Source organism: Symphalangus syndactylus, chromosome 7 (assembly GCF_028878055.3).
Source record: "Symphalangus syndactylus isolate Jambi chromosome 7, NHGRI_mSymSyn1-v2.1_pri, whole genome shotgun sequence".
In the NCBI taxonomy this organism is placed as follows: Eukaryota; Metazoa; Chordata; class Mammalia; order Primates; family Hylobatidae; genus Symphalangus; species Symphalangus syndactylus.
The window spans coordinates 132,130,127-132,273,655 of NC_072429.2; the positions used below are offsets into that span (position 1 = coordinate 132,130,127).

The following is a 143,529-nucleotide window of genomic DNA, read 5'->3' on the forward strand; positions in this document are numbered from 1 at the left end:
CCCCTGCCTGGCACGTGACTTTGAACAATTACTTACCTCTGTGAGCCCAAAGGCGAACCCAGAAACACTGTTTCTGCCTCTGTAAAATGGGGAGGATGTTAACACCTGCCTCATCTGTGGCTCTGCATTAAAGAATCAGAACCCAAGGAGGGCTTGGTGGAGCCCCCAGCACGTATTCTAGAAGCAGCCAGTGGTGCTCTTGTCACAGGGATCTGAGACACAGAGAGGTGCACACTTTCTGTGATTTAAAACTCTCAAGAGCCCAGTGAGGTAGATGGCACCATCCCCTTTTTTACAAAAGAGGGTGAGCAGGACTTATTCTTACATTGAACATCTATTGAGCACCTACTGCATGCAAGTCATGGGGCCAGACCACAGGGCGCTTAGAGATGAAAGGGCATGATGTGGCCATGGTGGCCCACAGCAGGAGCCTCACATCCAGCTGGGGATCTGTGGGCTGGAGCCCAGGTCCCGGGGCAACAGGAGTGAAAGCTGGACACAGAGCCCCGGCTGAGTCCCCCACAGCAGAGGAAAGGACAAAGTCCCAAGGCTAGAGTCTGAGGCCCCACTGCAGATCAGAACTGGACAGCAGGAGTGGACTCTCCCACTGCTGCCCTGAAAACACAAAATATTGCGGCTGGAGCAGCCGCACCAGCGAATCTCATGGGCACCATGTTGAGCCATAGAAGCTAAATGTAAAAGAGCATGTACTGTACGCTTCTGTCTGTGTGAAGTTCAAGATCAGACAATGTGAATCTAGGGTGATAGAAGTCATCATTGCAATTTGCGGGGAGGGAGGCATGAGGGAAACTCCCTATCTTGAACTGGGTGAGAGTTGCACACAGAAGTTCTCATAAATCATGTATAAAATTTATCAAGCTATACACCTAAGATGTACGCATTTTAATGTAAGTTATACTTTAATAAATAGTATTCTTTTTTAGAGACAGGGTGGCACTGTGTCACCTGGGCTAGAGTGCAGTGGCATGATCATAGCTCACTGCAGCCTCGACCTCTGGGGCTCAAGCAATTCTCCTGCCTGAGCCTCCCAAGTAGCTAAGACTACAAGTGCACACCATCATGCCAGGCTAACTTTTTATTTTTTTTGTAGAGATGTGGTCTTGCCGTGTTTCCCAGGCTGGTCTTGAACTCCTGGTCTCAAGCAATTCTCCTGTCTTGGCCTAATAAATAGTATTTAAAAGAAGAATAAGCCTACTTACCTGTCTGTCTCAGTGACTGCCCATGGGGCAGAAGGGCTGTGAGGATCTGTATCCTGGTCTGAAGGCCTGAGACCCCAGGGATGCTCTAAGTGAAGGGGCCCCAGAGATTCTTCTGGTCTGGGGTGGGAAGGGGTCTCTGGGTGGCACACAGATTCCCCGCTAGATGTGAGGCTCCTGCCATGGGCCACCAGGGCCAAATTATGCCCTTTCATCTCTGTGTGCCATGTGGTCTGGCCCTGCGCATTGCATGCATTAGGAAGTCATTTCATTGGTTTTGTTTGTTTGTTTTTGTTTTTATTTTTTATTTATTTTATTTTGAGACAGGGTCTCACTCTGTCACTCAGGCTGGAGTTCAGTGGTGCAATCTCAGCTCACTGCATCCTCTGCCACCTGAGTGCAAGAAACTCTCCTGCCTCAGCCTCCCCAGTAGCTGGGATTACAGGTGTGCACCACTACATCCAGCTAATTTTTGCATTTTTAGTAGAGATGGGTTTTCACCATGTTGACCAGGCTCATGATCTCAAACTCCTGGCCTCAAATGATTCTTCTGCCTTGGCATCCCAAAGTGCTGGGATTAGAGGCGTGAGCCACTGTGCCCAGCCTTGCATTGGGTTTTGAAGCTTAAGTGAGCTGAGTCGGCCCTCCAGGAAGGTCCCAGGCTGCCAGGGACCATCTGGGAGCAAGTTAAGACGAAGGTGGCACTTCTTTCCTTGTTACATCCTTTCCACCTCTCTTTTCTCATCTGCACACACCACAAATTAGTTTTACTCAAGATATCAGCAGAAATGCGCACCCTGAGAACATAGAGAACTGTGGGCTTTTACTGGTGAAGACAGGGATGGGGGTGAACCGAGACAACTGTCCCAGCTCACAGCCATGTTACAGGCAGACGACCCAAGGGTGGGGGTTGCAATCAAGATGGCCCAGGTTGGGAACACAGGCTGAGCCCCTGTGACAAAAAGCAAAAAAAGAAAATAAATAGTAACTATGTATTCAGCTTCTATCGTAAGCACTAAATTAGTCCCCATCACAACCCTAGGATGTCAATATTATCATTACCCCCATTATACAGAGAGGAAGACTGAGGCTCACAGAGGAGAGTGGCCTTTCCAGGATCTCCCAGCTGTCATGCAATGCAGCAAGGGTTTCCTTGTATATTTAGCAGAGGCCAGCCTGACTTCAAAGCTCTTGAGGAGGCTTGGGAGACCTCACCTGTGGCCAAGACTGGGGCTATGGGTGAGTTTCCGCCCAAATAAGCTGTGGCTCAGGATCTGAGTGGCAAGAAGGGGAGCCATCCAGGGGTTTCCTAGTGCTGCCAGCTTCCCAGAGCAGACCTAGCTGTTTAAGGTGGGGCATAAGGGACACACCTTGGCCCCTCTGGCCTCTAGGCAGGCCTGGTGTCAAGGGTGCCCCTTCAATGGTTCCTCCATTCTTGCTTGGGCCCCAAGAAGAGAGGCAGAGGCTCATCTGGGCCACACGCCTGCACTGCCGGGAGGCAAAGGTCTACGAAGAACCCACCCCCACCCCCATCTGCTTTTCCAGAGCAGCCGCATTGGCTCAGCAGAAATGCTTTATGTGCATCTGAGTCACCCAGGAACGGGCATCTTGCCTCCTGTACAGCGTGGGCTCTGTGCATGTTCGTGGGACAAATAAACGGCAAACAAATAGGCTATGAGTAAATCTGGTGCAGATGGGAGCTGCAGGGGCCTCTGGGGTGCCTGGTCCTGAGACAGCCTCTGGAATCCTCTGTGCATCTGGCTGTGGTCAAGGCAGTCTTACTGTTTAGTATAGGAATGCTCTTGCCTGACCTCTGTTCTTGAGGCCCCTCCACCAGCCCCTCTTTGGAATTTATTTACAGCTGCCCTGAGAGATCTGCTGCAGGACCCACCTGGAAGCCCTGCTCAGAGCTGGATGCAGCAACCCCAGGCCCAGAGAGGAGGAAGTGTGAGGCCCCACCTCCAGCGCAAGGTTAAATGCAGGCCAGAACCCAAACAATGTCCCCACCATGGGCTCCCCTGTCCTTGCCACACACATCAGAAGCACCTACTATGTGCCAGGCCCAAATGTGGGACACAGAAGTGACCCAAGCCAGACCCTGCCTTCATGGTGCAAGGGCAAGTGACAAGAATATGCATCCTAGATGAGGGGTTTTATTGAGCACGTACCATGTGCTAAGCTGTGCAATAAATCCTTCTACATCTCTTAATCAGTGCCAGGAGCAGTTAAGCGTGATCAGTACCTCTCTTATCTCCACTTCTCCACTTTGTAGACAAGGTAACCAGAACACAGAGAGGTTATGTGACTTCTCCCAGGGCGCACAGCAGTAAGTAGCAGGAGGTAGAAGTTCAACTCAGGCCTGTGTGGACAGCGTTGAACCATCAGCCACATCAGAATGACATCAGCCAAGGTGGCAACTAACAGATAAGCCCTGAATCCCAGAGGAATTCCTTAACAGGCCTGAAAGGAGCAGTGGCTGGGTCTGCCAGTGCAAGTTGGAGGGAACTTGAGGGTCCCTCATGGGGGATGGGATGAGGTCACACTGGGGAACCCAAGGCAGCAGTCAGGAGCCACTCACTAGGAAGGGGCTGCCAGACACATCTGGAAAACATAGAACTTAGTGGAAAAGAGAAAAAATGGAAAGAGGCTGTAGCACCCACCACCTACCTATATTAAAAACTCACAAAGGTGCAGGACTCAGGAGCCCACTCTCTGGCTCGAGTCTGTAGTCAAATGCCTCCTAGCTGTGTGACCTGGAGCCAGTTCCTTTAGCTTTCTGTGCCTTGATTTCCTCAAATATAAGGAGGACATGGTTTGAGCATCTACCTCAAAGGCGCTTAGCACATAGTATGTACTCCAGATGTGATTACTGAATGAACAACCTCACTATGTGTTTACAAGGACACATGCAGACAAATCAGCCAAGTTCAGGGATGCAGATCCTGTTGTCAGTGGGGAGCGGAGGAGAGGCATGGGGAATTAGGATCAAGGGAGTACATGGATAAATTAAGTTTAGAGGGGACGCTGTTCAGAGAGGGACCCTGTGTAGCCTTGGCAGCATGCTATGAACCCTCTGCAGCACCAGTACCAATAAATCACCATTGACAATGAAAATAAGTCACCCTGTGTGATGCCTATGGGCCTGACTCCTGGAGAAAAGGCAGAAGATCACCCCCAGGCCCTGCAACCTGCACACTCCTACCTGGGCTAAGCCAGGATGATGGCCACCTCCGTCTTTCATTTACCCCTTGATGCTCCCTCCATAAGTGGTTCCTGGAGACCTGAAATGGTCTTCATGTTCCTCTCAGCACCTTGAGGGAGCAGAGTTTGGCTCTTGAGGAGCACTTGTGGACACATTTGTCTTCTCCTCCAAGTATTTCCTCCTTCCTCCCTTCATTCTTCAGCCCATACATCCCTTCACCACCTCATTCATCTACTTCTTCATTGGTTCATTTGGTCATTTACTAAAAAATATGTCTCAAGTACCCTCTGCATGCCAGGCTCTGTGCTGATGCTGTGGACACAGTATAGATATGAAGATGTGGGCCTAGTCTCACCCTTGGACCTCAAAATCTATGAGGGAAATGATTAATACTCAATAAACAAACAATGGCACACAGGGCTAGAACCACGAAAGAAGAAAGTGGGTGATTGAGCTAGAGACCAGCCTGGAGGGCCTATTTAGACGAAGTGATTAGGACGGGGGACATCCTTGAGGAAGACTGTCCCTGGAAGTCCTGGGAAATGGAACATTCTAAACAGTGGTATGATCTCCCCACACTTGAGTGCATCCATCCCTCTGCCCATCCATCCATCATCTTCTGAATTCATTCATTCCTTATTTATTCACTTATTTGTTCAACACATGAGGAAGCTGGGTCTACTTGGGGAAAAAATTGTTTGAAGCTGCACAGATCTGTGTTCAGATCACAATTTTGCCATGTACTAGCCGAATGGCAGGGAAATGTTACTCATCTCTCCATGCCTCCATTTCCTCATCTGTCAAATGGGGATAATAATGTCTAATGGGAGACTGGTTGTGAGAATGAACTGAGATGAGGATTTGGTGAGATGGTGTCACCTGGAACACGGCAACTATTGCTATGGTCCAATGGCCAGACGCTTAGTGTTTTCCCGGCTCTTGTGGGGATGGACACACAACAACCCAATCGTAGCAGCCTAGGCTGCGGCCCATACTGGCTCCTCCAATCAGGAAAGTGGGGACACACCAATTATCCCCTTTTGGCCTCCTGAGGACCCTATCTGGTAGACACTAACATCATTTCTTTAAACAAGCAAAACTGAGGCACAGAGAGGTTGTTGATTGTCCGAGGCCCCCCAGTCAATGGAAGAACTGGGGGACACCCTAGGCATTTTGCCTCCAAATCCACCATCCTGGCCAGGTCATTGGGCCGTTTGTTTTCAGTTTCACTGACACCGAAGAATGGCAGGTGCCCATGAGGCCCACCGGGTCATGTGAGGTTTCACCCGCAGGTGGAACGGTCAGCACTGCGATCATGTTTTGGGGTGTCTGCTTCAATTGCTCGAGACAATTGGATTTCCTAAAAATGACTGTGGAGTTCAATGGCTTCCAGCTCTGCAGGCTCTTGTTACATTTAACATTGAGAGGCTTTGGCAGGTCAAGCTGGCTTGGAAATGTCTGGTCCTGACTCTGTGCCTTGTCTGAAGATAAGAGACTTTAGTTTCAGCCTCAGATCTACTACTCATACGTGTGCTCTGAAACCATATAGCATCTCTGAGACTTGTTCCACCTATTTCATGACACTGTCTGCCTTGTAGTCATGAGATGCTCTACGGCACAGAGCCTGTTCATACTTAGTGTTCATCAAAAGCCAAATGAACCTAGATTGGCCCCTAACACCTTGGGTTATTTATTAATGGCACCTGTCAACAATGCTGGCCTCCTAGGATTTGTTTTTTTGCTTTGTTTGTTTGTTCTGTTTTGTTTATTGAGACAGAGTCTTGCTCTGTCACCCAGGGTGGAGTGCAGTGGTGAGATCTCGGCTCACTGCAACCTCCGCCTCTGGGGTTCACACCATTCTCCTGCCTCAGCCTCCCAAGTACCTGGGACTACAGGCACCCGCCACCATGCCTGGCTAATTTTTTATATTTCTAGTAGAGACGGGGTTTCACTGTGTTAGCCAGGGTGGTCTTGATCTCCTGACATTGTGATCTGCCCGCCTCAGCCTCCCAGAGTGCTGGGATTACAGGTGTGAGCCACCGCACCCGGCCTGGGATTTGTTTTTAAGAGCATCAATAAGTTAATGAGAAGAAAATGACTGACATTTATTGGGCAGTCCTTACGTGCCCCCCACATACCCTGCCCTTCAATTTTACATATATGATTTTAGTAATTCTCATGTATCAATTGGTATACAACTTGACTCTAACAAATGAAAATTCAGAATAACTACAGTTTAAGCAATAAAATATTAAATTATTTCACGTAATGAGAAGTCTGAATGGTGGTTCCAACAACAACATGAAGTCCCAACGACTCAGACCTTTTTTTTGCTTCTGCTCTACCATCCTCAGTTTGTTGACTTTTTAGTCTCAGCCTCATATACCCAAAATGGCTGCTGCAGCTCCAACCATCACATTTGCACACAAGGAAAGAAAAGAATGAGTAGATGGTCATTCTCTTCCTGAGGAAGGGAATCTTTTCTAGAAAACCCTAGCAGGTTTCCCTTATGTCTCATTGGCCAGAATTGGATCAGAGGCACATCCCTAGGTCAGTAAATGGAGAAATCATTAGCACCATCTCTTCTGGGGTCATGTCTAGAGGGATCATAAACCCCTTCCATGAACACAAGCCTGCTGCTACCTCCAAGCAGCCACACATGCTTCAACATCCCTTGTTAATAAGCTACAGGAAAAGAGAAGAGAAGGAGTAACTGTCATTTAAACTGCAGTGTCGAGTATTCCTACCGAGACCTGGAGATGCTGAGAACTTGCCAAGGTGTGAGAGGAGCTGCAAGGAGGCCATTGTGGTTGGACATGGTGCACGAGATGGAGAGAGGAAGAAGTGTACAGGCAGCCTGCTGGCCCAGGGGCCATGCCAGGACTGGGGATTCTGTGCTGTGTGATGGGCAGGCTTTGGACAGTTGTATCCAGAAGGTGATCTATACATGATGCTAGTTCAAGGATTGCTCTGAAATGTGTGGATGGTAGAGGGTGGGCAGGGAGGCTGGGTATCAGTCAGGAGTCTGTGGCAGTGGTCCCCATGGGGAGCACAGGGCTGGACTAGGACAGCCCATAGAAGACATCTCATCTCCTTTCTTGCCCAAGGAAGAGACTCAGTGGCAGCAGTGCAACAAGGGTGCAGGCCACGAACCCCAACCCCCCAGGGATAACAAGCATTCAGAGACACGTGGGGACAGCTCCAGCACCAAACGGACTCTGACCAATGAGCAGAGAAGGCAAACAGCAAATGCATTACCATGGCTTTCACGTGTCATGAAGGTGATGCTGTAACCTGAGCCTCAGAGCTCATTTTATTTGTGATTTCCTATCATTTCTAGATGGGTGGACTGAAAGCCGCCTCTTTCGCTTGCAGCTAGGGAGAGGGGAGTGAAACAGGGCAAATGAAAACCAAAAGTAGGGTCGGGCGCAATGGCTCACGCCTGTAATCCCAGCACTTTGGGAGGCCGATGCGGGCGGATTACCTGAGGTAAGGAGTTTGAGACCAGCCTGGCCAACATGGTGAAACCTCATCTCTACTAAAAATACAAAAATCAGCTGGGCGTGGTGGCACATGCCTGTAATCTCAGCTATTCAGGAGGCTGAGGCAGGAGAATTGCTTGAACCTGGGAGACAGAGGTTGCAGTGAGCAGAGATCGCGCCACTGCACTCCAGCCTGGCCGACAGAGCGAGACTCTGTTTCAAAAAAAAAAAAAAAAAAAAAAGAAAAAAAGAAAAAGAAAAGGAAAAAGAAAACCAGAAGTAGGAGCAGCCTGAAGAAATGACAGGGAGTTGATTTCCCACTGGGAGCCCTCTCAAAGCCCACACACCCGCCTGCCTGGGGTAACAGTATCTCCTCCGCCATCCTGCACCCTCCCGCACTCCCCGCTCCCTACTGTAGTGAAAGACCTAGGCAGGATGACCCCAGCTCCTCTGTGAGAATTTCACGCCCTAGTGTGAAGTCATAGCCTTGTAACTTTCCCTTTAAGAACTGTCAGAGCTGGGGAGGCTGGCCAAGCTCAGGCTGGAGGTGGGGACAGAGGGAAGAAAGAAAAAAAAAAAAGAGAGAGAGGCAGGAAAAGTTTTTTCGGAGGAAAATGCAGGGTTTGTCCTTCACCCTGACGTCAGATCTTGCTTTAATAAAACCCCCCAAGGGCTGCGGAAGAGGCATATCTGGTGCTCCTGATGGGCCGGCCAGTCTGGGCCCAGCTCCCCGGAGAGGTGGTCGGATCCTCTGGGCTGCTCGGTGGATGCCTGTGCCACTGACGTCCAGGCATGAGGTGGTTCCTGCCCTGGACGCTGGCAGCAGTGACAGCAGCAGCCGCCAGCAGCGTCCTGGCCACGGTGAGTCCTGCCTGGAGGGGCTCAGAGGGAGACCCAGCTCCCTTCCCTACTGGGTCCTGCTGTATGGGGGCTGGTGGGCAGGATGAAAAGGGCCGGGAAGGTTTGGAGCTGGAAGGTGGCCACTTACAGGGCAAGGACAGAGCCCAGGGTGAAGAGTCAGCTGCCCAGGTTGGCTGAAGCTGGCAGGGTGAGGAGGACGGTGCGACACTTGGGGAAACAAACTGCACAGGTCCAGCCTGCCCTCTCTCCCCACCTGAAACAGTGCAGAAAGAACAGGGCCCTCAGCAGAACTGGGAGTCAGGGGCCCGGGCTCCAGACCCGTCTTTGCCTAACCTGGCTGTGTGGCCTTGGGTGGGTCACTCACCCTCCCAGAGCAGTGTAAAGCGAGGAAGTTGTTAGGAGACTTCTAGAGTCTCTGAGTTTGAAAACTCCAAGATTCCAAGCATTGGAGATGCTACGAGGATGGGAGACGGAAAAAGCAAAAAAAAAAAAAAAAAAAAATGGAAAGAAAAATGCCAGCTTTCAACAAAAGCTCCTTATCGAGCAGACAGTGCTCAGGGTAGTGTCTAACCCCAGCTGCTGCCACCTCCGGTCTGCACAGCCCTCTGCAGTCTGCAGAGTGTCCATACTTGGGTCCTGCCTATGAAGCCTGCTGCTCCAGGGTGGGGGTGATGTGGGCACCCCAGAGCCTCTCTCTCTCTTCCACCTGCACCCCAGGGTACACCAAGGGGAAAGGACAAAGGTCTGCACCTCCAAAAGCCAGGGGAGTCACACATGTGACCGTGTAGAGCCAGCCTGCTAGGGCCAGGCATGGTGAGAGAAAGGCAGAGGCAGGCAGTGCAGGGAGGGCAGGAGGTGGGTACCTGGCAGCTTCTGAGCCCCAGATTCCACAGCCCAGGGCAGGACCTGCTCCTGGCAGAACAGCCTAGAGACAGAGGGGTGATGGCAAAAGGGTGTTTATCCCCAGATGACACTGATGGCTTCCTTGGGGATTAAGAAGCCCCCTTCACAGATGAGGAAACGGAGTGTCGGGGTTAAGCCACTTGCCAGAATCAGACTCTGGGTCTGCTTCAGCCAGATCTGAGGCCGAGAGCCGACAGCAAACTGAAAGCTGGGAAATGGGAATTCCTCCCAATGCCTCGGTGTGTGTAATGATGGCGGGGAGTGGGTCTGTCTCATCTGTGGTTAAATCCTCATGCCTGGCATCACGCCTGCCTGTAGTTGGTTCAGAACCACCTTACCAGAAAGTTACCAGCTCCATTTCACAAATGAGAGAAATGGAACGTGGGAGCAAGTAAAGGACTTGCCCAGGAGCTCCTCATTAATAAGTGGCCGGGGCCCAAACTTAGGTCTTCTGATGGCAATTTCTAACCATTCCTACTTAGGGGAAGCTGACCGTGTCCTACAGGAGTGCCCAGAAGGAGCTAAGTCAGTCTTTATTTCGGCTCTGGGTATGGCTGCGCCTTTATTTGGGTACAGCTTTGCAGGTTGCCATGTCTAGGAGGGCAGGGAGTGGATGGAGAAAAGGTGAGCGTTTGAGAGAAGCCAAAGTCTGAGTGGGCAGAGGAGGCGGGAGGTTTGAGCATGAGTCCGAGTACGCTGGAGGCCCAGTCAGCTCCCAGAACAGCCGGTGCTGAGGCGGAGTGAAGGACAGAGCTGAGGACTCAGCCAGAGGAGACCAGCAAAGGAGCAGAGCCTGTGGAGGGACCCAGGGAGCAGGTTGGAGGGAAGGCTCCCGGGACCAGCACAGGGTACCTCTCTCTTCTAGGCAGCCCCTGCCTGAGGAACCCAGACCACCCACCCCCGCATGCTTGTTTCATGATTTAGATGCTTCTGGGACAAAGGTGTGCATGGCACTGGAGTTCTCAGGATGTCCTGAAAGCCCCGCCCACTGTGTGGGCTGTGAGACCGATAGAAACGAGCTGGACTCCACTCGGGAACCAGCCTTGTTTCATAGCCAAATTCCATACATGGCCATCCTCCCAAATTAATACGCAAAGGGAGCACATGTCCAACCAGGGTCCCAGTGAGATCTTAAAGCAAAAAAAATGGTTGTAAATGTTCATATAGAAGGATATGCACGTGAGAATTGCCAAGAAAACTTTGAAGAAGTAGAGTTACAAGGGGAACTTCCCTGGGAGATATGAAAGCGCTCAGTAAAGGTTCTGCAGTGGAAGGAGGAAGATGGCAGCCCAGGAGGAGATCAGCCGAGAAGGAAGGCACTGGAGTGATCTCAGGAACAGCCGAGTGTATTTGGGAATTTAATCGGTGCTAAAGGTGTACTGCAGATATGACTTATGTTTTCATCTCTTTATTCTTCTCTTCTGCATTTATTGAGCATGTCCACCATGTGCTAGGAGAAAAGGACTCCGTTTATGTGCATCAGCAAGCACTGAGCCCGCACATGTATAAGACCTACCTCAGTTCACCCAACAAACATTTATTAGGCACATTCTACAATTCCCATAACCATATTATTTAGCAAGTGCAATTATCCCCCTTAACAGACATGAAAACTGAGACTCGGAGAGGTTAAGTAATTTGTCAAAGGTCACACAGCTGGTAATCAGGGGAGCTGACATTTGAACCTTGGTCCAGCTCTTGGTAGTGTAGCCTCCTGCCTCCCTGGTCCAAGTGCAGAAACCAGGAGCATGTAGCCCCTGCTCCGACAGAGTTTACTGGCCAGCAGGGCAGGTGACAGGGGCAACATCAGCCAGAGTAGAGGGGCTGGAATCAGGCTCTGCCACTGGCCGTGTCCCTTTGCCACCTCAGACCTCACTTTCCTCATTTGTCAATTGGGACTAACTGTCTCATCACACCAAGCTCCCTGCTGCTGAACGTGAAAACGTGACTGAGGAAAACCTCTCAGAAGCGTGTAATTCAGCAAAAGAATGCTGAGTGATAAATTCCTGGGCAAGCATTAGGCCTGTGGTGGTCTATGTATAGGTCTACAGGTAAAACCCACATCTTCCCTCCCGCATCAGCGCATGTGGGATGTGCACAGCTGCACTGTATGTGTGTGTGTGGGGTGTGTTTGTGAGAGGGTGTGTGGGGGTATGCGTATGGCGTGTATGGGGGTTGTGTGTGGTGTGTGTGGGTGTGGTGTGTGTGTATGTGTGTGTGCCTGTGTGGTGTGTGGGGGGGGGTGGTGGTGTGGGGGTGTGTGTGTGGGGTGTGTGTGGTGTGTGGGGGTGTGTGTGTGGGTTTGTGTGGTGTGTGTGGTATGTGTGTGTGGTATGTGTGTGGGGTGTGTGTGGTATGTGTGTGGGGTGTGTGTGTGCATGTGTGGTGGGGGACGTGGTGTGTGTGGAGGGTGTGTGTGGTGTGTCTAGGGGTGTGTGTGGTGTGTGTGTGGGTGGTGGTATGGAGGGGTGTGTGGGGTGTGTGTGGTGTGTGGGGGGTGTGTGTGTGGGTTTGTGTAGTGTGTGTGGTATGTGTGTGGGGTGTGTGCGTGTGTGGTGGGGGGTGTGGTGTGTGTGATGTGTGTGTGTGTGTGGTGTGTGTGTGGTGTGTTTGTGGGGTATGTGCCTGGGGTGTGGGGGGGGATGTGTGGTATGTGTGTGGTACGTGTATGTGTGGTGTGTGTGGTGTGTGTCCTGTGTGTATATGGTGTGCTTGTGTATGTGGTGTGTGTGTGGTGTCTGTGTATGTGTGTGGTGTGTGTGTTGAGTGTGTATGTGGTCTGTGTGTGTGTTGTGTGTGTGTGGTGTGTGGTGTGTGTGTATGCGTGGTGTGTATGTGTGTGGTGTGTATTGAGTGTGTATGTAGTGTGCTTGTGTGTGTGTGTTGTGCGTGGTGCTTGTGTGTGGTGTGTGTATGGTGTGTGCATGTCTGTGGTGTGTGTGTGTTGAGTGTGTATGTGGTGTGTTTGTGTGTGTGGTGTGTGTGGTGTGTGTCTGTTGAGTGTATATGTGGTGTGTTTTTGTGGTGTGTGTGTGGTGTGTGTGTGTTGAGTGTGTATGTGGTATGTTTGCGTGTGTGGGGTGTGTGTGTGTGAACCTTGTGTTTGGGTGTGAGATACAAACTCATTCTCTGCTTCCAGAAGCAACTACAGAATAATGTGGGTCAAGTATATGGCAAAATATCCCCTTTAGAAAACAGAGAATGTGAACAATATGTCTTTTCACACCTCCTGTTTAGAGTTGGAATCTGAGTGAAGATTTCAAACCCCATCCAGGCCCCACACCCCCAACTCCCCACCCAGAGCCTCTTTGGGCTCCCTGAACACCCTGCTGCCAGCTCAGGGCCCCCCCAGCCGACAGCTTATCTTGGATGCTGGCACGAGCACGGCACTGAAAGGCATTTCCCCCTTGGCATGGCATTTGGAGAAGGAGTGGGCACGGGAGCAGGCCTCCGCCCAGCCAGCTTCTTGAGAGACAAAACGCTACCTTGTGGGCTGGGCAGCACTCCTGGCTCCACAGCAAGCCCCGCCACCCACCCCCAGGTTTTAGAAAAGGCTCCTGCCCTGTGCCAGCAAAGCACCCACATGCCAGGAGGCTGCCCTTGGCTTTATATAAACAGCAACCCAGGGATCTTCCCAGGAACCTCAGCCATCCTCTGGGCAGCAGGGAGGCAAACTCCAAGGGAGATGGGCTCTGATATGGGAGCAAGGATGGTGAAGCAGCCGTGGTCCAGGTGGGCTCCTGGGAGGGGCTGAGAAGGGTGCCAGCCACAGCCAGGAGGCAAAGTGAGCCAGGCAGGGTCACTGTGGAGGTTTCAAAGCAAGGCTTCAGCACAGCTTTCCCCTCATTCAAGGACGCTGTGGTGGGCCCTGCATCCCTGTGATGTGGATGATGGCAAGGGTTCACACTGAGCATGTGCCCACTCTACATGGGCACAGTGCCCTTTTGCACACACCTATGAGGCAGCAGTGTTGCTGTAATCTAGACCAGCCAGTCAGTAGCCACGTGCGGCAGGAGGCCACTCAGCACTTGAAATCACGCTGGTCCCAGCTGAGATGTTCCAGAAGCATGAGATACACCATTGATTCCAGAGACATGGTATGAATGCAAGAGCACAATATTCCCATTAATAATTTTTATATTAACTCCATATTGATCATATTTTGATAATATTTTGAATATACTGTGTTAAACAAAATCTATTATTCCACTAAACTTCATCTGTTTCTTATTACTTTTTAATACCGCTACTAGAAAATGTAAAATTTCGTCTATGGCTCTTATTGTATTTTACTAGACAGTGTCGGCCTAGAAAGACACAAGTGTGCCTAAGGCTGTGATAACAGGTGGGGAGGGAGAAATGCCAAGGGTTCTAATCCCAGTGTCTCCAACTACGGGCTGTGTGCCCTCAGGCAAGTAGCCCAGCTTCTCTGAGCCGGGATCATCTCTGTATAAAGCAATATATTAATATTAGTACTATTGGCTTGTTAGGGGTGTTGAATGGGGAATGAAGCAGAGACAAAGCCCATAAGGCCCCAGAACACCCAAGGGAAGGATGCTATTGTTCCAATAACAGGGCAGGGGGATCCCAACTTGAGTGGATGCGCCAGCTGCAGGCAAGGCCCAATCCAATGAGCAGGGGCTTATAAAGACCTCAGGCTCAGCACCAGATGGCTAGGAGGTGGAGCAGGCTGAGGGGCAGGCTAATGGGTGGGCTGTCCTGGCTCAGTGCTGGGCATGTGTTCTAAAGATCCCACAGATTCCATAGCCTGGCCAGCTTACCTGGCACATTTAGAGGGTCAGTGAACACTTTTGGGTTATTGTGTAGGAGAAAGAAATGATGATGATGATGATATGATGATGATGATGGTGGTGGTGGTGGTGGTGGTGCCTGTAGGTGAGACGTGTATCTTACTAACCTGAGTCAGGATGACATGGTCCCTCAAAGCCAGCTGTGAGTTTCTGAGCCTATTTCCTTTTTCCATGGACCCCAACAGACCCACCTATATGCCCAGCCACTTCCAGTTTCTAGAGGTGTGGTGCTGAGTGGTCTCACTGTGTTTAAACTGGAGGATGGTTCCAGTGTGGAACAGATGTTTATATTAGCAGAGAGGGGTATGTTTAGGACTTAGAGGGGGAAGCTCGGAGAGCATGGGAGATGGTGAAAAACACGCTCTGGAACCCTGAACCAGAATTCCTAGAAAGATCTCACCCTCACACATCTGCACAGTAACCAGCACCCTGATGACTCTTATGTACACTTGATTTCAAACACCAGTGACTGAGAAATACTCTAGTCTCTCCCCCAGCTCTGACATTCCATTAACCAGTCAGCTCCGCTCCTCTTCCTCCTCTCTATGAAAGAAGGAAGAGAGACAGAGTCAAGGGAGAGGAGACTGCCTCACAAATGTGAATGATGGGCATTCCAGGGGATGCGATAAAATCTGAGCCCGCCTACCCCAGGGTCTCCAACCTGGAGGCAAGTTCCGGCTTGGGGCTTTGAGTGTGGATCTGCTAAGTCCTGATTAGGGGTAGGAGGTGGGGTGAGAGAAAATGAGAGCCCAGGCCCAAAGGAAAGGAAGGGAGGGGTCCACCCTGCAGCTCTAGGAATCCTGCTTTGAGTCTGGGAGTGGAGAAAGGCATGTGTGCTATGAGCCTGCCCATGGCTGGGAGGGGATGGAGGCGGGTAATTCTAAGAGTAGGAGAATATCCTGAGAGAGCAGGGACTCATAGCCCTGCCCTCAGAGCAGAACAGTAGACTCCTTGCCTAGAGAGCTAGAAGACCAGGGGGAAATAGCTCCTGCTGTGTGGCTTTAGGCAAGACACTTGCCTTCTCTGTGTCATTTTCTCATCTTGAAAGATGAGGAGATTGGACTTGATCCCCAAGCTGGCTTCCAACTGGAGCTGCCATATATTCCGAGAGTCCACTCATTCATTCATCAGGCAGATCCATCATTTAACAAGCAGCAGGGGAGTTCATGCTGCTGCTTCTCTAGAAAGGGGTTGTTGGCACCCAAAATGTATGTCCCTTGCTCTAGGTGTCTATTTAGATGTGCTTTGTCCCTCTTACAGTGTCCAAAAATATTCTCCTTTCAGCCCACGTCTCTTTTGTCAATCCTCAAAGTGTAGCTGTGTTTCTGGCCCACAGCATCCTCATAAAACTGAAAATCACATAAGCAACTTGACATCCAAGGGGTCCCAACATCTCAGTGGTTTCCCAATTAGGCCCTCTCTCTGCTCTTCCTACACAACCCTGTTTTCCCAGCCTCTTCCTTTGGTTCCTCTCCCATTCACCTTCTTTTCTACTTCGTGAGCCTCGCTGTCAAATAGTCCTGAGTTCCGCCTCTGTGCACAGGGCCGAGCTGTTCCTTTGCCCTGAAATGCCTTCCCCATCCTTCTCTGATTCATAAAATTGAAGCCATCTGAACTGGCAGCACCCCCCAAATGGAGCTGCAGACGTCCTCCAGTGGGCACCCATGGGTTCCTGTTCTTGCCCACATGGAAGGAAACACGTCACCCAGCTGGGACTCTCTGCTGGCCTTGCCCTGTGTTTGAGCCACCCTCCCTCCTCCCCCCCCCCCCCTGCAAAGCCAAGCCCTTTGTCGCTCCCGGACCACCTGTGCTCTCAGGCCCCAGGGCCTTTGCACATGCTGTGCCCTCTACTAGGCTTGCCCATACACCTTCCCTGCTCTATTGCTCTGTCACTGTCTATGCCTGCATATTGCAGGTGCTCACGGTGTACTTCCTGATGAAATGAATTAAAGCGAGAACCAGACCTGGCGTCGGTTGGGGAGAATAGGTGTCTAGGATATGGGAGAGGCCAGGAGGGAACACCACTGATTTTTTTTTAAGTGGAAGCTTCATGCTGGGGAGGAAAAGGAGGGAATCTGGCAGGAGGGCCTGGACTCAACTGCTAAGAGGACTGAATGGCAAGCAGCAGCTTACAGGCTTGGTTCTGGAGCAAGGACAGAACGAGGAGTCAGGAGACCAGGGTCTCTGTAGGCTCTGCCTGCATCTCTGAGCCTCAATGTCTTTATGTGAAAAAGGAAACAAGAAGAACGCCCCTCTGCTCGTGCCTGTGCTCCAGGCAGGCTGGTACGGTGGTGAAGAGGAGGCGGGCGGCACACAGCCTGTGTCAAGAGCCAGCTCCACCACATCCCAGCCCCAAGCCCTTAAATTTCCTGGGCCTCAGTTTCTCATCCGTAAAATGGATGTAAATGCCCGTGTCACAGAGACCTTAGGACTAAGAAAGAGGACTCAGAAAGAGGTTGGGTGTGGAGCGTGTGTGGAGAAGGGGCTTGGAGGAGCCATAATTAGACAGGGAATGTCAAGCTGCTTTGAGGTTAGACAGCGTTGTCTCACGGTCCTTTTGGGAGCTCATGGACAACAGAGCTGGCAGGCACTGCATGGAGTGAGATTGCAGCAACCTGTCTTCCCAGCCATGCTATTTGTATTTAAATCTGTCCCCTACATACACATACACATACACACACGCACACACAGGCACGCATGCCAGTTCATTTCCTTGACAGCTGTTTCTGGCCCTATGCTCCAGCGGCCAAGTCCTGATGCTTGCAAACTTTGGCTTTTAGATGATCAAAGAGCCAGCCCTTGTGGGGCCCTTAGTGTGAGCCAAGGCCCACAGTGAGCCCCTTCCCACAGGTCTCATCTGATGCTCACAAGAGCCCTGTGTGGCAAGAGCTCCCATCAGCCTCATTTTAAAGAGGAGAAAACTGAGGCGCAGAGAGTTTTATGCACTTTCATGGCATCCAAGGTTCAGAACACCACCGTGTGCCCCAAGCAGACTGCCCAGACCAGCTCCTAGGCATGTCCTTGTGTGTCAGTCCCTTAGGCCAGTTCTGTTTATCCCCATCTGAGCCAGGGATCCAGTGCAGGAGGAGAGAAGGGAGATGGAGTCGCACTCTGGGTGGTGGAGGGAGGACAGATAGACTTTATCGCCTGCTTTATTTCCTTGATCCATGAACCATTGTCAGATGTGGGAGGCCCACAGCGATCCCTTCATCCCAGCCTGCTCTTGTTACAGAGAAAGTGACTTGTCCAAGGCCACCAGCTTCAGCATGGGGACCGGAGCCCAGGGCCTCTCCCCTCCAGGGAAGGAGCTCAGGAGACTGGAAGACGATCCCCACTACCCATCAGGCAGATGCCCACTCCGCCCTTGTAGGTGGAACAAGCCTGAGCTCAATGATAGCAAAGAGCTTCATTCTTCCACCCGTGTCTGTGTTCGCTGTGGCTCCAGGGCTGGCCCCCTCCGTGGTCACCCCATAGCCACTGCCAAGCCCAGGCCTGGGACATGAAAGGCCCTCGGTTACATTTGGTTATTTGAATGAACTGGAGAGTGGGCAAGAACAAGGTGCCTTAGGGGTCGCTGGAGGAGGATGGGACCTGGAGTGAAAACACCTGACTGTGTCATTTTCTTGTTGTGTCTCAACCTTTTTGGGTTTCAGTTTCCCCATCTGTCACATTGGGGCCATCAATGCTGACCTCATGGGGTTGTTTTGATGATCAGGAAACTGACTTCAGGAAAGACCACCGTCTTCCCCAGGGGAGGGAGCACGCATCCTCTGTCCTGGGCCCCTGACTGCCATCTCCATGTCCTTGAACACTGAGCCCTAGCAACATGGCCCACTAGTCATCCTGTGTCATGCCACATTGCTTCTACCTGCACACGCCTGCTCATGTCGTCCCCAGCTTCAATGCCCTCTCTGCCCTCCCTCTCATCAATTTCCACTCATCCTTTAGGATTCAGTGCAAATGCCTGCTCCTCTAGGGAGCACTCTCTGCTCCTACTCCCACCCCCATGCCCTTTCCCCTCTTCATCTCACCCTCGTAGCCCTTACCTAGACTATGCTGAGTTACCTTATAGTGTGGCCCTTAGGTGTGAAGCCTTAAGAAATGGATGCTTTGAGTCCCAGAGCTGAGGTTCAAATCTGAACGCTGCCATTTGCTAGTGGCTTTGGAAAAATTATCTGACCTTTTCCTTTTTGTGACTCAGTTTGCTCACCTAAAAAATGAAGAAGCTAATAATAAAAGCAGCCTGCCTCTTAGGGTAATCACAAGGATTAAATTACTTACTTAAAATGTAGATGATCTTGATTCAAAGAAACCATCTGTTAAAAAAAAGTATTTGGGACAGTGCAATTTGAATGTGGACTGGGTATTAAGTAGGGAAAGTTACAAAATTGTAACTGATTTATTGGTGTGATAATTGCATGGGGGTTACATTTTTCCCAAAAATTCCTCACAATTTAGAGACACACTGGAGAATTTCAGGTAAAATCTCCGGCTGTCTAGGATTCGCTAGATTTTCAAGAATAAAAAAGCATATGGCCAGGTGTGGTGGCTCATGCCTGTAATCCCAGAACTTTGGGAGGCTGAGGTGGGTGGGTTACTTGAGGTCAAGAGTTTGAGACCAGCTTGGCCAACATGGTGAAACCCCATCTCTACTAAGAAATACAAAAATTAGCCAGGCCTGGTGGCAGGCACCTGTAATCCCAGCTACTCAGGAGGCTGAGGGACAAGAATCACTTGAACTCTGGAGGCAGATGTTGCAGTGAGCCGAGATCATGCCACTGCACTCCAGCCTAGGCGATAGAGTGAGATTCAGTCTCAAAAAAAAAAACAACAACAACAAAAAAAAACCCATACATGTGTGGGGACACGGAAGGAACAAGACCAACTAAGTGTTGATAATTATCAAAGCTGCCGATGCGTATGTAGGGTTCGTTATATTATTCTCTCAACTTGGGTGAATGTTTAAATATGTCTCTAGCAAAGGACACGGTTTAAATTTGTGTATAGTATTCAGTGTTTTTTGTTGTGGTTTTCTCACTACTCTAAAACTGTGAGAACATTCAGCATTCTTTCCCCTGCTCAGTAAGCAGCTCTTGTGCAGTTAAATGAAAATGATGTATTTTACCCTTGATGTTTTGTTAAAACGACTGAAAATGGCAGAAAACCAAAAGCAGTAGCTCCCGATGAAAAGACCCTTAAGTTCTTCACCTCCCTGGACAAACAGGGTTATCCTATAGTGGGCAGGCCCTTATAAAAACGTCTTGAACCATCTATAGCCCTCGGGCTGTAGTTTTTGACCTTTATAATGTGGCTGCCTGTTTTACGTTCCTGTCTCCTTGGAGGCTGGACGTTCTCGGAGGCTTTTTCTCTGACACTGGCTACTGCATGTGGGACTTAGTAGATACTTCATATACAGATTGACAAATGAGTGAATGCACGAGTGAACACGTGGGCTAGGGCTCGTTATCTGGAAAAAAAACCTGGCTTCTCGCCCCTTGTACCCTCATCATGTAAAGTTGACTTCCTCCGCCTGCATGTTTATAAAACCAATTAGTAGAAAATCTCAAAAACCTTCTACATCACATAACACGCAGCCTGGCCAACAACTTTCTGGAAACCACCCTTGGAAGATTCTGGGCAGTGCGGTGGGGGAAGGAAGGGGATGTACCTGGCTCAGGCACCTTTCACGGGTTTGGAGCTAAGAGCTTTTACAGAAGGTGGTCTACCCAGGACCACTGTCCCAGGCCCCACTTGAAGGGGAGCCCCCACCAGGGCCCGCGATACAGGTGCCTAGAGGTGCACGTGCCGTAGGTATTGGGAAAAGAGGTGTTTGTTACCTGTGGCTGACGCAGAGGCACCCGATGCGCTTTGAAACAAGCATGGGGAAGGCATGGGCACCGGCCAGGCCTGCATCCTCTCACAGCCCCCAGGGCTTCTCTTTTCAGCAAAGCAGTGAACAGAAGCTGCTTCCAGCAGGACAACCCTGTCCTGAAAGCCCCCGGGACAGCTGGGGCCGGCTCCGGCCATTCCTGCCTCAACCCTGCCCCCTGGTGGAGTATCTAGGTGCGGCCTCCGAAACAGGGCAAGCCAAGGCCTCCGACGGTCCACACTGCTCACGGAGCACTTGCCCAGTGTGTGCCAGGCGCAGTGCTGGGCACCCAGGAGGCGGGAAAGGGCAACTCGTCCCTGAGAATCCCCACAAGGGCTCCTCACTCCTCTTCTGGGGGCCCTTGGCAACCTAGGCTCAATTCCACTGCTATCTTCCCAGGGGGTGAGGACCCTGCCTTGTTCATCTGAACAGCAGGCACATCGTAGGCGCTTGGTACATGTGTGTGACGGGCGGGTGGAGGGAAGAATGAATGAATGAGGGAGCCGTGCAGCAAAGTGATTACAAGTAAGGGTTGTGCAGGGATACTCTGGGTCAATAGACCCTTTCCAGCTGCGAGATCTTGAGCAAGATTCTTGAGCTCTTGGAGCCTCACTTTCCTCATCTGTGAACTAGGGATGGCACTAATAACTGCTCATTAGGGCTGCTGGAGGATGTTGACATCACCATCATTTTACAAATGATGAAACAAGCTCAGAGCAGGTGAGCACGGCTCCAGATCCCAAAGCTGGGAGTGGCAGGAGGTTGGGGGATTGTCAAATGGGGTCCCCTCACTGCAGATGACATGCCCTTTCTGCAAATTCCATGCCCTGTTCACCGATAACCTGCACACACTCTTAGAAGAGAATGGGATCTCTCTCCTTCATCAAACGGGACGCTTCAGGTATCCTGGGCAGTCCATCCCACCACTGCTAGCCTCCCACGTTCTGCTCCTATGCCTATTGCTAAGCATTTTTGTAAAAATGAAGTAATACTGATATGCAAACGTCAAATTATAGACTTACCTCTTCCCAAGTCCACTTTCAAAGAGCTGAAATACACCATAATAATCAGTTACCACTCACCTTTAAATGTTATCTCAAAAATACGTATGAAACATTTCCTACGGGGCTTTATTTTTTTTCCTTCCCAATTTTAATCAGCTTAAGTTTGTCCAATAAGTATGACTGAAGGGATCACTTCATCACTGTTCACCTGTCTACTGATAACCCTGTTTGTCCTGCGGGGTTAAGGACTTAGGGGTCTTATCATCAGGAGATACTCCTTGTGGTTTTCTCCCATTTTTCAGTCATTTTAAAATATCAAGGATAAAATACATCATTTTCACTTAACTGCACAAGACCTGCTTACAGAGCAGTTGTGTCACCCTGATGAATCACAGAATGCGGTATGTTCTGCAGGTCTGTGTGAACTACGGTGTGAAAGCGGCTTAGCGGTGTCGGTGGGTAATGCACATGGGTGTGGGTTGTACAAAAGTCAGATGTTAAAAAAGGAAGATGGTCTAAAATCTCCACGCTTTTCTCTTATTCCTGCCCAATGTTCTAAGGCAGTGGTTCCTATTTCTGTAAAAAATTCCCAAGGGTTGTTGGTCAAACTACAGATTCCAGCCTTCAGCCTAGAGAAACTTAAGGTGAATATTCAAAGAGGGATCTAGGAATCTGGTTTTTTTCACTCTGTCACCCAGGCTGGAGTGCAGTGGTGCAATCTCTGCTGACTACAGCCTCTGTCTCCTGGGTTCAAGCAATTCTCCTGCCTCAGCCTCCTGAGCAGCTGGAACTATAGGCATGTGCCACTACATCCAGCTAATGTTTGTATTTTTAGTAGAGACAGGGTTTTGCCATGTTGGCCAGGCTGGTCTCGAACTCCTTGACCTCAAGTGATCCACCCGCCTCAGACTCCCAAACTGCTGGGATTACAGATGTGAACCGCATACGTGGCCGGGGAATCTGTATTTTAACAAGTTTCACAGGCCAGTGATTCAGAAACTTTGGGGCATTCAGAAACACCCGGAAAAAATCCCAATGCCCAGGCTCCTCCCAGGCCCCTTAGGTTGGGATCTCTGAGTAGAGTGTCCATTAGAGCCCCAGGGTGGTTGTACTTTGCCGTAAAGTTTGGAAATCAGCATCATAGTACTTGGGTAGTTAGGAGGGGTTGCTGAGGAGGGAGAGGCATGGCAGGAGGAGTCTCAGTGGGGTAGGTGAGGCCGGGTGGGCTCAGAGGCTGCAGCAGGCAGAACTGAGCAGGAGCAGGCTGTGCCTGAGCAAGTGCTGGGCATCTGGCCTGCAGAAGCATCGCGGAGTGGCCACCACCTCTGTCTTCCCCATAAACACAGTGTTATCTGCAGCGTCTATTTCCGGAAGTACATCATAAAAGAGACTTTTACGTGAACATCTGCAATTTGGAGATACCAAGGCTGTTTTGTTTGTTGTTGTTGTTTGTTTTTGTCTTTGTCTTTTTTTTCCTCCTCCTCTGGCCTTCCCTAGACAACATTCTCCTTGACTTACAATCTTTTCTCCTTTTTGCCTTCTTGGCTTCTGTCGTTGGACAGAATGATGCAGGCTCCATGTGACAGTGTGTTTGCAAAGATCATTTTCTCCATCTGCAGAATAGGCCCAGTCACTCCTGCTCAGGTAGCTCTTGGTGGGTAAGAAGATAGCAGTCAGGGCTCTCTGGGGACTCTACAGGACAGGGTATGGGGCAGGCTCCTGCCTGTGGCTGCGGAAAACAGGAATAGTTTCTAATCCCCAAGGAAAATGAGAGCCCGGTAGAAACCTCAGAGGGTCCCAGGGGCCCAAGCAGGCATCCTGGGGTTTGAGGATGAGCCCCAGCCCCCAGAAGGAAAGTACTATTTGTGAGATCCTACAGAAGCCTCTGGAAAATATTCAGGCCTTTTTTTCTTTTGTTTAGCTGCAAAGAGATTCCTCTAAACATTCATATTCTACTAATTACCTCTCTCTCCCAAACCCAGGCAAGCCAAGCAAATAGGTATTTGTTTTGCACAAATACCTATTGCTTACACAGAAATGGGTTTATCGTTTTTATTTTGACAAAGACCATACTCTCATTGTCCACTAAAGATAAGGGCCAGGTGTGGCTTAGGGGCCCGAGCTCCAGGGCTTCTTCACTGCACGGCACCACAGGTGTGGCATGGAAGTCCCTCCAGCAGCCAAACCAGGGTACTAGAGGCTGGGATGATACAGCTGGCTTACCTATGGAGCCACAGCTCTGACCCAGAGGCACTACACATTTCCTTCAGGATGTGTTGATGTTCTGGACCAACAGAGACACCCCCAGAAAGGCCCCAGACCAACCACTCAAGGTTAGCACACGTAAGTGCCCCAGATGTTCCCCCAGCGACTCCCCATCATGACAGGCCTGGGTGCACTGAGGAGGTCCCCAGGCAGCAGGAAAGGGTGGGACTGGTGGTACCTGGGCCCTTGGATGACTCCGCAAGTGATGTGCAAGGAATGGGGAATTAAGAGCCCACATAGGATGCACAGACAGAAAGTGGTGTGGGAAACTCTCATCTCCCTTCTCTGGCTGAGATGCTTCCCCCACTGCATTTTTTTTGGGGGGGTGGAAAAAGAGAGTCATTCTGTGAAAAGAGTTGTGAACCAAAGCAAAGGACAGGTAGATATGTCATGCCATCCTGGATGTTGAAGGAAGCTGATGGTCTGTGCGTGTGTGTGTGTGTATGAGAGAGAGAGAGAGAAAGACCGACCCTACACTGGCCTTCTAAGCAGCTGAAGCCCCAGTGAGAAGCCTTCGAGGGATGCTCCTCTGGGGATGAGCTGCCTCAGCCTGCCTGGCGCCGAGGGAGGCTGCCAGTGGATGGGCACAAGGTGCCAGGGATCACACTGGAATTAAGGTCCCAAAACTAACTGGGAGGTTCTAAGATGTGACCTCACCACCCCTACACTCCAAGCCACTGCCAGGGGGTTCTTAGACAGGCTTTTTCATTAGAAGCTGATGTCATTCACTGTATATGCCACCTGCCCAGGAGGAGTGAAAGCTGCGGTGGCACCATGCACCTCCAGTTGATCGGGGCCCCAGAGCAGCTTTGGAGTGGAGCAGGAAGGTGGGAGGGAAGCTATGGCCTCATTCAGGGAGAGGTGGAGACTGTAAGCACAGGCTTAGAGTCAAGCACTTCAGACTAGAGTCCTTCTGCCATTCCCTGCTCGTACAGGGACAGATTGGGCAAAGAAGTTCTAAGATGACTCGCAGCGTTACGACTCACCGGCCCTCCAGAAGAAGTTCTGGCTATGAGGCCCCTCCCAGACCTCACTCTTCAGCAGTGAGCAGCATTTGTTGTCTCTGGAAGCTGAGTGCTCACGTGCTAGACCACCCGAATGGCAGCTTAGGCTGGACTTCAGCGGAGAAGCAGGGCAGTGGGCCGTTATCAGCTCATCTTTGGCAGCAACAAGAACCTGAAGGGACAGATACCCCCACACAGGGATCCAGCTATGTCCCAGGATCCCAAAGCCTCTCCTTGAGCTCCCAGCCCCCAAGAAATATTTGTTTTGCTCAAGATCTGACGGGAGCATGTTCCCAAAGTTCATATGTGCACAGTGTTCCCTGTGCAGTGATCAGAGGCAGAAGAGTTAGTGGCTCGAAAGCTCTGGACAAGGCAGACCTTGGTTCCATCCCTGACTACCTGACCTGTGTGGCCTTGCACAAGACATTTAACATCTCTGTGCCTCTGTGTTCTCACTGTTCAAGGGAACATTAGCAGGCCTGCCTTGTGATTTGTTAGGGGATTATATGAGATAGTGCATACAAAGTTCTCCATAGAGAAGGAGCCCTCACTCAAATCTTATGTATGTTGATTGTAAGGGTCTGTGAGTTTGTGCATGCAGGGGAACAGATGGGCGGCATGTGGTTTCTGCCTTCAAAGGATGACAGATTAGTTGGGGAAATGAACACTCACTCATTTATTCATCCTATCAACAGATGAGTATTGACACCTACTATGTGTCAGGCTTTGTGAGGCTTGATGTCCCTCTACAACTGCCAGCCCAAATAATTGTCTAGCTGCTTCTTGATTACCTCCACTGATGGTGCACTCACTACCTTTCAGCTGGGTTTTTTTTTTCATCAGAACGTTCTCCCTCATGTACAGTGGTGGGAAAAACATTAACTGAAACAGATCTAGATTCAAATCCAAGTTCTGTCACTTACTAGGTGTTGTGCATAAGCAAGCCACTTTACTGATCTGTTAAATGGGAATAATAATACCAGTCACTGTGCAGAAGACAAATGAGGTCAGCCAGAGTCACTGAGGGCTAGGGCAAGACTGTCCCCAAGTGGTCATCGGAGTGATGGTTTGCAATGGATATACCAGCAGGAGGAGTTCCAGCTTGACCTCATATGATGCTCACTTCCAGTCACTTGGGAGCTAAGCAATGATAGCAATGCCATTTTACAGAGGAGAAGACAGGCTCAGAAAGTGAACTCCCAGAGTGACATGAACAGTGACAAAGCCTGGACTGGATACAGTGTGGTGTTTCTAAAACACAAATCTAACCCTGCCATCCTCCTGCTAAAATCCTTCAACAAACCATTCTTCCAGACCTCAGCCCAAACCAAGGCATTCAAGGTCTTCCTTGAGGTATGCTGCTCCTTGAACCCATCCTCAGCCGTCCTCGCCTTCACCTCCTCTTGCCTCCACCCTGCACCCTTCACCAGGCTCACCAGTCCCCAAGCCCTGGCACACGTTGCCAGCTCAGTGCCTGTGCACCTGAGGGTCCTTGTGCATTGGGTACCCTCTCCTCCTTCCTTGCTGATCTATTCCCACCCCCTCTTCAAAACTCTTTCCCAATGCCTCCTGTCTTGGGAAGCCCTCTTCAGCCCCAGCACACACAGCCCAGCCACTCCCCTGTCATCCCACAGGCAGGTCTGCTTGCTTCTCACACTGCATCCCCAGGACCTACTGCTGCACCTGGCACAAAATAAAAGCTGATTGCAGATGTGTTGAATAAATAAATGAAAGGGAGAATGAACAAATGAGTGGATGCCATCATTATAGCATTGATTGCACTGAAATGCAATCATTATTTATGTGTCTGTTGGCTTCACTAGGTGGGGAGCCAGTCAGGGGTTCTGTCTTAGGCACCTTCGTCTCCTCCCAGCCTGGCACAAAGCCTGTGCACAGTAGGGATTCAATAATCCTCAGTCCCTAGAATGACTCAGTCAGTGTGCACATCCCCAGCTAAACTGTCAGTACTGGAGGGCGGAAACTGCCCTCGTGCCAGTCATCTGCTTTCCCTCGCGCTCACACAGAGAGGCGAAGATTGATCGATTATCAGGAGTCTGGACTCACTTGTGGCCTGCAGACACAAACCCTAGGTATGTGTCTATGCTGGACATACTCTAGGTGTGTGACAATACTGGACAAGGCAGCTGGCACTCAGAGGCTCACACACCAAACCCAGCAGTCCTCAGGCCCTGGAGTCCAGAGGGTTTTCTCCTGCACAGATGTTGTCCAGCACCTTCTCCCCTGGCCTGAGTCTGGGAGGTTTTCTACCACTAGATGGTGCCAACTGCAAAGGCTGGCTCAGCCGACTGCCCACAGCCCTTCCCTCCTCTGCCCAGGGATGCATAAGCAGCTCCCCTGTCCAAGGGAGGACTTCTCTGCAGCTTCCCCTCACCAGCTGCGTGCCCTGGCACCTCCAGGCACTTAGAAAGGAAGCTTCCTTCTGGGCATCTTTAACTTGGGATGGAGACAGGAGGATAGATAGTGATCCCAGGGGTGGGATACCCACCCGGTTCCAACCCATTCCAGCTCAGCTCAAAGTGTCCTGATCCCCAGCTCTGTTCTGGGCACAGTGGGGTCAGGGAGAACACACAACCACATGGGTGTAAGAGGAGACAGGCTTCTGTGTGCCATGTGACATGTGCCAGGCCCTACCTAGTGCTGCCACATCCACAATGCCCCTTCACCCTTCCAACTGCCCCCAAAGGGAGGTGAGCATGATTGTGCCCATATCACAGATGGGAATGCTGAGGCTCAGAAAGATGAAGATGCTGTTCCAAGGCCACGTGGAAAGAACATAGGTCGGACTGTCTCAGGTTGCATGTTCTTTTGTTGACACTCAAACTTAGTGCCCAGAGGAGAGGTTCCAGTACATGATGCCTTGAATATCAAAGATATCAAAGCCTTTTTAGCCGACAATCCCTCATCCATCCATTTCACCAATCAAAACATATGAAGCCCTACTATGTGCCCTGTGCTGTGTTTCAGGCATACAGAGAGATGCAAGGCCCGGGCCCTGCCCTTTCCAAGTTCACATTCCAGTGAGCGAGGCAAGGGCGGGGAAGGCTTCCTGGAGGAGAGGGCATCTTTGTTTCCTCTGCCGAGAGCACGTCCTGAGTGTGGTGGCTTTGAGAGATGGTCTGCTAGTGCTCGTGAGGCTCTGAGGCTTCTGGAGTCATGGCCTAACGAGGAAACGTCTCTCTCCAAAGTCAAAAAGAGGGGTGTGTGTGTGTGTGTGTGTGTCTACTGATTTGGAAACGTAGGGGTTTTCTTGCATCCTGTTGTATTTTTGAGGAAACATGAACAAGGGCAGGCTAACAAGTGCCTCCTAGGTGAATGCCACCCAGCACTGCCACCCCCAAGAGCTCTCTGTTCCCCACCAGCAAGGCCTTCCAAGGCCACATTGTCCACAGAGCCTTCCTCCCTGCAGGGGGCTGAAGGCAAGATTGTTTTTGGCCATTCTGGTGCCTGTCTGGGCCATAACAGAGAAGCCACCCATATGTCCCCAATGAAGACTGGCACTGTGCAGGCACTCTGTGGGGGCCTGCCCCACCCTGTGCTCACCCCATGGAGTTCACCGGCATTAACCTCCAAACACACACAAATGTCTAATTTCTGAGCCTGCCTAGTGGCTTAAGGGAAAGCCAGGCATGCGCAGTTCAGCGAGTCGGGAGAGTCCGCCCAGGGAAAGGGGCCCCAGGTGAAAAAGATAGGAAGGGCCTCTCAGCCACAGAGAACTGCATCGCAGCGGCCTTGAGGTAGGGAAAGGGTGGATTTGACCAAGTCCTGAAATCAAGCCTATGGGAGATGAAAGCTTCAAGTCGGGTTTTGTCTGTTGACTTGCAAGGGCTTTATTTATTGCATCAATGTTTACTACATTTATTGTGCGCCAGGCTCAGAGCCTAGTCAGACTAATTCAGAAATTCATCTGAACCACTTTCCTCATCCCTGGTCCTTCAAGGTGCAAGAGTGGACCCCGCTCTCCTGGGCAGAGCAATTACTGCCCTGGTGTTCAGAGAGCTTCCATGCCTCCTTGGGATGCCCAGCACTTTGCGTAGTAAATCCCTCGAGTTGTAGTAAATCACCTCTAATATTTGCCTCTCCCATAAGCTGTGAGTTCCCCAATCATAGGGACTTTTAACGCTTATCTTCAAATATCTAAAACTTAAGAGAGACTATGAGCTAACTCTGCAAATGTCTGTTGAGTGAATCAAAGAAGCCAGAGGAAGCAAAAGTAAAAGCTGTTGCAATGAGAGTTAGGAGATTAATTTGCGTCTTGGCCTTGCTGTGAACTGTGTCATCCTGGGAGTGTCCATCTGTCTCTTTGGGTCTTGCTTTCCTCCTCGGTAAAGGAGGAAAGAATTTGTCCGAGTAGCTCAGCGCCAGAGCCTGGTGTTCAGAGTGGAAAGCAGATCTGTAATCCCACAAAGCAGCCTCCTCTGCTTCCAGATGGAGGTAGCAGCCCAAAGCCCAGCCAGCCCCCTGCCCCAGCCCCACAGAAGCCCTGGATTCTCCTCTGCTTAATTCAGAACTCAGCCGTCAAGGGCGAGAAGTGCTGGGCAGGATGCTCCACGGCCTGCCCAGGAGTGGGAGGACTGGCTCAGAGCCTGGCTCCAGCCCCCGCTCCTGTGTCCTCAGGCGATTCTCTTCTTCTCATAGGCCCAGGTCTTCTTTGAGATAGAGCAAAGGGCACAGGTGGGATTCAGGGGGGCAACCAGGTGGGACGGCAGGTGACTGGGTGATGGAGATACAGGCAGCTTGAAGCTCCTGCACTCCGACACCCAGGCATCTCCATCTGCCGCTCCTCAGGCCTGGGCAGCTCTTAGAGCCTTGGTTTCCCTTCCCCGCTGGCCTGTTGTTATATTCATCATATTTGCCAAAATAAAGATGAAGCTGTTGGCTGGGGGATGGGAATGGGGATGCTGGGGAGGAGTGCGGGTTGGTAGAGTGGGGTGTGTATGTGTTGGGTGGGGGGTCTCATTGCCCTGAGAGCAAAATAAAAGGGCTCCTCCATGCAGGGCTTGTGGTGGCGAAGGAAGCTCAACTGACTCCCCAAGAGCTGGGGCCCATGTAGCTGCCAGGAGCTATAAAGTTGAATACCTGCCACTGCACCACGCCAGCCCTTTCCGGATACTCAGAGGGGAAAAAAATAATAATAGGTCAGCGGGCCGAAACCGGTGTTAAATAGGAGTCCTCTGACTCAGAGAGGCCTTAGGAACTCTTGGTGAGTGAAGGAACTGGCCCTGCAGGTCATCACAGAAGAGCCGTGGGATCTGCGCCCCGCGCAGCCACATGACTCACAGCCAGCTTCCACCTGCTCAGGGCCTCGGCTTCCTCCCTGTAAAGTGAGGCCACCTCACTTACTTCGGGGCTGCAGGGACAATCACTCAAGAAAGGAAAGGAGCAGGGGCTGAGGTGGAATTTGGGCCCCACCGCTGACCAGCGGAAGGATTCGGGCAATTGGTTTATCTTCGCTGCATGTCGGGCTCCTCTGTTCTATTTGTTTTATTGAGAATAAAGGAGATGTTTGGCTATCAAAAGCGTGATAGAAAAAATAATTTTATGAAAACCTTTTGAACAGCATGAGGACAGGAAGGCAATGGCAGGGTCCTTCGGGCGTTGAAACCCCTGCCTCAGCAGCCCCCCTTTCCCTCTGCCCTCCCCCCGCAGGCCCTCTCTCCAGCCCCTACGACCATGGACTTTACCCCAGCTCCACTGGAGGACACCTCCTCACGCCCCCAATTCTGCAAGTGGCCATGTGAGTGCCCGCCATCCCCACCCCGCTGCCCGCTGGGGGTCAGCCTCATCACAGATGGCTGTGAATGCTGTAAGATGTGCGCTCAGCAGCTTGGAGACAACTGCACGGAGGCTGCCATCTGTGACCCCCACCGGGGCCTCTACTGTGACTACAGCGGGGACCGCCCGAGGTACGCAATAGGAGTGTGTGCACGTAAGTGAGTCCCTCCATACCTTCTGACCAGCCCCTTAGCACCCCCCAGCTCTGGCCCCAAACCCCTCTGCCTTGGCACCCCCACAGCCTTTCACCTGGCCAGGCTTCTGTTCAGCAGGAGATACACCCCATGATCAGAGGCCAGAGGCTGGGCCCTTCCTGGGAAGGGGAGGGAAGGATGCCTGCACTCCTCTTGCCTCCAGAACTTTGCTTCTTGCTTTATTCTCAGTCCTGGAGGCACATTCATGGCTGTCCCCAGGGAAGAGGGAGACGCCATGAAATACCTAAGCCTGGTTTTGTTCTCTTAGTGGTAGGATCTTTTAACAAATGTCCATGGCCTACTAGGACACACCAGCATACTACAGAACTCCAGATATTTTGGTAATATTGTAAATTAAAACAATATGGTTTTAAAAATCCAGTAGCCTTGAAAGAATGAAAATCAGCAGCCTGCAGTCATCCCTTCCCACCAGCTACCTACATTTCTCAGTTACTACCGTCACTTTAATTTTCTAGTTATTTCTTCTGAAATAACTAGAAACTTTTATAGTACTAACTATACTACTATATAGTATATAGTTACTATATACTGTATACTACTATATAGTATATAGTTACTATATACTCTATACTGTATACTACTATATAGTATACAGTTACTATATACTATATAGTAGTTACTATATAACTACTGATATACAGGAGTTAGATATATAACTACTATATATAGTGTATATATAGTATATATATTATAGTACTATATAACTACTATATATAGCATATATAGTATATATAACTACTGTATATAGCATATATATAGTATATATAACTACTGTATTTACTATATAGTATGTATACTATAGTACTATATATACTATATATAGTATATATAACTACTATATATAGTATATAGTATATAATATATATATACACTATATATATTATCTTTTTAATGACCTTGAAGAACAGTTTTCACAGGGAGAAATATATTATATATATACTATATATAGTAGTTAAATATGCTATATATACACTATATATAGTAGTTATATATACTATACATATACTATATATAGTAGTTATATATACTATATATTATATATAGTAGTTATATATATAACTACTATATATACACTACATATAGTATATATAACTACTATATATACACTACATGTAGTTATACATATAACTGCTATGTAACAGTAGTTATATATATAACAGTAGTTATATATATAACTACTATATAGCAGTAGTTATATATATAACTACTATATAACAGTAGTTACATAGTAACTACTATATATATAGTTGCTACTATAAAATGTATGTCTTCTGCTATATCTTAATTGCCTTGATATATCAATTTTTGGATAATACATTAATATTCTAAGATAGCTGATGATTTAGCTCCTCAATACCACCTGATATACCCCTACCTTCCAAATAGCATTGCCATAATTTTTGGTTATACATTCATCAGTATTTATAATATTATGACTATGTAAATATTGTTCACTGCAGTATGAGATCATGTACTTGTTTGAATTTCCTTCCTTATGATGCTTTTTGTTTTTCCTGGACTTTCTAATGGCCTTTGCTTTTTCTTTATTCTTGGTGTATTCTGATATCCTCCTGCTTGGAGGTGATTGTTGTTGTTGTTGGTTGTTGTTGTTTTCTTTGGTCTTCAAGTGCTCCATCATGGGTATTCCATCCTTTTTTGTTCCAAGACATCTCCTTTATGAAACTTTCTGACCTCCTGCTTCTGTCTGGACTTATAGTCCCTTGACTTGTGTAAGCATAACCCAAAATATATGACTCATCAGATTAAGAGAGGTAACTAGGTATTATGATGCAGCAGCCTAACTTCTGAAAACTTCCACAAAGTCTCATAAACCCAAAAAGTCCCTTCTTCCCTTAGTGCTGAATCAAGCCTTCCTCTTAACTATGACTCCATATACACCCCATCACATAGTCACACACAATGTAGTCTCTCATCCTCAGCTAACCATTGTATTTTTTGAGGTGGATTGTCAACGAGGGTTATGTACATCATTTGCAGTCAGACAATTTTATTTTATCTGAACCTCATGGTTAATTTATGACAGTTTCTTCTCTTTTTTCATTGGTTCATGCTTCAACTTTCACACCAATCCTTGTGTCTTTGGCCTTCTGTGAATAACCATCCCACTTCTCCCATCTTTCTAATTTTTTTTATTTTACTGAAACTCATTAGCAGCCACATAAATGGTATGTTCAAAGAGAACTTGCAGCATCACCTGCTCAGAATTATCTGATGTGTTGGTTATAAATGTCATTCCTGAGCCCCGCCCCAGACTTGCTAAATCAGAGTCTCTAGAAGTGGAAATGAGGATCTATTCCTTTAACAAGACTCCCAGGTGGTTCTCATGCATGCTGAAGTTCAAGAATTGCTGCTAATATACTCAGTCATTTGTTTCCTCCCCATAACCCAGGTAGGGAAACCTGGCCTGGACTTCTTACACTAGAACCACCTCTAGTTACATGAGTCTGTCTCATAATTTATTCCCCCTGTGAAAACCGTTCTTCAAGGTCATTAAAAAGATAATTCTGTTCACTGCCATTGCATTAATCTCTAAAGTTGTATTGAGATCTTGTCATCTGCCAGGCACCACTCATTTATAGACGTTCTGTCATGGATCCAAAGATTGCGTGAACCCAGAAACTGCCTGTCCTGCCTGTCTTCCCCACCAGTGGCCTGGAAAATCCCCTTCCCTGTCCTCCTCACCCCCTATCTCTGCATCTTAGGTCCTGCCTTGACCCAGTACAGCCACTTAACTTCCCAACACCATGGGCTTCTCTGTACTTCCTTTCCTTTTATTTGAAAAAACAAAAACTGTAGGCCAAAGGAGATTGTAATAGATTTTACACCTACCAATGGTTCCCTGGTCATGAAGTTTTGCAAGCATTGAGATAAATAAAGCTAACTAGGAGCTATAGAAATTCTCAGAGGCTTCAAATGTTCATGTCCATTTTCAAATTCCAAAAGAAAGCTATCATAAGCTTCATAATAAAATTTTTAATCATATTTAATACTAAATTTTTTCATTCAGATAGTTTCTTACCCACCCATTACACTACACACACACACACACACACACACATTGTTACATATAAACACATCACATGCATATATGTGCCCATATGTGCACACACACACAACTCACTAGTGCTCTATTGAACATGTTCTCAGAAGTGCTACCATAGTGTCTGAATTCATGAGACCCTAATGCAGGAAAGAAGAGAGCGTGGGGTCTGCAAAAGAATACACCTCTGGGCCAGAGGGTAAACAGAACAAAGGGTTCTCTAAGAAACAATCTTTCCACAAATGGTCAGCTAAGCCAATGGACAGTTCCTAGGACAGGCTAAACCTGTCCTTGAAGATTTGCATGTAATTAGACCAGAACAAGGCAGGTAATAAAAATGAGCCATTGCAACCCTGGCTTATATAACTCAAACAGAGTATGATGGGGTCAATGGCAATCTGGTGTGTGCAAGCCCTGGCTTTCAGAGATCCCCCTACTGGGCCCAGCTACTGTGGCCAAGCAGAAAAAAGCTAGGTCTTGTTCAGCATGCTTAGTTTTCAAGAGAATCTAGGTATATAGATTTGTGTATGATTTGTAAACATTGGCAATGCATTCAAAAATATTTTTAAAACCACTCTGTGGGCCAAACTAAATACATCTGTGGGCAGAGGGTGACCTCTGAGTTACATCGTTTGGCTATTTCAGTTGCACAAACACTACTCTATGTTTAAATGAAGCTGGGTCAGGCCTGAGGGCAGTGTGGTTTGGTGGAAGGATTATGATATTTACAGGCTGACAGACTTGGGTTTTAGATCCTGGCTCTGCCACTTGCTAGCTACGTGACCATGTGCACATCACTTAAGGAACTTGATAAAGCCAACCTCACATGGTTGTTGCAGAATAAATAAGGAAATGCCAAAAAAAAAAAAGTGATTGGCTGCTCTTGGCTTGGCTTGCAAGGAAAGTTACCTCAGTCTTATTCACGGCCACCTTTAGAGGAGGGAGCAGGTCTAGCTCCTGGCCTAGATCCCCCATACTGAAGAGTGAGGGAGTAGTAAACTCATGCATGCTCTTTGGACCTAGGCAACCGAGCTGGAATCCCAGCATCATCACTCACTAGTACTATGATTTTAGGTAAACTACTTAGCCCTTTAAGTCTCAGTTTCTTCTTCAAGGAAAATGTGACAAACAAAGTTTATATCTCTGGGTGGTTGGAATGTCAACTGCCTGCTACATGGCAGGAGCTGAATAAAGAGTAGAGCTCACCCCAGCTCCCATCCACGCATCCCTCCATTGATTCTTCACACAATAAACATAGGTAAGGCCGCAAACACAAACAGAGCTACAACAAGGCGTGGCCCACTGTCTCTGCTGACAGCATGAGCTGACAGTCCATGGGAGGTGTGGGAAGGGAGGGAAGGCCCCGAGGGCAGAGTAAGTTGACTTGAATTCCTGAAAGTGCTTCAGTAAGAGGAAAGCTAACTGGATCACACCTGCACTTGCAGATCTGAGATTAGATAGGAGGTGGTGAAGGAAACCCAACTGGCTTCACCATCTCGCCTTTGATTAGTTAGAAAGTGAATGAGTCAGCTGACAGGACCATCTGCAGCCATCATGCATCCCACTAACCTGTGGTGGGCAGGCTGGTCAGAGCAAGTAGCAGCATCTCACTTCCCCATCCAAAGCTCCAAGGAGAGAGACTGGAACGCCTTCTAGATGCAATGGTTTTCTTTTCTTTCTTTATTTTTTTTTTTGATACGGAGTCTCGCTCTGTCGCCCAGGCTGGAGTGCAGTGGCGCTGTCTCGGCTCACTGCAAGCTCCGCCTCCTGGGTTCACGCCATTCTCCTGCCTCAGCCTCTCCGAGTAGCTGAGACTACAGGCGCCCGCCACCACGCCTGGCTAATTTTTTTTTTTTTTTTTTTTTTTTTTTTTGTATTTTTAGTAGAGACGGGGTTTCACCGTGGTCTCGATCTCCTGACCTCGTGATCCGCCCACCTCGGCCTCCCAAAGTGCTGGGATTACAAGCGTGAGCCACCGCGCCCGGCCAATGCAATGGTTTTCAACCTTAGCTGCAAACAGTATTCACCTGGGGAACTTTAAAAATATGGAGATCAACAAAAGAAGAATACTGACACCCAGGTCCACCCCCATATTCTGAGGCCTGGCATGAGCATCACAATTTTTAAAGCTCCCCAGGTTCCCCTGGGGTTCCCCTGTGCAGCTGGTGGGGAGAGCCACTGTGCTGGGGACTCCGGGCATCTAGCACTGACCTCTCCCTCCAAAGTCTCCACATGCAGGGGCAGAGTCCCGGGCTTAGCCCACTCCCTTCTCCACACACACACACACACACACACACTCTTCCTGGAGAGACAGCATGCAGGCAGAGGCAGGGTGACTCAGAATGCAAAGATGAGTGATTCACCCAGCGCTTCCTCTGCTTTTTTTTGCCTTCCTCTGTCCCCTCCTTCACTGGTGTCTGGTGGCAGGAAATGGGCTGTGGAGTCAGGTCTCCTGGGTTTGAGTCCCAGCTGTATCATTCACCAGTTTCGTGACCTTGAACAAATGAATCATTTAACCTCTCTGAGAGCTTTCCTGTCCATCAAAGGAGAAAAATAAAACTGTCTTCATGAAGTCATTGGGAGAACTGAATGAGATAATGTATCAGATGGTGCCGGGCACTAGATCAGAGGGTCAGTTGATGTTAGCATCTTTCCTTTCTGCACCTCCTGCATGGATAACTGCACCCCAAGAAAAACAGTAGCTGCAGCAAGGTTCACACAAACCGGGATTCTGCTTCCCACTGTGCTCACCTTGGACACAACGTGTCTTCACCTTGCTGAGACTTTGTTTTGCTGTATGTAAAGACAAAGATGATAACGTGATAGTGTTTCTGTATAGAATAAAATAAGTAATGCATTGCACAATACAGAGGAGACCCAGTATCCAATAACAGAGACAGTACTTCGAAAACCTTCATGCCTACTACACATTAGGAATATTACTATTATTAATAGCCACCTTCGGGCAAACCCTGAAGGACAGAACTGTTGGCCCACTGCAGATTCCAAACTGCTCCTCCTTGGGTGGCCACTCATCATGTCCGGGGCTCTCTACCTGCATTTCCAGAAGCTGTCCTCCAGAGAGAGCATGGTGTCAGGGGTGACATCTGGCCTAGAAATCCCCAACTCTCCCTGGAACTCCATACTGGCATAACTAACTCCACATGGTCACTTGGTTGTCAACCATGCGTCTCACTTGAGAACACTTGAGTCCACCCAACCCAAACCCATCTTCCTCCTTCTCGAATCCTCTCTTCTCCCCCACACAGTCCCTCTGTCAGTAAGTCCTGGCAGCTCTCCTTCCAACTCTGTCTGGAAGCTGAGCTCTTCTCTTTCTGGCTTCAGGCCGCTCCCTCCCACCTGGGCCTCAGGGTGGTCCCCCCATGCTACCTTTGCCCTCTGATCTGTCCTCAACTCAGCACCAAGAGTGTTCTTGCAAAGCATACTTTTTATCATTCATTCAGCAGTTGCTTACTGAGCACCTACTATGTGCTAGGCTCTAACAGCTTTGCACTTCCTCTGAGCCTACAAGGAAGCCTTCTCTGACCGCCTCTCCTTCCCTGTTCCTTCTTGTCTCCCCTCCTCAGACCTCTCCCACAGCCCAGGCTTGCTCCCACCCCTGGTCTTTTTACTTAAGTGGGCCCCTCCCTATGTGGAAAGCTCCTCCCCCAACCCCTGGGTGGGCTTCCTTCCTCACCCCCTTCAGGCTTTGCTGAGCATCATCACCCAGTGAGGCCTTCCCCATTCACCCGATTTAACCCTATTCCCGTTTGCGCTGAGAATACTCACCAGCAGCACTAGAGGCTGCAGCATTTACCCCAAAACAATTTTGCCACAAATATTTCACTTTTATTATTCTATTCACATCATTCTAGAATACCAACTTTGAAAAACAAAAGATATCATTCTATTTACAGCACTGTGTCTTTTTAGTAGTGGTATTTCCATTTACAAAATATAGTAATTCTCGATCACTGAAAATATCAAATCCTAGACAACCCAGCATTCCTATGCGTAATTGTTCTTCAACAGTTGGCTGGGATTCACTTGATGAATCTGATTTTTCTGAAATAGATTATTCTGATGATTCAGACAATTCTGATGTTAGTTCAGTTTAGAAAGAACTCCAAGAAACAGTTTTTATATTTTATTTTTACATAGAAAATCAGTCAGATTTGCTTCAACCTCAAAAAGCATGTTTATGTAAAATTAAATGAGCTCTGGCAGCTAGCTGAACTTTTTTTTCTAAACAGGGAAAGGGTTATTAATAAATTTGCAACTGTCTCCCCCACTCCCAACTCCCCCACCCTGCTCCACTTTTCTCCCAGACACTTGTAACTGCCAACATTCCATATGACCTTTCCACAGCATAAGCTCTTTGAGGGCATGTCTTTTGTCTGTTTTGTCCACTATTGAGTCCCCAGCACCTAGAAGGCTCCATGAATGTGTACGGAATGAATGGAACACGTGTTTCGAAGTGTTCTGGCTTTTTTTACAAGTTGGTCACCTTCAGAACCATGAGCCCTAACAGCAGGTCTTTGTCAGTACCAGGCTTTGTGCCTGGTGCTGGGGACCCTGCAGGGAGCAAGCCAGCCAAGTCCCTCGGGATGCTGCATCATTCCACTCCCCGAGTGCTGGCTGAAGCTATAAAGGAACTCCCGCACTCCCTTTGCTGAAGTCCCACCAAACACTCAGCCCTGCCCTGTGCGCTCTCACACCTCCCTGCCTTTGCCTTTGTGCCTCTGTTCCTCCTCCATGCTGGGAGCGATCCCGGGATTGGGGCGTGGTCCACATGGAGCCCCTATAAAGGCCGCTGGGCCAGCCAGGGGCACCAAGGCCACTGGGCCTGACCCGCCCCCTGTGTTTGCAGAGGTGGTCGGTGTGGGCTGCGTCCTGGACGGGGTGCGCTACAACAACGGCCAGTCCTTCCAGCCTAACTGCAAGTACAACTGCATGTGCATCGACGGTGCGGTGGGCTGCACACCACTGTGCCTCCGAGTGCGCCCCCCGCTTCTCTGGTGCCCCCACCCGCGGCGCGTGAGCATACCCGGCCACTGCTGTGAGCAGTGGGTATGTGAGGACGACGCCAAGAGGCCACGCAAGACTGCACCCCGTGACACAGGAGTCTTCGGTGGGTGTGAGCCCCAGTGGGCTGGGGGTGGGACCCTACAAATGGGTTGTGGACCCTCCTGGAGCTCTGACCACCATAGAATGACTTATTCCCCAGTCCACTACCCACTAGCTTTGTGACCTTGAGAAAGTCATACCTCCCCTGAGACCCTATTTCCCCATCTGTAAAACAGAAATAATCCCATCTGTCTAGTCTGTCCTGTGGGATCCTCCCAGCATAAAATGAGCAGTGCTTTGTAAAGAACAAAGCCCTAAAAGTGCAATCCATTATTATCCTACTAAAGAGTTAGGGATGGGTGGTGGAAGAAGGGTAGGTATGTGGGTACCTGAGGAGAGGAGGTATGAGCAAGAGGAGATGGGTCTAGTAGAAGCTTCATGATGACTTGGGGCTTCCCCCTTGCTATGAAGATGGGTAGGCAGGTGAGATCTCAGTCAGGTAAACCAGATAAGGGGAAGCCCTGGAAGAGGATGGTGGGGACAGGCCCAATTGTTTAACTGCTGCTTACTGGAATCTAGCCCAGTGGCATACACTTTGCAGGTATCCAATTAATGTTTGTCATACTGATGAGTTGGTAGATGGATGGATGAATAGATAAATAAATGGATGAATAGATAGATGGGTGGGTGGATGGATGGATGGATGGATTGGTGAAGAGATGGATGGATAAATAGATGAATGTATAAATAGATGGATGAGTGGATGAATAGATGATGGATGAATAGGTGGATGATGGATGGATGGATGGATGATGAATGAATGGGTGGATTAATGGATGGATAAATAGATGTATGTATGAATAGATGGGTGGATTGATGAGTGGATAGATGAATTGATGGATAGGTGTACAAATAGATAGATGGGTGGGTAGATGGGTGGATAGATGAATAGATAGATGAATGTATGTATAGATGGATGGATGTATGTATAGATGGCTGGATGGATGGATAGATGGATGGATGGATGGATATATGTATAAATAACTAGATGAGTGGACAGATGGATGGATGAATGGATGGATGGATGAATTGATAAATGGACAGATGGATGAATAGATAGATGGATGTATAAAAAATTGGATGATTGGATGGATAGATGATGGACAAACAGGTGAATGATGGATGGATCAATTAATGGATGGATGGAGGATGGATGGATGGATGGATGGATGGATGGATGGATGGATGGATGGATAGATGTATAAATAAGTAGACAAGGGGGCAGATGGATGGACGGATGGATGGATGGATGCATGGATGGATGGACGGATGGATGAATGGATGAATTGAATGGATGGATGGATGAATAGGTAGATATATATATAAATAAATGGATGATTGGATGGATAGATGGTGGACAAATAGGTGAATGATGGCTGGATCAATTAATGGATGGATGGAGGATGGATGGATGGATGGATGGATGGATGGATGAATGGGTGGCTTGATAGACGGATGGGCTAATGAGGATCTGCACTAGGGCAGTGGGAGTAGAGGCAGTGAAGAAGCAACAGACACAAGAGGCATTGCTTGAGTAAGACTGAAGGTCTTAATGTCAATCTAATGCATGGGGTGAAGAAGAAAGAGGGACAGAGGCTAACTCCCAGGGCTTGCCATTGCCTAGGATCAAATACAAGAGAATGAGCACATTTGGGCCAAGAGAGATCTACTTTGTTTAAAACAGACTGAGTTTAAGGCAGAGTGCCCTGCCCACAGGATCTTTTGAGGAGCTTCCAGTTTATCTTTATGGGGAGGAAGGAGACGAAATAGGACAGCTCTGAAGTCATCTGCTTGGAGCTGCTGATGGTGATGGCTGGGATGGGCCTCAGGGTAACATCCACAGTGAGACAGAGGGGGCCTGAGGCAGAGATCTGGGAATGCTGACATGTGAAGGGTGAGCAGAATAAGAGGAGGCATGGGGAAACAGAGAGGAGGGTTGGGATGTATGAAGAAAACCAGGAGCATCTGATGCCATGGCAGGCAGCAGATGAGGACATTTCTAGAGGAAAGTGCTTACGAGGCAAGCAGTAGAGAGCAGTGGGAAAATGGCAATAGAGTGGGAAGTTCTAGAAGTATTGGTAGTTTTTTAAAAAAAATTATATATGCTGAAGATTGCTCAGGGATGGTGTGGGGCAGGATTTCTCAAGCTCGGCACTGTCAACATCTTGGATGAAAGAATTCTTTGTGGTGGGGTTGTCATGTGCATTGGAGGATGTTTAGTAGCAATCTAATGCATGGCTACTAAATCCCAGCAATCTAATCCCTGGCCTCTACCCACTAGATGCCAGAAACACCCTCTCCCTCAGAGATATGACGACCAAAATCACCTCCAGACATTGCCAAATGCACCCTAGGAGACAAAATTGCTAGGTGGAGAAGCAGTCCAGTGAGGATAGGAGGAGGCGTCGAGGAAGGCTTTGTCCCCAGCAGCCCCAGGGCAGCAAGGCAGCTGTCCCACCACCACCTCCCCAGCAGGGCCACATGAGGGTCACGGGGGGAGCAGGGAGGCAGAAGCTGTCTGCCACTGTGTGTGTGGCCCAGTGACCCCATTCTGACCGAGCACAAGCGGAGCCCCTGCCTAGCCGAGGTGACCCAAAAACCAAAGCCTCTTTATCCTCCTGGGCAATTCCCTCCCCACCTCCTCCCAAGAGCAGCTCCAGCTCCTGTCAGCCCTGCCCCTCCTGTCCTTGGATGTCTCCCGTTTCAAGTCTCTCCCTCTCTCACTCAGTGATTCCTGCATTCATTCATCAATGTTCCCTGCACACCTATAAGCTTAGAGGAACTGACTTACCTTTCCTCTTTCTCCTTCTAATCCTAGTTAGATTTCTCTTCTTTTCTGTGTTTATCTTTTCCCGTCTTTTTCCCTCCCCTCATTCTTTTTATTACCTTTATTACCTTCCCCCTGTTTCTTTCTCTCTGTCACACACACACACACACACACACACTCTTCTTCTCTGTCCTCCTCTCCTTCTTTCTCTCTCTTTTGTCTGAGCTTCTGTCTTTCCATCCCTTCCCTCTCTGCCTGTTCCCTCCTCTCCTCATGCACATGTGCGTTTGGATGGGACAGGCCTCCTCTCCACTGCATCTTGTACCATCCTTCTGTGGGCAGTTCTGTCTTAACAGCTTTTAGCCTGCTTTGGTCTTGAGCTCCCTACCATTTTCCATTTTTCAGATAGTTAGAGAGCACCTACTGTCTTCTAGATGCGGGAGATACATGCATCAATAGGACCATCCAAGAGTGGGTAGTTGAGTTGGCTGACAGTCAAATGACCACACAGACTCATATTAACTAAGGGCTTTAGCTTACTAAAGGCCGGGAACAGCTTGGGTGCTTTCGTAGGCATGAAGTCATCTTTTCTATCATGGCACTGGAAAAGATGCTGCAGCCAACCCTATCTGCAGGTGGGGATCCTGAGGCAAGGAGGTGTGAGCTAGCTTATTGGAAGTTACATAGCCAGCAAGTAACAGTGCTGCCAGTTGAACCCTGGTGATTTGACTCTGAAGCCTGTATGTCCTCTTTTTTCTTTCTTTCTTTTTTTTTTTCTTTTTTGAGACACAGTCTCGCTTTTTAGACCAGGCTGGAGTGCAGGGGCGCGATCTCGGCTCACTGCAACCTCTGCCTCCCAGATCAAGCAATTCTTGTGACTGAACCTCCTGAGTAGCTGGGATTACAGCACACGCTACCACGCCCGGCTAATTTGTGTATTTTTTAGTAGAGATGGGGTTCCAACATGTTGGCCAGGCTAGTCTCAAACTCCTGACCTCAAGTGATCCACCTGCTTTGGCCTCCCAAAGAAGCCTGTATGCCCTCTTACCCACTATGCCCTCGGCATCACTGAGACAAAATGTTAGGTGCTGGGATGTAGCTACTTGCCTTTGAACTTCCCTCAAATAAACTCTCTCTGCAGAGGCAAGAGAATGTCTTTTAAAACTCTTATTCCCGGTCAGGCGCGGTGGCTCATGCCTGTAATCCCAACACTTTGGAAGGCTGAGGTGGGTGGATCACCTGAGGTCAGGAGTTTGAGACCAGCCTAACCAACATGGTGAAACCTCATCTTTACTAAAAATACAAAATTAGCCAGGCATGGTGGCCCATGCCTGTAATCTCAGCTACTTGGGAGGCTGAGGCAGGAGAATAGCTTAAAACCCAGGAAATGGAGGTTGCAGTGAGCCGAGATTGCACCATTGCACTCCAGCCTGGGCAACAAGAGTGAACTTCTGTCTCAGAAAAAAAAAAAAAAAAAAAAAAAAGTCCTATTCCCAGTACCTAGCAAGATGCTTGATGCATACTCAGTAAAAATCTAGGCCCTATGATTGTATTGCCAGCCCCACAGGCAGGTGTTATTGTTCTAATAGGGAGATAGGCCCAGGGTGGGTTATCTAAGATCACACAGCTTGTAGGTGGTAGAGCAGAATTTGAACTTGGGTCCACCTGTCTCTAAAGATGGGTTTCCTCCCATGCTTCCACACTGCCTCTCTTGATCAGAAACATACAAGGAGCTCAGAACATGTCCTCCACTCCCTGGGTACCTTTGCTGGTTAGAAGCCAACTTGCTGTCCTGTGGGGAGGGATAGCCAATTTCTCTCTGTTCCCCAGAGTTCTGGGGGAACCCCAGACCTTAGTGTGGTAAAGGTGAGGGTTGGGTGCTGGTGGGAGCTGTAGACTCATGCAGATTCTGGTCCCCATACACAGATGCTGTGGGAAAGGTGGAGCCGTGGCACAGGAACTGCATAGCTTATACAAGCCCCTGGAGCCCTTGTTCCACCAGCTGCGGCCTGGGGGTCTCCACGCGGATCTCCAATGTTAACGCCCAGTGCTGGCCTGAGCAAGAGAGCCGCCTCTGCAACCTGCGGCCATGCGATGTGGACATCCGTACACTCATTAAGGTGGGTCCAGAGCAGGGGTGGACGTCTAGACTTCACAAGCGGAAAAACCTGGGTTTGAGCCTGGCTCCTGAACTTCCTCGTTGGGAGCATTTGTAAAGTGGGAATAGTTAAGATCACCTGGTAGGTCTGGTGTAACAGCTATTTCGGATAATGGAGGTCACCAGATTGGTGCATTGTGAATTTCAGTCAATGGAAGCTTTGGTAGGTATCATATTATTAGAATCAGGATCACTCCAGAGAAACCTCAGGGGCCCTCAAGAGTGATCTTCTATAATGATTCTGAGGGATTCTTACCGATTTCCATCCTCCCTTCACTCCTGTGCCAGCCCACCCACACACAGCAGCCACACTGGGTGATATAGAGAGCACTAAATGAGGCTCAGGACCCCCAGAATCAAATGTCTACTTGCATTAATTGCATGTGACTGTGGCCAATCTCTGCTCATCACTGAGCCCCCATTCCCTCATCATTAAGATATTGGGGTTGATCTCTGAAATCCCTTTCAGCCTTAAGAGTCCAAGATAATTAAAATAAAGCATCAAAGAAAATTGGGCCACATTAGCTTGAGCCCCAGTCTCAGAGTTAAAAGTGGATCTGATTTATCTAATTCAAGTCCCCCTCACTCATGCCTTAGAAGTGGTCAGCCTTTTGTCACACGAAAAACAAAGCAAACAAAACAAAAATTTCAACAGTTATTCCATTTTTGGAATGCTGATGGTTTCTTAGGGATGTTGAGGACAGGGTTGCCTCCCATGTAGAAAAGACAGCACAGCTTCCTGTGATCCTCTTCAGACATCCAACATCACTCCTCATCCCCTAGACACGTTCTCCAGTCATCTATATATTGATCAATTGGATCCATTTTTCTTCTTCCTTCTCCTTCTTCTCCTCTTCTTTCTTCTTCTTCCTCTCTGATTATTTTTCCCTGTAATACTAGCTTTTGCATTTTCTGCGCTTGGTATACAGTAAGCATTCCATAGACATCTCTTAACTGAAAACGTACATGGAAAAGGTACCAGCTGCAGAAGAATGACAACAAAGGTCCTAAGCTGAGTGAGATGGCTCTATCATTACTGGACCACGTAATGCAAGTCCAAGCCAATTTTGATTTCCAACCAATTTTTTTTCCAGAATTATGTGCCCTCAGAGGGTTTCCCAAATTGGGCAAGCTTCATGCTGCCATACAGCCTAGATCTAGCATACTGTTTACCCAGTAGATCCTAAGAACCCTCAATCCAATGGGTTTAGTAAGTGCCTACTCTGTACTAGGCATGGAATTATACCACAGAGACACAGAAAGAACAGCAAATCTCAAGCCCATAGCCCAGTGGAAGGTAGTGTTACCTTTAAATAATGTCAACCATTTGAATACGTTGAATATTAAAGGTATGTGTGAAAGGCCATGAGAGGCAAAGGCAGGCGGGGAGGCTAGGGCAAAGCGTGTCCCCTGAGTGTGGGGTCCCGATGCCAGTTCTGCCACTAGCTAGCCAGGGGAACTTGCTTGGATGAAGGAGCTACATAGGCTCCCCATGTTGGTGAAACCTTGCTGAATGACTGGCCATAGACAAGACAAAAATGCAAGACAAAAGAGAAACTGCAGGCTACGAGATACAACCCAAACAAAACATCTTCCTCTGTGGTCCTCCATTTATCCCTGTGTGGTACGCTGGATCTCACTGTGTTTGCTGTTGTCCCTCCTTGCTTGAGGATGCTGTGAAGCTGAAAGTAAGGTGGAATGCTCCCACATAGTGAGAAGGGAAAAACTGGGGGCTCAGGGGAAGAAGGTGGTTGTCCATTCTCTGAGCACCCCCACTGAAAGCTCCTTTCCTTTCCTTCAGGCAGGGAAGAAGTGTCTGGCTGTGTACCAGCCAGAGGCATCTATGAACTTCACCCTTGCGGGCTGCGTCAGCACACGCTCCTATCAACCCAAGTACTGTGGAGTTTGCATGGACAACAGGTGCTGCATCCCCTACAAGTCCAAGACCATCAATGTGTCCTTCCAGTGTCCTGATGGGCTTGGCTTCTCCCGCCAGGTCCTATGGATTAATGCCTGCTTCTGTAACCTGAGCTGTAGGAATCCCAATGACATCTTTGCTGACTTGGAATCCTACCCTGACTTCTCAGAAATTTCCAATTAGGCAGGCACAAATCTTGGGTCTTGGGGACTGACTCAATGCCTGCGAAGCAGTCAACCCTTATGGCCAATAACTTTTCACCAATGAGCCTTATTTTGTCAATTCCCACTCACTCCTAGTTACCCTGATCTGGACCCTTGACCTCCTTTTCTGCCTCTAACCACCCAAATGACCCATGATGGTGCTGCTCAGGCCCATACTATGAGTTTTCTCCTTGACATCATTCAGCATCTACTCTAAAGAAAAATGCCTGTCTCTAGCTGTTCTGGACTACACCCAAGCCTGATCCAGCCTTTCCAAGTCACTAGAAGTCCTGCAGGATCTTGCCTAAATTCCAAGAAATGGAATCAGGTAGACTTCTAATATCACTAATTTCTCCTTTTGATGCCAAACCACAAGACTCTTTGGGTCCACTCAGATAGATAGATGGAATTTGGAAAAATAGAATAATCTATAATTTGGAGCCTGCCAAGAGGTACTGTAATGGGTAATTCTGATGTCAGCACACCAAAACTTTCCTGATTCCAATTATGTGTGCACCCCAAGGTCATCAAACATTTGCCAAGTTAGGTGAATAGTTGCTTGATTTTGATTTTTAATGGAAAGTTGTATCCATTAACCTGGGCACTGTTGAAGTTTTCTCTTCACCCCTACACTGTGAAGGGTACAGATTAGGTTTATCCCAGTCAGAAATAAAATTTGATAAACATTCTTATTGATGGGAAAAGCCCCCAGTTAATACTCCAGAGACAGGGCAAGGTCAGCCCATTTCAGAAGGACCAATTGACTCTCACACCGAATCAGCTGCTGACTGGCAGGGCTTTGGGCAGTTGGCCAGGCTCTTCCTTGAATCTTCTCCTTTGTCCTGCTTGGGGCTCATAGGAATTGGTAAGGCCTCTGGACTGGCCTGTCTGGCCCCTGAGAGTGGTGCCCTGGAACATTCCTCTACTCTTACAGAGACTTGAGAGACCCAACTGCAGACCACGCCAGACCCACTGAAATGACCAAGACAGGTTCAGGTAGGGGTGTGGGTCAAACCAAGAAGTGGGTCCGCTTGGTAGCAGCCTGGGGTGACCTCTAGAGCTGGAGGCTGTGGGAATCCAAGAGCCCCTGTGCTCAGGACACATCTATTGCAGAGACTCATTTCACAGCCTTTGGTTCTGCTGACCAAATGGCCAGTTTTCCGGTAGGAAGATAGAGATTTACCAGTTGTTTAGAAACAGAAATAGACTTAACAAGGGTTTAAAGCTGAAGAGGTTGAAGCTAAAAGGAAAAGGTTATTGTTAACGAATATCAGGCTATTATTTATTGTATTAGTAAAATATAATATTTACTGTTAGAATTCTTTTATTTAGGGCCTTTTCTGTGCCAGACATTGCTCTCAGTGCTTTGCATGTATTAGCTCACTGAATCTTCACGACAATGTTGAGAAGTTCCCTTTATTATTTCTGTTCTTACAAATGTGAAACGGAAGCTCATAGAGGTGAGAAAACTCGACCAGAGTCACCCAGTTGGTGAGTGGGAAAGTTAGGATTCAGATCGAAATTGGACTGTCTTTATAACCCATATTTTCCCCCTGTTTTTAGAGCTTCCAAATGTGTCAGAATAGGAAAACACATTGCAATAAGTGGCTTGATTTTTCAATGTCATTTTTCCCACTTATAGTCCTCCTAGCTCCTTTTCAAAAGACAAGATTATCCGATTTTCTGATAATTTAGGTGCTTAAGCATCCAAAATACATGGGACACACAAAACCCCAGGAATCCCCTGTAGCTTATCCCCTCTTTCCCATCAGAACCAGCTCTCATCACACATTTAAAAGATGATTCTGTTTACCCAATGCTGCATATTGAATGTTTTGTAGTTATTCACAGGGAATTCTTGCAGTGTGCAGAGAGATGCCTAAACAGGAAAAGGACTGGGAATACATCCTCCTTACTGTGACCTCCCCAAAACCTAGTCCAGTGCAAGGCATACAGTGGTGCTCATTAAATACTTGATGAATACAGGAAGCTGTGCATGTGTTCCTACTTTTATTCAAAGTTCTCCCAAAGCTACATGAAAATAGAATTTTAACAGTCAAAATTTTATATTGTGCCTTAGCAAAAGAGACATTTAATATTTTAAAGAAATACATATGTGTGCATACATATATTTGCGTATGCATATGCAAGAATTCTTGTATAAAGAGAATTCACTCCATGAATGATCTCTTCTGTAAGTCAGTGTGAATCATGTTAGATTTTCTGAGAGTGAAAACACCTGCCAACTACAAATTACAAGGCTGGGTAACAGCTCACTCCATTTGAAATTCAGTGGAAACCCAAGAGCTAGGTTCTTACTGAATTTGCATCTCAATTTGGGAAACTGAACTTAGCTTTCAAAGATCATAGGAAGTCTGGTTGGAGAAACTAGGGATTATTCTGGCAATGGGTGGAAGAAGGTGATCAGAATAACCCAGTCACCACTGGTTTTGAGAAATGGAAATATCTAATGCAGCCCCAGAGGGCAAGTCTCAGACATGGGTTGAAGCCATGGAGAAGGAAATTTGGATCCAGTGTAATGAAGCTCTTTCTAACAGTCAAAATTTCCCTGCAGTGGTGTGGCCCGATTCAATAAAAATTAAGAAGAATAAATATAATGGAAAAAAATCTTCCTTGATTGTTTACTTGGTGCCAAGCACTATGCTAAGTTGTTCATTATCTTATTTAATTGTTACAGCAATTTTGAGTATGCATCTCTTCACCATTTTATAAATGGAAAATCTGAGACTCAGATTTTCTGAGAAGTCAGCCCCCAAAATGTTAGAGCCCAAACACCAGCTTATTCTACCAGCCCCTTCTCTTGCGGAGGCCTCTAGAAAAGACCTGAATGACTCCTATTGGAGAATCACATCTACAAGGGGCTTCAAATAGACCAAATAGATCATCACCTCTGTGGTCCCTTGTTAACTACATGATCTGAGACAAAGGAAAGGTACCTTAAGCGTTAGTTAACCTTTGCTGAGGAAATTTACATTCATACTTAGAGTGAATTACTCAGGTGTGCTTAGGTGTGCAAAAGGGAGGGAGACCTGAATTCACCAAGTTAAATCTTGCTAAACCTTATTATAAGCACTTGAGCGCTTAGCATACACCAAGCCTTGTGGAAGGTGCTTTCCTGCCACATCTCATTTAATCCTCACAGCAAACCTACAGGATATGGCATTATCATCTGAGTCTCACAGAAGTTTAATCGTTTACTTAAGATCTTACCAGCTAGTGAACAGCAGACCAAGACTGGAAACCCAGGATAGTCTGATACCTGAGCCATCTCTTCCTGTGCTACATCTAGTTATTCTGTCCCCCAAATCAAAAGGCATGACCTTTATAAGAGGCGCTTTACTGACAATAGCCGTAATTTTAACTTTGAAAATGATTCAGAATTATCAAAGACAGTAGATTCAAATGATATGATTGTCTATAATCTTGCTAGCCTTGTACTGTGTGTCCATAGCAATTACAGGGAAGTAATCTAGCTCCTGACTATTACGTTGAACTATGTCACTGCTTTTTACAAACTTGTCTTGATGCAAAGCAGCCACAATGATAACCCTGCATATCTGGGAATCACAACGGTCAACTATGTATCTCTGTGTGTGTATATATATGTATGTATATATCTATTTTCAAACTGTGATTTAATATTTAAATATTCCTACTGCCATTTTTGGGACTGAAAAACTACACATGAGGAAACATTTTAGAATTTTCCAATAGAGGAAAAATAACACTTGGGCAATCTGTCATGTTTCACAACAGTCGTCATTTTTCTCATGGTTTGTGTAGCGTGGAAAGTATTTGCTCAATGTGAAGGGTTTTCATTGCTCAATTTCTCGTGTAAGGCTTTTCCTTAAGGTAATAAACCATCAGCAAAGTCACGTACTGGATTTGGTGGCTTTTCTTGTACAGGCAGTTGTTATGAGACAATGATGGGGCATTCAGCACAGGTTCAATAAATGTGCAGATGGTGGAAACGAGGTCCCACATACTTTATATACTGAAATTAAAATGGCTAAAAAAGTTTGGAAATGGGCTTAGAAACACAAATTTTAGAACTCAGAGAAGACAAGGGCTGCCGATGTGTCCAGGCTTGAAGACACCTCATGTAAATATAAAATGAAATTTCTGGCATTCATTCATTCACTCACTCACATACTCAGTGTCTTTCTACATCCCCAATGAGACTGAGTGCCGTGAGGTTGGGGACTGTAACTGCGTCCTCTGAGCCTAGCTCAGAAGCAGGCGCATGTCAAGAATTGAGTAAGCAAGGACTGGATGGATGGACAGAGCATCTATTGCCAGCTGCCTTAGGAACAAAGAGGAGGAAAAAGAAGCGTAAGGGAGGGTACGGATGCAATGGAAACAGTACTGACTCTGGGCCTCAAGTGGATCTTGATATACCTTTTTCCTTACTAGGCCCATCTGAGCCTCAGTTTCTCCAGCTGTGAGATGTAGAAAATGACAGTACCTACCCCTCAGTGGGATGCGTATTGCACACAAAATTTTAAAATAGAGCTTAGAATACTAAGCACTTAATAAACTTAAAACATTAAGCACTTACTAAATACATCTATTATTAGCTGAGTTTCTTCATAAACTGGGGGTAATCAGCAAGGCTGCAGTAAGAATTAATGTCAATGTGTGTGTTTGTATATTTATTTAGCCCTTATTTAAAATAGCAAATGTAAAGAAAACATCTGTACTCAGTTACAGTGTCACTATCTATGCTCAGTTGAATGCTCTTTTACCTCAACCACAGACTGCTTAGCTCCTTAATTTTTTGCTTTTTATGTTTTCATTTTATGCTGTAACTTGATTTGAAACCCGGCTTCTCTAAAGCAGGAAGGGTGTGTTATACTTTTCTGTGTCTCCCAAGCCCAACACAGCACACAGCATATGCTGAGCTGTATGAACAGATGTGCAGATGGCTGGGGCACATTAAGTGAATGCCTCTTTTGATACCTCTTGGCCAAATCCCTCTCATCTATTTGCCCCCAGAACACATGATGAGAGTATAAAAAAGTCAAGAGGAGGCTTCATTCCAATAAAAATATAATTGTCACAAGAATTCTTTCTAGGAACACCTCTATCCTGAAGCATATTGGTTTCAGAATTGGAACTTAGATCGTGGAGTCCTGTGGGTGCCTCAGATTAAGATGAATGTATAGATGTTAGGGCAATTTTTTAGGATATCAGGTGGCTGAATTGGGGGGAAATGAGATTTAGGGGAAATGGTTAGAGCATTTTATTATGAAGCATTTTATTTTCAAAAGCATATTGCAGAGATGCCAGTGTTCTCCATCACCCCTACTGACAAAACTGGAATTCAAAGGCATCCTCTGTATTCAGAAAGCCGATTTCTAGTTGAATCTGGGTTCTTTCTAAATGTAGGACTGAGCAAAAATGGCTTCTGAGGAGACAAACAAGCTGTCACAAAGCCCATGCACTGTTTCATATGTTTTATTCTGTAACGAATGTCTCCAGATCTCCAGCCTAAACTTCAATGCTCTTGTTTTTCACACAACCCTAACAATGTAGATTTCTTAGTCCATTCCATAAGGGAGAGGAAGCTGCCTGAAGCAGGCTTATTGATAGCAGAGGCCAGCCTGGCAGCAGAGGAGGAGGTGGAAAAATTAAAAACCAGATGAAAGATACAAAAGCAGGTCACCCAAGTCTGAGTGGGACTATTTAATAACAGAGGACAAACACCTGCCGCAGTCAATAACAACCTTATGGGCATCCACAGTCTTAGTTAGTCCCAGGAACTTACTGATGCTCCACAATCCCAAGACATCAATAGGTGGTGGCATGAGTCATGTGCTCAGTGAACTGTTTTAAAAGACAACAAGATTTAATCCATTTTAGAAATGGCTGGGCAAGTGATTTAATCTCTCCGAGCCTTGGTTTTCTCATCTATGAAGCCAGGAAAAGTCCTCACAAATAAATAATAAAAAGGGGGAAGAATCTATAAAGCACACTAAATATTATTAAAGGAAGTGTGCGTCTGTTAATTTAACAAAAGTCTCCTGTTATGTGCTTTGCTCTATGCTGGCCCTGTTGATACAGAAGAAATTCCACCAGCCTGGCCAACATGGCGAAACCCCGTCTCTACTAAATATACAAAAAATTAGACAGGTATGGTGGCGCACCTGTAGTCCCAGCTACTTGGGAGGCTAAGGTAGGAGAATCACTTGAACCCAGGAAGCTGAGGTTGCTGGGGGCCGAGATCACACCACTACACTCCAGCCTGGGTGACAGAGCAAGACTCCATCTAAAAAAAAAAGAAAAAAAAAAATCCCTAGTTTGTGAGAGAAAGGACACCCACAGTGACATGTGTTACAAATGCTAGATGTCCCATGTCTGCATGGTGGTGCCTGCCTCCTGGGGAGGGCTGGGCATTCGGCAGACACCTCTCAAAGCAGGGATGAGAAAGGGCATGTTCTGCCACAGTGAGCTTGGCTGTCAATGGGTTTAATCATGCAACAGATACGCCCAACTCACCACCACAACTGCATCAATTACTCAGACACCTGCTGCATGTATGTGGGGGGAAGGGGGCAGGAGTAACGTGAGCCCAGTCACAGTTGATTAGACAGGGAATGGCACCTGAGTAGAGCTGGACCGATGAGATTCTTCCCCTTAAGAGACAGAGAGACCTGATTAGTTTTGGGTTCAAGAGCCAAAAGGTCAGGTAGGCCTTGGGTTAGGGCCACCATTTTATGCTTCAGAGTTACAGAAAAATCTGATCTTAGAAAGGAGGAGGCTAACTCCTCCCCAGTCCTGTCTCCCACCCCATAAGGCCAAGCCTCACCTTCTGCTCTTGGATTCCATGTGGGACACTAGCAAAGGGTTTCCATGTAGCCTACGAGACCCAATATAAATACGTAAGCTGATGGATTTAGGCCAGATCTAGGGGTCAACCTAATGACTCTCTTAGGGAAACTGTCTGGAAAGGGCCAAGGACAGACCCTGCACGTGCTAATCTCAGCGCACACTTGGCCTCCCAGACGCTGCTGAAACCCAAGAGTCAGGAGATCTGAAACCAAAACAAGCAGCTAGGAGACCAGAATCAGATCCCCAGCTGGCCAAACAGCCTTTGGGCATGTAGCTCTAAATAGCACTGACACGTGTAAACACCTGCAACGGTTCCTTCCTCGAGGAAGCCAGACCACAGCAAGTCTCTGTGCCACACTGACTCCTCAAAGCTGGCACAGCCCCCCTGCTGTGATGCTTCCTCGCCAGTTCCTCCACCACTCACTTTATCTTAGTTCCCGACTCACACAGGACACAAAGTAGGAAAGGCACTTCTTATGTTTGCTGAATAATCACGAGCCAACATGCTCCTCCCTCCCCTGACTTTTAACAGGGCTTCCTAACCTGGGGTCCCTGGGCCCTCCAAGGATCTATGTATAGAATTCAGAGGGCCCTGGTCTCAGATGGGGAAAAAAATGCATCTTTGTTGTTCCTAACCATGAATGGCAACTTAACATTTCTTTCTATCTAAATGTAGGCGACAAACCCTAATAGTATCAGCAGTTGTAATCACAAATAATCCTCTTATTTCAATTGCAGCAGATAGCTCAAAGTACAGGACTTTGAAATTGCAGCGACGTTGAGGTCTGCCTCCACTTTACTGTTGAAGAAGCGCATGTGACTAGGTCACACAACCGTCACATTTGGATAATTATACTTCGTTATAAGTGGCTTCTTTCATAGTCTTACGTATTTTATTTTACGCATTTAAAACTCTTCGGAGAAGGAATTTGAAGGCTTCTCTTAACCTATCAATGAGGCCATCCGTGGCACAAAGAAGCCCAAGGACCTTGCCTTCCCCTGAACTCCTGCTGGGACAGGGTGGAGTTGTAAGGAGCCACTCTCTCTTAAAACATCACTCCAGCCTCACCTCCTGCCATGCACAGCTCACAGGGTCATCTGCCCAGGTCTATACTGCACGTTCTTCACAAAGACACATACCGAGCTGGGCACGGTGGCTCACTCCTGTAATCCCAGCACTTTGGAGGCCAAGGCAGGTGGATCACCTGAGATCAGGAGTTCAAGACCTGCCTGACCAATATGGTGAAACCGTCTCTACTAAAAATACAAAAAATTAGCTGGGTGTGGTGGCACATGCTTGTAATCTCAGCTACTCCAGAGGCTGAGGCAGGAGAATCGCTTAAACCCAGGAGGCGGAGGTTGCAAGTGAGCCGAGATCATGCCATTGCACTCCAGCCTGGGTGACAAGGGCAAAACTCCATCTCAAAAAAAAAAAAAAAAAGACGCATACCATCCACCCTCAGTGCTGGTGCCCAAACTGGCCCCTCTGCTGGGAACGCCCTCTTGCTCTTCTGTGCTGAGGTGATGTCCCCTCCTTCTTCCACGTCTAGATCCTGAACAACAGGGCTGTGAACTATGGCACAACCACATGCTGCACGATGGTGCAGACTTAGAAAGTGTTTACAGCTTAACATTTTACACAGCCTAAGAAACTCTTCAAGGGAAGTGAAGAAAAATCAACATAGAGAACAGCATGATAGCTGTTTTCAGTGGGGGCATGTCCTTGAGTGTGGGCTGCACTTAGTGACTTGCTTCTGTGAAAGGAGAATCTTGGGGCCCCCAAAATCACTAAGCTAAAGGGGAAAGTCAAGTTGGAAATTGCTCAGGGCAAACCTGCCTATTCTATTCACAGTCATCCCTCTGCTCCCTGAGATAGACGCATGTTCTGATTGCCTCCTTCGGAAAGGCTAACCAGAAGCTCAAAATGTGCATGTTGTGCACGTGTACCCTAAAACTTAAAGTATAATCATAAAAAAAAAAGAATGCAACCAAGTGTCTGTCTCTTACCTACCTGTGACCTGGAATTCCCCTCCCTGCTTCTAGTTGTCCACATTTCTGGATGGAACCTATGTATGGTTCTTTTTTTTTTTTTTGAGACGGAGTCTCACTCTGTCGCCCGGGCTGGAGTGCAGTGGTGTAATCTTGCAATCTTGGCTCACTGCAGGCTCCACTTCCCGGGTTCACGCCATTCTCCTGCCTCAGCTGGGACTACATGCATCCGCCACCATGCCCGGCTAATTTTTTTGCATTTTTCGTAGAGACGGGGTTTCACTGTGTTAGCCAGGATGGTCTCTATCTCCTGACCTCGTGATCCACCTGCCTTGGCCTCCCAAAGTGCTGGGATTACAGGCGTGAGCCACTGCACCCGGCTGTATGGTTCTTACATGTATGGATTGATGTCTCATGTCTCCCTAAAATGTATAAAACTAAACTGTGCCCTGATCACCTGAGGCTGTCACAGGCGGGTGTCCTCAGCCTTGGCAAAGTAAACTTTCTAAATTGAGACCTGTCTTAAATTTTGGGGGTTCACACTTCCGAAGAATGAATATGGAAAAGTGGAAAGGGTAACTTGACGATGGAGAAATCTGGCAAATACTACCCCAGCCAGGCCATCACCATTAATCCCATCAGCGATAAACCACAGTGATAGTGTGTGGCCTGGATATGATGTGAGAAGCAGGACAGACAAATCACCTCTGTGGGCTTCCCCGAAAAACCCACAGCCCCCAGTTGTACTGTGAGAAAAACTACTTATAACCTCAGTGGAGAGACTTGCAACAGAATGCCTGACTAGTGCTTCTCAACGCTGTCAAAGAAAAATCTGGCCAGTCGCGGTGGTTCACACCTGTAATCCAAGCACGTTGGGAGGCCAAGGCGGGTGGATTACCTGAGCTCAGAAGTTGGAGACCAGCCTGGACAACACAGTGAAAACCCGTCTCTACTAAAATACAAAAAAATTAGCTAGGTGTGTCAGCCTGCGCCTGTAATCCCAGTTACTCAGGAGGATGAGGTAGGAGAATCGCTTGAACCTGGGAAGGCAGAGGTTGCAGTGAGCTGAGATTGCACCACTGCACTCCAGCCTGGGCGACAGAACAAGACTCCATCTCAAGAACAAAAAAAAAAAAAAAAAAAGGAAAATCTGAGAAACTGTTAAAAGCCAGAGGAAGCTGACACATGATGACAAAATGTAATGGGGTGTCCCGGATGGGATCCTGGACAGAGAGAGGACATTAGGGGAACCCCAGTGAATTCTCAATATGGTCCAGGGTTTAGTTAACAGCAACGTCCAACTGATCTCCCGGTTGTGACAAGTATGCAGTAATGTCAGATATTAGTGACAGGGGTCACCAAGTACAGGCTATATGGCAACTCTGTATTGTTTGCAACTGTCTGCACATTTTAAACTAATCTTAGTTTAAATAAGAGGTTACACTAAAATCTCTTAACTTTTTATGTAGAGTAGAAAACAAGCATTACAATGGTTGTCATTGGGCATGAGAAAAGGAATGATCTTTCCACATACATTTGTTTGTAATCCAAACAAAATGTAGCCTGGGTACAGTGACTCACACCTGTAATCCCAGCACTCTGGGAGGCCTAGGTGGACGGATCGCTTGAGGTCAGGAGTTCGAGACCAGCCCGGCCATGGCAAAAACCCCATCTCTGCTAAAAATAAAAAATAGAAATAAAAATAAATTATCTGGGCATGGTGGCGCATGCCTGTAATCCCAGCTACTCAGGAGGCTGAGGAACGAGAACTGCTTGAACCTGGGAGGCGGAGGTTGCAGTGAGCCAAGATCCTGGGTGACAAAGTGAGACTATGTCTCAAAAAATAAAAATAAATGTTAAAAATAAAAAAGCTGTTTTCCTCGAATTATAGGTTGAAAAGTTTATCCTCTTATCACTGTGCTGCCCAAGCTATTGGGCACTTGAAAGGCAGCTGGTCTGCTGAAATACACACTAGAGTTCCTAGAATGAAAAAAGAATGCAAAATACCTGCTCAATAGTTTTTATAGAAGTGGTAATATTTTAGACATCTTGAGATAAATGAACTGTATCATTAAGATTAAGTTCATCTATTTCTTTCCACTTTTGAAAATGTGGCCACCGGGAAATTAGAAGTAATCTATGAGCTGACTTAAATTTCTGCTGGACGTGATGCTCTGAGGCAAAGAATTCCAGAGATGAGGGGCTGAGGTCTCCTAGGTGTCAAGGACGGGCAACACCCCCATGAAACAGCCACCCCTGCACTGCAATGTTTCACACACACAATCTCTCAGGGACAGAAAAAAGACACATGCCGCTGCAAAGTTACAAATTTATTGGTCTGGAAATAAATACAAATATCTCATTAAGAAACTCCTCTGGAAAGACTTGTGCACAATAGTTTCCCATCCGTACTCAGCCTCTCTTGCCCTGATCCCCGACTTTTCTGAGCAAGGCCAGGGAAGGCCTCCAAGGTGATGGGCGGCAGGTAACGAGTCATTGCCTCTCACGCCACCTGGAAGGCTGGACTACTACCTCCTCCCAACTGCGGGGTCCCAGAAATCCTCGGGTCCCAGTGGCTGACTTACAATGTTCAATTCACTCTGACCAAACTTCCTATGAGAAAATCCACGGTGAGCCAAAATGAAAAGTACAAGGCAGTAAGTAGTACAGGAGCCTGGCAGCTGCGCTGGCCGCCTAGAAATGTCAGTGGTGCTGCCCCATTCGGCGAAAGGTTAGGGAGCAGGAAAAGAGGAAGCAGGAGAGGGAAGGAAAGTCCCATGGAATACGAATTCCAGAATCCTTGCATTTTCTCAGCCACCGCTCCCCACATGAGTTCCCACCCCCACCCACACAAGAGCAAAGAGTTCTGAGGATCCAAGAGCATGACCAGGTCAGACAGGTTCAGCTACTGAGTTCACGTTCTAGCCCAGCTGTCGAAGATTGAAAACTGGATTTAACCCAATCACACAAAATTCCTGGAACCATGCTGGGATCCACAGAAATCACCACTGCACTGGATCCCAATACAACCACAAGGAATCCCTTACATCGAGTAACCCCAATTCTGCCCCCACCCCAATGCTCCTACCCCGGTTCCTGCAAGGACACTCATCACAGGCAGGGCAGCTGTGGAATGTTGCCCTCCATTCCAAGGAATGCAAAACAAATCTAAATCATCTTCTCCATGAACAAGAATCATCACTGGCTCATGTATCAGGGTTGGGAGGTTGGGGCTGTGGAGGAGAGGCAGAAAGCAGAACTAAAGGCTTCAAATACCATGATGCCCAACATTTGCTGAAACATTTTTGTCTGTAAAGCCAGGAGATTTTGTTGCCTGCTTTTGCTGCACATTAAGAGGATGCTAGAAAAATCAAGCTTGTTTGCTTCTGCATTCAAAGCTTTATAGATGCACCAACTTTAAAAATCGGTTTCTTCAAGTTAACTACATAGATTTGTTGTTCCAAATGCCTCTAGCCTCGACATAAATCCCACCTTTTCCCCCTTCCTGTTTTGCCTGTTTAAAAGAGGTGCCTGCACGTCACTATTAACCCCCTCCCCAAATGAGAAAAGGATTTTGTTTCCGGAAACTGGATCAGCTTCTCCTCAGTTAAAGAGGAAACGGGAAGTGGGCGGCTGGCCTTCTGACCAGGCACCCGTTTGAACCAGGATGCTCAGGGCAGCCTAGGCTTGGCTTTGTGAAGTGTGCGCTGCTACGTGTCTTGTTTTTGGCAGGGGAGGAGAGTGGCAACCGGCCACTGGTTAATGGAAGAGGATGCGATGCGGAGATGCTTGCTTCCTTCCTTTGGTCCACCGCCATCCCGCCTTTGGAGAGGGCACCCATGTAATAGACCCCATTTGTCTCCACCAGAGCTCACTCTTACAAAATAAGCTTTGGATTAATACCGAGTTAGGCGCAGTGTGGCAGGCAGGGGGTGAAAAGGGGCTGGGGAGGAGGGGGCCACTACAGAGATCAGAGTCCGGGGGCGGCAGCTGGGCAGGCTGCCTAGCAGGAGACCTCCATGGACTTGGGCCCGGCGTTGTTCCCGGCAGTACCCGAGTTGGGGGTGATGTCCAGGTGGGCCCCCTCGCTGGTGTGGGAGCGGCTGCGGGTGCCCTCGCTGGTGTGGGAGCGGCTGCGGGTGCCCTCGCTGGTGTGGGAGCGGCTGCGGGTGCCATCCAGAGAAGTGACACTGGAACCAGAGGCTGTGCGAGACCGCATCAGGCGGGTCATGCTAGCCGAGGGCACTAGGGGGACGAGAGAGCCGGTTAGAGGGCAGGAGACGGCCAGGTGAGGAGCCAGGCATGCCCATCCACCAGCCACACGCTCTTCTACGTGCCAGCCCCAGAGAAGACTTGATCCCTGTAGCCATCCAGCTGCTGGGCCCCCGTCCTCTCCATGTCCACTTGGAGAGAGAGATGGCGAGGCCCAGATTACGGTAAGGAACTGCTGCAATCACACCATGAGTGACCCGAACCCAGATCTGGGTCTGAATCCCAATTCTGCCACCTCTTAAAAGTTGTGTAATTTTGTGAGTGTTCCCCTGAGCCTCCCTGTTCCCATCTGTAAAGCAGGGATGTTAAATACTGAGCCCTGGTATCAGCACCTGTGTGTACGCCCATGACCCCATGCTGTCCATGATCACTGGAGCAGGGAGGACACCTGGGGTCAGCTGGGCTCGGCCCTGCACATCACAGGTGGGGAAAGGGAGAGGGGCCACACGGCAAGTTCCTGGCACGGCTATTCGTTGTCATCTGTCCCAAAGAAGCCTGTCAGCCCAGGTGCTAACAAGGGCGCTGTCTATTCTTTGGGATCTTCTCCAAGACCTCAAATGCTCTTGCACATGGCACGTGCTGATGGGGTGGAATGAGGGGAACAATCCTGCCCACCTGTACCGGTTGGGACAGTGTCCCACAAGATTCACACCTAACTGAAACTTCAGAAGAGAACCTTATTTGGAAATAGGGTCTTTGCATATGTAATTAGTTAAGGATCTTGAGATGAAATCATCCTGGGTTGACAGGGAACCCTAAACCCAATGACTGTGATGTCCTTACAGAAACAGCACACACGGATATGCAGGGGAGAAGTCCAAGCAAAGACAGAGGCCGAGATTGGAGCGATGCAGCCACAAGCCACGTAAAGCCAAGGATTGCTGGGGCCACCAGAAGCCAGGAAGAGGCATGGAAGGTTCTTCCATAGCAGCGTTGGAGGGAGCAAGGCCCTGCCCACACCTTGATTTCGGACTTTAGGCCTCCTGAACTTTGAGAGAATGGATTTCTATTGTTTTCAGCCACCCAGTTTGTGGAGCTTTGTTACAGCAACTTTAGGAAACTAGTACTCCACCCAACTGAAGCATCATGGCTAGGAGGCCACACTGAGTCAGACATCAGAAACAGGGGCAGCTGACCCACACCGAGCATGCAGGGCTTATGTTATCTCCTTGATAGGCACAGGGAGGGGCTTTTCATGGCAGGCACTCCCAAACAGAATTAATCATTGCTGAATTGTCTTAAAGAGCTAGTTTTGAATTCAGAAAGAACTGGGGTCAATGCCACATCCGCAGCTCACATATTTCTCTGAGCCCCTACTTCTCACTCACAAATCTGGGATGTCTACTGAGCAGGATGAGAAGTGTACAGTGAACACTGATGTCAGGTGTGCAAAGGGTTCATCAAGCCAGCCCCCCGCGGTGTGCAGGAGGCCAGTGACCCGTTCCTTTCCTTCTCTTTGGCTGATGCCTTTGGGACCATAGCTCTTCCTGTTATTTTCCCCCCAAGACCTGCAGGAGGCTTTGGCTTTCTGGAAATAGAAGCTGATTTGGGGGGAAAGATGAGGTCTAGCATTCACTTCCTTTCTCTCCAGAATACACTCCCAAAGCAGAAATCCAAACCCTGGTGGGGCCAAGACAAACGAGAGCCACAATTCATACCGCGCAGGGTAAAGCAGGGCTGCCCCGCGGCTGTCTCCATGGCTCTCTCCAATGACAGCCTTTGCCTGCAACTTCCGTCGGGGAAGGCAGGCTAGACAGGCAGGAGCCCCACTGGCAGATAGCTTCTGAGGGCACCTGGGGATGTGGATCCCGCCTGAGCCTGAGGCATGGAAATCAAACCTGCCAGCCTCGCCTTGCTAGAGGCTCATCATGGCTAAGGCCAATGCTAGGACTGCAGTCAGCTTACCAAGCATACTCTTACTATACATGGGCAAGCAGTTTAAGGAAATGATAAAAGGGATCAGAAGTTTAATACCTTCCTAGTAAGGAGGGGCACACAAATTATAGTTCCAAACAGTAGGGTCAGAAGAGCCACTAGTCATATCAGGGCCGGACTATGGCTGACAAGCCCACAGCGTGACGTGGCTGCTGTTCAGCCGAGTTACAACTTGCCAGGGTCTGTCCTAGTCCTGGGACAGCACTTCTGGAAAGAAGGCTGTATGTGTCGAACAAACTATAACTGCAAAATAAGAACCAGCGAGTTCCTGAATGATGCTTCCAATGTATCCAAAGCTCATGACTCTATGGCATGCTCCACCTTGAATATAAGCAACTTTGTTAGCCACTTCCACAGAGCTTCACAATCTTCAAAGAATTTCCATAGATCCACCCTCTGCTCCTTGCTTACAACCCCGAAGCCTCAGCTTCATCATTGATAAGATGGGCTAAGAATATGTCAAAGGAGTACTGTGATGGTTCGATGAGATAAAATAATGTGTTAGCAATCTTTCATCATCATCGACACCATCTTCATTATCACTATAGCTGGTGGTCTCTTAAAACTTGTGATCAAAAGTTTTAAAAATGTTATTGTTTCACTGTTGGTCATTGTCTTGGTGCTTAAAGGGACAGTCCTCATCTAAACCCCCCAAAATCCCTGGTGTGAAACAACTTCTGTTCAACAAAGGAGGAAAAATGAGCCTTGCTGGTATGAGAGGCTAGATCCTCCAGGCTGCCACATGCCCTCCACACACCTAAATGTTTCCTCCAAGAAAGCTGAAGCTGGCCAGGGGGACACAGAATTGCTCATCCAAGCCTGGCTCAGGACAGAGCACTTCCAATTCCAACACGTGCCCCGACCCACTGCACATGGGGAACGCCATACTCACTGTATCCCATGCCCTGCACGAAGTACTTGAAGGCCTCAGCGAGCTTGGCCGGCTGCGAGACAGGGAGAGAAAATGCAATCAGTTGCTGGGGGACCAGATCACCCGAGGCCATGGGGAGGCTGTGCCTGTGGTCACCCTCATTTGAGAGTTTGGCTCAAGACAAAAGCCATCACATGTTGACAGGACAAAACACAAAAGTAAAAGGAAGACTATGGGATAATGATGGGAAATTCACCCCACAGCTGTGGAACTTGGACAAGTTACATGACCTGTCTGAGCCAGTTTCCTCACCTGTAATATAGGGCAGAGTATCACAGCTATTTCTGTGCATCTCTGGGGAGATTACATTCCACAAAGGGACGTGTCTAACCCAGCATGTGGAATGTAACTGCATCAGCATCGTGAGCTACTCCCCATGCAAAGGGCTTTGCTGCATTCGTTCATTTACTCCTGACAACCCCTCATGAGGTCAGTGCTACCTTAGATACATTTCATAGCTGAACAGATTTGGAGAGGTAAATCCACTCAGGGTCCCACAACAAGTAAGTGGTGGGTCCTGTACATTAACCCAGGGCTCTCCAAACCTAAAACACTTGTTCTTGAGGCAAGTCACTATCAGCCTCAACAGCAGGCTGGCTGAAAGAAGGGATGATGGATAGATGGATGGGTGGAGAAAAAAGGATGGATTGAAAGAAGGAAGGAAAAAAGAAAGGAAGAAAAGGAAGGAAGGAAAGATGGATTAAAAAAAAGAACTGATGGACAGAAGGAAGGAAAAAAGAGAAATATGAACCAAAGAAGGACAAATAAAAGGAAGAAAGGATATGAAGAAGAATGAATGGATGATGGTTGGATGGTTCGCTGGATGGGCAGACAAACCAATTAATTAACAACTAACTGGGCTACTTTAAGTGAAATGCATATGGAATGCTGAGACCACATCCAGTTCTACCAGTTCTCTCAGTTCATTTAATGTAAACTTGGAGGTGAGTGCTCAAGTATCAAGGGCATACATGCAAGGCGTATCTGTTCTTCAGTTAATTCCAACTGTTCTAGCCAGTGCCCTGGGTCCTATTCTCCTGAGGCAGTGAGAGGGCACTGGTAGAGGCTGGGCTGAAGCCCCTCCCTGCTCTCCACTAACTCCCGCCAGGGCTCCACAAAGAGCCAAATGACATTTAAAAGAGCGGCTATGCTCAAATTGCCCTCTGGAATTTGTGTGACAGTGTAAGAAAGAGACAAGAGAAGCAGGTCAGGGCTGCAGGGAACAGGGACACCTGTGTTCGAGATGGTGGACAGAACCACGAATACAGGCTTGGGAATGAGAACACCTGGGCCCAGTTTTAGCTCCAGTAATCATGTGCAATCTCTCTCAACTTTTGGCCTCAGTTTCCTCTTCTGTGACACTGGGATAAAATGCTTGCTCTTCCCACCTCTGAGGACTATTGCGAAGACCTAATTTAATCAAGGATAGGAAAGCTGTGTGTAAACATACACCCAGCGTGCAAGGGCACGAGGACGACAGTGTTACACAGGAATTGCTCCTCCCTATGTTGCTGTCCCCGAAGCCTGTGCTCGTTGAACTCCTCTGAAGCTCTGAAAATTCTTTTAATTATGACCAGGGTTCCATCTGTTCTCATTTTAAGTAGAGAAAGAAAAAAAGGAGGAAGAAAGGAGGCAGGGCAGGTTTTGGATAAAAAAGATGACAAAAAACTCTATTTCATTTTAAGATGGAATACAAAACTGTCAGGATGTAAAATTATAAGACAACAAATTAAAAGTTTACTTGTTAGGTTGGTGAGATTCTTTATAGGAGGAGAAATTGAAGGGATCAGTGACGCAGAAAACATATTACGCTGATCAATGTGTTTATTTGTACATGTGCACACACATTTATACACGCACACACACACACATGTGTACACATGCACACCCACAAACACACATGCACACACACACAATCTGGCTTAATCTCCTCCATGTCCCCCGTCCTGGGCTGGAGCTCCTTGTGGCCCTTCACTCCAGCAGAAGCCCATGGTCTTTGGGGCAGACATACCTAGATTCTGACCCATGATGACCAAGCTGTGTCTACTTGGCAAATCCCCCAACCTCTGTGAGCCGCAGTATCACCTACTCCACAGGGGTTGGTTCCTAGGGGATCAGAGTCCTCCTATATAGCACTTTTCCCAACAGTCCACAAACTGTCATCCGATGTCACAGCAAGGCAATGAGGGAACAGGTGTCACAGAGGCACATGCACTCCACCCAGGGGGAGGCGACAGCTGTGTAATGCAAAAGCCAACGTGGCACTCACCTGGGAGATCTGCGGGAGGCCGCCACAGTCTGCCATCTAGGAGAGAGAGAAGCTGGTTAGTGCCAAACACCACAGCCAAGGCCCTCTGTGCTCTATGAGTTTTTTCCGAAAGGATGCCCATCCGCCTGCTGCCCTGCCCTGCCCTGTCCTGCCTTACAAAGGAGGAGCAGGGTGGACCGTGGGTAGGGAACACTCCAGCCCCACCAGGCAAGGCTGCTGGTGTCTCCGTGGCAACCATCACTTGTAGCTTACTACATGCCAGGCACTACACTAGGCCCTACAGATAATTTCACTCCATTCCCCAAGAACCATGGAAGGTACAGCTGTCCCATTTTACAGGCAGAAACTGGGCCAGGAAGAGCTTGAGGAACTCGCAAGCTTCCAGGCCAGGATCTCTCTAACCTGAAAGGGTTTGATAAACAAGACCCTCTTCATATATTCCCTTGAAAGGTTCCCTCAAAAGGAAGCGGCTGAACTTGGGTCTTCAGGCCGGATTCAGCTCCTGACCGGTACCCTTCCTAAATGGTGGACGTTCGAAGTCCCCATGAAATCACCGAACCTCAAGAGGCCACTGCAGGCTGTGAGACTGTGCAGCCAGACTGGAAACGAGCAGGGCTGACAGCAAGGGAGCAGGGGGAGGCTGCAGGGAGGGTGGCCTGGGGCGAAATGGGGCTGGAGGAGTTCGTGGGAGTGGTGAGGCTGTGGGCATCCTACAGCCTAGGGCGCCTCAAGACTGGACCCCCAACACTAGCCACAAAGTGACACTGACCTGGGGCAGCCCTCAGCTCAACCAGCATGCGGGGAGCAGGATGCCCGAACTCCCCCTCCAGGCAGGGCACTCAGCACATTAGGCTGGCGCTGTGGAAGTCTCCAGAATCAGGCCTAAGTGAGTTCTGTTTCTGGATCTACCATCAAATCGGCCACCTGACCTCAGTCAGGCCACCTACCCTTTGCTGTAGGTTGTGGTTGAATTGTGTCCCCCAAATAGACACACTGAAGTCCCAATCCCAGTGCCTATCGATGTGGCCGTACTTGGAAATAGGGTCTTTGCAGGTAAAATCAAGTTAAGATGAGGTCATACTGGATTAGAGTGGGCCCTAAATCTAACGGCTGATGTTATTAAAAGAAGAAGGAAATTTGGACACAGACGCAGAGATACAATAGGGAGAGTGCTGAATGAGGATGGAGGCAGAGACTGGAGTGATGCATCTACTAGCTAAGGTGAACCAAGTGTGGCCAGCAGCCACCAGAAGCTGGAAGAGGCAGGCAGCATTCTCCCCTAGTGCCTTCAGAGGGAGCATGGCCCTGCCCACACCTTGATTTCGGACTTTCAGCTTCCAGAACTAAAAGGGAATAAATATCTGTTGCTTTAAGCCACCCATTTTGTGATACTTGTGACAACCGCCCTCAAAGTATGGCATTATGCAAGCTTGACGCCCAGCAGCTTCTAATCTTGCAATTTCCTTTTGAGGGAATCTTGAAAGAAAATCTATGTAAAGAGCCCAATACAGGAAAACAGCCTCCCACTCAATAAGTATCGGACACCCCCTACATGCCTTTCAAAGGCATTCTACGTCTATGGGGGAAGTTGAAGGCACGGTGACCTACAGATGGCACCTCCTTGTCCTTCCCCCAGTGCAAGGGAGCTGCCTCATCTCCACCCAGGTCCCTCCTGGCCACCTGCCCCTGCAGGGGTGCACCTGGGCTGAAAGGCCCCTCTGAAAGGTTCCCACTCTTGTGCTGCATCTCCGCACGAGGCTGCCACAAACAGCCGGTGGTTTGCATTGTGCAATCAGTCATAACTGGCAAGGGACTGGCGGAGGTTGCTACAGACCCTCAAATCCAGCTGCGAGCGAGCTGGCACACCATGTGCTCAGATGAACTTGCCTGAGAAAGTCCTGACCTTCCCCGGCTGTGGGAGACGTCTCCTCTTACTGTGACAAGCAGAGAGCCCCTCTTGGAGGATTGTCTTGGCCCCAGCCTATGGAGGGCCCTTGCCAAGCCATCCCTGGTCCCTCTATCCCCAAAGCCCCCAGACCAGCAGCCTGTTGATTCCTGCAGTCCCAGAGAAGGATCCCTCATCTTTGCAGCCTCAGATCGCCAGTCAGCACCCAATATATGTTCATGAACAGATAGATTAAATCATTAATTCTATGGTTTCTGATCACGTGCCTTGCCTTTTTCAAGCGTAACTCAATGTTGCAGAAAACGTGAGAGTTTCTAAGAAATAACAAACGCAAACCCCCATTGTTTTCCCTGTACCTTGAGGAGAGTGGTCTTTGTTGGGTCCAATTTCGAGTTGCACTCCACCTGCACAAGAGGGAGGAAATTTGTCAATTTTCTACGTGAAGCCAAAGCCAAAACATCTCCTCCTTCCCTGCTACTCTGCTGCCGTCACCAGAAACTCCAGTATTTCTGCTGGCAAAGAAGAAAGTATGTGGGGTTTGGGATTCAGCAGATGTGGCTTGAAATCCCAGCCTTGCCAGTACCAGCTGTGACAACTTGAATAAGTTATTTAACTTCTTTGGGCCTCAGTGTCCTCATCAATAAAATGGAGATAATATCTTTTTTCAAAGGGTTGTTATGAAGATTAGCTGAAATGTAAACAGTACTGCAGAAATATCTGCTAAATACATATCCTTGTTTAACCAGCAGCTGCCAGAGATTCTACAGGTTTAACATTCCCAGATCTAACAACTATTCTTCACGTAAAATCACACTGACCAAGCTGGTTTCTCTCTTCATTTTGTCAGTGACCCTCTTAAAAGGGGCATCTGGAATTGGGCAGAATACCCATATGTAACCTATGCTGTTCAAAATGCTTAAAGTAAAACTATCACCTCCCTTGATTTGAACAGTGTATCTCTATTGATGTATCCCACGATTATCTCCAGTCGGTCAGCCCATAAGAAACTCATGGTTTGTTAAGGCATGCCAGGTATTTACTACATGAACATTTGCAAATGTCACTCTGCGGATCACTGCACAAGGCACGGCAGTACCGTAGGACTCTGATCCATAGCCCCTAAGTCTGCCATCTCCCCAGCTGTGGGGTTGTCTGAAAGGTAGAGTCCTCTCTTTGTTGCCACAAAGTTGTAGGTGGGAGTTAAAGGGGGAAAGGAGTCAGGAAGCTTAGCTAAGCCCTGCCTCCCAGTGCCTCTGTCCCCTGACAGCTCATCAGACACCAATCGGTTTGGAAAGATCCAGCTGCTTCCCAAATAAGAAGCGAGTCTCTTGGCCAGGAAGCCAAGTGGCAAACACGCCCATATAAACAAGCCAATGGGACACAGATCAGCGGGTGAGGGGACCTGGGAGAGGAGACACTGCCAAGCAACCAACACTGGCAGCCACCAGGGAAAGACACTAGTAGCTCTTTCCAAAGGCCAATAGGGCATTTCAAAAAACATCACCTGCCCTGATGGGGCAGAGGAGAGGAGGGGCAGGCAGGGCCACTTCAACAAAGTCAACCAGACTTTGCCTGTTGAATTAAACACAGAAACCACCTGTGATTTCTACATACCACGGCATCCACCGCAGGCGAGCTGTCCCCAACCACCAACAGAGCAGGACACCTGGGGTCAGGGATAGAGCGGAGAATTAGCACAAGGTTCCTTTAAAGATTGTCCCACTCCCAGGCCTGCCAGGCCGGGGCCTGCATTCTATAAACAATGTCATTTTGGTTTCCCCAACACCCTTTGCTCTTTTACTTCATTCTCCTTTGATCTTAGGATAAAATTGGTTACTAGTAATTCACAACTTAGTATGAATTTCAGCCAGGGAATTTCTGTGACCCAGTGCTTTTATTTTAAAGCATCTTCTCCTCAAGGATGGATGAGCAGGACTTAGCTGGCAATCAAGACCGAAACAAGAACAGCATGAAGGACAAAGGCAATGACATGCCAGGTTCCCAAGTGTCACACAACGTGGCGCACTCAGCCACAAAAAGACACCATCATTACTGGTGGAAACCCAGTTAGTTCTGTCCGTGACTGTCTTTTCCTCCTAGACGTATAGAGCACTTTAAGGCTGTGTCCTGTGCTATCCATCCCTAGGCTTCATGGAGCAAAGCCTCACAGAGTTATTGATGTAGTAGGTGCTTAATAAATGCTGTCCCAAGTACAATCAACAATCCTTCTCCAAGATCAAAGGCCTACGTCATGGGGACACCCTAGAAACGGATGCCACCGGCACAGGGAGAAGTCCAAGTCAGGCTTGGTAATGCTCAGTCTCTGGGTGGCATATATCCAGGTCTCAATGACACAATGTCCCGCCACACTCAGAAAGAAGGCCCTGCCAGCAAGGCCACCTTCACAGTGCACAGCCCCGACTGCAAGTGCTGGGGAAGAGAAAAGCCACTCACTGCAGGGTGACTGTGTGGGTTCCCGGCATTGGTCGCTCAATCTCCAGGTCGCGCCGGCTGCAGGAAACAAATGCGTCATTAGCATGAGGACCCCTCCCGTGGAGAAAGCTCCCACTCCCATCCAGCCAAGCCCAGGAGGTCCTGCCAGTGGCCATTCTGGCAAGCCACCCACATCCCCAACTTGAGAGAGGCCCTGTGGCTTTCAGGACTCCACACCCTCTTGGTGTCCACAGACCTGGTTAGAGGGACAGCAGGACATATGCATTTCAAGCAGAGCTCCCCTCATTTTGTCACAAATATTTGTGGGGCTTTTTTTTTCCAGGAGTAGAAGTCAGATCCTCCACCATAGAGGGTCCCTGCCTTCCTTGTGCCCCTAGTCAGAGCCCCCATCTGACAGAGGGGCCACCTCCCAAATGCTCTCGCAGCCTCTTAGTTGAAGTCCCAGCCTCACCAACTCTGAGACCTCTACAAAGCACCCAAATGATCTCTTTAAAACTCAGGCCTCATCTTTCCATTCCCTGTCTCAAACCCTATGGTGCTTTCCCACTGCACTCGTGTGAGGCACAGTGTGGGCCCAGCCCAGTGCCGACCACCCTCCCTGCACACAGCCACCCACCCTCTCTGCTGTCTTGCAGCTCCCAACATGAGACGCTCTTTCTCAGCTCACAGCCTGGAGTTAGACAAGCAGGATCCAAATCATGCTCTGCCACTTTCTAGCTGTGTGGCCTTGGGGAGAACATAGGACCTCTTTGTGCCTTTGCTTCCTCAACAGGAAGTGACAATACCAGGACCTTCATAGTGAGATTTTGAGAGGGGTCAGTTAATGACTATGCTATTTGTGCGGACAAGTTAAGAGTGTGGAGTCTGGGGGCTGTGCTGGTCTCCTCTGTGTCTCTAGCGCCCAGCCGAATGCCTGACTCACTCCAGTTCTCAGAAAGTGTTTACTAAGTGAACGCACTGCTGGGCTTCGGTTTCTTCAGTCACATCCACAGTGAGGATGTTACCACTGAGATGAGGGCAGGATTGTAAAAGGAGGCAGATACTAAGCTCTGTTGCAAATGTTAATTTCAAGAAGTCACGTTATTAACATTTGATCAGAGATAAACACTATGAGGCTCATTTCTATCTCCTGTTCTGCGAGCGTGGCAGAGCTAGCTCAGCAGGTTGAGTGAGGTCCCTGGAAGATTATAGAGTCTCTGGCTGACACCAATGGCCTGAGCCGTCTCCTCCCCTAGCTGAGCTCCAGATAAGCACCTAGTGCTGGCTGAGAGGGCCACGCCTTAGGCAAAGGCCGTGTTCAGGTCCTCCTTATCCTTGGAATGACAAACTCCCAGAAGCCTGCCTGGATTATCCCCGGCCTCCAGGGGAGCTTTGCTGCTCTCTCACTTAGCTCTTCTTACATTTGGCCTTTCATGAAGGTCAGCAGTGGACACACACATTTACTCTCAACCCTCTGAGTGTGCGACTGCGTCCCTCTCACGTCTGCACCCCCAGTGGTCTGGAGTGTTTGTTCAGCTCCCTGCAAGACGAGCTGAATGCCAGGAACCAGCTTACAGGCCAGGTGTCCTTCCTGGGGACACCTGTCCTGTGAATCTATTTGCTCAAACTCAGAGCCTGCCTCTTCCGCTCATTTTATACCCTCCCTCTCACCTGCCCCATATTTCAGATCTACAGAAGACACCTCATAAATAGCAATGATGTGGCTGAACAACATCCCGATACCTGTTGTAGGCGTTGATGAACAGGTGCAGGTTGCCGGGGTTCATGTCATTCACGATGTGCTGGCGGTAGGTGTGGACCACTTCCACGTTACTCTGCATTTCTTCCTGCATTTAGAGAGGTCAGAAGATGGTCCTGATTGCACTGTGGCCCTGAGCTGGTCACTACTCTCTCCGTTCTCCAGGTTATTTGGATACAAAGTAAAGATAATAATGCCTAATCCACAAGACAGCGACGGACCTAAAAAAAAAAACTTCGGGAAAGCAACACGCCCACCCGGGTGCAGACAGTGGTTACACTATCCGCTGGGAGCAGAAAAGTTCCCCATCCTGGAAAGGCAACACCCCACCCTTCCGAACTCATTACTTAGGGACTTTCAATTTGAAGTCAGACATCCTGGATCTAGAGCTTAGCTTCATCACTGTCCCTTTCGTGGGCAAATCTTTCAACTTCTCTGAGCCTCAGATCTCTAAAAAAAAAAAAAAAAAAAAAGGGAAGGGAGAGAATGTTGCCTACTTCATTAGGTTGTAGGACTTAATGGAGGTTGTGTTCTGACCTCTACCAACAGTAAAAATTGGAGGCAAATATTAGTAATTGTTTTCCAATAGGAAGAGCTGAAAAGAAGTTTTTCATGCTTGAAAAGCAAAACCAACTCATGCCACAGGAAGTTGCTGAAAAGAAGGGCAATTGCAACTCCCACTGCGGCCAACCAGAGCCTTGAGGGAGTTGGCCCCAGCCTCCCCATCTCTGGGTGCTTTTTGAATGTCATTTGCGACAAACAACTTGTTTGCTCTGTTTCTCATTTGTACGAGGGCAGACACCTGTAGGTTTCACACAAGGGTCTGATGTGACCAGTGGCAACCAGATGAGAAGTTGGAGTTGGGGGTCAAAGAAAGCTGGTGTCAAGCTTGAGCTGCATCAAACAGTCCAGGATCATTTAGGCAGCAAGGAGGTCAACTGGCTACTAAGAGCCAACGCTGGAAAAAATAGGAATCACGCTGGGATTTCAGATCAAAACCAACTGTAGCGATCTGGGGGCACCCTCAGACACCATGGCTGGACCAACCAGTCTCCAAATAACTTGGGGTATAATCAGATCAGATGCTCAATGCTATGTCTGACATCCCTCCTCCAGTGAAACAGAGACAGTGGCTGTGAATTTTTCCCAATTCCTATCAGTTTCAGATTACACTCAGGACAGGGAAAATGTATCACACACTGTGGAATGAATCATAAAAGGGGAAAGAGGACTCTAGTGGGCTAAACTGTGGCCCTCAAAAGATATGTCCATGTCAAATCTCTTGAACTTGGGAATGCAAACTTGCTGGGAAAAAGGGTTTTTGCGGGTGTAATTAATTAAGGATCTTGATATGAGATAATCCTGGATTACATGAGTGGGGATGAAATGCAATGGAAAGTATCCTTAGAAGAGGAAGGAGAGGGAGAAATAAAACAGACACAGAGGAGAAGACCATGTGAAGACAGAGGCAGAGAGTGCTGTGAGCAGCCACTAGCCAAGGAATGCTGACAGCCACCTGGAGCAGTAAGAAGCAAGGACAAATTTCCCCTAGAGCCTGTGGCAGAGGGGTGGCCCTGCCAGCACTTGACGTCAGAGTTCTAGACTCAGAGTTGTGAGAGAATACACTTTTGTTTTTCTTTTTCTTTTTTTTTGAGACAGAGTTTCCCTCTGTCTCACCCAGGCTGCAGTGCAATGGCGCGATCTCGGCTCACTGCAGCCTCTGCCTCCCAGGTTCAAGTGATTCTCCTGTCTCAGCCTCCCGAGTAGCTGGGATTACAGGCACGTGCCACCACACCCGGTTAATTTTGTCCTTTCAGTAGAGACGGGGTTTCACCGTGTTGGCCAGGCTTGTCTCGAACTCCTGACCTCAGGTGATCCACTTGCCTCAGCCTCCCAAAGTGCTGGGACTATAGGTGTGAGCCACCATGCTCAGCCCACTTTCGTTATTCTAAGCCATCCTGTTTGTGGTAGTTTGTTACAGAAGCCACAGGAAACCAACACAACGGGCAAACCCAGCAGTTGTACCCGTCAACCCCAGAGTGGAGCCTCTGTTCCCCGGTACACTCGCCAACCCCAGAGTGGAGCCTGTTTCCCCAGGACTCATGGGAGTGTCAGATGGTCACATGTTAGCTCAGAAGCAGAAAGTGGTATGTAAGCAAAGCAGGTCACTGCAATTTCAGGCAACCAAGGAGTTTTCCACACCCTGGGCTTGTAGCCAAGGCCATGGCATACCCTTCCCGAGGGCAGCTGGCCCCAGCTAGAGACCCAAAACCAGTGTCTGGGGCCAGGCAGGCTGGGCTGATAAGAAGATGACCACCGCTCACTTCTAGCATGCTGTGAGGGGCTTGGCTCACTCCCTCTCAGTGGGGTGACTCTGCTTCAGAAGAGCAGCTCATCTGAGAGCCAGGCAGCAGCACAGGCAGCCGCCATCCTGCTGTGGTGACCAGAATGAAGCCAGACTCATAGGTTCTAATACCAGCCCCACCTCTCCCTGGCTGAGACCCTACACAAGTCACTCAACCTCTCTGGTCTGTTTCCTCTTCCATAAACTGGGAATGAGAACAGAATTCATCACACAGGTCACAGAGCACCTGGGTGGAATCCTATTCCTACAGTTAACACTTGTGAAGCTCTTAGGACTGAGCGCAGCACACAGCTAACTCCACGGACATGTTTGCTACAGACCAGATTTATAACAGCCCAGAACTGGAAACAACTCAAAGGTCTTATCAACAGGCGAATGGAAAGACAAACTGTTGCACATACATAAAATGGAACACTTCTCAGCACTAAAAAGGAATAAACTTTGTTTTAAGAGACACGGTCTCTCTGTCACCTAGGCGGAATACAGTGGGCAATCCCAGCTCACTGCCTCAAACTTCTGGGCTCAAGCGAGCCTCCTGCCTCAGCCTCCCAAGTAGCTAGGACTATAGGCATGCACCACCATGCCTGGCCAATTTTTAATTTTTTTAGAGACAAGGTGTCACTATGTTGCCCAGGCTGGTCTTGAACTCCTGGGCTCAAGCAATCCTCCTGCCATGGCCTCCCAAAGTGCTGGGATTATAGGAATGAGCACTGCACCCAGACTAGGAATAAACTATTGATCCACCCATTAACATGGACAAATCTCAAAATGATTATGCTGAGTGAAAGAAGCCAGATCAAAAAAAAAAAAAAAAAAAAGAGTACCTACTATATATAATGCCATTTATATAAAAATTTAGGAATTGGAAAGCAATCTATACAGGCCAATGCAGATCAGAAGTTGCCTGAGGAGGAGGGAGAGGAGGACTATCAAGGGGCACAAGGAAACTCTTGGGGTGATGGAGATGTTATTCTCCTGATCATAGTGATGGTTTTACAAATGTATATACATGTCAATTGTACACTTTAAATATGTGCAGTTAATTGTACTTCAATCAGCTGTTTTTAAAAGACACACAAAAAAGAGGGAGAGAATGAATGACTTGTTGCTTATGAATGAATAATGTCACATTATCTCACGAGCACCAGCTCAGTGGCCCCTAGCTGATTGTGTCTTGTTCTCTCCACCCCCACATGGGGCCCTGTGCCGAGCACCACACACCACACAATGCATCGCTCAGCACGAACAACAGAATGCCAGACCACGCAACTCACCTTCCCAAAGAGGTGGGACACCACCATGTCCGGCAGGGCTTGGGTCCATCCGGAGATCTGGAGAGGAGTAAAGTGGGTGGATGAGAAACCAGGAGCTAACAGTAGTTAACAAGGTCAGCAAAACCCCACTTCCCTGAGGGCAGAGTGGCATTGCCGGACTCCCTCCCTGAATGCAGGCCTCAAGGACATCCCCCTTGACAGAAACTCAGTTCCTGCCTCCAGTTCCCTCCTGGACCTGATCCCCCCAAATGCAGGGCCTGGGACTATATCCAATTCCTTATTTTCAGAGGCCCATGCACAAAATGCACAGCAAATGAGTGCTGAATAAAGACCTAGCTACTGCTAGCTTACCCTGCTCCAAATATTCACCAAGTCCTCAGCAAAGAGGACTGTCCATTCACCTCTTCTAAAAACACACTGAGCTCCCCAGTCTACACCCCAGGATATGCTTGGCTCCCAACTATCCCTCCTCTCTCATCTCCAAGCCAGTTTCCCCTTTCTAAGTATACTGATATTACCAAAGACACTGACGATCTTCTTTTTCCTACCTCTCCCCAGTGACTAGGTTTGCAGCGGGAGCTCTATAAATCCTAGCATATAGCAGGAGCTCCATAAATGTGTGCTGACCTAAGCATTAGGCAAAAATGAGTAGGAGAGAAGCTCTAGACCTAAGGGTCTTTGGCTGGCCTTTGCCTGCCACAGCCCAGCTGTGTGGCACTGGGCAGTGTGCATACCTCTGGGTCTCAGACTTCTAATCTGGAACTGGGAGTGCCAGGAACTTCAAGGCCACAAGGTGAAGGTAAGGACTGCAAGAAGTAACTGCACATATCACAGTATCTAATACCAGTGCCTGGTACTCGAAAGGCTGGGGTTGAAAAGGAAGGGAACAGTACAGCTATTAAAGCCCCACAGACAATACTCAGGCTTCACACTAGCCAGTGGTCGACATCCCCGGACCTTCCAGTCTGGCTCAGAACAGCTATCATGAAGCCAGGTGGGTTGACTGGAATGTCACTTCCTTTGCTGGAAAATCAAATAAAACACGAGTGTGTTCCACTCCGGAATGTCATACAGGCAGGAGGGAAGGGCTTCTGCATTCTGGAGGAATGTTCAAAGAACAAATGCAAAATCACAGTGGCTAGGAGAGGGCGGGGGATGGGCAAGAGGCACGGCCCCTTCAAACCCTCGGTCCCTGGCAGCCACCCAAAATTTGGCAAAAATGCACTTGCAAAATGAGAAGCTGGGATCACCTCAGCTTGAAAGGCTCTGTCCTATTTCAACTGGAATGACCTCCCCCTCTCCTTGGCAAACACTGAGGCCTTTACAGGGAAAAAAAAACAAAAACAAAAACACCACAATGATAATTTTTAAAAGATAAACAAGGAACCTCAGGACACCAGCCAGGGCAGAGCTTCCCAAGACAGCACAGGTCCCTTCTCCTCCAGGCAGCCCATCCTGCTGGCCAGGCCTGCCTGTCTCCCACCCCAGACAGGAGCCTCAGGGGCAAGGATGGTCAGGTCCATGAACCACGAAGTCAAAGCAAGCTGCATCTGGTCCCCATTCTACTGCCTAGCTTTATGTGACCCTGGACAATCCCCTCAGCCACACCAAGTCCTCACCTCTGAAACGGTGATACAAATTCTCACCTCCTAGAGTGACTACGAAGATTAACTGAGGTCATGCACACATGGCAATGTAGAATGAAACTAGCACATGGTAAACTCTCAATCTAAGTTAGCTAATTATTATCGTAAAATTTTGTGGCACAGTCCGTACTAAATACACATTTATTTTTCTTTAATAATATGTGAATGAATTCCTAAGATTAGAGGCTTTTGTCTTGTTCATCTCAAGAAGTCTTGTTCTTCAAGATGTTCAGCATCTTGACCAAAGCCTGGCACAAGTTAGGTACCCAGCTAACACTCATTAATCCAAGCAATGCTTATCCAAGCTGGCTCAGGGACCTGTGTCCCAGTGCTTTCTCTGGCTTAGACAGCTTGGTGGTATTTAGGTCTTCTGAATGGCAAACGGCTGAGGTCATGTGTACTGTTCTAAGCAAAGCAGAGGGAACTGGAGTGGGCAGTAGAGGGTAGTGGAGGAGTGGGTAAAGAGAGAGCTTGTAGCTCCAGGGCTCCCCCAGGCAAAGGCTGTGTGCACCTGTCCCTCTTCCTGCAGGGACCCTGCCTGCCTGACAGGCCCCCACCTCACCTTGGAGGCGGCCCAGTCCATCCAGCCTTCCGCACAAGGGTTCACGTTGATAAGGACGAGGCCCTCTACCATCTCAGGGTTGTTTAGCTGTGATTCAAGACACAAAGTGAGACAAACATCCCAGCAATCTGAAACACTAGGAACTTTCCAAGGCAAACCAAGGCTTGAGAGAAGGACCCAGAAAAAGGCAGTGTGGGCAGCAGAGCAGGCTGCTGCTCCCCGGCCTCACCCCATGCAAAACTGAGGTTCCAGCACAGCAGACACAGGATCGGGTCCTAGAGAGAGTGGGAAGGAGAAAGAGGAAGTGCAGGAGAAGTAGGAAGCCCGCCGCTTTGCAGACCTGCCTTGGGCAAGTCACTTCAACCCGTGGAGGTTCAGCTTCTCCAGCTGTCAAATGGGTGTAACACACCATCAACCTCATCAATCAAACAGGGCACACAAATGCTTTCTAGTTGTGGCAGTAACAACTGTATTACTTACTTCCAGGATATATAAACACACACACACACACACACACACACACACACACCACACAGTTACGCATCGCTGAATAACAGGGATACTTTCTGAGAAAATTCATCATTAGGAGATTTTGTCATTGTGTGAAGATCTCAGAGTACTTACACACACTTAGAAGGTATAGTCTACAACTCATCAAGGCTGTATAGTACAGCCCTTTGCTCCTAGGTTTGCTGTACAAACCTGTACAGCATGTGACGCTACCCAATACTGCAGGGAATTGCAAAACGACGCTAAGTATTGATGTATCTAAGCAAATCTAAACATAAAAATGAACCATTATAATCTTATGGACCCACTGTCAAATATGCAGTCTGTCATTGACCAAAATGTCATTATGTGACGCAGACATATATAGATATAGATATGTACACCTAGGGTACAGTTGAGACCATTTTTAATTTGCTGAGAGCCTGTATGGCCAGACCATTTTGTATTCACGTCAGTATTCCTTTCTTTTTTTTTTTTTTGTAAGATGGATGTTGTAGAATGTCAGTATTCCCAACCTCCAGCAAAGCCCAGCAAATAATAGGCAGTCAAAATACAAACGGATGAAAAAAACGAGTATTGCTGCATTCTTACACAATTGCTCGGTGAGGATACAAAGGAACAGTGGCTCTTGACCTGAGCCCAAAGAAATAACAATGACAACTGTCATGAAAACTTCCTGTGTCTGATTCTAGTTTAGAATCAGTTATGACCCAGGAGTGCCCTGACTACAAAAACCTGTACAGCTGTTACAAAGCAGTGTCATAGCAGAGTACTCAGTGAGTGAGGAGTGTCCTCACTAGATGGCTAAGAGGACAAAGCCCATGACAAAAGAATGTGTCCAGTATCATCCTTGAGTGGAGGAAGAGAAAAGGCTTTGAGTATATATATATATATGTATATATATATGAGTACCCATGCACCACACACACACACCCACACACACAACTGTGGAGCATACGGGTCATTTCTTTTTCCCTTTTGGGTTTTTGATGCTTTTCCAAATGTCCTCCTTCATCTTAAAATGTTATTTAAAATGCAATTTTCAAAAAATGCCAAAGCACTCACAGCAAATCGAGTTAGGATGTAGGCGCCTGCTCCTGTTCCCATGCCAATAATGCTTTTCAGCCTGGAAGCAAAAATACAAATGCATGTCACACAAGGAGAGAGTGACGGGAGCCTCCAAGGACCCACTCAGAACTTCCTGAGGGTGACCGCCTGGCCAGGCAATGCGCGAGCATGACGCCGTGACTGCCTGCACAGCCCTGAGGTCACCACGCTTTAGGACTGGACAGAGACCTCGACCTTAGAGAGCCACGCCCCTTCTCCTCACTTCCCTCCTGGCCGCCACCCAGGCTCTGAGAGACCGTCTGACATTTACGGGAAGGCCCGTTACGGCATCATTTCTTCCCACTCTTAAGCTTTATTTTGGATTCTAAAACTTGGAATGAAAACAAATTGAGCAAGAACCATGAAGTTATCATTATTTGAAGAGCTCAAGACAGAGAGGAACACTGGAAAAATGAGGGTGTGGAGAGAAAAGCTAAGGTCTCAGGCAACTCCATTCCAGAACATTCCATGGGAAAGAGAAGCGAATGGAAGAATAGGAGGCAAGGGCAAATGGGTGGGGCGGCTGCCATCATGCAACATAACGTTCATGCGAGAGGAAAACTGAAGTTACAGGAGACAGACTAGAGCTCAGAGACTGTGTGAAGAACAGTGTTCACAGAGTGACGAGCTAATTTCTTGCCTCATCTTTAAACTGCAACCTTAATTTTAGTGGTCAGTCCAGAGCAAAGCCAAGGGGCAGGAAGATGCTAGAAACCAGGTTTCTCTGCAAACAGAGGAGGAGCTGATCCTTCGCTCTTACCCAAACTGTTGAAGGACTCCAGGAAGCATTTCAGCCAGCTGATCCATGGACGGGTACATGTACCTGGGGATGACACACAGAAGCCATTATTGAGCGCCCGGACAGAAACGGGTAATCCAAACAGGGACACGCTTGAAGGGTGGGGACCATGCAACAGCCTGCCCCATGCACCCAGACCCCCCAGTCTAGTCCCTTCCCATCCTCCTTCCAAGACCCCTGCAGCACACTCTATCAATTGCTTCCTACGCTCCAGGTCCCACCGATGCATTCTGGGAATTAGCTCATTCAATTTTCACAATAACTCTAGGAGGCTGCTAGGATTTCCCCCCATAGCAAGATTATAAGCATCACTGACGCTGAGAGATGAGCCACTTGGCCTCACAAGAGCAGTAGATGGTTAGCCAGAAACATGTCCTCACTGTGTTTGTCTGGTTTTGGGTCTAGGGTGTTGCAGAAACTGACTAGAAGGCATTTCACAATTCCAAACTCAGGGAGAAGGAATTAAAACAGGCATGAATGAGTTCTATCCGCAAAGAAGTGATTGATCCTCACACATGCCGGGCTTTTGGTGAGGCAATGGCAGGGGCCTGTGAGCAAAGCAGATGCAAAACAGGGCAGGAGCCAGCCCTCAAGTCAACAGAAAGGGGGGTGTGTGACTCATAACAAAGGCTATCGAAACAGAGACCTGACGTGATCAGATGATCAGGGAGGGCTTCTTGGAAGAAGTGATGCTGAAGGGGTCATGGGAACCTGATGAGTAAAGCATGTGGGCAGGGAAGCAGTGTGTGCAGATGCCCTGGGAAGAGCCAGAAAGAGCCCGTATGGTGTGGCTCCACATCAACAGAGCCATTCAGCTGAGAAGCCGCAGGGCAGAAGAGGGGCAAAAGACATGAAGCTCCACTGAAATGGCCCCGGCTCAATTTGAAGCCAGCAGCTCCTAAGGTGTGACACTGGAGAAGCTTGCAGGGCCCTCTGTTTCTTCCCTGTTCCCCAGGGCTGGTGTGAGGTGAGGAAGCAGCAGAATTCTACTTCCAAGGTCCCTCCTGTGCAGGTGGTGGACACCGAAGCCAGGAGGAGCCCAGCCAGGGATCCCCTACCCTGCTCAGCTGTCTCAGCTTCAGGATACAAGCGGCTCACCCTTAAAGGGCCTGGAGACGCCCCCTCACCCCTCTCAAGCCCCACACTCTCCTCTGCCCTACTCCAGGAGAAAGAAACAAGTCAGGCCCCACTCTGACAGTGGGTCCCACCAGATGCACACGAAAACCACCTAGTAAAAACTAGGGGGAAAATGCACTGTAATACCCAGACCAACTGAATAAAAATTCCTGGGGGTAGAGCTCAGGCCTCAGAATATTTGTAAAGCCCCACCAGGGGGAACTAAGAGTTTCTGCTTTCCCCCAAGTCTTTCACGCAATTGGTCCAACCAAAGATTTACGGAAATACCTCTGGCATTATCTGCTGGTTAACAATTAACCATGTCCCACTGTTTTAATACACTTTTAATTTTTGGTCCTAACCCCATATGGTTGGCTGTCCCTTCCCTTCCTCTCTGATAAAGGTTAATTATTAAGGATAATTCTGAACACTAATAAAAAAGGATATCTATTTATAAATGCCAAGAAGGCCTCTTCTGGAAGACTTTAAGCCCAAGAACCTACTCCTGCCCTAGTTTAATCACAGCGTCAGGTGCGGGGACAAGAGGGGTTATCTCTGAGGTCTGCCTCCCCCACATGATACTGATTGGGGGATCCAACAAGCTTGACCATAATTGCACAAGGGGAAACTGAAAGGCCATGCCCATACAGATCACGAGCTGACAAGGGCCAGGCAGTGTAAACACTCTCAACTAAGGCAGCCTGATGTTCCAAAGAGGATACACATCTCAGCAGATAGGACCAAAGCCAACTCCCCAGTTATCAGCTGTGCAACCTTTTTTTCTTTTTTGGAGACAGAGTCTTGCTCTGTCACCCAGGCTGGAGTGCAGTGGTGTGATCTCAGCTCACTGTAACCTCTGCCTCCCAGGTTCAAGGGATTCTCTGGCCTCAGCCTCCCGAGTAGCGGGGATTATAGCCACGCGCCACCACGCCCAGCTAATTTGTGTATTTTTAGTGGAGACAGGGTTTCACCATGTTGGCCGGAGACAGGGTTTCACCATGTTGGCCAGGCTGGTCTCAAACTCCCAACCTCAGGTGGTCCGCCCACCTTGGCCTCCCAAAGTGCTGGGATTACAGGCGTGAACCACCGTGCCCAGCCTCAGCTGTGCAACCTTCAGCAAGATAGTTAACGCCTCCATGCCTCAATATGTTCATCTGGAAAATGGAGCTAACAACAGCAGCTACACAGAGCTAGCTGTAAGGATTAAGCCCAATGTTCGATACGAAGGATGAAGCCTAGCCCACAGGAAGTGCTCCATCAATGTTACTTCTCTCCCTCTCTTTTTCTCCCCAACCGTCTAGGTTTTTCTCCACACTATTTGGTGGTGTCTGGTCCTCCTCCACTTCAGTCCTGTCCAGGCTGAGCACACCTATCGCAACGCCAGCCTTGCAGGAAGGCTGGGGGAATGGGGAGATAGCATCTGATGAGTATGTTGTTTCAGTTTGGGAAGATGAGAAAGTCCTGGAGATGGACAGTGGTGATGGCTGCACAACAATGTGTGAATGTCCTTAATGCCACTGAACTATATACTTAAAAATAGTTAAAGTGCCAACTTTTATGTTATGTACCTTTTCCCACAATTTAAAAAGTGCTTAAGACGATACATTTTATATTTTACCACAATTAAAAAGTATTTAAAAGAGCAAAGCAGCTGAACCCCTCCCCGACACCCAGTTTCCACCCTGTAGAGCTCATAGGGCAAGAGGCCTCTCACCCTGCGGGGAAGGAGGCTGCACCGTCCTGCTGGCCAGGGGCGTCCACGTGGCAGACAGCAAAGTGCTGGGTGATCTCCTGCATGTCCTCGTAGTTGAAGAGGGGGTTGTAGCAGGTTTTGTCTGAAGAACAGCAGAGAGGGAGAGACGAGAAAAAAGTAAGATGAGAAAAAAATTAGGTGTCTCGGTGGCAAAGCACATTCATTTTGTTTCATTCCTATTCGGAAGAAGGAAGTGAACTTAGAAGAACACAGATGTTCTCGTTTTTTGTGTTTTGGTTTTGTCCCCATGCCCACTTTCCTCTGGTGATAAAAAGCAAGAGTAAGTTTCATGGGGCAAGGGAGTGGTAGCTGGCAGACGAATGTTGCAGTTGGTGCTGGAAGGGGCTCCCAGGCTGGCTCCCGCAGCTCCTCCAGTCAGTCAGGCTCAGGATGGCCCTGGCAGGAGATGAGTTTGCCCCCCTGATCCTCTCTTTCCATCTGGGTCCACTATACCCTCCCATCTGGGGCACTGGCCCAGGACACACAAAATTTTCAAACGAGGAGGAGCATGGGAGGTGAGGTATGCCTCCTCCATTCATGTGGCTTGGATGAGTCTCCTCACTGCTGAAGCCTAAGAAGTTGGGCTGCTCACCCTACTTCCTGTCCCTTTTCCTCCGGGGCACTCAGCTGGACAGTATTTCCCAGGCTCCCTTGCAATGACAGGCAGCCATGTGATCTGTTTCTGGCCAATAGCCAGTGACTGTCACCATTTCCTCACCATACCTGCCACCCAGATCCTCTAAGATCCTCTAAGTTTCTCTCTTCTCCTATCTACCTGCCGGAAGCATAGTTTCCAGCAGAAGGGCTCTGCAGCCCCAGGGGATGGCAAACCCACAAGCTAGAAGGAGCCTGGGTCCTTGAATTGCCAAATAGAACATGTTCCACTAAACACCCACTAAACTGTTACATGAGTGAGAAATAAAACATATATTGTGCTAAGCCACAGAGGGCTTGGCATCTTTTGTTATAGTGGTAAGCCTATTATAAACCAACAATGAGCCTCTCTAAATGGGGAGAGACGCTGCCATATGCAATTCCAGTTCCTTGTCAGAGTCAATAAAATAAGATAGTGTAAATCAAAATACCTAGCATGGACCTGGTACAAAATGGATATAAGGGAAACAGACAGGGGAAGAAGTGAGATAAAAGAAGGTGAAAATGAAATAAAAAAGTGTTTTCAGTGACATCATCCCCAGCCTCAAGGTATTGATAAGCTTTATAGAAACAAATTAAAATCAGGCAGTGCATCGTCAAAAATCAAGCAAGCTTGCAATACTCAAGTTCATAAAAATTACGGGACCAGTGAAACCTGTGTCTTCTGATTCCTCACAGAAGAATTCACCTCTATTCCATGAAATTTCAACATTTAGTAGATTCCATTCCATTCTCATCTATGAAAAATGAGGAACCCACCTATGAAACCCTCCTGGTAATCTTGGAATTCACGGTCTAAACATTGACAGCAGAGTTACTCACACAGCCAAAAAGTGAAAATGCCCCAAATGCCCATCAACTAAAGAATAGATGGCTGGGCCCAGTGGCTCATGCCTGTAATCCTAGCACTTTGGGAGGTGGAGGTGGGTGGATCACCTGAGGTCAGGAGTTCGAGGTCAGCCTGGCAACATAGTGAAACCCCGTCTCTACTAAAAATACAAACATTAGCCAGGTGTGGTGGTGGGTGCCTATAATAATCCCAGCTACTTGGGAGGCTGAGGCAAAAGAATTGCTTGAACCCAGTAGGTGGAGATTGCAGTGAGCCATGATCGCACCACTGCACTCCAGCCTGGGCAACAGAGCGAGACTCTGTCTCAAAAATAAAAAAAAGAAAAAAAAAAAGAAAAAGAAAAAAGAAAGAATAAAGTGCAGTAAATCCATACAATGGAATATTATTATTCAATAAAGGAATAAAGGAAATATAAAAACTAATGCATGGCCTGGATAAACCTTGAAAGCACTATGAAACAAGCCAGTTACAAAAAAAAGCACATATTATTTGATTCAATGTATACAAAATTCCAGAATAGGCAAATTCACAGAAAAGGAAAGACACTAAAGGGTCAGTCATCTGAGGGTGGGGTGACAGATAAAAGGTACAGGATTTTTTGGAAGGATGAAAATGTTCCAAAATTGTGCTGATGGTTGCACAATTCTGTGAAAAGACTAAAAACCATATGCGTGCATTAATATAGAAGTCACTGCCACAGATAGCAAAGAGCTTCCTGTGTTCCCAGCGCCTCCGGGCACACAGACAACTCCGTGCCCACATGCAGCGCATTTCTGGCTTTTCCAGGCTGTGGCAAGAGTTCTTCCCAGAACAGCCCCAGGAAGTCCCAGGCAAAAAGAAACCACCACCTCCCGGCCATCAGCCCTTCTCGGCTGCCTTTTTCTGCCACTCTCTTGGGAACCGGCTGACAGGGAACCAGAGCTCCCCAGAACTTACGGTTCATGCCAATATCATGGTAGGTGAGGATGACAGGCCGGTTTCCCTTGGGAGTCCCACACAGCGTGACGTGAACAGAGCCGTGTAAAGTCTCGATGTCCTGCTCCTGAGGAGACACAGCAGACAGTGGGCTGGTCATGTGGGGTTCATGGCATCCGTGTGACTGAAGACAGTCAGCCTGTTTCCAACTGTGTTTTGAGGAAGCTCACTTCTCGTCTGGCCATAAGAACCCTGGCTTCGGGCAGTAGCTCTCTCTGGCCAGAAGCCACTCCCAGGACCAGGGCTAGGAGGGGACTCCCATGAGGCAGGGGACAGAGGCCTGGCTCAGACTGTGCTGTTAAATGCATAAAATGCCGGGGATAGGGCCTGCCCGCAGCCGTCTCTGCACCAGACTATTTGCTCCGTCCGGAAAACAGGCCATCAAGCCTGCGCTTCCTTGCCTCCAGGCCCCACTGGCCCCACAGGTTACTGTACCTGTGACTAACATCTGCTGGCTTGGGACTACCCAGAATTCACTCCCCACTTCCAAGAACAGCCCCCAGTTTCCTTCAGGAACCCACCCAACCCTCACCCTCAGTCCTAAGAGTTCTGTTGACAGTGACCCCCCCTCCCCACGTTTCACAAGTCAAGGCTAGTTCATGCACTCTACCTCCCAGTTGCAAGGACTGGATCAGGAAAGAATACGTGGGTTGTCTCAGGCTAACTAAAGCCAGCTGCACTTATTTCTAGCAATTAGGCAACAGGATTGGACTTGATGGAGCAAGGTTGGGAGGGCTGGATCTGCAGCAGCCACACTGTCACCATGAGGCAAGGGCCTGCCTGAAAGCATGGCCAGCCCAGGGATGGAAAAGAGTGAAAGAAGGTTTGGGGATGGCATCCACCACCTGGGATTTTCAGTTACATGGGCCACCAACTTCCAATCCCACATAAGCCATGTTGAGTTGACCAAAAGATTCTGAATGATATCATGCCCATCCTCCCTCCTGCCCTTCCTTCTCGTTGGGCCAGGTGGTTCTTCTGGTCAAGGCCAACTCTCCAGCTCGGCCAATGACCCCCAGCCAGCTTACCCCCAGTCATCCCTGCGCTTCTCCGCACCAAACCTTCCTAACAGCTGAAGACCTGCTCACCTTTCTTCCTCTGGAAAACAAAAAAAAGGCACCCTGCCTTGGTTCCAAGTACCCCAGCTCACTCATGGACAAATCTTTCACCTGCCATGTTCATCTAAACTCCTGCAGAGGGTGGTTGTGAGTCTTTCTCAATTGTCACTTCCACTCGCCCTTCACCCTATGCCTACCCTGGGCTTCCGCCCTCCTGAAGGTCACCCAGAAGTTCCCGAGGACCCCAGTCACTCGTCTCCCTTGAGAAATTTCCACATCTGAGAGCAGTGACCTCCCCTTTGAAGTGCCCCACTGTGGGCTCTGCTCCCACAGGGCAGTTGGGGAGCGGGAGGGAAGGCCATCAGGCTGCTGAGACCATCCAGGTGCCAAGGCAGTGCTGAACCATGTCCCTCCATGTCCTCACCCTCACAGGAGCCCTGCCAAGGCCATGTGACCCAGCTGGCTGAGGAAGTGAAGTCAGTGTCCCAGAGTCACACTGGCAGGCAGCACAGAGGCAGGTCCCCCGACAGTCAGCCTCCGCGGGGCCCCAGGCTTCTCAGCACTTGACCCGCCCGCGAGCGGCGCACACTCAGGCCTCACGAGGCCACCTCAGCTCAGCACACTGCATTGATTTTCCAAAGAGTAAATGAGGCAGTGAAGTGGAACACAGAACACTCTAAATGCTGTTGAACCTGCTTCCAGAAGCTGGCAGAAATGTGACCCATACAGATCGCTGCTGTGTGGCGGCAGACAGGAGGGTCAGCGTTCACAAACTCACGCTTGAGAAGAAGGGATGGGACAGATCACCACTTAGGCACCCTGCTTGAATCTTTAAAACAGGAACAGCCTGGCCCTTCCTACCTCCTAGGGGTGCTGAAGGCCCAGAGGACGTGGGCTGCTCCATTTGCGAGTGACCCCCCGTGAAGTAGCACGAGGCAGCCACCCCCACGCCATCCACACCAGCTGGTGATTGGATTCCACCTCTGCTACTTCTTTACCCCTGATACTTAAGACAGTTCAATTTCATCCGAGAAACATTCATTAGGCACCTACTGTATGCCAGGTCCCCTTTGTCCCTGCAGGGATGAGTGGGTGACAACTCACAAGCTAGTGGGGGCAGTGGAGATGGCCCTGGGGGGCTGCAGGTCCTCTGGGTCCTCTGAGAAAAGAGGAGAAAGAGGATTCAACCCACCGGCGGGTTGCTGGGAATGGGACCAGGAAAGCCTCCTGCATCCCTTAAGATCTACTATTCTCAACCTGAGGAACAGGTTCAAAAATAAAGAAAAATGGCATCCAATTCCCAGGTTCCCCCGCAGTGTATGAAAGCTCCGTACTGAGTTTCCAATAAGAACTCACCACCTTCCCATCCCCAGCGGAGGAGTGCAGGAGTTCCCAACACTCATTTGGAGAACCCCGAAGCCAGCCAGCCCCAGGCCACCATCGTGCTTCTGCAGAAAGGAGAAAAGCACCCCGGCTCACTCATGGACCAATCTCTCACCTGCCATGTTCATCTAAACTCCTGCAGAGGGTAGTCGTGACTCTTTCTCAATTGCCACTTCCACTCGCCTGCCCTGGGTTTCCGCCCTCCTCAAGGTTACCTAAAAGTTCCCTGTTCCTGAATGGCACAGGGACGCAGCAGTGGTTACTAGGTGAGGGTGGTGACATATAAAGAGGGTCTGTACAGAGCCAGGCCCAGCCCCCTGGGAGCACCCCGGGCCCGCCCAGCATGGGGTCATCCTGGCACCCGCATTAGCCCCCAACATGGTAAGCCCCCGGCACACAGAGCTCAGCCCCATCTCCCTTCCCCCCTCTCTGCCCCTCAGGGCCCAACACTTCTTTCCTGCCCATAACAGGCACTGGAAAAATCCATCGATGAGGGAGCAGTGGCCCAGCTTCCAGTGGGGGCCGGAGATTATCTGCTGGGCCCAGCCCGGCCCTGTAGCCACTGTGAGAACAAAGGTCCATTTGTTTGTGGGGGCACATTCTTCATTGTCTCCCCAGCTGACCCACATGCCTCCCTCTAAAAGACAGGCCAGGGCAGGCGGTGTCCCCACCGCCACGGACATCGGAGTTCAAATCCAAGTCCTACCACTCCCCAACCTCTGAGCCTCCAGATCCTCACCCCTGAGCTGGGAGAGCCGCCTGCACCCCAGGTTCCATAGCAGGAGAGGAGTCACCTGCACGGAGCCCAGAGCACAGCACCAGGCAGGAAGGGGACTCCCAGTGCAGGCAGCAGAGGGTGCTAATGTGGCGGCAGGTACGGGACACGCCACCCTAGCTGGCATCAAGAATGTCCCTGGCAGCCCCCAGGGTTGCGAGTGGGTAGCAGATTTTTGACTCATCTCTTTGAAGGTCTTAAAATTATACAGCCATGGAACCAGAACTAAATTGGAGGGTCTATTCCTCAGTCCAAGAAGGAAAGCCTGCCTGGGTCTCATTCACTTTCTGTCCACAGGCCTCTGCACAGCTGCCTGCTCTCAGTGCGCACCCGGTATCTGCTGGATAAGAGATCTGATCCTGACAGATAATGGTGAGCACTACCCCCTAGGAAGGAACCTTCTCTCCTAAGGGCATCGATCTATGTTGGGATCTTCCCCATTCTGCTCTTGGATTGGCCATGAGATGCTCAGCTCCCTCCTGATAAGCCCCCCAGGGTTGGTGAGAGCCTCACAGAGCACTAATGCTTCACTCCAGCTCATGAGTGTCAGGATCCTGGCTGCTGTCCCAACACTGCCCCAAACCTCAGCCTGAGCAGGACTCAAAAAAGAGGCTTTCGACATTGCTAGGCTTGGTGGGAAGGACAAAGACCCTGCCTGAGAACATGGAAGTGAAGTGGTGAAGGTCACACAGGGGCAGGGCTGCTTCCCAGGCATAGGTGAGCAGAGGTGAGGGAGAACATTTGCCAAGTGCCTACTAAGACTAAGGCAGGGTATCAGACCTCCATGCCACCGGGAGGCCATCAATCCCATTTTACAGGTAAAGAAGTTGAGGGGACTCTCCCAAGGTCATAGGCTTGTGGTGGTAGAAGCAGGATTCGAACTCTCTCCGCTGGGCCCTTGCTCCTTGGTGCCAGGGTCTGCTGGCCCCCATCGGTCCTCCACTCAGTTCCTGGCCCACCAGCACACACAGGAGGAGGAGGAAAAAAGCAAGTGTTGTGATCTTCTCTGTACCCAAGTCCCATCCCCTAAGTCACACACACACACACACCCAACAAACACATCCACCAACAAACACACGTGCACGCACGCGGTTCTAAGCCAGTCAGGAAGACTGTCTGAGATTGAATGGGAGAATTACAACACTCACAAACACAGGCCTTTGTCCTATTCAGTCCCAAAGGAATGTTCTGTCCTTCTGTCCCTGCGGGGATAAATCACTCAGTGTTCTGGAGAGAGGAGCCCGTCCCATGCCTTCTATGTTTTCCCAAAGAGAAAGCACAAGGAACCCAGAACATAGAACTGCAAGGTGCACTGTTCGTCCTCTTGCCTGAGAGGGCAAAGTGCCTGTCTCGGGGCTCATGAGGGATCCCCTAACTTCTGGCTGGGACAAGGCTGGCAACACAAACACAACTCTTCCACCATCCAGAGCCCCACAGCCAGCTCTTGCACAGTTCAGGACCAGGCCACAGAAGACCCTGCTCACAAGGCCTGATCCAGACAAGGAGACGAAAAGACAAAAACCCGGCTGCACACATTGTCCTCTCACCTGCTCTGGAAGAGTCTGGAAAGCTGCTCTCTCAAGTCTAGAGGTGATGGCAGGGATGGGGGCAGTAATAAACAGCCACTGCATCTTGCCCCATGCCCGCTTTGAGTTTCTCACACGTGTTTTCTCATTAAATACACGGAACAACCATTGCAGAGATGAGAAAGCTGAGGCTGAGAGAGATTAAGGACTTCATCCAAGGCCACACAGCTGGAATAATGGGGCAGGATCTGAACCAAGCTTGGATTCGAATGTCTGCATCCAAAGCCTGTTCTCTTTAACATCCTGTTTCATATTCTGTGCCGGGCGGAAGAGGGGAAGGAAACCTTTCTCTGCAATGTGCACTGTGACTCCCTAAAGGGGATGCAGCAAGTCAGATTTCCCACACTTATTTGACTGCAAAACACTTGGACCTCCCCAGGGTCTCCAAGGACTGGCCATCCATGCAGCACAGGCTGTTACACTACCAAACAGAATCGAGAAATATTATCTGCTGCTCCCATCCTCCTAAAATAGGCACCTGCCCCCAAACTGCAGGCATGTGTGTCTTTGTGAGGAAGTGTGCCAACACTGGAAACACCTCAGCACAGACATCAGACGTCACCTCCTCCTTCCTGCTACCCACCATACACACGCCGTGCAAGCCCTGTTCTCCTTTGCAGCACAACCACAATTACAAATATACGTGTAACAGCTGCCTCCCCAGCCAGGCCGCCAATTCCCAGAGGGAAAGGCTCTCTCTCCAATTGGCAGAGTCTGGCCTGGAGGGTGCTCTTAGAGATTTACAGTCTACACTGCCTGTATGCTGGCAAGTAGCAAACATGGCACCTACCACTATGGTCTACACCGCCTGTAAGCTGTCAAGTGGGGAAACAAGACCTAACACTAAGTATGCCTTAAAGATTTCATCCCTTTGGCTGTCAACCCTGGCTTGGGAGCTTTAAAACTATGGCAGATTCCGTTGGTTGGCATCCCAAACATCTGTTGTTCCCTTCTTTTTGAGGATAGAATTCCAACTGATATACTAAGCAGCAAAGTGCCTGATAAAGTGGTCCCCTTCCTTACTCACCTCTCTTGTAACCAAGGATGGTCAGGAGGTTCAGTTCTGGCCAATGAGATGCCAGCAGAAATTCCTGCAGCTTCAAGGAGAGTTTTTTAAAAAGGGTCAAACTTGACCTTTTGATTCTTATCCTTTCACCCTCCTGCCTGCATCGTACTTGGAACATGGATGAGATGCTCGGGGGTTCGGTGGCCATCCTACCAATCTGAGGACCAAAGCCGCATGCTCAGGTGATAGCAGGAAGCTGTAAGGACTAACTCCAGCTGGGCTGGGTGACATTCATAGCTGGGGTGTTGGCTTTCTAGCTTGGTGAGAATAGCAAACATTTCCTGGACACAGCACTGGTTTTTGAGCAATACTTATCCTAATGATATAACCACCACGTGCCTTTGGCCAAGTTATCAGCCTTCTCTGACAATCTCTGCCATCAGTTGTAAGCTCAGGTCAATGACAAGGCCTCCTGCTCCACTGTGATGCTCCCGAGACTAAAACCATGGTACAGACCTGAATGTGTTTTGCAAGCTGCAGCATTTCCCTCCATGTCATTCATTATGGACAACCGCTCCAGAGACGATTAGTGTGAAGCTGCCGGGGCCAGCCTCACTGGCTTAAGACAACTCTCTGGATGATCCGGAGGGGCTCTGGAGGCCAGCTGTGACTGTCTCCCCGCTGCCCCCGGTAATCCCCTCCTTCCCAGCAGGCCCTGGGCAGATGCTGGCCGTCCTGGGCTCTAAGAGGATGACCGCGTACCCAGGCTCTAAGTCAGCTGGTGGGTTGGGCGACCGCTCCCTCAGTCTAGCAAGCCTTGGGGTCCAAGCATGGCCAGAGCAGTTACGGTGCCCTCTCGAACAGCTGTCCAGGAAGCTGATTGTGTCTCATCAGCATAAAGTCAAGGCCCATGACAGCAAGAAAGGCAAATCATGGGAACAGAGGCTCAAGAGAAAATGTCAGGGGCCTGCCCCCTCCCCATCATCTTTTCATAAAATGATACACTCCTCCCCCGATATTTTCCTGGTTCATCTCCTATGCCCATGGAGGAGGAGGGGGAGCCATACCAGTGCCATTCATCTTAATGATCCATTCCATTAAGTAACAAACATAGGCTAGGTGTGATGGCTCACACCTATAACTTTGAGCTTGAGACCAGCATCTGCAACATAGTGAGACCTCCTTTCTACAAAAAACGAAATTAGCCAGGCATGGTGGCTCACGCCTATAGTCCCAGCTACTAGGGAGGCTGAGGTAGGAGGATCACTTGAGCCCAGGAGGTCACAGTTGCAGTGAGCCGAGGTCGCACTAATACACTCCAGTGTGGGCAACAAAGGGAGACCCTGTCTAAAAAAAAAAAAAAAAAAAAGAGTAAAGAACACATAAAGTACCAGAGATAACCAGGGGAGGTGTGTGTAGCCAGAAGGAACACGATAAAAAGACAGCCACCCACTTACTGAGCAAGTCCGACAAAGCCAGCTTTGTCTCCTGTGCTGTATCATGACAGCCATTGAACAGCCTTTGGGGCTGAAGTATAGGTGCCCAACGAGATAACAGAGTTAAGATTCAAGATAGATAGGTCCTTGGGCTTCCAAAGCCATGATTCCCCTGCAAGCCTGACACAATGGAAGACCTTCAAGAGGTCAAGCTAGGCCTGTCACTTCTCACTTCATTCCCCTGTCTTCTTTTATGTTGACATCCGGTCAAGAGAATTAAAGTTAAACAGAGTCAGGGAACAGGCTGCAGCGGGCAGAGAGTGTCAGCCTGGGAATACAGCATGCAACTGGAACCCACGCTGAAGACCTCAGTTCTCCAAGGAAACAAGAATTAGGAAGAACGTCTTTGTTTGGATTAGGGTGAAGAGACGGAGCAGACCCCGTCATCCATGGAGCAGGGGAGGGCGACAAAGCCCTGTGAGCTGAGCCCGCTGCTGTGTGCATTCAGCGTTTGCAATGCGCTCAGGGACAGCGATGCTCCCCAGTGTTTCACAGATTAGGAAACTAAGCCCCAGGGAGGTCAAGCAAGTGGCCACGGACACGCGAGTAGCAAATGAAAGGGCTGGGTCTGCACTCGCTTCCACTCACTGCACCCTTTCTGAGACACCAGGAGATGAGTGAGGTCAGCCTGGCAGAGCCTGGCCTGGACACACCTCGGAGGCCTGGGTATGAGCCCCACCTCTCCTCTTCCATTGGAGGGTACTCCTAGGAAACCCACAGCAGAATTGCAGAAGCAGCACACTGTGCTTATTTTCCAAAGCCTCATTTTGCCCTGATCCAGATGAGCGTTCCTGTCATCTGTCACTCTAAGGGTTTGCTCTAAGTCCCAATGGCTTTGCTAGGAAGTAGGGCTGGGGGAGGGCGAGAATGGGAAATGGCGAGTTGAGGATTTCCAGGCTTCTATCTGAGTTCTGCCCACCTTCAGTCATGGGGCATGAAAACAAGAAGCAACTGTGTGGAAAGAGAGAAATTAGCAAAAGGTCACTATTTCCATTTTCCCTGTGAGCTGGTCTGCTTCCAAGAAAAGGAGGGAAAACAGCCCCCCCTGAATGGGATCGTACATCCCCAAGACCAGCTCAGCTCTGCTAAACAAGAGGCCTCACAGCAGAACGGGAGCCAGACCTCCAGAGCCCCTGCCCACCCTGGTGCTGCCCCAGCCCCCTCCACCGCTCCACGTGGAGTCCCCGTGGGTAACATCAGCTCATTTCCCAGGGAGCCCTGGTGAGCACACAAACACAGATTCCCATGGAAACCAAATCAAATCTAACCGTCTGAATAACTCGAGATCCAGGTGGAGGGAATTAGAAGCAGCAAATCCAACAGAAAAAGCAATCTGAAGCCACAGAAAGCCACCCAGCCCACGAGGTACAATTTATCGGTGATGAAGTCAACTCTGATGTCCCTTCCCTAAAACTCGTTAAATGAACTTTGGCTCCAGACCTGCAGATTGAATCAGCTTTCACCATCTATTTCATCATGGCGTGACACTGGGCAAATCCTTTCACTTTTTCTGGGCCTCGTATCTTCCACATAAAACAAAGATGGCAAGGACAGATGGCAAGGATACCTCCCTCAACAAGGTTTCATGAGGATCACACGAGTGGATGCAGGAAGATAGCCCAGCACGGTTTCTGACATACAGCAGAGCTCAGGAGAGGCCAGCCATTAACGACTTCCGTGACTATAACATTTTTCGGAAGCAGATGGATCTAAATCTAAGACTATCTCAACAGTACCCTTTGGCAAATTCCCTACCATCTTCAAATGGGTCCCTCATCTGCAAAAGAGGCCAACACCCCTCACCTTGGCAGGGAAGCCCTGAGACAAGGAGTATGCAAATATTCATTCTTCCTCCTCTTCCCTCCCCCAGGTGGCCTTCCACAAAGCTCCCCAACTGGAGCAGAAGTCTTGGACTCTAGAATTCTAGCCAAAGAAAATAAGCTGGAACCCAAAATACTCCCACCCTCCCTACTCATCAAATTTGCAAACACAATTGCCTAAAACCTGATGCCGGAGGCCTCTCAGCAGAGCCAGACCAGACCGTGTCCTTCCTGCAACCCCGACACCTACTAGGCCAGCAGCCTGCCCAGCCTGTGCTCTGAGGGTTCCGGAATCTTTCCAGAAACGGGAGCCAGGCAGGGGCCTGACAGCGCTGGCAGAACCTCATATGCAAATCACCAATCACTTTGCCCAAACATCACCCAGGACAAAACAAAGGGACCACCTAAAGGCGATGCCAGTGATGGAGAGATAAGGCCTGATGCCATCTGCTCTGGCAGGCGAGCTGTCTCCAGAGACAGGCCACCCAGCAGCTCAACGCAGACTCCGCCAGCAGCTCCTCAGTGCCGAGCTCTGGGCTCAAGTGTGTGTGTTTTGATTCATTTAAAAAACAACAACAGAAAAAGCCTAAATTATTGACTACATTGAGAAAGGAAGTAGGAATCTGCCTGAGTTAGTCAAAGTCCTGAAGCAGTAATTATTTTTCAAGGAATAACATCGGCTGCTTTCAGATACACAAAATAAAGAGACTCAGACTCCTCAGACTGGACCAGGAGGCAAGCTATGCCCAGGGGAAGAACTGCCCAGAAGGGAGCCCTATTTTAACAAGCAGGTAAGAAACCAACTAAATGGACAGATAAAATCCATTTGCCATTAAGGCACATCAACTCTTGAGTCCTACAACAGCTCATCATCAGTAGGCTAAACATAAGCCCAATGAAGTGTTGCTTAGATTATCTGCTTGGCTAGATTTTTTGACCAGTAGACGTGGCAAAGGTGAACCAGAATCTAGTCCATAAGGGCTCGATCAGCCTTTCCAGGAACAGGGCTGTACTCAAGCATCACGGTTGAGAGAACTGTCTGCGTCAGACAGCCCTGGGCTCAGTGTGGCTCACTTCACAGCTGTCCCCCCCCCCCCGGGAAAGCCTCGGTTTCCTTATCTGTAAAGTAAGGATGACGGTACAGGTCCCCAAAGATTCAGCAAGAGAGCGTGGGAGGCCCTCAGCGCTGGCCTGGCTCATCAGAGGACACTGAAGTGCATGGCAGACAGGTGCTGTCCTGTCGCTTTGCTGGAACTACCGTGTGAATCTGAGGTCAGATTATGCTGACCAGTCCCCGGGCTGATACGCCCTGTAGGTCCCCTTGACCAAAGCTCTGTCCTTCTCAGCTCCTGGCCCTGGAACCCATCAGGCCCCAGAGAGCTTCTGTCGCCACACTGCACTGCATCTTCTGAAGGAAACTCTACAGCAACCGTACACCCAAGATTTTGGAGACTGCTGAAAATCTGGGGGGCGCTTTCATCAGTCTCATAAGCCCCCAACACCTTCTAATCTAAGAAGCCAAATCTAAATGAATACAGTTTTATAGAAAGATTTTCTTTTGGTAACAACCTTGAAAAAGTGTCATTCAACACTCAGATTTCAGTTCAAATATTGTGACTTACTGGGAACACTGAGCCTGTTAACAGCTTACAAGAGTAACACATTTTTGCCCTTGGAAATTTCAGAATTCAGATCAGAAAGGCCTTTGCTTGTGCTGTTACCTCTGCCTGGAATGATCTATCCCCAGTCTCTTTGTCACGTGACTGGCTCCATCTATCTTTTAGGCTTCAGTGCAATGTCACCACTTAAAAAAAGCCTCAACCTAAGACAGCACCCCAGCCATGCCCTATCCCATCACCTGGCTCTGTATCACCCTTCACTATTATCTTCAAAGCACCTACAGAAGCTGGAATGCTCACATTTGCTTGTTTGTATGTTTGTTTGCCTCTTTCTTCTAAGGAATCAGGATTGGTTTCAAATATGTGCCCTGGAAGCACATGGCTTGAGGTCCCCTTTCCAGCTCTGCGATCTCATGCAAGTTCCCTAACCTCTCTGTGCTTCAGGTCCTCTCTCTCCGTAGGACAGGGACAGGATCGCCGTAAGCACACGTGGGGCACAGCTGACATGCTGCCAGACACACATTCTGTGCTCGGCAGTGCTGAGCTATTATTCCAGAATTTAGGTTCCTGAAAACACAGGTCACTGCCTGTCACGTTCATCACTGCATCCCCAGCACCTAAACTAATGCCAGGCACAAAGTGGGCATTTGTTAAAGAAACAAAGGAAGGCACAATAGGGAAAAATGCTCCGACCTCATAGGACAGCTCGGGGAATTAACTCACAGGGCTCAGCCCAGGCTGGTGCACGATGCTGGGAGACCTTATCCTGACCTCTGCTCTGTCCTTCCAATGGCTTCTCTGTGTGGTCCCTACTTTAATGATGTCCTAAGGGGCAGCTCCTTAGCCGACCCCGGCCTGAGCCACATAGGTTGACCTTCCCTGTGGTAGGGACAGGAGCTCCTACTCTCTGTTCTATCAGTTGCCTGTGTCCTGAGATGGGAGGATGTAAAAGTGTTTTGCAGACTTTCCAGAGAAACACAAACGTGAGGAATTATCTTCGCAGGGAGCAGATAAACTATGCTTTCTAGGTTTCTCAGAATTGGTAACCAAGATTTTAAAATCCAAAATAACTATATGATCCAGTGATAGGGTTTGGCTGTGTCCCCACCCAAATCTCATCTTGAATTGTAGCTCCCATAATCCCCGTGTGTCGTGGGAGGGAACCAGTGGGAGGTAATTGAATCATGGGGGCAGGTTTTGCCCGTACTGTTCTCGTGACAGTGAATGAGTCTCAAGAGATCTCATGGTTTTATAAAGAGCAAGAGATCTTACGGTTTTATAAACGGCAGTTCCCCTGCACACACATGCTCTTGCCTGCCGCCATGCAGGGCGTGCCTTTGTTCCTCCTTCACCTTCTGCCATGAATGTGAGGCCTCCCCAGCCATGTGAAACTGTGAGTCCATTAAACCTCTTTTTCTTTCTAAATTACCCAGTTTCTGATATGTCTTTATAGCAGCTTGAGAATGGACTAATACCTCCAGCAATTCCACTTCTGGGTATATGTCCCCCAAAACTGAAAAAAAGATCTCAAAGAGATATCTGTATGCACATGTCCACAGCAGCATTATTCACAATAGCCCAAAGTGCCCAAAGTGTCCACCAATGGACAAATGGATACGCAAAATGTGGGGCACACATACAACAGAATATGATTCAGCCTTAAAAAGGAAGGAAATGCTGACACCTGCTACAACAGGGACGAACCCTGAGGACATGATGCTAACTTATACCAGCCAGACACTGGCAAAGAACAAATCAATGCAAATTAATACAGTTTTATAATAATAATATAGTGTATGATTGCACTTGTATGAGATACTTAGAGTAATCAAAATCACAGAGACAGAAAATAGAAGGATGACTGCCTGAAGCTAGAATGAGGAGTTGTTTAATGGGACAGAGTTTCAGTTCTGCAAGTTTTAAAGTTCTAGGGATACAGTGGCTCAAGCCTGTAATTCTAGCACTTTGGGAGGCTGAGGCAGGCAGATCACTTGAAGTCAGGAGTTCGAGACCAGACTGGCCAACATGGAAAAACCCATCTCTACTAAAAATACAAAAATTAGCCCAGTGTGGTGGCGGGCACCTGTAATCCCAGCCATTCGGGAGGCTGGGGCATGAGAACTGCTTGAACCCAGGAGGTAAAGAAAGGTTGCAGGGAGCCAAGGTCGCACCACTACACTCTAGCCTGGATGACAGAGCAAGACTCTGTCTAAACACAAATAAAAATAAATAAATGAATAAAGTTCTGAAGATGGATGATAGTGATGGCTGCACAGCAATTCGAATGTACTTAATATTACTGAACTGTACATTTAAAAGTAGTTAAGATGGTAAATTGCATGTTATGTGTATGTTTCCACAACAACAAAAATAATTAGGGAAAACATTCCATGGTAGTTAGTGGATAGGGTGTGTGATGCTTGGCCCGGCACTGACGCAGGAAGCACCACATCATTGGCCCTTGTCAGTCAGTGTCCTGTCTCCACCACCACTTAACAAGGCTGGAGCACTGTCTCCATTTCACAGATGGGGAAATGGAGGTGAAGCGTCTTGTGCTAAGGGTCAATCACCAGGAAAGGGCACCCATGGGGCTTGCGGTTCACTCTCCCTGGCTCTGGAATGGGGCCTTCACCTGAGGAGGATGGACGATCACATCCCCACTGCAGGAAGATACAACCTTAGTGCCAGCAAGCCACTCCCCTGGGGAACACAAGGAGCTGACATTTCAGCCACAGGGAAGGTTGGCAAGGGCAGCTTCGATCAGGCTGAGGGAGACTAGTGTGGCCCAGCCCATCCGTGAATGAGCAGATGACTCCTGGGGCTAACTTCCAGCTGTTCTCAGCTCAGAGAACCAGTCAAATAACCAAGGCCATGGTGCTGGTGTCACAGCCACTGCATCTGTTGCAGCTCTGACTGCCCTGGGTGCATTTTTCCCCATTTTCAAGAGGGTGAAAAACAGGATCCGCTACCATAACTCTTAGCTGCCCCACCATGCCACCCTGAATGAGTGACTTCCCCTTTTCTCTGTCCCTCAGGTTCCCCAGCTGTAAAATGAAGGCTTGGACTTGATAAACCTCAAGATAGTACATTCACCTCCCACCCTCCTGGAGCACCTTCGCATGCCCAGCATCCTGCAACATAGAGAGGAATGGGATGGAGCTCTGGCCAGGGCATGGGAGAAGCCTGGACCTCAGCACACGAGTGGTGCAGGAAGAACATGGGCTTCCTTCCCGGTCAGGCAGAGCTGGGTGTGGCTCCCGGTCCCTCCACTCTGGCCTCGGTATACCCATCTGAAAAATAAGGCTAATGGTGCCTCTCATGTTATCATGAGATACTGAGGCATTACATGAGATATTGGCTGGGAAGCTCTCAGCACAGCACCTGGCAGGTGGAAGCCCTCACCAACATCATTAAAACCTACACAAGCAGCAAGGGGAGCTCTCAGGGCTGGAAGAGGCAAGGCCCAGAGTCTGGCGCCACTTCCCCAATCACTGCTGAGTGACCTCAGGCAAGTCACTTCCCAGTGCTGTCTCTCTTCTTCTTCTTCTTTTTTTTTTTTTTTTTTGAGACAGAGTTTCACTCTTGTTGCCCAGGCTGGAGTGCAATGACGTGGTCTCAGCTCACTGCAACCTCTGCCTCCCAGGTTCAAGCAATTCTCCTACCTCAGCCCCCAAGTAGCTGGGATTATAGGCACTTACCACCATGCCTGGCTAATTTTTGTATTTTTAGTAGAGACAGGGTTTCTCCATGTTGGCCAGGCTGGCCTCGAGCTCCTGATCTCAGGTGATCTGCCTGCCTCGGCCTCCCAAAGTGCTAGGATTACAGGCATGAGCCACTGCACCTGGCCCTTTCTTCTTCTTAAACACTGAGGTCAGGGTGACCTCTAGGGACAGCCTGACACAACCAGGATGATGAGAAAATACACACCTTGGCGGTGGTATGGAAAGCCTTGATGATCTACTAGCCAATGCTTCCAGCCCCTCTCCCATCCTTTCCCTTCCTTCCAAAGACAGTGCAAGATTCCTCGCCTTGGGATGGATGGGGGAATATTCATGAAATCAGAGATTCAAGAGGAAAAGTGGAGTTGTTTTGAGGTAAGGAGGTAGAATAGAGGAGTGAGATGCGGACACCTGTGCAACACATGGGTAGAGGTTCAGGTGAGAACACCTCAGCCACCTCTGGCTGGTCCAGGAGTGCGCCTCTCCTCCTTCAAGGAGACCACAAGCTCACCATATGCTCAGGCTTTCTGCCCCACCCTCCAGAGCCCAGCACAGCATGGCACCCACCCGAGCTTGGGGCTAACGAGTCCAGGACTTAGATTTCCTGAAGTTCTGACCCAGCCCTCAGCTGAGAGAGCCCAGCCTGTTCTCCTGAGAGCCTGTTCTTGGACATGGCTGAGCTGCACCCCCTGGCCCGCCCCTGCAATCCTGAGTGGGGATGGAGATACTTCAATTCTGGGCCAGTAAACCACAGAGAAGGCTGGTTTCAGTTTCCCAAGCGGAGCCAAGAACATCAAGCTTTTGCTTCCGTTCTCTCCCCTCACAGGGTCCCAAGCCAGCCCAGCATCACACCATTTTCCCCACACACGCCCCACCGTTCTGGCCAGCTCTTTGGGGCTGAAACAGGCGGTGTCTCTGTCCTGCTTTCATGGGAAGTGACTGGTTCCTGATTCTCTGGCCAGCACTCAAGTCAGCTTCTGTCAGGGAGCAGCAGCTGAGGGTGCGGACCAAGCTGAGACCACTGCCTTCTCTCCCCTTGCCCGCAATGTTTGCGCAATGATCTACTTAAACCAATGGAAAGAAAAAGGAAAAAGAGAAGATGGGATGAGGAAGGGGAAGGAAAGCCACATCCTCTACTTGCCTGGACATCAAACTCTTGCAGGAGGCCGGTGATGGTCTGTGGAAAGACAAAAAAGATTGTCAATTTCATCTGTTTTCTCTGTAAGAGAAATAATGTTGGGACATATGGGCCTTTCTATGACCTAAATCTGTACCTACGCTCCCTCCTTTGTGGGGTCTCCCTAATTCCTCACAAAGGCAGGCTTTCCTTTTCTTTTCTTTTTTTTTTTTTTTTTTTGAGACGGAGTCTTGCTCTGTCGCCCAGGTTGGAGTACTGCAAGCTCCACCTCCCGGGTTCACGCCATTCTCCTGCCTCAGCCTCCTGAGTAGCTGGGACTACAGGCACCCGCCACCACGCCCAGTTAATTTTTTTTTTTTTTTTTGTATTTTTAGTAGAGATGGGGTTTCACCATGTTAGCTAGGATGGTCTCAATTTCCTGACCTCATGATCCACCTGCCTCGGCCTCCCAAAATACTGGGATTACAGGTGTGAGCCACCACGCCCAGCCTAGACTTTCCTTTTCATCTCAAAATAGAAGTCCAGCAGAAAAGCAGACACATTAACTGAACTCCTTTCTGACAATAGCCTTGATAGATAAAAATCTGAAGGTCTAAGCTGATCACAAGCTTGAGAGATACAGAAATTTGATATCTGACTATTAACTAGTCTCCCTGGCTCCACCCACGTTCTATACTTTTAAAACTCAAACCTGACCACATCATGGTCCTCCTTACATTTTTTCCATGGCTGCTGTCATCTGGACCTGGATTAAATTTCAATCTCTTGTGAGTAGAAGAGGCAGTGGAGACCTCTAAGCATTTCCCTCAATCTAAAAATTCTGAGTTTCAGGCTGGGTGCTGTGGCTCATGCCTGTAATATCAGCACTTTGGGAGGCTGAGGCAGGTGGATCACCTGAGGTCGGGAGTTCGAGACCAGCTTGACCAACATGGAGAAACCCCGTCTCTACTAAAAATGCAAAATTAGCCAGGCATGGTGGCGCATGCCTGTAATCCCAGCTATCGGAAGGCTAAGGCAGGAGAATTCCTTGAACCCGGGAGACAGAGGTTGCAGTGAGCCTAGATCACACCACTGCACTCCAGCCACTCCAGCCTGGGCAACAAGAGTGAAACTCCGTCTCAAAAAAAAAAAAAAAAAAAGAAATCTGAGTTTCAGCCCAAATTCTATCTTTTACCAGAGTTGTCCATGGCAGGACAGGCCCAGGAAGACAGAGAAAAGTCCCATGTCCCCTCTGGCCTGGTGAAAGTGTGACTCGGAGGACCAACTAGAGTCTTGGCTGGCCAACATTTCTAAGAGATGCTGCTGGCATGTCTTCCTCCGGACCCAGAGACGGAGTCCCAACACTCTGTGAAAACTGAGCCCCAGCCTCACCCACCACAAACCCCCAGAAAAGAAGACAGCTCAGCAGAGCAAAATGCAAAAGTGATGAGGGCAACAGCATGATGGAATGGAGCCCCCATTAGATGGCAGGGATTGGAAGACTAGATGACAACACAGGCCCTCATGCTGGGGATTCAAATAGCTCCACATCCCCTGGGCTGTGAGCAAGAAACATCAGGGACTTTGGGTGAATTCAAGTGGAAGCAAACGTGGCTGGCACCTATACCATTGCCCTGTGTGTGTATATGTGCACGTGAGTGTGTACTGGTGGGAAAGAATGGGGAAAGCCATTCTGTACAACAAACACCAACCTTCAAAATGTCAGCAGAGTACGGTGGCAATCTAGATTGAGGACAGACACAAGGAAGAACTTCCCAATAGTCAAGCCTAATTCTAATCACTTTGCTGAGTCAATCTAAGGAATTGAAAGAAATTTATTTCCGTCTAAACCTTGAAAGAAAGGGTAAATATTCACTGAGAGATGCACTGGCATGTAACCCTGAACGGACAAGCTCTTAGAGATGTGTTTCATATATAAAATGTTCTAAGGATTCCAGTAGGCTGCCTGAAATAAATAAAAAATGTTGTTTTAACTGCATTTACCCTTGGACCCAGTGATGCCATTTCTGAGAACTCTTTTCTAGGGCTCTACCTGCACATGTATATAATGACACACATGAAAGATACAAGGGTGCAAATTTCTTGCAGCGCTGTCTGTAATAGCAAAAGCCCGGAAAGACACATGTGTTCATACACTGGGCACTGGGCAAATACATGTGGTGGAATACTATGTACCTAAAAAGAGAAAAGCAAGTGGATTATGGACTGATGTTGAAAAGATCTCCCAGAAATGTCAAGTGAATAAAGCAAAGTGTGGGATACCATTTTCACAGGGTTTTTTAAAAGGGAGAAATAAGAATATGGTGATATGTGTTTGTTCTACCTAGAAGTTTCTGTTTGATTGTTTCAGAAGACTATGTCACAGATCCAGAGTTAAGAGGACATGGATTTAGAACCTGCACAGTATACAGCAGGGGTTCGTACACTGCAATCTGCCTCACCACATTTTAAATTTTTATTGGAACACAGCAAGTACATTCACTTATAGACTGTCTATGGCTGCTTTCTTGCTATAATGGCAAAGTTGAGCAGTTGCAACAGAGATCATGTGGCCTTCAGTGCCTAAGATATTTTTACTATTTGACCCTTTGCAGAAAAGGTTTGCAGACCCTAGTGTGGAATGATAAGCAAGTATTCTGTAGCCTCCCCAGGCTTGGTTTCTAACTCTAGTTATACCAGCTATCTGAATGAACTTGGCCAATCCCCTTCCTGTCTAGGACCAGTTTGTTTTTATTTTTAAATCTGCAAAAGGGGAAAAGAGATGGTTGCCTCACACATTTGTAAAGAAAAGTCTATGAAATTATGAACCTAAAACAGAGCAGCCACATGTAGAGTCATAAGGAAATTAAATGAACAGTCTATTCACCAACGTCAGCTGGCCTGGGTTTGATTCCATGTCCCACACTTTGTAACTATGCAAAGAAGACAAATTAACCTCCCTAAGACTCAACTTCCTCCTCTACAAAATGAGTACAATCACAGAATCTGGGACTTGCATGAACCGAAGTTGAAATACGGTTGGTGGAGAAGCAGGCCTGCAGGATGTGGTTAGTGCATGGTAATTATCATTTTTAAAAGCATTTAGTTGGCTTTAGACTAACTTCACTTTTGGACCAAAGTTTCCACATTTTTAAAAAGACATATCATCAGAGGCAGTTATGAGGCTAAGTGAGAATTGGGACGTGAACATGTTTTGAAGCTACAATGTCAACTGTGCAAATGCAAAGGTTCATTCGTCTTCAGAACAATCAGCCCAGGATGGGCCCTGCCAGCTCAGCCTATAGGACAGGGGCTTCTGTTTCCAATAGGAAGGGCTCTGTTGACAGGAGAGGTTTGCCCAAAAAGATAATAATAGCAAGTGAAAAAGTGACTATGCATTGCCCGTCTCCTCTATGACAAAGTTCTAACTAGGTCACTCTATCCTCACTTGGCCCCATGAGGTTAAGTCTTAATGCCACCATTTTACAGATGAAGAACTAGAATATGAAGATACTGAGAGGTTAGCAAGTGGACACCAAGCTGCAAAGTGTCACAGCTGGGATTTAAGTCCAGACAGTGTGGCCCCAGAATATGTAGCTTTAATGAGAGCTGAGGCAGGCAGTCCCTGTGGGCAACTGGGCCCCATGTTGCATGTTCTATAACCACAGAATGTTAGAGATGGGAAAGCTGAGAGAACCTCTGGTTCGATGTTTTCACTTTACAAATGAGAGCAGAAAGGCCCAGAGAAGTGGGCAAGGGGCCCAGCCCCCAATCCTATGGGACTTGAACCAGAGCCTCTCACAACTTTGCATTTCGAGGAAGCAGTGGACACGTGTTATGTGTGTATGCATGTGTGTCTGTATGCTGTGTACGTGTGTGCATGTCTGTATGCCGTGTGTATGCTGTGTACATGTGTATTTGTGAAGTATTTGCATGCCCGTAAGTGCAAGTGTGAGCTCCAGTGTGCTTGTGTGTGTCTATGTGCACATGTGCCTGTGATGGGGTAGCCAGGAAGATCTCCACTTACCTCCCCTTTCTCCACCAAAGGCTTCACCTCAGCGAGGTCTACGTCCTGCATCTCCCGAGACATGTCCCTGGTGTCACCTGCCTGCAAGGAGACAAAGGCCAAAAGGTCAACACTTCCTGCTGAGAGGTTTCCTGAAGGAAGCAAATCCAAGACCAATGGTGAGAAGGCCAGGCCTGCACACTGCCCAGCAGCTTCACCTCCCTCGTGATGCACGGCAGGGGATGAGGAGGCCCCTTGTACACACAGCCCATGGACCCAACCCAGTCTTCCCATTGGGGCCGGCACAGTGGATTTCCTGGGAGAGGACACTGAGGCTCACAGACACTACCCTCCCAATGAAATGGATTGATCAGGCTCACAAACAGGTCCCCATACCAAGTTCAGGCCCACCCACCATACCCAGGATACAGCTCACTGCATTCTAGAAGGGGACCTGCACTGCTGATCCCAAAGTCAGGCAGCCCCAGTGTGACAATGAAACGGGAACACAAGCTCACACGATGCTTACCATGTCTAGGCATAGTACAAGCTTCAGCCTCACAGTTAGCCCTAGCAGAAGGCTGGTGATGCAGATGCACAGACACACAGGCACACGCGTGCATGCGCGCACACACACACATACACACCCCATGGTGCAGGACTCTCAGCTACCTGCTAAAAGGGAAGGGGACAGAGGAAAACCTTAAGCCAAGGAGTTTGGTGGGCACTTGAACGCACAGTACAATTGTGTAAGAAAAAGGACCTCCAAGGCAGAAAGCACTTCCTGGACCAAAGCAGGGGATGGGCCAGAGGGGTTACCTGTGCTCTAACACAGGGCAGGTGCAGAAGTGTGGGCTGCAATACCAGACTGAAGCACAGCCCAGGAAGACTCAGAATGCTGCCACTGACTCCCTGGGGTGCAAGGCTTGAGCAGGTGGTGATATCTATTAAGCATACTTCCAAGAGCTGAATCTAGAAGCCAGAAGTATAAGCATGTACTCTTCTAGATCAGTAGTCAAGTTAGAAAAACTAAATGCCCACCAATCCCTGGGGTGAAGCATAAAAAATGCAGAATAAGGTCAAGTATTACAGACAGCAGCAGAGGACCGGGGGAGAAGGAGTAAGTGACAAGAAGGAAGAGCCCAGGCCACCCACCCAGGTCACAGATCCAGACTTTCTGAATGGAAAATGCCTGACCAAAGCCCTCACACAGCCAGCTGCAGAGTGGGAACCTGGGCCCCGCGCTGCCCAAGGCCCCTTGGATGCAATGGTAGACAGAATGCAAGCCTCTGAAATTCCTGCCTAGGGCTCCTGTGAAGACCCAGCAACTCCCAAGAACCTGGTGAAACACCTCTTAGAGGTTAGCCGGCAAGTGCAGGCCACCCCAAATCCACCCCGGATCCATCCCTTGTGCCAACACATGGCATTCCGTGGGCAGATCCCGCTCTCCACTGGGGTGCTCTGGTCTGGGGCCCCAGCATGATTTTCCCCAGTAGATAACCGGCCCCACAAGAATGCCTTTATACAGACTTTGGAGTCTATGCTCCAGAACATTCTGAAAACAAAGTCGGTTTTATATTTGTGAGCATTCCTGGGCAGCTGCCAGCTTGGAGGCAGGAGGCATGAAAGGCCCGGGTCTGTTAGCCTTGCTAATTCAGCAGGTTTGTGGTCCCAAGACCCTGGCCTGTGGGACACCTCGCCTACATGGCCTAGGGAGCCTTCCAGAAACCCAGGGCCCTGCCAATGCCACCCCTCATTCTGAGAGTGAAAGGACTTCTCATTTCACAGGAGCTTCTTAGCATACCCTGCTCAGCAAAGGACGCCAGGGTGAAGTCAGGGGGCTCTCACTGTCCCACTAGGTGGGTTCAAGCAGTCCTATCTGTGAGCTTCATCAAGCAGGTGGCTTTTTCTTTTCTCCACCTCTAGCTCCCAGCACGAGCGACTCCCCTAGACAGAGAGTCAGGCTGCAACTCCCTCTCTGAATAAATGAGCAATGTAGGTCAACAGCATGCTTTCAGTAAAATTCACTTTTAAATTGTTGCTAAACCCCAAGAGTGCAATGTCTGGAAAAAAAAAATTCTACATTTAAAAGGACTCGAGAAATGCTGTGGTTCAGCCCAGTTTGGTCAGTTCTCTTTGGCTTCCAGAAACCGTGATCACATTAGGATACGGTGTCAGCCTCCACCAGCTCTCTCCTCCAGAACAGAAGAGACAGAAATGTCCACCTTCCCTGTTTCCTCTGTCTGGTGAAACCTCTTTATCCTATCCAGCACCTTTTTCCTTCCTACAGCTTAGCTTCCCAGACCACACGAGGCAATAGGTTAAAAAATCACTGTGTCTCCTAGAAATATCAAGTTCCTGAGCATCTGTTTTTGGGAGCTGGTGGGGCCTTCTCTGACCCAGACCCCTCAGTGCTAAAGGCCTTTGGGAAGTCTAGAGATAAAACTGCTGAGGATGATCACAGGGTGTATCTAAACTCGGGGGGATTTTATCTCCCAGGGGACATCTGACAATGTCTGGTGACATTATTTATTGTCCCCCAAATGCTTCCATTGATTTTGAACCATTTAGGAAGTGTCCTAGACTCTGAAGTCTGCCAGGAGACTGGATAAAGCTTTGCACTAGTCTGGGGGGACTCTGGGGGCTGCAGGCCTTGGGGTAGCCTGCATGTTGGTCGCGTCCTGCAATACTAACGCCGCATGAACCAAGGACTGCAGAAGGTGCTTTCTGCAGGTTGACTCAGCCAGCTAGCTGCTGGTGGTCCACCATCTGGCCAGCCTGCAGGGCAGGAGGAGAGCGGTTCCCTCACCTCAGTTCTCCCAAGTTGGGCCCATCAAGCAGCCCTTACCTTGTCCCTGATGCCTCAACCCAAAACTTTTCAAACTTTTTTTGCAGGAGCTTTTACCCAAAGGAAATCATGTAAGGAAGTTCAACATATAAAAATGTTAAAAAATAAAAATTTTAAAATTTAAAAAGCCAAGGTGCTTCGGCTGAAGCCAGGGAAGGACCTGAACCCCACTCTACCCTGGGACTTGGCTCCCTACAATCTGCCCACTCCCAGCCCCCACGCCACCAGGCTGGCCCTCAAAGAACATCTGAGTTCTCGGAAGCAGGTTGCAAAACTCAGGATTTATTCAGAGGTTTCTTCCCATACTAGGTTCTATGTGCCCAACACAGAGCTCAGAACAAAAATAACACCAGTTATGGCGATGAGACTGGCTATGGGACTCATCTGGGGATCATGAGCAAACAGACCCAGTTCCTGCCCCCACGGAGCTCACAGTCCCGAGGGGACAGACGCTCCCTCGGGCTCACTCATCAGGCTGCATCTGGGCTGTGTCCACTGTCCTGTCTGTCCCCCTGGAGGGCAGAGCGGATGCTGTCTGGACAGCATCCAGGACAGCATCTGTGCCTCCTGGACAGAGATCCTCAGCTCAGCACTGCTGACATTTGGGCCCCGCAAGCAGCCTCTGCCTTAGGGGCTGCCCTGAACATGGGAGGAGGCTCAGCAGCATCCCTGGCCTCTGCCCACCACACATGCCCACAGCATACACCCCAAGCTGTGACCAGCAAAAGAATCTGCAAACGTTGCCAAATGTCCCCTGGTGCGACATCCACCCTCCTTTGGAACAGCTGATTTTAGTAATTCCTAGTAGGTAACAGTATCCAGAAAATGTCAGTTGGATGCATTCTTATTTAATCTAGTGCATGCGCATGCACACACACACACTCTCAAATGCACTCACACATTCTCTCACACTGACACACTCGCAAACTTTCATTCTCACACTCATTCTCACATTCACACACTTATACTCACACATACATACTACATACTTTCTCACACACTCCTTCTCACACACTCACACATTCTCACACACTGATACACTCTCACTTTCATGGACTCTCACATTCACAGTCATTTATACTCACACGCACTCACACGCACACGCGCACACCCCACCACCTTCATTCACGGAGGAGGGGGTGGGCCCAAGCAGCTGCCAGCTGTCCTGAGCTCACCCTGCTGGCTGCAGCACAGGGGCTGGAGGGGAGCCAGATCCGATGTTCACACTCTTCCTTCACTCCACTCTCCCCAAAACACTTTTTCTGGGATTCAAAGTCACCACCTGAGAATCATGGAAGGACCCAGTTCTGGCAGAAGACGCTGTCTTCTGGTGTCTGTGATCTCCTTCTGCCAGCAGGAAATGGCAGGTGATACGTGACCTGGTTTGGGGGCTCGGGCTGGTGCCTCCACTCCTGCTCCCTCCTCCCGGGCACCTGAGGCCCTCATGGCTTAGCAGGTGTGGCAGGTGGAGCCTGTCCCTGGGCTTGAGGTCCTTGCTGGACTCCAGTCCCTGCCCTCCCTCTGCCTTGCGCAAAGTCCTAATCACAGAACACTGGGACCCACTAGAAAGCATCAAAGTGGTCCTCTAGCAGGTGGGGCGGCAGGGTAGGGCCACACGCAGCATGGCGGGGGAACCAGGGCTGACTCCTAGCCCACCTGCCCCGCCTTTGGAGTGGCTTGGGACTGACAAACAGTGTCTCCATCTCCAAGGCCATCTTTGCTCCCTAAGAAGCACAGAAGAAACCCCTCCAGCAGGTCTCCTTCAGCTAAAACCCAGCTAAGCACCAAACACAGGGCTCCAGGTCACAGCACCAGCTGCCAGCCTGTATCTTCACTTCTTCCTTTCCCATCCACCTGCCTGGGAGGAATTCCTAGAAGACCAATGCCAGAGAAGTCAAAGGTAGCCAGGAGCTGGGGGAAGGCTTGCAGGTCAGACGCTGGTGTCACCATTTATTAGCTCTGTGATCTGCATAATTTATCGAATCTCTTTTTAAAAATGTATTCTTCATCTTGTTTTTTAGAGAGACAGTGTCTTGCTATGTTGCCCAGACTGGTCTCGAACTCCTGGGTTCAAGTGATCCTCCTACTCCGGCCTCCTGAGTAGCTGAGATTACAGGCATATGCCACCATGCCTGGCTGTCCAACCTCTTTGCCTCAGTTTGCTTGTCTGTCAATGGGCATGCTAACTCCAGCAAAGATCAGCAGTGGGGCTGAAACTCAAGAATGGCACGGAGAATCTGGCAAACACCTGCTTAATTCATCAGCATACTTTCCTTTCAGGGTTGCCTTGGAGATGCCAAGACATCTGTGAGGACGCGGCCTGGGTTTCAGTCCTAGAGTCCCAGCGAGGAGAGGGACACATGGAAAATGCTCAGCAAATGCCACCAAGGTTTCTGATTATCAGGCCCAATGCATCACCACTGGGGCCCTTCTCTCCACCAGCACTGTCTGTCAATGAGTAACGAGGGCCCAAGAGGGGCTACACAAATACCCTTCCGGTCCAGCAGACCCAGGAGAGTCGGCGGAGAGCTGGATCACAGGTTCCAGGCAAAGTCAAGGCCAGGATCTGCCCGAGGAAGAAAAGAACGTGACCCATGACCCTGGGGCCTGGGAGGGCAGTGGGCAGAGGCGTCTTGGGTAATCCGAGGCCACTTGAGAACTGTTCAACAGCCCCTGGGGGACTGAGGGGGACACACAGAGCCTGTGATTCCCAAAAACCTCAGTGGGGCAGCAGGAACGCTGGCCTAGGAATCAGGGCATGGGGACCCTGCTACCTTCCTATTCCGCGACTCTGAGCAAGTCACTTCCTCTCTGGGCCTTGGTTTCTCCATCTGTAAAGTAGGCACAGTGTACCTCTATGGAGATCACGCTGTCCAAAACAAACTTACACAGGCAAATGGAAACCCAGGCAGCGAGGTGCTTCACCAAGACAAAAGGGCCACAGGGTCTTACCAAGGTCCTGCCGGGCTCAGCTCTGGCCAGATTAGCCCCGCACCTTGGACGAAGGCCCCCACTTCTGCCAGCCTCAGACTCCTGTCTGTTAAGACTAGCGCCCTGCTCCAGCTCTGCCACCCATCTGTACACCCTCTTGAGCAAACTCTCCTGGGCCCCCCCACAACTCCCACAGGGTGGGGCTGAAGGGATATCCAGCAGAGAAACATCCATGATCTGTTCTAGAAGTTCCAGGTTCCACTCACCAGGAAGAGCAGCCACAGGAAGGCAACAATGTAACCCTACACAGACACACCACAGAAACAGCACCAGGAACAGTATCTGTGGCACTAACTGGGCTCTAAACCCGGTACTTCCTTTAAGCCTCACAGAAACCCTAGGAGGGAGGTGCCAGCATGTCACCATTTAACAGATGGGGAAACTGAGGCACCAAGAGGTTAAGATGTGTGCCACAAGTCAGCAAGCATCAATCTGGCACAGGTTAAAGCAACCTTAAAGGGAATGTTGACAATGATCTCACATCGCCCTAAATATATCCACAGTCCTCACCACCACCCGTGGCCCACATACAACGTTGTCAGGTGGGCTACATGTGACCGTGAGGCTTTCAGCGTGTGGAGGTCAGCTGGGACTGTCACACGCCTCTCCTCCACCCTGCACAGTCACCACTGAGCCATCATGAGTAGGCCTGAGCTTTTGGCAAAACCGGCGTCTTGAACTTTTCTCCCTTCACGACACCCAGAAGGTTCTCTGTTTTCAGCTCCCCCATAGTACCCTCCTAAGATGGCCAACTCAGTGCTTTGGAAACGCGTTCACTCAGCACACTGTGTCACTTGCTCCTCAAGGAGGTTCCCCCGGGAGAGGTTGGGTATTATACCCAGTTCACAGATGGGTAACCTGAGGCTCAAAAACAAACACAAAGGCCCACTTGACTTCCAAAGGCCACATGTCTAGATTCCTCCGTGCTGAGGGAAAGGTGACAAACTCACTGGTTTGTTGTGGGTGCAGGTGTGGCATTCACTCCCTTGGGGGAGGGCGGACAGCAGTCCCCTGGAGGCCTTCAGTGAAGCAGATAAAGAGAGAGCAGGCGGGAATTGTTGACAAGGGTAGCATCGATTGTCACCAACAGCAACTGGCCCAGATTCCACCCTCCATAACATGCCTGGTTTTAAGGCCACATGAAAGCCAGTGTTCTCTCCAGCACATTGTGCTCTTTATAGAACAGATTTTAAAAGGAGGGAAAAAAATCAACGTGTGCTGTGGCTGTTTGCTATAGCAACTTCCCCAGAAAACTGCCGAGAACGGCACCATTTCTGCCTGAACCTCAAGGAAAACCACCTTGAGATGGGCCCTGGATAGCCCCGCCTTACTGTGGATACATTCCTTTGTCATTTCTTTGCCAAAAGAGATTTTGAAGTCAAGCTACAAAGCAGTTCTTGGGCTCTCTTGGTGTTTTCTGGCCCTTTTGAAACTCAAGGCCCTGGGGAGGGTGAGGAAGTTGGCAGTCTTCACGCACTGTCTTTCTTAACTAATCAACTCAGCAAACAATATGGGTGGATTCACTGGACCTTCAAGAAAGTTCCCTAGTTTAGAGGTTAGGGAAATGTATCAGAGCAATCAAAATCAAGGAAACAGTACAAATGTCACACAGAGAACAAAACCACACTAGGAACTCCTCGAGGGCCCCTGTGCTTTGCAGTGGAGCCTGAAACCCAGAAGGCACCAGTGATGTTTGATATTCAAGGAATGAAAAAGGGATCACTAAGAAGGTGAACCCCACTGCCTCCCTCTCAAACAAGCCAAAGCCGCATTCACTCCCTGGGTGTGGGTCCAGAGGGGCTGGAGCCGAAACTGAACTGCTATGTGTTCAACTTGAGCACAGCACCAGGGAGGTCAGCGAGAGTGTCCCAAACACAACAGCAGGAAGAGGGAGGTGTCAGGAATCTCGTCAGGGCCCACCTCTTTTCTGCAATACAACCGAGGAGATCTTCCTGGAGATTCTCAGTGGAGTTTTGGCAGCACGAGTAATTTGTTTGGCAGACAGAAGACGACCGTCTGAGGGGACGAGGTGAGTAACTGGAAATCCAAAGGAGGAACACTGGTCTCCTCAGAGGATTATTCTGTGAAATCTGCGGGACAGGCATAGGCTGCGCTGGCTGGTCTGAGATAATTTGTGGAAATCGCACAAACGGAGCCAGTGTTAGCAGAGGACGAGGAAATGGATTCCTCATACAGAACCCTTTGTCCCGAGATGGGATGCCAGCCACGCTAACAGGATCCGTTCCCAGAATGGTCTTGCAGTTTCCACCCTCCGGAATGGGCCTCCGATCTTGTCTATGCGAGATGGTCCAAGTTACTTCCTTAATCAGTGGAGGTGTCCTTTCCACCACCACTAACACAACACCTACTAAGGACAGGCTCTCAGGTTTCCTGGGAGACATGCACAGGTCCCAGGAAGGACCCAACCCAGCCTCCCCTCCAGCAGGGGACAGCCAAGGAGGCCTTTCTGGAGAAAGGAGGAGAGTTCCATGATTAAAAAGGAGGAAGAAGAGGTGGTAAGCATTCCCAGCTGAGAGAGGCCATAGACCCACCTCTTAAATGGCCCTCTCACATCCATATTTGAAGAGGGTTACTGGGAATCTTCTTAGGTTCCGTGGGGGTGGGGCAGAGGGTGAAGACAGGAGAACAGGGTGGAGACTTGGGCCCCCACCCACCTCTCTTTAAACAGAACTCTATGCAGATTTAAAATGTATAGCTGCAGGAAGCCCCCCCCCCCCCGCAGATTTAAAGAAAGGAAAGATTAAACTGCTGGGGAGGGCACTCAAGGCCCCCAGACTGTTAAGGAACCTCACTTTCTACCAGCTCAGTTGCAAGAAAACCCGCTGGACTCAAAAGGTCAGACATGGAACCCAGGCAGGTAGGGGGTAGGCAGGTCTGCAAACAATGTCAGGTGGGAAAGTCAAAGATCTGGGTCAAAGAGACCTGCTTACGGCCCCAATTGTGTAATCCATTCCCATTCTGTAGTGCTGGGGCTTACGCCCCACCCGAGGGGGCCCAGGTTTCTTTTCACATGGCCCCCACCCCGAGAACACGGCTCCAGGTTGGCACCTACTCATGGCCCTCTACTTCTGCAGCCGCCTTCCTGTGGGGCCTCAGTGTCCCCAGCCCTTCTGCCTACCTGCCTGGGCCAAGTTCTCAGCCAAGACTGCTATCTAGCCTGCCTCTGTCTCCAAGTTGAAAGATAAAAAGCAAGTGGACACGCAGTACTTCCATCACACAGCCATCAAGAGAGGCAGGAAGAACAGCCTGGGGTGGATCCAGGAAACCAAACTCATTCTCAAAAGGTGGGCCCAGAGGGTGTGGGCGGCCTCCAAGGGCAATGTTGGAGTGTGGAAAGGGCTCAGGAGGCTCACCTCGGCCAGAACCCCACTCACTGGACTCTGGATAGAAGAGTCACCAGCCTGAGCCTCAATTTTCTGACCTGAGGGGTGGAAAGAATGTCTTCTACCTCAGTCAGATGACATTGAACCTCCAAGGCACTGTAGCAAACAAGAGCTATTTACTGAGCACTCACTAATTCCCAGGCACTGCCGACACAGGGTGGCCTGAAGGTACAGTGGCATGCATGGCCACACCTTCCTTTCTTCTCTCCCCTGTCATTCCAGAGCAGAAGTTCTTAACTCTGGCTGCCTGCAGGATACCCCACTCCCAACCCAGCCAAGGGAGCTTTGAAACAATAGCATATCCCCAGATGGAGACAGAATCGCAGGAGACTGGGCCTGGAAACATGCATTTCAGACAAGATTCTCATGACACTATTATGCAACTTACATAAGCTTAGCAAAAAGCAATACCTAGGTCAAGCATTTGCAGGCACTTTCACAGCCTTGGGTAGGTTTAGGACAAAGGGCCCCAGACTCGGCTTGCCAAGAAGATGCCTTGAGAATGTCTTCTGTGGGTGTTACTGACGGCAAACACCTACACGCTGTTTTCCACATGCTGAGTGCTGTTCTCAGGTTACACAGATTAATAGTTACACATTCTGATGACACCATGTCTGTTACTCTCATTTTACAGAAAAGCAAACTGAGGCATGGAGCTCCTGATTGCCTTTTCATTTGAGCCTGATTTCTTCAGGTGCCCCAACATGTTGCCATGGAAAAAAAACAAAGGCTCTGAAGTCCAACTGTCCGGGTGCAAAGTCTGGCTCTCCCATCTGAGCCATATGGCTACAGGCAAATCCTGAAATCCTGGCCTCAGTTGCCTCATCCATTCAATGGAGCAATACGGTCCAGGCAGCGTTCTTGCCAGGATGAAGGCAGATGAAGGGAGACAGTGGCTGCTCTAGAGGGAGAGAGATGCTGTGTCCCTCCCTGGCCTTCCTTCCAGGCTGAGTCAAACCTGAACCCTGCTTGAGCCTTAGATGCTGAGTCATCACGCTTTCTCTCCCAGGACAGGGCCTCTGAGTCACGTCTGGAATGGGATTCTCTGGGGTTGGGTCCCAAGGAAGAACTGCAGCTTTGGGCCATCAGAAAAACACAATGCTATCTTTCTTTCAGGTCCATGTGGAGGCAAGTTCAGGCCAGTGGGTTTCAACGTACCCCAGGGGGGCCCTCAGATCAGTTGAGATCTGTCTTCTGTCATGGGGGGGCAGCCCCATTCAGTCAAAGGCCAACTTAGGGGGCTGCAGCCTCTAAGCCCCTGCTCTTCAGGCTGGCTTTGCTAATCTCTCAAGAACACCTGATTTACACTTAAAAAAAATCATTCCACTCTGCCCGTTTGGCCTCAAAAGTTGCCTCACCAGAAATTCAGTGAAGATGCAATTTCCTTTTGCCCCTCCATAGCAGGCAGGCAAAATCCTGTCAGGAACCCTTTCCACTGCCTTCAGTCCCACCCAGGAGCCTCCCACAAAGCCGAGCTCCAGCTCAGCTCGGCCTGGGCACATCCCTCCCCATCCCTGTGCCTCATTTTCCATCTGTAAAATGGGAAGAAGTTGGACTAGGTAGGTCCTGTGTGAGTTTTTTATTCCATTCCAAATGATCAAACTTTTTTGCTCCAAAAGAACTTGTTCAGAAGAGACCCCCAAACAGACACTCCAGTGTCCCTCAAAAGCAAAACCCAACACCTCCACCCATGCACAGTCTATTACCTTGCCGGAAACTCAACCTGCTGGTTCACAGGAAATGGGGACGAAGACCCAGAGCCATCTACTTCATCCCATGTGCATATTTCAACTCCTCCCACCTGCCAGGCGCTGGGCCAGGGGCCAGGTTACAGGGCAGGGTAGGCAAATCCTCCTCCTTGCCCAGATGCAGCTTACATTCTCGTGGGAGACACGGTCCCGCAAAGCTAAGAAGTCACAGGTCAGGGGAATACCCCGTTTTCCATCCACACCGAACCCCTCTCTCTCCCTTACACCTTCCTTCATCCCCCACAATGCGCCACCCCAGCCTGGGGCTGGCTCTGCCGCCACACACACCACACAGAACCGGTCTGCGTCTCCAGCTGTGTGTCTTTCCCACCAGAAGGCAGCCCTTCCAAGACAGGCGCTGGGGTTTGCCCCCTCTGCACATTGCTTATTTCAATCACATTTGTGAAACTCAATAAGGACGCCAGAATTTCTCAACAGGAAGAGTCTAGACTGAAAAATTCGCCTTGAAACTGCATTTCTGCAGCAAAAACAGGGGATTTGTATTTAGATATGTTCATTTGAGGCAGCTTAGGAGAAAGTCCCGTGCAGCTGATGGGTATTATAAGGATGTCTACCGCCCTCCTGCCTGGCCACTGGCTGACTTCTGAATCTTAGATATTTCCCAGTAGCTTAAAGAAACCAAACAAACTGAAGTGCCCCCAGCGTCCGTGAGGAAGGGTTGTTCTTGGATGGGCATAAGATAACCAAGGGCCCTGCCTCCCCCACCCACTGCCAGGCATCTCCCACTTCCAAGCCACAGAGGCGTCCTGTTTAGGACCCCCAGGGACAGCAGGGACAACAGGCGGGGGGTATGGGGGAGGGGTGGGTAAGGAACCGACCCACTAAATCCCAGCGCTAGCTACTAATTTGACAGAGGCGTGACAGCGTGTTTCCCCCAGAACCAGCCGCATTCCCCACGCCCAGCCCGAATCTCCTCCCGAGGCTGAATCAGAGACCGCGGCGGATCCCCCAGGAACGTCGGAGTAATTCCAGCTGTTCTCCCCGCCGGGAGGGCAGGAGCGGCCAGCACAGGAGGCAGGGGAGGGGAGGAAAGCGGGGGAGGGTGGGCGGAGGCGAAAATGACGCCACTCCTAGCTCCAGCCAGCTCAAAGGGGCGCCAAATGTCCGCGAGACCCCTCTCGCCCAGGCCAGTTCTCCCACGCCGCCGATGCGCCAACCCCGGGTTCCTCCGGGGGCGCACCCTGCCCAGCGGCGCTCGCAGACACTTGCTCCCGCTCGCGTGTTGCACTGTGACACACCCTGGACCCTCCCCCCACACACATGCTTACACTCACACAGGCACACCGCCCTGTGTGTGCTACGGGACTGAAGCGCCACCAGCCTCTCGTATCCACACCCGTTCCCGACCCAGTCCGCAAGCCAGACACACCCACGCCCCCCTCTCCAGCCTCCTTGCCAGTGCGGCTCACCTCTACCAACCCCTCATCTACACAATCGCGCGCAATCTCTCCGTTCCCAGACACACACGCGCGCACACACACACACACACACACTCACTCACCTAGTCCCTTCTGCACCCACGTCCAGCGCGCACCCCTGCCAGCGGCGCCAGCTGGGATTCAGAGACGACGCCAGGAAACGCTATCCTGGTGTTTTTCGGACCGTCTCATCGCCCCCTTCCCGACCTCCAGAACCCCAATCCCCAGCTAGGGGGGAGATGAATGGGACCCTGTCTTTTTTTCCTCCCTTTCCGTAATTGAACCGCCCACTTCAGCGGTGTCTGCACCCAAAGCCCTCTCGCGCCCGCGCCCCGGGATGGCCGCGCACTTGCAGCTTCGGGGCGCTTACTCCTGGAGTCCGCGGGGCTACAAAGGGCGGTCCCGGCGCTCCTGCGGCACCGCACGGGCGGCCCCTTTCTGCTCCGCGTCGCGCCCGGGAGAAGAGGGCGCGGGCTTACCTAACGCGAGGGAGAAAGGAAAGGACGGTGCCGAGGCTGGCGGCCCAGCGCCCTGCGGAAGCCGAGGGCGGAGGGTGAGCTGCCGAGCTTGAGCGCGAGCTGGGAGCCAGGCGAGGTTTGTTTACGTCCCGGCGGAGGGCGACTTTATAGGCGCCGCGGCCCCGCCCCCGCGCCTCGCCCCTCCCAGACCCTCGCAGTCGCCGCACGCAGCCGGGACACACCCCTTCCCCGCTCCCCACTCCCTCCGCCCGGGCGCGCAGGGCTGGGCTGGGCTCGGGCAGCGCGCGGCGGGCGCCCACTGGAGCCGCCGCCTGTTGCGCAAGCCTCCGTAGGGGCGCGGCCGGGAGGGGCATCGGGGCCTGGGTTGTGGGTCGGCTCTGCAGTCCCCTCCGAGTCCGGAGCCTCGGCCCGTGCAGCGGGCGCGTGTGCCCTGCTCGGAGGAGGCGTTTGTGTGCTTGTGCGTGTTCATGTGCGCGCTCGTGCGTGTGCATGTGGACTTCGTTGTGTCTCCGTGTGGGCGGAGGCCCCCCATCTCTGCCTCAGAGTTTCTCTAAGAGTCTCGTTGCGCCACGCCCTGAGCGACTCCCTTCACTTCCTCCAGGTCTCACCCGCTCAGCTCTCCAGCCAGATTCAGCTGCCTGCCCAGCAGCCGCCTTCGCTTTGGCCCGACCGGCTCCCTCCGATTCTCACCCTTCCTTGTCGCCAAAGCTCTCGCTGAAATCCTCGCTCCCGCTCCCGTTTAATCTCGTCCATCTTGCCCACCGCCGCCCAGCGCCTCCCCTTCCCCTCACCTTCCCAGTTCTAAGCACACTCACTGGACCTTGCCCACTGGGCTCTTCTCTCCTGTCCCACAAGCCCAGATGAGAGGATTCTCACCCCTTCCTATTCTGATTTCCTGAACTTTCATGACACACCCTTTCCAACCTTAGCACTGTCCTGCTCTGCTGCTCTGTTTGTGTAACTATTGCCTGCATGTTCCCGTCTGGCCAAAGAAACCAGCAATTCTCAACCCCTACTGCATATGAGAAGTCCCAGAGGAGCCGCCAAATAAAAAAAATAAATAGATAAATAGATAATAAAAAGAGAGAGATGGACTCCAGAACAGTTTAATCAGAATCTCAGGGGGTGCAAACCAAATGGGCATTGGGGTTTTTACAAAGCTACCCAGGCGGCTCCTGACGTGCAGCCAGGTTGAGAAGCACTGCATAGAGGAACACGATTTTATGAATAAAGGAAGTCTGACTCACCGCTGGCACCGTCACTGTCCTCAGGCCACCTGCCCAGCATTGAATTTGCCACTGAGCCCAGGACCAGACCCAGGGCAAGCTCAGGTGACCCTCCCTGCGCCTCCACAGACACACACGTGCGCACGCACAACACTTCCTGCTGAATTGTAAACCTCTTTTCTGTGCCAACCCATGCTGTCCCCAAGGCAGGGGCCATGGCTTTCCCCTCTGTATCCCACTTGCCTCCCTAGGCCCTGCAACTTATTTATCCTGTCATTCCACACATGACAGAATTGAGCTGCTCTTATGAGCTGGGTCCTGTACTCCGCCACTGGGAAAGGATTGAAAAGGTAAAAACATTTTCTACAGGTGCATAGCATAGTACAGCCCCAAGACGCAGTTTTTCCATCCATACAGCGTGGTTGAGATGAACTCATTCATTCCCTAACTATATTAAGGACCTGCTATGCCCAGGCACCATTCTAGACCCTGGGGACATGATCATGAGCAATAACAACAAAAAAAGTGCATCTGTGGGAGCCATCCTGTTGTCTGAAGACCATCGCAGATCAAGCAGTCTGTGTGCCTGTTTTCTTTTAGCCAGCTTACACATACCCATTTTCCCATAGGCTCCCCATTGTGGCGATTTATTGAGTGGGCACCTTTGGTTTTTTATCTGCTAAAGATACAAAGTGTCAAGTTCAAAAGTGCGGAGTGTCAAGATAAGGAACGTGAAGTTCAAAGGCGCAGGGAAGGCGGCCCACTTCTTCAGTAACAAATGGAACTCCTAGTGCATGGAATTAGAAGGGCATTTTGCCAGGGGAGGCCCTTGCCTGTCTCTTTGAGGAGGTCCTCAGGACAGAATGCGAAGAGCAGCCCAGACTTGCAGCTTGAAACCCCAAGGAGGTTGCCTGGCAGGAGGCTGGGCTTGTGTGGGAAGCCTAACCTTCTGGAAGACCGTTAGCGTTGAACAAGTCAGAGGACACAAGAAGGAGAGTGGAGTGAAGAGAAAAGAGCAGAGAGGGGAGGCAAGAATTTGAGCAATGGAACACAATTTTCCAAGTGATGGCATTCTAAAATCAGAGTCCACATCACCTTGGAGAAGGCCTGAGGAAGACACCGTTTGGATTCCACACTCCACTCCCTCAGCCCAACACAGCCAATTTTCCTTCCCCATTGAAAAGGATGTTTTCTTCCACTGAGCACCAGATGAAGTCGTTTTCTTAGCTAAGTGTCATGCTGCAGAAGAAAGACTGTCTTTAGTAGAGGCCTGGATGCACATAAAGCATAGAGGATGCCCACCCTATGCAGAGGCCCCTCACTGGGACCTGGGAGCTGCATGCACCTCCACATCCCCCACTGCAGCCAGCTGAGGTGGCAGAAGCTCATGGAGCTGAATGTGGGTGCAATTGCACTGACTGTTTACATTATTCCTCTTTCTCGCTGGTCAGCAGTAGAATCAGATTTGCTTAGTAAATGCACACGCACTGCAAATCCGTCACAGGATGAGATTGGATTTTCTGGACTAATGTCCACTGGAAATTTCTACTTAACAACACCTTAGATTTTATACTAGAATATTCTAACCAAATGTTCCAAAAATGACCATAGGAATCACCTATTCCCAACTGTCTTTCTTAAAACTCATGGGTACTCAGGGTTGGGAGAGAGCAAGATGCAGCAGGGATTCATGGAGAAGAACCCAGTGGTCAAGTGGCCCCCAACTCCAACTTCAGCACTTACGAGCTGTAGTACCTGGGGCAAATTACTCCACCTCTCTGTGCATAGAGGAAACGAGTGAGAGAAACCATCAGACCTGTCAATCACAATTTATGGGTCTACTGCTGCAGACCATCGTCTTTTGTGTCTGTCAAAATGAAAAAGTGTCCCTAAAAGTGAGTATCTTCCCACCTCCAGTCCTGGGCTCCCTCGGGACCCCCTCTCTCCTCCAGCATCCATGTCTCCCTTTCTTCTGGATCAAACTAATCAACAAGTAAACATTCACTGCAATCAATGACCCACCCTAAACCAATCCCCTCTTAATCCCAAGTCCCCTACTCCTGTACTGCAGCCCAATTCCTCTCACCCCTTCCTCCCTAAACTTTCCAAAACAAGCATCTGTACCCAAAGGCCCACCTCATCTCCTCTTCCTTTTGCTTTGTAGTGTTTATCAAGTTTTTCTTGAACCTGGTCAAATAAGTCTCCAAAACTTGTTAGGAAAAACAACAGCCCTTGCCTCCCCACTTTCCCACTTCCCTATCCCCAGAAGTCACCACTGTCTGCTCTTGGAGAATTATTTATATCTTATCTTTGCCACTTGCAGACTCTATGTTCTTGGGCAAGTTATTTCATTTCCTGCCTCTGCCACCTCATGTATAAGACACACATAACAATATAGGGTCATTGTGGTAAGTATATGTGCTAATATATGTAAAGTGCCTAAAACAGTCCCTGGCACATAGAAAGCTCTCATTAAAGTGTTCACCATCATCCTCACTGTCATCATCACCACCATCACCACCACCATCATCATCATCATCACCGTCATCACCGTCATCATCATCATCTTCATCTTGTCTCATCCCTCCTGGCATCTTGCACACCTGACCGTAGAGAAGTTCAGTAAATATTGGTTGAAGAACTGAGCAAATGCAGATGTTTCTCTTTGAATTCACCCCATCTTATTCAGTCTTACTGCTTGGACTCTGTTAGGAGGAAAAAGGGGATCCTACCTGCTTCATGATCCCAGGTGGAGGGACCACCATCTGGGATTTTTACTTAAGTAAAAGTAAATTATCCAGTTGTCTGCAAGCATGCCTGGCCTGTAATATCAAGTTGTGAGCAATGAAAATTTGTTTTAAAAAAAACTGTGAAAGGAAAACAATTCCAAATGAGGGTGAAGGGTAGGCTATGTTCAGGATGTGTAATATATCCTTTACATTGAACATAAATGAAGAGTTGTGCAGTGTTTGGCCCTTAGAAAATCAGTTTCTCCACACTCCTGGCTTGCATGAGTTTCCTAGGACTGTCATAACAAATCACCATAAACTGGGTGGCTTAAAACATGTATTCTCATGTTTAAGAATACAGCAGCCATGTATTCTGGAGGCTAGAAATAAAAACTCCGGATGTGGACAGGGACCTGCTGCCTCTGAAGTCTCAGGGAAGAATCCTTCCTTGCCCCTTCCTGGCTCCTGGTAGTTACTGGCAATCCCTGCCGCTCCTTAGCTTATACATGCATCACTTCAATCTAGGCCTCTGTCAGCACATTCCTTCCTCTCTCGTCTCGCTATGACCTCGCATCTTAACCTACCTAATTATATTCTGCAAACACTGTTTCCAAATATGGTAATTTTTGTTTGTTTGTTTTTTTAGAGATGGAATCTTGCTATGTTACCCAGGCTGGCCTCCCAACTCCTGGGCTCAAGAGATCTTGCAATCTCAGCCTCCCAAGTAGCTGATGCTACAGACACGCACCACCACACCAGGCTCTTTTGAAGTTTTGCATGGATGTGAATTTTCAGAGGGAAACTGTTCAACCCCATACATGGCTAATATGGATTTAGCAAGTATTTCTTCCGTATTTGCTGAGCGATGTACTCAAGGGGCTGCTCAGAGCTGCCGTGACAACAGTGCAGTTGTAGGATCCCGCAGCAGCCCTTTTTGTTCTCTGTCCCTCCCATGTACTTGATCACATGGCCGGTTCCATTGTCATCTTGATCCATCTAAATCATAGGTTCTGCCTCATTAGGCCTTTCATTGCTCCTGTTGCCTGCCAAGTTCAACACGCCATCCGTGGTGTGGCAATAGGGATATTCCTCAGTGAGCCCAGGCTTGTGTCTGCCTCCCCCACATTCTCCTCCAGCCAGTCACTCACTGCTTTTCTTGAAAATACTCATCTTCACCTACATCTCTGAACTTTTGATTAAGCTGCTTTCTCCTCCTAGAGAGCCTTCCCACCCCCTTCACCTATGGTGACTTCACTCATTCACTCTTCCTGGAAACACAGCAGGGTTGATCACCACCCATTTCCGTTCCCCTTCTTCCTGCCCCTCCCTCCTTGAAGTCAGGCATGTCAGGGTGACTTGCACCGTCGATGGATGATGAGTGGAAGTGACCTGTGTCACTGCTGGGTGGGAACTTTTGTAACCACTGTGTGACTCAGCTGCTCTTCTGACTCTTGCCACTGTAACTAGCCAAACACCACATGGTGGAGGCTCCGTTCCCTGGGGCTTGGAGGAAGGAAACACGACGAAGAGCCTGCAACTGACCTAAAATGGACATGTAACATGGCAGTTGCTACGGCAGGAATGTGTGTGTCCCCACTGCCCCACAGATTCACATATTGAAAGCCAACCCTCAATGTGATGGTGTTAGGAGGTGGGGCCTCTGGAAGGATATCAGGTCATGAGCATGAAGCCCTCCTGGATGGGACTGGTGCTCTATCAAAGAAACCCCAGAGAGATGCTTTTACCGTTCTGCCTTGTGAGATTATAGTCAAAAGATGCCTGTCTATGAGGAACAGGCCCTCACCAGGCACCAGGGCCTTGATCTGGGACTTGCCAGCCTTCAGAACCATGAGAAATAAATTTCTGCTGTTTATAAGCTACTCTGGTTATAATATTTTGTAACAGTAGACAGGAAAGAAAGAAAACCTGTTTCCATGTGCTGCTAAGATTATGAGGGAGGTTGTTACTGCAGCCTAACATAGCCCATCCTGACTGATCCACCATCCTCCAGGGCCCATGCAAATTGCCAGCTCCCCCAGCAAACCTCTCAATCTCCTGCATTGAAATTCTTTTTTTAAAATTCAGTACACATTTGTCCAGAACTCATATCCCACTAGGCACCGTGTGAGATACTAAGAACAAATAGATAAGCAACAAAAAAAGCATATTCCCTACCCTCATGAGAGCCACATCAGACCAAAAAAATGGCCTAATTATATAATTGCAATTGTTGCAAGCGAAGACTATATAACCCAAGAATCTTACCTGTTCTGGAAAGTCAGGAAAAGCCCGCATGGATGAGCATGACCTTAACACCTTCAGATCTCCTGAGTATTATTTATTTTTATTTTTATTAGTTAGAACTCTTTAATGCAGCCAGGCGTGGTGGCTGACATCTGTAATTCCAGCACTTTGGGAGGCTGAGGCAGTCGGGTCACTTGAGGTCAGGAGTTCGAGACCAGCCTGGCCAACATGGCAAAACCCCATCTCTACAAAAAGTACAAAACTGGCTGGGCTTAGTGGCGCATGCCTGTAATCCCAGCTACTCGGGAGGGTGAGGCAGGAGAATTGCTTGAACCCAGGAGGCAGAGGTTGCAGTGAGCCAAGATTGCACCACTGCACTCCAGCCTGGGTGACAGAGTGAGACTCCATCTCAAAAAAGAAAAAAAAAAAAAAAAGAAAAAGAAAAGAGAAAAAAAGAACTCGTTAATGTATACCTGGCATCAATATAATTTTGAATGTCGGCCGGGCGCAGTGGCTCACGCTTGTAATCCCAGCACTTTGGGAGGCCGAGGCGGGCGGATCACAAGGTCAGGAGATCGAGGCCATCCTGGCTAACACAGTGAAACCCCGTCTCTACTAAAAAATACAAAAAATTAGCCGGGCATGGTGGCGGGTGCCTGTAGTCCCAGCTACTCGGAGAGGCTGAGGCAGGAGAATGGCGTGAACCCGGGAGGCGGAGCTTGCAGTGAGCCGAGATTGCGCCACTGCACTCCAGCCTGGGCGACAGAGCGAGACTCCGTCTCAAAAAAAAAAAAAAAAAAAAAAAAAAAAAAGACCTTGCATTCCTCCTGGGAAAATAAGACTTTTTTTGTTTTTTTCTGACAAGTCTCTTCTAGTACAAAGTGATCTTGTCTTTCTGATGGGTATACTTTTCTGGTTTCTATGGAACTTATGATCCATTAGTGAGGCGTGCCTTTACTGATGCATTCACTACTGATTCCTTCTGCATACCTGGTTTAATATTTTGCTTGATCTGCATGCCTGGCTTAAAATTTTTGTAAACACTTTGATTTTGGTTTATTTTAGTTTGGCTATGCATGTCTCTATATATTTTGGATTATTTTCCCCCATGCTTGTTTCTGAGCATTTTCTGAGAACAAAAATAGACATTTTAAATGGTGGTTGTGAGATGACCAATTAAAAGCCACTGGGGAGGTTGCCATCATCTAAAACACTGGTCTAAACTCTTGACATTCCCTTACAGGATTTATAGGATTTACTCTGCTCTCAAGAGAATAAGAAATGAAATGGGATTCTCAAATATTAAGGCATGCCAGGTTTTCTGGGACTCCATCCAGCTACATGGCTTTTCCTCATGCACATTTTTAAATCAGTGGCCCTCATAGGAATCCTTAGAACTCCCCAAGCTTGTTTTCCTTGGTACCAAATTTTAAAACTGCAACTATAAGGTTAAAATAAAATTCCAGCATGTAAAGCTCCTAATTTATCTCTCTCTCTTTATTTTCCTTTTTTTAACCTCCTCTCTCATTGCTTTAAATCTGCTTTTTCACTGTTATTAAGATAATCTACTGTTGTTAATTTCAAAAACACTAAACAGTTTTTCTTAGGGCACTTCAGCCAAGACTCATAAAAAACAGAGAGTGCTTTCAAATTACAACAGCTCCATGATAACCAACAACCTAACCTTGCACACCTAAGAGCCATCCCTTTTGGAAATGCAAATTTAGGTTTACTGTGCTATAATCACTTAGTGTGATGGAAGAGTTAATTAAAAGATTGATAGTCTAAAAGAGAAAGAAGAAGATAGCATGTCTATAAAAGTAACATTCTGACAAAAACAAGAAATGGGGAAAGGATTCCCTATTTAATAAATGGTGCTGGGAAAACTGGCTAGCCATATGTAGAAAGCTGAAACTGGATCCCTTCCTTACATCTTATACAAAAATTAATTCAAGATGGATTAAAGACTTACATGTTAGACCTAAAACCATTAAAATCCTACAAGAAAACCTAGGCAATACTATTCAGGACATAGGCGTGGGCAAGGACTTCATGTCTAAAACACCAAAAGCAATGGCAACAAAAGCCAAAATTGACAAATGGGATCTCATTAAACTAAAGAGCTTCTGCACAGCAAAAGAAACTACCATCAGAGTGAACAGGCAACCTACAGAATGGGAGAAAATTTTTGCAACCTACTCATCTGACAAAGGGCTAATATCCAGAATCTACAATGAACTCAAACAAATTTACAAGAAAAAAACAAACAACCCCATCAAAAAGTGGGTGAAGGACATGAACAGACACTTCTCAAAAGAAGACATTTATGCAGCCAAAAAACACATGAAAAAATGCTCATCATCACTGGCCATCAGAGAAATGCAAATCAAAACCACAGTGAGATACCATCTCACACCAGTTAGAATGGCCATCATTAAAAAGTCAGGAAACAACAGGTGCTGGAGAGGATGTGGAGAAATAGGAACACTTTTACACTGTTGGTGGGACTGTAAACTAGTTCAACCATTGTGGAAGTCAGTGTGGCGATTCCTCAGGGATCTAGAACTAGAAATACCATTTGACTCAGCCATCCCATTACTGGGTATATACCCAAAGGACTATAAATCATGCTGCTATAAAGACACACGCACACGTATGTTTATTGCGGCACTATTCACAATAGCGAAGACTTGGAACCAACCCAAATGTCCAACAATGATAGACTGGATTAAGAAAATGTGGCACACCATGGAATACTATGCAGCCATAAAAAATGATGAGTTCATGTCCTTTGTAGGGACATGGATGAAACTGGAAAACATCATTCTCAGTAAACTATCGCAAGGACAAAAAACCAAACACCACATGTTCTCACTCATAGGTGGGAATTGAACAATGAGAACTCATGGACACAGGAAGGGGAACATCACACTCCAGGGACTGTTGTGGGGTGGGGGGAGGGGGGAGGGGGGAGGGACAGCATTAGGATATATACCTAATGCTAAATGACATGTTAATGGGTGCAGCAAAACAACATGGCACATGGATACATATGTAACAAACCTGCACATTGTGCACATGTACCCTAAAACCTAAAGTATAATAATAGTAAAAAAAGGCAATTTCATTTCTAGAGGTAGAGTGTTTTCCTTAAAACTTTTCAATTCAATTTTGCTGTATCTCGCAACATAGAAGTTACAGATCATACATCATTGCCTTTTGTTCTTCCTTTTTCTCCCCTTAAAGAGATTCTCTTTGCTTGGCTGGGGTGATAACGCTCTCTTTCAACTTTTTTTGTCTGCCCCAGTAACTTTTTCCTCTGGTCCTAACTGTTGGCATGGCCCAGTGTGAAAATGTTTGTCTTAAAGGCCTAAAAAAGCAATATTTTCTTCCAGTATAACTTGGTTCTGTACTCTTGACTTTTCTTGGTATGTTTTGATTGTTCCATTTAGCAGGAAATTTTACACACTTTTACTTTTTTTAAGAGCCATGTACTCCTCTGCTTAAAGTAGTAGTTTTCTTGTTTACTTCTTCTATGATATGGTGTAAACGTTAACCTTAGACACATACTTTTCTTGTGCCTGATTAAAGTTAAGTACCTTTTCACCAGGTTTAACTTCCAGATTATCTAAGCAGGCTTTCCCTAATGCAAAACAATCACACTGTATGTTTTTTCTTTACCTTTTGATAACTGGCCTATTAAACAAAGAATTTGTAATTTCTGTTCTTCATCTTGTTTTTATTAGTTTTTCTGATTACTTTAAAAAGCTAAGTTTTATAAGGGTTATGATTTCTTTTTAATATCCATGTAACTTTCTGTATTGCTTTTAAAGTCTTTGATTGTCACTCTGGTTAAATAAATGACTACTATTTCCATGACATGTTAATTTGTTTGATCAAATGTTTTGAAACTTTCGACTTCTCTGACAGGGTTTTCCAGGACCAAGTTCTAAATTAAGTCATTTTGGCCTAAAATTAACTTTGAGATTTTCCAGTTGGGGCCCTGGAGAATCTGAAAGGATATATCTCTCTGTTTGCAGAGATATTAAATAATTAGATTTATTTTGTAGATTGCATGGGAAGAAATATTGCCAAATGATAAGTGATGCTAGATTTTCTTTTAATTACATATATGGGTATGTTATTGATATAAATGTTCTAAAATTATAGAAAACTCTTAAAAATATTTTATCAGACTTGATTCTGGTTATTATGCTGTTTGCCACAAAATAACCAAATTTCCTTGTCAATTTCTGGTTCTGATAAACTTTCATCAGGTTTTTAACCATGGTTATTCTAAGTTTTTGTTATCTACAGTTATTATTTAAAATACTTCTCTAAAGGCATCTGCAATCAGATTCATGAAAAAAACCTCTAATTAGTACATTTAAATACAGGCTTCTAAAAACTACAAGATCAATGGACTAAATAAAAATTTTTTAAATTCTGGTTTTAAAAAAACCTGATGAATTCATGAAACTGCTAACCAAGATCAAGTACAACAAAACTAATTACATAAAACTAGCTGAACTAATGAAAAAAGTATGGTTTTTACAGTCTCTGTTGACCAGGCTGAACTGCAGTGGCGTGATCTCACTGCAACCTCCACCTCCCAGGTTCAAGCGATTCTCTCCTTCCTCAGCCTCCCGAGTAGCTAGGATTAAAGGCACCCACCACCATGCCTGGCTAATTTTTGTATTTTTAGTAGAGATGGGATTTCATCATGTTGGCCACACTGGTCTCAAACTCCTGGCCTCAAGTGATCTGCCTGCCTTGGCCTCCTAAAGTGCTGGGATTACAGGAGTGAGCCACCATACCCGACCACGATGCTGATTCTTTACTTAAATGTTTTGCCTGCCAGATTTAAGAAAACTTTATGTCTTGAACTACCTATAATTTACAGCAGGCTGGGCACAGTGGCTCACACCTGTAATCCCAGCACTTTGGGAGGCCAAGGTGGGCCAATTGCTTGAGACCAGGAGTTTGTTGGAGACCAGCCCAGGAAACGTGCGGAAGCCCCATCTCTATAGAAAATACAAAAATTAGCCGAGCATACTGACAATTGCCTGTAGTACTAGCTACTCTGGAACTGAAGCAAGAGGATCCCTTGAGCCCAGGGGTTCGAGGCTTCAGTGAGCCTCAAACAGTGATCATACCACTGCACTCTAGCCTGGGCAACAGAGAGAGACTCTGTCTCAAAATAAACAAACAACAAACAAACAAATAAAAGACTATAAAGCAATTTAGTAAAGTACACCTTTGTAAACAAAAGTGAGAACATTTACTTTTTCTCTGCACACTTGATTCTTCCAAAATTTGAAAACTATTCTTAAGTCTTCTCATTCTTTATGAAAACATAACTGTTTATGTAAGTTCAGTAAGATTCAGCTTTTTTTATAACAAGATACAATTGAAAATACTGGTTAAATTGCCAATGTTTGACTAAAATATCATATTTATATTGTTTATAGGTACTACAGGTCGAAATCTGCCTTGGTTTGGCTTCCTAGGGACAAAAAGGAGTTTTTTTTTGAGACAGAGTGTCGCTCTGCTGCCCAGGCTGGAGTGCAGTGGTGAAATCTCTGCTCACTGCAACCTCTGCCTCCCGGGTTCAAGTGACTCTCCTGCCTCAGCCTCCTGAGTAACTGGGACTACAGGTGCGTGCCACCACGCCCAGCTAATTTTTGTATTTTTTTAGTAGAGAAGGGGTTTCGTCATGTTGGCCAGGCTGGTCTCAAATTCCTGAACTCAGGTGATCTGACCGCCTCAGCCTCCCAAACTTCTGGGATTACGGGCGTGACCCACCATGCCCAGCCCTCAAAAGGTTTTTAAATCTGAGAATAATATGTGGTCAAATCACTATTCTCACAGACAACATTTGCTAAAACTAAGGTTATCTAAAAAACAAATGTCTTACTCTGATTGATGAAAATCAGGATGTCTGTAGAGAAAACAAGTTTGACTCTAAAGAAAAAACTAAGCCGGGCATGGTGGCTCACGCCTGTAATCCCAGCACTTTGGGAGGCTGAGGCGGGCGGATCACCTGGGGTCAGAAGTTCAAGACCAGTCTGACCAACATGGAAGAAGGGTGTCTCTACTAAAAATACAAAATTAGCCGGGTGTGGTGGTGCGTTCCTGTAGTCCCAGCTACTCGGGAGGCTGAGGCAGGAGACTCTCTCGAACCCTGGAGGTGGAGGTTGCGGTGAGCCAAGATCATGCCATTGCACTCCAGCCTGGGCAACAAGAGTGAAACTTCACCTCAAAAAAAAAAAAAAAAAAAAAAAAAGAAATAAGAAAAAGAGAAAAAGCTATGATACACCTGTTGGTAGATTGCAGCCGTGTACGTGGTTTCCACATTCTCGTTTACCTGTAGAGTGGACGTAGATCCTGAATTTTTTTGACTGCCTCCAATATTCAGCCACAACTCTCCAATAAGAACAAAAATTGCTCTGTTCTTGAAGTCCTGAATGCTAAAGCTAGTTAACTTCATATAAATTTCAAGGGACAAGTCTCGTGCCTAATATATGGGCTACACAAGAAGCTCACCAAACCTGATGTCATAACCAGACACAAGCAGTTGATGACTTCACGCTGTGGATGACTTTCCCAAGACAACAGAACAACGCCCCTCATACGACAGTCTTGCCCTTCTTAATTTTTTCTTTCTTATGCCTACCTTTTTCATGCTTTATCCAGATACATTCCTCCGTGAAAGCTGAGACTCAATACACAAAATTTTTTTTAAAAGTAGGCCACATGGTTATGATAGGTCTCACCTAATTCCCCATGGCCATTTGATTTATTCAATTGGTTGCCTTTAAGCCTTTTTTTTTTTTTTTTTTCTGAGACAGAGTCTTGCTCTGTTGCCGAGGCTGGAGTGCAGTGGCATGATCTCAGCTCACTGCAACCTCTGCCTCCCGGGTTCAAGCAATTCTCCTACCTCAGCCTCCCAAGTAGCTGGGATTACAGGCGCGTGCCACCACGCCCAGCTAATTTTTGTATTGTTAGTAGAGACGGAGTTTCACCATGTTGGTCAGGCTGGTTTCGAACTCCTGACCTCATGATCCACCCGCCTCAGCCTCACAAAGTGCTGGGATTATAGGCGTGAGCCACCGTGCCCAGCTGCCCTTAAGTCTATTATTATAGCTCAAAACTATTATACAAACTGGAGTTGTCATATTACTATGACATACTAAATGTTACTTTGTATTTTTCTTTGAAACTTTGTATGTGTTACTTGTCTAATTTCTGCAAAAGTATGATTCCTATCAAAATGATATTGTCCCTGCACTTTGAGAGAATGGCCAAAAGACTGCAGAACAGACAAAATTAAACTTAACAGTGGACTTCAGGTAGACTTAGCCTAAATGTCACTTCCTCCAAACCTTAAATGCCTTGTTGCTCAAATGTGGCTAAGACCAACAACCAAGGACAAGTCCATCACAGCACTGAGGAGCAATCAGATCTTAACTGCAGGATGATCCATCAGTGACACCTTCGAAAAAAAGAATATTTTTTGAGACAGGGTCTTTCTTTCTGTTGCCCAGGCTGGAGTGCAGTGGTGCAGTCACAGCTTACTGCAGCGTTGACCTCCCTGGCTCAAGCGATCCTCCCTCCTCAGCCTCCTGAGTAGCTGGGACCACAGGCATGTGTATTGTTTGTAGAGACAGTTTCATCGTGTTGCCCAGGCTGGTCTTGAACTCCTGGGCTCAAGCAATCCTCCTACTTCAGCCTCCCAAAGTGCTGGTGTTACAGGCCTGAGTCACTGCATCCAGCTTTGAAAAAAGATTTTAATGAAAAGGGAGAAACATAAAAGTTGTCAGAATCAAAATGGAGTCACTTGTGTTAAACAAACTCTTAAAAAGTAAAGCTGAGGAAGACCATAAAGGAAGGATTCTCATGCACAAATGCCTGATAACAAAAACTATCACAGAAGTCTCTACAAAAAAACACAACTTATCCAAAGCCATTGCAACTTTACACAAAAGAATGCTTCTGCTAGGACATTTGTCCAGCAACTGCCTGTCCAACCCTGGACTGATATCATCCTTCTTATTGATCCTTATAGTCAGGAATAATGATCTTAAAACAATTACATAATCTTCCTCATTATTCCTTTAAAAACTTTCATCTTTCTTTGCCTCCGTGAATCCACACATAGTTTACTGTGACACATGTGTCTCCATCACAATGCTCGGTCCCAAATAAATGATATTTTATTTTAGAGAGTCTCCCTCTCTGTTATTCTCACCTAATTCTCCATGGCCATTAGATTTATTCAACTGGTTGCCTTTAAGCCTTTTTTTTTTTTTTCTGGGACAGAGTCTTGCTCTGTTGCCCAGGCTGGAGTGCAGTGGCGTGATCTCGGCTCACTGCAACCTCTGCCCTTACCTTAAACCTAAACCTAAGGATGATGCCCTTAACTTAAACCTAAGCAGGTTCAAAGAGTTCACCTGAGTAGGTGGGGAGGTTGCACCTAATGATTTTCCTTACAAGTGTAGAGCACAGGGAGTTTTTCAGAGGGAATTCCCATCTGTTCTATTATTTCACGGATGAGGAAGCTGAAGCCACACTTGACTAGAACCAAAAAGAAATCCAACTCCTGGCTTAGGATTGGGAAAGGGGTCCCAATGACCCAGGGCCTACATAGTTGCTGGACAGGATATGGTGACATGGGCAGTTTATTGGACCCTAAGGAAACATGCAACCAGTGGCTGTGACCATGGAGGAGGAAGCAAAGCCAGGGAGCACCAGGGGAAGAGAAAATGTGGCTACAGCTGCCCAAGCCACCAGCTGGATGAAGCTGAGGACAGGGTGGATTCTGAATTGCACATCTGCCTAAAACAAATGGGCCATCTGTAGTTTATAGCAGGTCAATACTTATATTTGCCCAGGTAGACAGAGACTTTATCTTCAGCACATGAGCATCTAGTATAAGTAGACCAAGTTTTTTTTTTTTTTTTTTTAAGAGACAGGATGGGATCTCACTATGTTGCCCAGGCTGGAGTACAGTTGCTGTTCACTGGCACGACCATATCGTACTACAGCCTCAAACTCCTAGACTCAAGTGATCCTCCTGCCTCAGCCTCCTGGATAACTGGAACTGACTGCAGGCACCCACCACCACAACCAGCTATTAGACTTAGTTTTTTTCTTGATCTGATAGTAAATTAAGAAAAGCTATAGAAATGATTGTTACCCTCATAATAACTATTTTTAAGCTTTTAGAAATGTTTCATGTACAACTATTAGAAAATTCAGATACACACAAAATACATACACATATACATATATATGTACATGCATCAAAAAAGGAAATCACAAAAATTAAAATAAACTACCACTCAGAAATAATCACTATTAATATTTTTATGCTTCTCCTTCCAGATGTTATTCTATGAGTGCACATATATGTGTGTGTGTGTAAATATATATTTAAAATATATTAATAGAATTCAAGTATAAATAGGGCTTTTTTTATTTGTTTGTTTGTTTTTTGAGATGGAGTCTCACTCTGTCACCAAGCTGGACTGCAATGGCGAGATCTTGGCTCACTGCAACCTCTGCCTCCCAGGTTCATGCGATTCTCCTGCCTCAGCCTCCTGAGTAGCTGGGACTACAAGCATGTGCCATCACGCCTAGCTGATTTTGTATTTTTAGTAGAGACGGGGTTTCCCCATGTTAGCCAGGATGGTCTCGATCTCTTGACCTCGTAATCTGCTTGCGTCGGCCTCCTGAAGTGCTGGGATTACAGGCGTGAGCCACCGCACCCGGCCATAAATAGGTATTTTGATGACAGCATTTAAAAATGCTCTCATACTATATCGACTTTTTAATAACCTGCTTCTTTTTTCCCGTAACCGCACATGATGAACATCTTTGCATTTTAAAAAATCTGACCAAACTTTTTAAAAACTTTCTTATTATAAAATACAACATGCATAAAACTGACGTATACAGGATAACAGAATAAATATAAAATGAACACTCAAGGATACAGCAGCTACCTGGGATCAGATGGAGAACATGGCCACTCCACAGCGGCTCCCGACTCCCTCCAAGACCACCACCACCCGTAAGGCCACATGATCTTTTCTAAGAACCCGTAATATTTGCTCTGTCACATGGATGAACCACAGTTCATTTAATGTAATGTGTCAAATTATTGGGCATTTTGAGTGTTTCTGGTTTCTGCTGGAGTGAATGTTCCATAGGTACTTTTGCATACTTACTTGTGTCTCTCAATCATTTTTTTGGGTCAAGTCATAGAAGGGAAATCTCTGGGCCGGGCGCGGTGGCTCACGCTTGTAATCCCAGCACTTTGGGAGGCCGAGGCGGGCGGATCACGAGGTCAGGAGATCGAGACCACGGTGAAACTCCGTCTCTACTAAAAAAATACAAAAAATTAGCCGGGCGTGGTGGCGGGTGCCTGTAGTCCCAGCTACTCGGAGAGGCTGAGGCAGGAGAATGGCGTGAACCCGGGAGGCGGAGCTTGCAGTGAGCCGAGATCGCACCACTGCACTCCAGCCTGGGCGGCAGAGCGAGACTCCGTCTCAAAAAAAAAAAAAAAAAAAAAAGAAGGGAAATCTCTGGTTCAAAGGGTGTGCACATTTTTAAGGCTTTTGATACATTGTTGCAAGTTGCCTTTTTTTTTTTTTTTGAGACAGAGTCTCACTCAGTCACCCAGGCTGGAGTGCCATGGCGTGATCTTGGCTCACTGCAAGCTCCGCCTCCTGGGTTCACGCCATTCTCCTGCTTCAACCTCCTGAGTAGGTGGGACTACAGACGCCCGCCACCATGCCTGGCTAATTTTTTGTATTTTTTTTTAGTAGAGATGGGGTTTCACCGTGCTAGCCAGGATGGTCTCAATATCCTGACCTCATGATCCACCCCACTCGGCCTCCCAAAGTGCTGGGATTACAGGCGTGAGCCACCGCACCTGGCTGCCATTTTACAAGCAGTAGGAGGGTTGAGTCTCACCAGCCCTTCAGCCTGGTGGATGTTTGCTCATCTGATAGGTGAAAGTATCTCATTGTCTCAATGCATTTGCGTATCTTTTCTGTTGATGAGATGACATAATTTATGTCATGTAATTATACTTGTCCTCCAAGAATTACCAGTGAGAGATCCTATTATTAAAATATATAGTCTCAAGAGCTTGTCCTATCTCTATGTCCACCCATAAGTAATAAAAATCCCACCCCACCCTTTCTTTTCCCCACTCCACGTCTGGAGTCATTTATCAGCTCCCAGACTTGAAGCCAAACCTGACCTCATTGCAAAGTCCTTGGTTGTGCTAATAAGCAGCTACTGGGAACTGGGCTAAGTCACTCCCCTCTCTGAGCCTCAGCTGACAAAGGCTTAGCAAATGAGAGAAACATGGAAGTGGAATAGAATTATGAACGCTAACTTTAATAAACTAATACATGTTGAACATCTATTATATGCCAGGTACTGTGCTAGATACTTCGCGTGCTTCATTTCTGAATTTTGTAACAACCCTGTGAAGCAAGTATTACAATCTCCATTTTACACATGAGGAAACTGAGGCTCAGGGAGGTGAAGTGACTTGCCCATGGTCCCACCGCTGGGAAGACTAACAGGCCTGGCTGATTCCCAAGAATCTGCTCTTTCTGGGAGGGCCCAGCGCCATCAACATCTCTGGACAGGCATATGGAATGACTATCATTAAATGGTGTCTGGAGCATGTCTTATCAGAAATGTTCTTGGGGAATCCCTTTTTTCCCCTATGGTGGTCACAATTGCTGTTTGTCCTATGCACCCCTCCAGAATGTGGTGGGGACTATTCCTTGCTGGAAGACCTCCCCAGGGCTCAGGGCCCACTTTAGTTAAGCTCTGCAAGAATGAGAAGAGGCTCATCCCTCCTTTGGCTCTGTTCTTTGTCTTGACCTCCTGTTACCATCATTTTCCCCACCTTCTCTTGGCTTCTCTGAGTCTCACCTGTCCAGGAAGCCCTGCATGATGAAAACTCAGTTAACCTGAAGGCCTTTCAGAAGAAAAGAATACGAAGAGAGGGCTTGCCATGACCAAATGTCAACCCTACACAGGGACTTCACCTACATCATTTCATGCAATTAGCACTCCAACTGTGGGAGTTATTATATCCGCATTTTGCCAATGGGGAAGCCAAGCTTCAGGCAGGTAAATTTCTGGACCAAGTGTTCATGGCTAATGAGAAGAACTAATACTTATTTAGCATATAAGTACCAGGGATGGTTATAAACCACTTGTACGTAATAACCATAGTCTTCAACACATCTCCAAAAGGTAAGGTACTGTTTTTATCATCCCCACTGTATAAATGGAAATACCAAGGCAGAAAAAAAAGTAATTTGCCGAAGATGTCCCAGCTAGTAAGTAGAGCTGGGATTGGAACCCAGGCAGTCAGCCAAGTTTGTCCCTAACCACCATTATCTGGATGACCCCAAACCACCATGGTTTCTTTTTCCTAAGCAACCAAGTGCCTTCTAAATGCAAAGGTTGGTGGGGAAATGCTTGAAGTCAACATTCTCCCTGTGTAGTCTGAGGAACCCGACACCCAGAGAGTGTGTTCCTGGCTCTAGGTCCCAGGTCTTATGACTGCAGATCCAGTCTTACCACAATCCAGCCCACACTGCCTCTACTCAAAGGGAGAAAGGGCGTTGCTACTGATCTCACCTCCTCCCTGCCCCCTCGGTGATGGTGGGCCAGGACTCTCTCTGAAAGAGTGATCACGTGTTTCATCATTAGGTGAGTAACTGTGGGAGGCTTCCTGGCTGATTATTAATAGAAGCTGGAGAAGGTGTGCCTGTTTAGGAACAGGCCAGCAGTTTGGGATGCCAGGCTGGCTTGGTCTCTTGGTTTCTGGAGTCACCTGAATGATTTGACTCATCTCTTGGCTGAGGGCTTGGCTTCTTACTTCTGAGACACCCCATTCCCAAGGCAAATTGCTGCCTTGCCTCTCTCCTTACACTCATTTACATCATCTGTTTCCAGGCTGCCTGCAGGAACTGAAGCTTCTAGACAAAGAGACCTGGGTTTAATCCTTGCAGACCTTAGTTACACTGTCTAACCTCTTGGGACCTCAGTATCCTCGTCTTTGAAATGGGCAGGCCAACATCCAACTCATCATGAGGACTTATGGAGATGATTGCACAGCAGACACTCAGGAAGCTGCCACCATTGTGACCAGTATCATTCGGAGGCTGCCACGCTGGAACCTGCCGGCCACAGGCCCTAACAAAACTGTTCCTTTGCTGCAAATGTCTTTTCCAGGTCTTTCCCCCTTTTCTCCACATTGTCAGTGACAGTCCTATGAGGAAGAATAATGTGTTGCAATATTAGAGAGTGACGTTCTTCTTTTTGTTTTTTTTCAGCAGGGCTCTTGGGAAGAAACCTGGCCATTTGAGCCCTCTTGACCTGGGGGTTAGGGTGACTGGGCCCAAAGAAAGACACAGTCATTGCTGGCTTTTGTTTTGATAAAACTTAAGGCATGAAAAGGTTTGATCAAGAATTCCAGAAGGCAAGGAGAGAAACTTAAAGATTGGAGAAGGAAGAACACTTTGCCTGAGCTGGGGGCAGGGTCTAGGGTTCTGTTAGCAGCAGGGACCCTTGCTCCTGCCCTAGGGAGGTAGAGGGGCTGCTATGTCCTCAACCCACCCTCTCTGGAGAGCCTGGTGCCCAGGCAGCAACCCCTGCTCCGAAGAAACCCTGAGTTCCCCAGTGCCTGCCTGCTCTGTAACACAACCTGTGAAACTTTGCCTGACATTGGTGCAGGGGAGCTGGGTGCCCACTCACGACAGAGAATGAATTTCCCACTGAGCCAGCGGAATGAGGGCTGCAAGTCCCCACGGACTTAAAAAAAAGTAAGAAAAATGGATATTTCTTGCACACCTGAACTTGTGGCCTCAGATCTTTGTCCACCACCCCTGGGTTGGGACCTCTGCATCACTGCAAGGGCCAGAGCAGCAGTGCATGAAGCTCCCATGTAGAAAACAGGTCTTGAGAAGAAATGTCCATGATAATACAGTGGCTGCAGTTCTGCGAAGGAGCAGCCCCCGATGGCTAGACCTGTGCCGTCTAATACAACAACCGGTAGCCACACAGGTCTGTTTAAATTCATTCAAAGGAAATGAAATTAAAAATTAGCCACGTTTCAAGTGCTCAATAACCCTTGTGATCAGTGGCTACTGAGACTGGCCAGCACACAGTTCTATCATTGCAGAATGTTCTATTGGTCTACTGGTTTATTTGTCTAGACAATTCTATCTAGAGTAAGTAACATGGAACAATTCCCCAAAAAGCACTGGAAAAAAACTTTCTTTACCCTCTGCACAACAGGTGAAGATTACCTCTGTTTTCAGGGACAGTTTTAATGATTTCTAACAGTCAATGTGGAGGAGGAGGCCTACAATTACGCATGGGAGTGGATACAATTTGTGTGGAGAAAGGATGTGTGTGCAAATAACTTCTACCTGGCAGGCACAGGAAGTTTGTGGACACTTTGCTCCTCGAAACACATCTGTAGGGCCCTCCTTTTGGAAACCTTCCAGGCTGGCCTCTCTGGCCAAGTCTCCATTGCCCACATATCCCAGCCCCTCATGATGATGACTCTGAAAAAAGGTATCTTGGAAAAGCAATGTCACGTGTAAGCCCCATTTTCTGTTTGCAGGCCTGTCTCTCGTCTGTGAGGGTTTAGTTCTTTGAGAAATATCTCCAGTGTATCCCCAGCATCCAGAGCCTGGCTGCACACAGTAGAGGCTTAATAAGTGTTGATGAGATGAATGGGCACGTTGGTAGATGGCAGGCTGACTTCGGGTGGCTGCCTTTGACCTCCAACAAAACTGGGTGTAAACTTCATCTTCTCCAGAACATCTTTGTGGACTCCAATCCCCAACTCCGGGCACAGTGGTATTCCTAGATTCCATGATTGCTTTCCTAGATTCCCAGAATGGGTTGTGGTATAACAGGTGGAAAAGCTGAGGGATCCATAACCAGAAAACGGGGAAGGTTGGGAAGGGGAGGGCTTAGATAGAAACTCAGTAGACAAGGCAAAGAAGAAAGCCTCATGGGGGCCATTGAGGGTGGACAGGCCCTTCTGTCCAGGGTTTTCCCCAGCAGTGGGGGGAAATAAGTACCAGGCAACACCTCTTTGTGTTGCTCAGAATCTTTTAAAATTTGTGCAGGGAGAATACAATGGAATATTTCACATGCGTCTTATATCCAAGCAACAGAAATCCCATTGCAGATAGGTGCTGGAGAAGCCTTTTATAAAGGTCCCTGGGGCAGGGCAGGAGGAGGAGCCAGGACCAGGAGTCAGTCCCAATCCTGGAGGGTAGGCCCTGCTCTGGGTGACCCACCAGGCAGCTGGGTGACCCCCTATCCGAGGGCCTTGCTCAGCCCCTGTCGGCTCTGCTGGCGGCATTTGGGGGCTCCTCTGCAGGATGTCAGTGCAGAGCGCTGTTCTGCCAGGTGACCCAGTCCGACAGGTGTGTCCCTAGCTTCTCCGACAGGTTTGCCACCTTGCACCCGCTTGCCTGAGTGCTCAGTCACGTCCTCCTCGTCGGCCGCGTTCCCCAGGCAGCTGCGTCAGCCTCCCAAGATACAGGTAAGCCTCTGGCCTGGGGCCAGGTGTCTCTGGCCTGGCTCACCTGCTGGGTAGGTGACTGCTAGCATCGCTGCCTCTCCCCTAAAAGAAATCCCCTATTTTCACTCTTGGGCACTCACATACTGTACCCACTACCAACAGTTTCATCTCTGCCTTTAAGCATTTACAATTAAGATATCCACCGGTGTTGATTGAAACATGTGTTTTCAGTAAACATTTATGGCTGCATTCATTCATTCATCATGCATTGAGTCAGCTCAGGCCTGGTTTGTCCAGGAGTGTTACCTACTAGGAGCACAGCGCCCAATTCCACTGAATGCTAGAGGGAGGGGCATGGACAGGAACCTCAGCCTTGGAGGTCTGGAGAGGAGGTGGGCGGGTACTCACCTTCTTAATTGTAGCTTATGCTTACTGAGAGCAAATCTTGTGCCAGGCCCTGTTCTAAGTACTCTCCATATTGATGGCCTCAGAACATTCTTATGAGGGAGACGTTACTGTACTACCAGTTTGGTAAATGAGGAAAGTGAACACAGAAAGTTCAAGTGAAAAAAGTGTCACATCACAGAGCTTGTAGCAGTTTGCTAGGGCTGCCGTAATAAGCAACTGCAGGCTGTGGGGCTCAAACAACAGAAATTGGTTCTCTCACAGGTCTGGAGGCTGGAAGTCTGAGATCAAGATGTTGGCAGCGTTGGTTTCTTCTGAGTCCTCTCTGGCTTGTAGGTGGCTGTCTCCTCTGTGTGTCTTCACATGGTCTTCCCTCTGTACCTGTGCCCATGTTTTCTTCTCTCCTAAGGACACCAGTCACATTGGATTAGGCCACCCTAGTAATCTTATTTTAACTTGAGGATCTCTGTAAAGACCTGTCTTCCAATACAGTCACATCCTGAGGTAGTAGAGGTTAGGATATCATCCTATGAATTTGTGGGACACAATTTAGCCCATACTATAAGCTAGTAGGTGACAGAGTCAGGATTTAAATTCAGGCTGACGGGCTCCAGAATCCTCGTGCTGCCTCTCAGACAGACTACCCACCCTGGGTAAAAGGGCTGCAACAATCCTCTACCCTAGAGTTAGAGAAAATTTTCCAGAGTCAGGCTACTGTGGGGAGTGAGTGGGAGACTGCTGGTGCCCTCCAGCCTCCCCCGACAGCTTCCAAACCCTGGGCACCCCATACTCCCTGGATGTCCTGAAGCTCCAAATGCATTCTCCTTACATGGCCAGGGAATTTCCTTCTTCTTTAGAAGAGACAGGGAGACATAGAAACAAAAGGCCCCCTTCTCTGCCAGGCACCTTTCTGGGCGCTTCCCCATGGGACCCACCCAATTTAAATAATAACCCAGCAAGTTAGTGATTGTTATCCCCAAGGAGTAAATGGAAGCTGGGTTCTTTATCATCTGACCTTTCTCCTAAATCTCAGAGACACCTCATCAGGGAATATTCTAGCTAGAAGGTCCTTATCAGTTACAGGAGCCAACAATTCTGTAGATAACAAAACCAATGCTCAGAGAAGGACATGGTGTGTTGGAGTCACAAAGTGCATTAAAGTCAGAGGCATGACTTTAACTGTAGGACTACGAACTGCAAGATTATGGCAGCAGAGACTGCGTCTGTCTTAGTTATCCTGGGTCCCCAGGATGGGGAATCAGATGAGCACAAAGGAAACCCTTCCTACATATTTGTTTTAAGAATTAACAAATTATTCAACAATGAATACATTAATTCCCAGCCCAGGCCCTTGTTTTGGCCTCAAATAAGGAAATAATGGATTGTATTCAATCTCCTCTTCATCTTTCATAACAGAACACCAAATTTTAACAGATAACCAGTCCAAGTAAATATTTCCCAGTTTCCCTTGTATGTGACAATGTTTTGGCCAATGCAATCTAATTAGAAGTGTTTGAAACCTTCTAGAAAATATGTTTCAAGAAAAAGCATGCACAAGTTAATTTGTTTCTTCCTTTATGCTGGCAAGAGTGAAATGCAATGGCTGGAACTCCAGCAGTTACTGTGGACCACGAGGTGACCTTAGTCATGAAACCAATGCAGCACAGAACAACGGAGAGAAGGAACCTGATTCGCCGACACTCTGGGGCTCCATACCAGCCCAGACAGCTCCTCGGAATGCCTTGGACACAACAGAGAAGTAAACGTCTATGTTGCTTAAACCCCTGTTATTTGGGGCTTTTTCTGTTACTCATAATTAGACATAATCTAACTACTACAAGTCTCAAATGAAGGAGCCCATTAGAGGCAACATAGGTTAGTCAAGAGCTCAGAATGTAAATCCAGATGCACTTGCTAAGGGCATGACCTTATACAAGCTACTTCAACCTCTGGAGTCGCAGTTTCCTCATCTGTACGATGGGTTTAATAATAGCATTTAACCTCTTCCTCAGTGCTGCCTATGAGGTGGCAGCCATCTCCTCAGCATCATGGCTGCCCTTAGACCCCTTGTGAAGCCCAAGATTGTCAAAAAGAGAACCAAGAATTTCATCCGTCACTAGTCAGACTGATATGTCAGAATTAAGTGTAACTGACAGGAACCCAGAGGTATTGACAACAGGGTTCACAGGAGGTTCAAAGGCCAGATCTTGATGCCCAACATTGGTTATGGGAGCAACCAAAAAACAAAGCACATGCTGCCCAGTGGCTTCCGGAACTTCCTGGTCCACAATGTCAAGGAGCTGGAAGTGCTGCTGATGTGCAATAAATCTTACTGTGCTGACATCGCTCACAATGTTTCCTCCAAGAACCACAGAGTCATCATGGAAAGAGCCGCCCAGCTAGCCATCAGAGTCACCAACCCTAATGCCAGGCAGCGCCGCAAAGAAAATGAGTAGACAGCTCATGTGCACGTTTGTGTTTAAATAAAACTGTAAAAACTGCCAAAAGAAGTAGCATTTATCCCATGAGGTTGGTATAATCCATGGTGTGGATAAACAGAGATACATCATATAAAGTACAAGCACACAGCTCACTCTGAGGCCCAGGCAGTGGCATGCTCAGCCGAGATCTTGTCTTTAGCACCCAGGCCCCAGCATGGGGACTGGGGTGGGATCAGTTTTTGTCAGATGATTATGTTGATGGGGATGCTTTACTTATTGTCACAAGTGACCATGAGCCAGCTTGGTCTTGACTGAGGGGCAGCCCAGGACTCCTGGCTGAACCTTCATCAATGGAGCAGAGGGCTGCCAGAAAGAAAAAAGCACAGTGGGGGACTTCCTTGACAATCCAGCCTTTACCAGCTTGGAGGATTTTTTGGAAAGGTGGGTGGTTCCATAGGGATGTGGGCTGACCATTCCACAGTGCTGCAGAAATCAGAACAAAACAAAACGAGCTATAATCGTGAAACCATGTGCACCATGAATCCAAATTAAACAGTTCTACCACTCTATGGCCCCAGATATGTTCCAACTCTTCGAGTTAAGGAACAAAGAGAAATCAGATCCAGACAAGTTTCGTTTGGGAGGATTTGCTCTGCCTCATAACTGTTGTTTAAACAGGCAAGAAATTTACTCAGTCAGCTTACTAGCTCTGAGACCTTGGGAAGAAGCCATTTAAACTCTCTGAGCCTTAATTTTACCACTGTACAATGGGGGTAGTAACATCTACCTCAAAAGATGACTAAAAAGAAGAGATTAAATAGATTGTTTAGCAAACAGTCAGTACTAAATAAATATCTTCTGTCCCTTCCCTTTCCCGCAGGGCCACCACAACAAAGCCTAGAGAACTAGTGCCAAGTGAACTGGATACACAGAATTTATTTCAAGCGTGTAAATGTAGGCTGGGTGCGGTGGCTCATATCTACAATCCCAGCACTTTGAGAAGCCAAGGTGGGAGGATAGCTTGAGGCCAGGAGTTTGAGACCAGCTTGTGAGACCCCGTCTCCACAAAAAATACAAAAAAATCAGCTGGATGTGGTGACGCATGCCTGTAGTCCCAGCTACTCAGGAGGCTGAGGAGGGAGGATCGCTTGAACCTGTGAGTTCGAGGCTACAGTAAGCTGTGATTGTGCCAGTGCACTCCAGCCTAGGTGACACAGCAAGATCTTGTCTCCAAAATAAAGAAACAAAATAAAAAGTGCGAATGCAGAAGAACATGTGTTGGTCCTACAGAATCTGCTGACGAAAGGTGAGCCAGGCAGGGGTCGAGTTCATGCCAGGTGACAGTCCCTCCAGGTACAGTAGGACCTTGCGGGAAAGCTCTGCCTGTGACCTGGTCCACATCACATCAAATGTTTTTGATGTTAATTAAATAATGTGAAAGTGGTAATCTATTTTAATGTTCTTAAAATTAAATATTAAAAGTGTTTTTTATTGTCATTTTTGATAGAATCTGAGAAATCAAAGGAAGCAAGATTGTGATGGGGCTTTAGATATCTATCTAGAATTGCTAAGTGGATTTCATCTCTCCTGCACGGCAGTCAATGGACAATGGCTGTCTGGAACATGGCATTGAGAAGAATTCTCCATGCCATAGGGTAGACCGGCGATGTCTAGGGTAGACTACCGATGTCTAGGGTAAACTAGAAATGTCTAGGGTAGACTAGCAATGTCTACCCTAGACATAGAGTAGAAATGTGACATGTACACATGGTCAGAGTATTTGCCATTCCTGAACTAGTCCCTTTGCCCCATCTGGCTAAACCTAGATTATGTAAACATAACCAATTATCTAATGAGGCTAGATAATAGCTAGGTAGTTGCTCAGAGATCTCTCCCGGGTGAAACTCTCCACTAGGCAGAGCAGGAAGTGAAAGATACGTTAACACATGGGTCCCACGTGGTTACCCTGAACTGAGCACAAAATGCCAAGCACTTTACATGCATTATTTCTAATCCTCCCAAGAATTCTGTGAGTTGGGCACAAGCCATTCCATAGATTAGGCAACTGAGTTCTCGTGAGCTTCAGTGACTCGTCCGGAGTTACCCTTAACTGTTGAGCATCAGAGCTGGAAGCTGCTCCCGCATCTAACACAGAAACCCACACTGTCTTTCGTTGGGCTACACTGTGTTTTCAGGAAGGAAAGGGAGTGAACCGTCTGACTAGGTGATGGCTGATGGAAGCTCTCTTGTTCCTCTGCCATTGCTGGGTTTTCTGGACAACCTCCTCGGGCCTCTATTTGGCTTTGACTGCGAGACACAACCTTGGCTTTCGCCACAGACAGCTGGGTGTGTCCTCCAGTTGGGAAAGGTTGGGAAAGCCTGTGTTTTGCCCCAGACAGGTAACTCAGGCCAGAAGCACGTTCTTCACGGACTCACCTTGAGAAAACCACTCCTCTGCATGCAGAGGCAGGGCCGGATGCTGACTCAGGGCTGCCTGGATGGTCTGGGGTTGCTCATTCTGGCACAACTTGGAGTATTATGACCTGCGGTCTGTCGGCCAGCCCCTCACCTGTGAGCAGAGACTCTG

General features: G+C 48.4%; 2 protein-coding genes and 1 pseudogene across 4 annotated transcripts; 2 read left to right on the forward strand and 1 right to left on the reverse strand.

Annotated features, from left to right (window-relative positions):
* The first annotated feature begins 8,587 nt into the window (after nucleotides 1-8,587).
* On the forward strand, nucleotides 8,588-49,852 carry CCN4 (cellular communication network factor 4). 2 transcript variants are annotated; one of them, XM_055284861.1, is made up of 4 exons: nucleotides 30,286-30,565; nucleotides 38,558-38,818; nucleotides 43,508-43,701; nucleotides 45,541-49,852. In XM_055284861.1, the coding sequence occupies exons 1-4, from the start codon at nucleotides 30,310-30,312 to the stop codon at nucleotides 45,838-45,840; spliced, it is 1,011 nt and encodes a 336-aa protein (XP_055140836.1). In that variant the 5' UTR covers nucleotides 30,286-30,309; the 3' UTR covers nucleotides 45,841-49,852. The 2 variants fall into 2 exon arrangements, with proteins under 2 accessions (XP_055140837.1, XP_055140836.1); XM_055284862.1 differs by lacking the exons at nucleotides 30,286-30,565; nucleotides 38,558-38,818 and adding an exon at nucleotides 8,588-8,762.
* A 7,164-nt stretch (nucleotides 49,853-57,016) lies between these two features.
* On the reverse strand, nucleotides 57,017-116,496 carry NDRG1 (N-myc downstream regulated 1). 2 transcript variants are annotated; one of them, XM_055287321.2, is made up of 16 exons: nucleotides 116,312-116,496; nucleotides 103,424-103,504; nucleotides 99,421-99,456; nucleotides 83,779-83,884; nucleotides 81,300-81,420; nucleotides 78,431-78,493; nucleotides 77,629-77,689; nucleotides 76,054-76,140; nucleotides 73,846-73,902; nucleotides 70,191-70,294; nucleotides 68,469-68,525; nucleotides 67,629-67,680; nucleotides 66,371-66,418; nucleotides 64,109-64,144; nucleotides 61,801-61,852; nucleotides 57,017-58,946 (listed from the first exon to the last, which is right to left on the reverse strand). In XM_055287321.2, the coding sequence occupies exons 2-16, from the start codon at nucleotides 103,484-103,486 to the stop codon at nucleotides 58,705-58,707; spliced, it is 1,185 nt and encodes a 394-aa protein (XP_055143296.1). In that variant the 5' UTR covers nucleotides 103,487-103,504; nucleotides 116,312-116,496; the 3' UTR covers nucleotides 57,017-58,704. The 2 variants fall into 2 exon arrangements, with proteins under 2 accessions (XP_055143296.1, XP_055143295.1); XM_055287320.1 differs by having other exon boundaries at nucleotides 76,003-76,140; nucleotides 116,312-116,474.
* Nucleotides 116,497-140,549: 24,053 nt separating this feature from the next.
* Nucleotides 140,550-140,957, forward strand: LOC129486842 (large ribosomal subunit protein eL32-like; annotated as a pseudogene).
* Nucleotides 140,958-143,529: the final 2,572 nt, after the last annotated feature.

Excerpts from the sequence above, each read along its gene's own strand:
- CCN4 (XM_055284861.1), top strand. The coding sequence starts at position 30,310 with ATGGACTTTACCCCAGCTCCACTGGAGGACACCTCCTCACGCCCCCAA. Across the intron at positions 30,566-38,557 it reads CGCAATAGGAGTGTGTGCAC|AGGTGGTCGGTGTGGGCTGC; the intron begins GTAAGTGAGTCC and ends CTGTGTTTGCAG. Across the intron at positions 43,702-45,540 it reads ACATCCGTACACTCATTAAG|GCAGGGAAGAAGTGTCTGGC; the intron begins GTGGGTCCAGAG and ends CCTTTCCTTCAG.
- NDRG1 (XM_055287320.1), bottom strand. The coding sequence starts at position 103,486 with ATGTCTCGGGAGATGCAGGACGTAGACCTCGCTGAGGTGAAGCCTTTG. Across the intron at positions 99,457-103,423 it reads CTTTGGTGGAGAAAGGGGAG|ACCATCACCGGCCTCCTGCA; the intron begins GTAAGTGGAGAT and ends GTCTTTCCACAG. Across the intron at positions 64,145-66,370 it reads CAAAGACCACTCTCCTCAAG|ATGGCAGACTGTGGCGGCCT; the intron begins GTACAGGGAAAA and ends TCTCTCTCCTAG.